Source organism: Papaver somniferum, chromosome 8 (genome assembly GCF_003573695.1).
Source record: "Papaver somniferum cultivar HN1 chromosome 8, ASM357369v1, whole genome shotgun sequence".
Classification (NCBI taxonomy): Eukaryota; Viridiplantae; Streptophyta; class Magnoliopsida; order Ranunculales; family Papaveraceae; genus Papaver; species Papaver somniferum.
The window spans coordinates 22,704,219-22,836,760 of record NC_039365.1 but is presented as its reverse complement, the minus strand read 5'-3'; the positions used below and the strand labels follow the sequence as shown (position 1 = coordinate 22,836,760).

Here is a 132,542-nt window from a genome sequence, read left to right as displayed (position 1 = left end):
TCCTCCATTATTATAACACGCTATAACGAAACATAATTTTATAACCACATCCCTATTTTGCTCGTTCAACTCCTAAACATCACAGCCATTAGAATCACCAGCAAGCCATAGCAGAATTTTCTATCACCATCTTCCCATCTGCAACAGCACTAGCTAGTCCATTACAGCAGCAACACAGACTCCGTCGAAAACCCATTTTACCAGCAACCATTTCCAGCTCAAAACAACATCCGCAGCAGCTTCATCTTTGCACTCTCATCTGCCAACAATCAACAACTCATTCATCTGCACAGCATCACCAGTTTCTTCAAAACCAACTCCACACAACAAACACCACCATCTGAAGCACCTAACAACACTCCATCCCATGAACCATAGCAGCAGCAACCTAACTTCTATAGCTTCATCCATTCTGCCAACCAGTTGTAGCAGCTTCATAACCCAACACACGCCTACAATTGCATGCAATGAACCACCTACTCCATATCCAGCAGAACACTAACACTTCCACCTTATAGCAGCAATACCAGCACCAAGCTATTCATACATCTACTTCATTTCAGTAACCCATGAAATCCACATCTTCCATACATTCACAGTATCACCATAATGTCATTAACATCTCAATACTTGAGCCATTTCTTCTCCCCTTCACAGTACGCAGCAAAATCGCCTACTAATACAGCAAACATCAAATCAACCCCTCTCCTCTATGAGCTCAAGCAATTAAGCTCAATTGCACTTTAGTACACCACTATCCATGAGTTCAACATCCATATTCCCAAAATTCTGCTCAAACCTAGCTTTTAAAGCTTCGGATCTTCTTACACTCGAACCCATTCTTCTTCACGAAAGTTACACCATATAAACCAAATCTTCAGAGACTCTCAAATATTATGTAATCTCTCAAATCATCAAACCCATCTCCTAAGTCAAACCAATTCCTCCATCTTCATACAGATTCAAACCCTAAATTCCAACTCAGATCTCCCCCATCGTCTTGAATCGATAACAGTTAACGGCATAATCATCTCGATCAATTTCTGAATAAATCATTATCTTCATCTTCTCAGTTTCATAAATCTGCCGAAACCCCCTTCAATTTCTTTTCGAATTGCTCTCGACATTCATCAACTCTAACCCTCAAGCGCCTCCATGTTTTCTCTTGGTTTCAGCTGAGGTAAAACTAATGATAAAAGAGAAATAACAGAGAAAATGAATTGAAGAAGAAGAAGAAGAAAGAATGAAACAAAATTTATAAATTATAGGTTTGAGAATAATTTTTTCCTGGAAAATGGGTGCGAGCCTTCAGATTTCTGGGCGTGGGTTTCACATTGGAGAAAATCTGAAAAATGGGTGTGACTGTAGTTTTCACTTTCCATAATAGTGTCTGATTAGTCCACGGGTACTTCAGAAATCCCAACTCTTTTCTCGCAAATCAAAGCCAATATTAAGTATTAGCTTAAAATACCCAAAAATGCTAAACTTTCCGAGGAAAATGCGAGTTCGAGATAATTAATCCTGATTCCATGCTCCATAACAAATAACTTGATAGAATAGTAAGAAATTTCTTATGGGATGATGACTCAAATAAGTAAAGGATTCATAAATTCGGTGGTCCACGGTTTTGAAGTCTAAGAAGAGTGGGGGTCTTGGAATTCGAATGTCTAAACATATGAATTCGTCTCTTCTCAAAAAATGGTGGTGGAGATTCAGAAATGGAAAAGGCTGTTTTTTGGAGGAAAATAATTGCGGAAAAATTTGGCGAAATTTCAATGGGGTGGGAAACTCTTCGTCCAAAAGGGCCAAAGGGTTGTAGTTTGTGGCACAACATTTAGAATGAGCTTGAAGACTTTAATAAACATGTAAGATTGAAGGTTGGTGTGGGGAATAAAACTAGATTTTGGAAGACTTATGGATCGGTGATAGTGTGTTTTGTAATAGATTTCCGTTAGCTTATGAAGCTTCAAGAACCAAAGGGTGTGTAGTGGATCGGTTGTATGAAAGCACTAGTGACGGTATCAAATGGAAGTTTATATTTCGTGAAAGATATTCCCAATCTATATTGAGGGAGGTTTATTTCATAAATCCATCACTTGAATCAGTTAATATACAAGAAGGAGTTACAGATTCTAGATTTTGGATGGTTGGGGATAATAATAATTTGTAGGTATACTTGGTAAATAATGGAGTAATTTCTCTTAATGAAATGGATGTGATGGATTTCCCAAGCGAGATTATTTGGAGTAGGTTATATCCTTATAAAGTTAATTTCTTTCTTTGGATTCTCTCTCATGAAAATTTTGTGACAACCGATAAACTTGTTCGGAGGGGAATGGACATGGATAGGACATGTAGTTTTTGTGAAGAAGAAGATAAAACAATCTTTCATTTGTTTTATGAGTGTTGGAGAATTAAAAGAATTTGGACTTATTTTGTCGAAGGATGTGATTTTTGTTGGAGCTACAATGATCATATTGCCACAAAGATTCAACTTTGGAGTCATGATTGGGGTGATAAGATGCTTAACCATATACGGAACAATTTTCCGGCCGCAATATGGTGGTGCATTTGGAAGGAAAGTAATGAAAGGATCTTCAAAAATAAAAGGAAAATTTTAGCAAGTATAATTAGAGATATCAAGATTCAAGCTTTCTTTTGGGACGGAATCAAACACCAAAATGCTAGGCTTAACGGCCAATATCGTAGTTTGTTTGTGGGATTCGTATTTCTATTGCACTCTTTGAGAGGGCCTAAAGGGGTGATGTGATTTCAAGTTGTTGTAGTAATAATAGGTTCGTTGAGACTTGTGAAAACAAAAGATTTTAGATTTAATGAAATTTAAAAACAAACAAAACTTAATTCAAGATTATTAGGAATAACCAAGACACTGATTTCACTATCACACATGAATAGATTATGGCAAATAATCCAAAACTCTAATTATCTTTTAAGTCCCTTATTTCTTATTTCACAAATAATCAGGCAAATTCTCAAATATCAATTGTATTCCTTAAGCATAGATTATCAATTTACTAAACAAAGTGTAACCTATCAGATTGAATCACCACTAATTAAGAAAATTATGCAAACAATTTAAAACTCTGCAAAAGCAGTGATTGAGTGAATTATAAATTATAAATTAGAGAAAATAAAATAGTTACCAATTATTCATGCGTGAATAGCTTCCTAATTGCCTTGGTTGTGGGAGATTTAGCTCATTATCATGTTGGAAACACGCTTAAAATTTGATTTCATTGCTCACATGGTGTTTACAAATGATGAAAAGGGAGAAATAATTCAAAACCGGGTTTGTAACGCTTATAATTGTTGCAAACCAAAGAACGATAGAACAGTACTGTCGCTGATTCTGTAGCTCTCGACCCACGCCTGTGTGTCGTTTCCACTGTTGAAAAACGACTGTTTTGGATGGTATGTTCTTCGTGTTCTTCAGATGAGCAGCAGCAGAAGCAGGTTTCTCTGGTGATCGTATTTCTCCTCTTTGATGTTCCAAATCTTTCCCAAACTCTCCGTCCACCCTCTCTGTGATCCCAAAAGCCTATATATAACAAATCTGACCGAGAATACATCCTCATAACTCCAAATAATTCCGGCAGTAAAGGAAAATTATTCTCGAGAATAATTTCCTTTTTTTCTTCTCTGCATGCGCTAACTTTTGCTAACTCTCCTCATTTACCTTCTGCGTGCTCCAATTTAGAGCTAAACTTCCTAAAACATGAGAAGTACACGTCCCAAACTCGTTGTAACTCATATAGAACCCGTGAAGAACTCGTGTCCTCTGTTTGCTTCAATCCAACGATGCAGCCCAACTTAGTTAAAACAACACACCATACCACCCCTGTTAAATCGTAACAGAATGATTACAACTCACTAGGGTGATTAAGTCTCGCCAAAACTCCCAGAAATTCTTCACTGAAACTCTCGGAAAAACATGCAGCTCTGTTTTCTTTACCATGGATTAGCTAGCCAAATTCAATCGAACCAAAGACCCATACCAAGCCTTTTAAGCTATATCAAGTCATCCCACAAAGTTCTATCCATTGAGTCTCCTTCTAACACGCCCAAATCTCGAACCAGAAATCCACCAGTTGGCTGCAAAATATTCCCGACAAATCTGAAATTTGAAATGAAGAAGAAGGTTCCCCTTATCCAAATCCGTGGGTGACGAATATCAGGTGGGTGCCCCTTATGAATTGGGGTGCCCCTTATCCAAAGTGGGGGTATGTATAGCAAATGTCCACCGGGGTGCCCCGAGCAACTTTTCGAGCCGAGTTTTCCAAAAATGTTTATTTCCCAAAAATACCTACAAACACATAAAACACCATAATAAGTACGAAATCGAGTACCAACAATACAGAACATTGAGGACAAATTAGACACAAAAATGTGTCTATCAAATACCTCCAAACTTATTACTTGCTAGTCCTCGAGCAAAACTAATCTAGAAAATACAATGACTACACTTAGCACGTGCAGTAAGCCGTTAAACCGCTAGGTTTCCCAAGCGGCGGAGTGTTGTCTCCGGAGGGTTTACTAGAGGTGTACCCACAAAACATTTACTCCAGACCCTAGCTATCTACGCAGAACCTTGGAAGGCACTAAAGAATATCCTTGGTTAGCATACAAACATTGACTATAGGAGGAAGTACCCTGATGCGAAATTCCAATTGTTGTACACGAGTTTGCACTAAGCATACTATAATTCATATATAAGTGACAGAGCTCTACTCAGATAGTTTCTAGACATCATAACCGGAGTCAACCAATCACATGGAAAGATTAAGAAGATGGATAAAGATAAAAGTAGATGGTTTAAAGTGAACGGTGTTTCCCATATCTGTATGAAGGCCTCTTCCAAGATGAACCTATCCTAATGGACTGGGATACCAGTCTGACTAATATCAACACAACTGGCAAATACAATGGAACCAGTGGTCGATAAATCTAACTCTAGGTCAACACAACTGGCATATACAAGGGCACCAGTGGTCGACTTTATTGAATTTATTCCAGTTGCTCTGATGGTCCGGTCTCAATTTTTTTATTTTATTTTTTAATTTGGTATCTCAATCACTCTATTTCACCCTAGCAATGGTAACAACTTGAATCGTGTGACCCACCAAATCACTTAAAAAAATAAAAACTGAAGGATTAGGATTCAACGAGATATGGCGAAACTACCATGTTTGTTTTTTAATTCTAACACCTGAGCTCTGTGCTTTTATGAATAGACTCTTTAGATGTTTCTATCTAATCATATTGGTTCCTCAACTCATATAATCAAGATGTTCCCATCCACTTAGATTGGTTAGTGTCAACCTTAATGAGCATAAATTTCTAGGCTCCGGAGTTTATTTATTGCAGCTAAGAGCTAACTAAAAGTTTCTTCCCCACCCCCAAACTTAAATCTAACATTGTCCTCAATGTTTCTAATGAAAGAACAATACCAAAAAGTAAGGTAACATGAGGAATCAGTAAAGAGAGAAGTCGGAAAGATAGTACCTGGGTGAAAAAAGAAATAAAAAACTAATATACAACATACAATCGCCTCGATGGTCAATCAAGGGTAAACAGGGTCCTCCAGAGGGACCTCCTCAACATAACCTGTAGGAAAGGGCTCTAAAAAGGGTTTCAATCTCTGACCGTTAACCTTCGAAGAACTACTACCATCTGGTGTCTCGATCTCAACAGCTCTATGAGGAAAGACAGTGCGAACAATAAAAGGACCCGTCCACCGAGAACGTAACTTCCCAGGGAAAAGATGCAAGCGGGTATCATACAGAAAAACTTTTTGACCTGGAGAAAATGACTTTCTTAAAATATTCTTATCATGCACAAGTTTCATTTTTTTCTTATACTCCTTAGCACTATCGTATGCATCTCTACGAATTTCTTCCAACTCATTGAGCTGGAGTTTCCTATGGCCTCCTGCCTTGTCTAATGAAAAATTTAGCTTCTTAACAGCCCAATATGCTCTATGTTCTAACTCAACAGGTAAGTGACATGCCTTGCCATACACAAGTCGATAAGGTGACATTCCAATGGGGGTCTTAAACGCAGTACGGTAAGCCCATAAAGTCAATACCCCACACATCAAAGACCTCAACAACTAAAATAGGGTTCAAGGGTATTATGTTCCTACGGGAAATGGTTCCTAATTTATGGCAATGTTCACAAGTAACACAGTAACTGTGGGAGTCTTTAAACAAGAAGGCCAGTAGAATCCACACTGCAATATCTTAGCAGCAGTCTTCTTAGCACTAAAGTGACCCCCACAAGCATGATCATGACAAAAGGAAATAATACTCGACTGGTCACTCTCAGGTATACATCTCCTAATAATCTGGTCGGGACAATACTTAAATAAATAAGGATCATCCCAAAAGAAGTGTTTAACCTCGGTTAAAAACCTAGAACGATCTTGTTTACCCCAATGATGGGGCATTCGACCAGTAACAAGATAACTCACTATATTCGCATACCAAGGTAATTGGGTAACAAAGAACAATTGTTCATCAGGAAAGCTATCCCTTATAGGAAGGGAATCATCAGGGGAATCAACAACTAGCCTAGACAAGTGGTCTGCTACTACATTTTTGGCACCCTTTTTGTCTCTAATATCTGGAGAAAACTCTTGCAACAAAAGGATCCACCTAATCAATCTAGGTTTCGTATCCATTTTAGACAGAAGATATTTTAAAGCAGCATGATCAGTATATATTACGATCTTAGAACCTAAGAGATAGGGTCTAAACTTGTCTAAGGCAAAAGAAATGGCTAATAGTTCCTTCTCGGTAGTGGTATAGTTCAACTGGGCATCATTCAAAGTTTTGCTAGCATAGTAAATCACATGAAGTAATTTGTTTTCTCGCTGACCTAGCACAACACCAATAGCATAATCTGAAGCATCACACATGATCTCAAAGGGTAAGTTCCAGTTGGGTGCCTGGACTATGGGAGCGGTAGTGAGTAAATTCTTAAGCTTCTCAAAAGCCTCTAAACAAGCATCATCAAAGACAAACTTAACGGCTTTTGCAAGCAAATTGCAAAGAGGTCTAGAAATCAAGCTAAAATCCTTAATGAATCGACGATAAAAACCTGCATGCCCTAAGAATGACCTAATATCTCTTACTGTTTGTGGGACCTATAAAGTTTTAATAAGGTCAACTTTGGCTCTATCTACCTTTATACCCTTCGAAGATATGATATGCCCTAGCACAATTCGTGCACGAACCATGAAGTGACATTTCTCCCAATTAAGCACTAAATTCTTTTCCTTACACCTAGTCAAAACTAATGACAAATGATGCAAGCACTCATCGAAAGACGAACCAAACACTGAAAAATCATCCATAAAGACCTCTAAGAACTGTTCTACCATGTCAGAAAATATGCTCAACATACAACGCTGAAAGGTCGCAGGGGCATTACATAGCCCGAAAGGCATGCATCTATACGCAAAGGTACCAAAGGGACATGTAAAAGTGGTTTTATCTTGGTCTTCTGGGGCAATAACAACCTGATTATAACCGCAATATCCATATAAAAAGCAATAATGGCTACGTCCAGCTAATCTCTCTAGCATTTGGTCAATGAAGGGAAGGGGAAAGTGGTCCTTCCTAGTGACCTTGTTCAATTTTCTATAGTCAATACATACACGCCAACTCGTGGTCACACGGGTTGGCATTAACTCATTATTCTCATTCTGGACTACAGTAATACCGGATTTCTTGGGAACAACCTGAACGGGGATGACCCACTTACTGTCTGAAATGGGGTAGATAATGCCTGCATTTAACAGCTTAAGAACCTCGGTTCGAACTACTTCTTTCATATTAGGGTTCAGTCGACGTTGCATCTTCCTAGAAGGTTTGGTGTCACTCTCTAAATAGATATGATGCATACAATCGGTAGGACTTATACCCTTAATGTCTGTTATGGTCCACCTTAACGCTTCCTTGTTGTTCTGAAGGACGGTTACTAGCCTACTTTCCTGATCATTATCCAAGTCGGATGCTACAATCACATGTAAAGTCTCAGACGGGCCTAAAAACACATATTTCAGGGTATCTGGTAATGGTTTTAGGTCCAATTTAGGAGTCTCTTCTAACGAAGGAAGTAGGGTAGACTTAGAAACTGGTAGTGGTTCGAATTTAGGTTTCCATCCATTATTAGTGTCTAACAAAGGGGTTGAGTCTAACAAAGCATTCACCTCATTAATCACATTATCATCATCAAAATCAATCCCAAAGTGAGCTAGGCATTTCTCTAATGGATCTTCTAACAAAGTGTTTGGTAATGACTCCTCGACTAATGTTCCTATCATGTTCACCTCTTCTATGATCGAGTCATCTAGTTCAGAGGGTAGATTACTAATATTAAAAATGTTCAGCTCAATAGTCATATTACCAAAAGACAAATTCATAATACCGTTTCGAAAGTTGATGATCGCATTGGATGTATCTAAAAACGGGCGACCTAAAATCACTGGCATCTGGTTCTCTGGGTCAGGGACAGGTTGGATATCTAGGATAACAAAATCCACATGATATATAAACTTGTCGACCTCTATAAGAACATCCTCGATCATACCACGAGGAATTTTAACGGACCTATCAGCTAACTGAAATGTCATCTGGGTAGGTTTCATCTCACCAAGTCCTAGCTTAAGGTACACATGGTATGGAAGTAAGTTCACACTGGCTCCTAAGTCAAGCAAAGCTTTCTCGACACGGTATTTACCTATTGTGCAAGAAATAGTAGGGGACCCTGGTTCTTTATACTTAGGAGTAGTGGTATTCTGAATAATAGAACTCACATGACTAGCTAGGAAGGCTTTCTTCTGGACACTAAGTTTTCGCTTTCGCGTACACATATCCTTAAGAAACTTGGCATAAGCGGGAATCTGCTTAATCAGATCTAATAATGGAAGGTTGACAGTTACCTGCTTAAAAACCTCCAATATATCATTAAAGTTGGACTCCCTCTTATTTGGAACTAGCAGCTGTGAGAATGGGGCTCTAGGATCAAAGCCGGTCTCAATATGACCCTCATTGGTCTCTTTAGAGACTCTATCAGTCTCCTCAGTTTCTGGTTCAGAAGGGTGAACTACAGCATGTTCACTATCAGGCATGGAAACCTTGTTGTCTATCACTCTACCACTTCTAAGGGTTTTAATAGCATTTACATGTTCGGATGGTCTTTCACCTATTTTATTAATCCCTCTAGAGTTTGGTTGAGTTTGACTAGGAAACTTACCTCTTTCTCTTAAAGACTCATTTATCTGACTAACCTGGGTTTTCAACTCGGAAATAACCTGAGAGTTAGCCTGACCTATTCTCTTATTTTCTTCTAAACCTTGAGCGACAGATTGCTAAAACTGCACAGTGTTATGAGTTAACAAAGAAAGAGACTCTTCTAAACTCATAATCTTCTTATCCGAAAGGTTTTGAAACTGTGCCGGATCTGAAGGATTCTTAGTATAGCCAAAATCTCGGAGAACCTGAGAGTTACTAGACTGACCTTGATTCTGGCCCTTAGACCAAGAACGGTTGGGATGGTTTCTCCATCCAGGGTTAAAGGTTTCTGAATATGGGTCAAACTTCTGACGGTTATCGAATCTAGTGTTGTTATTAAGAGCATTGGCTTGCTCCTCAACAGTGTGGCCTTCCCAAGAAGGCTCTATTCTACAATTATTTCCACTAGAATGACCTAATTCTAAGGCTTCTAACCTTTTGGTTATGGATGCTATTTTAGCATATGACTCATAAGATCCTTCTACCCTATTGACATTTCCTCTACTTAGAAGAATTGTTTTCTGGGGTTCCCTACTATTTTCCCATTGTTGGGTCTTATCGGTGATTTCATTCAAAAATGTCATCGCCTCATCAACAGTTTTATTCTCAAACCCACCTATGCATAAGAACTCAACCATGGTTGTTGTTAAATAATCTAAACCCTCGTAGAGGATCTGAACTAACCTAACCATCTCTAAACCATGATGAGGACATTGAGATATTAAGTCATGAATACCTATATAAAGATTCTCCCTCTTGTTGAGAAAAAGTACAGATTTGTATCCTAATAGACGATGTTTTGTGCCTTGGGAAAAACTTCTGTATAAAGGCAGATGTAAGTTGGTCATAGGTTTCAATTGACTCAGAAACCAAACTATACATCCAAGATTTGACTTTATCTTTTAAGGAAAAGGGGAATAACCTAAGTTTTAATGCATCATCACTAAGGTTTTTAATCTTCAGAGTACTACAAACTTCCTCAAATTTCCTAACATGAAAATAGGGGTTCTCATTCTCTTTTCCTAAAAAGATTAGGAGCATCTGTAAAGTCCCAGGTTTGAGTTCATAATATGCCTCGGTTTTAGCTAACTTGATACAAGACGGACGATAGGTCCTAGTTGGGTTTAATAAAGCTTTCAAAGTTTCCATTTCTAGCACTACCAAAGGACTAGGAGTACTTTCTTCACTAATTGTCAAGTTTTCAAAGCTGAAATTTCCAAAGAAAGGGCTCTCAAAAGAAGAGTCTTCGAGCTCCCCGCCTTCACAAGAATAACTACTAGGTTTATCAATAATCAAACGACCTAGAGTGTTTTTTTTCCAAGCCCGCTCTCTAATAACCTCGGGCAAACACTAGAAAAACAAAAGAAAAAGAAAGAAATCCTAAAAGGAAGGGAAGTTCTATGCAAACACAAACAAGGCTGACTCCACCACAACAAAACTACTGATTTCTAGCAAACAAAAAGCATGACGGCTCCACTTAGATTGTTTCTAGACCATCTTCTAATCCTTCGAAAGGGAACTCGTTACAGTTTAAGCAAACCCCTCTGGAATCAATCCGAGTTAAAGTAAGTTGAATCTAGACGAGGGAAGCTCAGTGGAGCTTTTATACCCAAGGCCTCACCAGCTTTACAAGGCGGCGTATTTAACTCACAGAAACCATCATGAACTTTGAAGCATGCTTAAAAGAGTAACCAATATTTTTCGAATGACTTTCCTATTAAGATCGTTACCCTATAGGTCTCGTTCTAGTCAAATTTTAGGCTTAGGTTCGCGTTTGGTTTTTTTTTCCTAAGGCGCGCAAGAAGGGAACGGTGATGAAATCCGAACCCTTATCTTGTATGGCCAGTCTTTCCCTTTACTAGGAAATTAAGGAAGCCGTTTTCAAATCCTCAGCATATATGCAACCGAAGGAATACAGTAACTCGCTGACAGGGGATTCGCGAGTGTTTCGACAAACTTACCTCCCTTACCAGACGGGGGATGAACCGCTGAAGTCGACTCGGGCCATGACTCCTATGTCATGTACGAACCCGAGGGGCCGAGACGATATCGTAATTGCCGTCCTTCTCTGCAAACAATTGATATTTAAACTACCCTTCCGTAGGGTTTAAAAAAAAATAAAGTCCCAAAGTCCACAGTCCAAAGTTCAAAAATAAAATGCAAAAGAAAATAATCTAAAAAAAATATCTAAAAAAATTTGTCTCTCTCTCTCTTTTTTTTTAATTAATTTTTATTTTTCTTTTCTTTTGCTCCTTTCTCTTTGCTTTTACTCCAAATCTTTAAGTATTCACCAAAAACTTTGGAAAATTTTTCTTTCGTTCCAAACTCCAAAATCTGTAAGGAAAAGACAAAGATCCAAAAACGTAAAGAAGAACAAATAAAATAAAAATGAAAAACAAATAAAAACCTAAAAAAAAATCTAAAAACTCTAGCCTAAAGACAAGTCGGCGTCAGCGGCGCCAAAAATTGATGTGATTTCAAGTTGTTGTAGTAGTAATAGATTCGTTGAGACTTGCGAAAGCAAAAGATTTTAGATTTAATGAAATTTGAAAACAAACAAAACTTAATTCAAGATTATTAGGAATAACCAAAACACTGATTCCACTATCACACATGAATAAATTATGACAAATAATCCAAAACTCTAATTATCTTTTAAGTCCCTTATTTCTTAATTCACAAATAATCGAGCAAATTCTCAAATATCAATTGTATTCCCTAAGCATAGATTATCAATTGACTAAACAAAGTATAACCTATCAGATTGAATCACAACTAATTAAGAAAATTATGCAAACAATTTAAAACTCTGCAAAAGCAGTGATTGAGTGAATTTATAAATTATAAATTAGAGAAAATAAAATAGTTACCAATTATTCAGGCGTAAATAGATTCCTCATTGCCTTGGTTGTGGGAGATTTAGCTCATTATCATGTTGGAAACACGCTCAAAAGTTGATTTCATTGCTTAAATGGTGTTTACAAATGATGAAAAGGGAGAAATAATTCAAAATCGGGTTTGTAACGCTTATAATTGTTGCAAACCAAAGAACGATATAACAGTACTGTCGCTGATTCTGTAGCTCTCGACCCACGCCTTTGTGTCGTTTCCACTGTTGAAAAACGACTGTTTTGGATGGTCTGTTCTTCGTGTTCTTCAAATGAGCAGCAGCAGAAGCAGGTTTCTCTGGTGATCGTGTGAATTTCCAAATCCTTCCTAAACTCTCCGTCCACCCTCTCTGTGATCCAGAAGCCTATATATAACAAATCTGACCGAGAATACATCCTCATAACTCCAAATAATTCCGGCAATGACGGAAAATTATTCTCGAGAATAATTTCCTTTTTTTCTTCTCTGCATGCTATAACTTTTGATGACTCTCCTTATTTACCTTCTGCGTGCTCCAATTTAGAGCTAAACTTCTTAAAACATGAGCAGTACACGTCCCAAACTCGTTGTAACTCATATAGAACCCGTGAAGAACTCGTGTCCTCTGTTTGCTTCAATCCAACGATGCAGCCCAACTTAGTCGAAACAATACACCATACCACCCCTGTTAAATCATAACAAGATGATTACAATTCATTAGGGTGATTAAGTCTCGCCAAAACTCCCGGAAATTATTCACTGAAACTCTCGGAAAAACATGCAGCTCTGTTTTCTTTACCACGGATTAGCTATCCAAATTCAATCGAACCAAAGACCCATACCAATCCTTTTAAGCTATATCAAGTCATCCCACAAAGTTCTATCCATTGATTCTCCTTCTAACACGCCCAAATCTCGAACTAGAAATTCACCAGTTTGCTGCAACATATTCCCACCAAATCTGAAAATTTGAAATGAAGAAGAAGGTGCCCCTTATCCAAATCCGTGGGTGAAGAACATCAGGTGGGTGCCCCTTATGAATTGGGGTGCGTCTTATCCAAAGTAGGGGTCCGTATAACAAATGTCCACCGGGTGCCCTGAACAACTTTTCGAGCCGAATTTTCCAAAAATGTTTATTTCCCAAAAATACCTACAAACACATAAAACACCATAATAAGTACCAACAATACAGAACATTGAGGACAAATTAGACACAAAAATGTTTCTATCAAGGGGCAATCTTGTATGCTCTCCTCTTTTACTTTCTCGACCTTTTTTCACTTTTTTCTTTCTTGGGCAACCAATTCCCAAATCGGTGTCCTTTTTTTGTTTCGTTTGTTTTTATTGGGTTGAGGTACCCCTCTTAAGTACCTCTTATTCAATGAAATTTCTCTTGACGGATCAAAAAAAACTAATCCTGATTCCTGGAGGAAAAAAGCCGTTGGGACCACTTTGCCCAGCACGTACTCCAAAAATAAAGAGGTTGTCCACCTGGTGTTTCCATTCAAGATTTCTCTCGAGAAATTTCACTGTAAGTCTAACACCTCTGAGGCAAGCATTCACCATGTTTTCTCTATAAGTATATTTATATGGTGTTTCTTAACTAGAAGTAGTTTTGCTTCTACCTCGTAGAAGTAGCAGTATTTTTCATAAGAAGAACCAAACCTATATAATTTGTGCATATACTTTACGAGGTTGTTAAGAACGTTTTAAAAAGTAGTTTTTGACTTCTAGAAGAAAAAATATCATTATTTAGGGCAAAATTCCTATGTTTGATCCTCCCATTTTAGTCCCACTATGAAATGAACAAAAGTGAAATATGGATGGAAAATTTATTGGGCTGCCCGTTGCAGTCTTCTGTGGGTTTTCTTCAACCGTTCGCGACTCTTTCTTGATCTCCTAGTACTTTTAATGTTGCCCGGTTCTTTTTTTATTACACTTTAACCAGTTTTTTCATTTTCATCTCAAATTATTTATTTTTATTTTTATTATATCATATTAGTTATTTTTTTTGAATATAAATAAATTCCATAGTGGCGCCATTATCAAACTTTATCATATTGAGTAGATTTTCCATAACAAAAAAAAACGTATGCCCATTCACACGTGGCTCAACAAATATCTTCATTTAATGATCAAGGAACAAAATTTGAGAACAACTTCTAAAGGAAAAAAAATTACTCCTTTCGTTTATAAAAAAGAGATAAATAATAACGTACCTCTGTTGAAATACCTCATAGATAAATGTATCCCCGTTTTTTGATATTTGTAAATCTACTCCCGTCATCGACTTTTCCATCCATCTTGGTTAAGTCCTACTATAATTACTTATTTATCCTTTATTCGTTGCCATCGTAACCTCTATATTATTTTTCAACTTTGTTGAGTTCGGTTCAAGATCGTTTCACCATTTTAGGTACGTTACGTCATTCTCCAAAAGGGTTCATCATTCCCAAGTTCAGGGTTTAGGGTTTTTAGATCAGGGTTTGTCATTCCCAAGTTTAGGGTTTACGGTTTAGGGTTCATAGTTTTTAGTTCAGGGTTCATCATTAACAAATTCAGGTTTTATGGTTTTCAGTTTAGGGTTCATCATTCACAAATTCAGGGTTCGTCATTTCCAAGTTCAGGGTTCGTGGATTTATTTAAAGGTTCATCATTCCCAAATTCAGGGTTTCGAGTTTATAGTTGGTGGACCAAGCACAAAAGAGATGTGGTTCATGGGTAAATAAGACTTTTTAATAGTTGAGATAGCTGCCACCCTGCACTTAACTGAATGGAAACCGTTTTTTTCAAAAAAAAAAACAGTGGGACCAAGTCAATAGAGGAGTACGTTTGTAAAGTTCAAAAATACGGGGGTTTGAAAAACAAAACAAAAAAAATCAGGGTACATCTGAATTTTACCCTTTAAAAAATACGTTTTTTTGGTTTTGGACAAAGATTAAAAAAACTAATCATTATAGCTATAGCCACTTTTTCATATTTTTTTCTTGGTCTCATTCATTTGATATTAAAAAAAATAGAGAAGAGAAGTTGTAGCGCCCCCTAAGCTAGCAGCTGACTAATCCAAGAGATTCACTATAAAATGAGGCACTAATAATCTAAATCATCTATTTAAACTTTAAGAAAGAAGTTCTAAACAAAGATTAATCCAAATCTAAACCCACTCTGAAATTAATACAAGAACTCCTCTCAAGTGATACATATTTAATAGTGAGCTGATTTACAAATAAAATATAAACACAAAATAAACATAGCGGAAGCTAACCAACTAACGAAAACAATTCCTCGAAGCTTTCGTCGCCACGTGCACAATTGATCTGTCTCTGAAACTTAAAGTGGGAATTTAGTTAGCACATCATCCCGAAGGGTGCTCAGTAGAAATAACAACTAACTTTCGAGAAATCACTAGAATGATTTAAAGACAATGCAGGTTTTGCTAAAAATGATAAAATGCGGAAAAACATATAAAGCATATTAAAATAATAAGTTGTACTGAAATATAAAGTTCTACCAACCAATAAACCGGCACACATTCACAACATAAATAATAATTGAGCGACGTCTTCCTTCGGAGTAGCAAGGCATGACTGTTGCGGATTCTTCAATGATTATTAAAGCGCCCATGAGGTTTCCGTCCTCAAGTCATAAACGATATGTACCTTACCAGTACCTTATTCTACGTGCACTCTACATATAAAGTATTCAAAGAAACTAATGGTAACAACAGTATATCCGATAGAAGTGCTTACACAGTGGAGAGCCCGTAATCTGCCCGTAATCTTCAGTTGTTTCTAAAGATCCAAGACCATCCCAAATGTAAAAGAAAACTAGTTTGTATTATACACAGATAATACATGCATACACTATCATATAGTAACAAAAATATGCATGGATTTCACAAAAAATAGATTTGTAAAACAATAATGAATACAAGAGAGTTCGTTATCGATTCCCACCTCCTTTGATGACAAGCCTCGCATACCTTAAGATCCAAAATCCGTTGGTTCATCCTTTTGAATCGGTCGTTGTTAATAAAGAGTAACTGTTGATCGCACAAGCACTCTAAGATATTAACCAAAAGGCTCACACAAGACTCATAACATAATCTCAAACAATTGACTAGTTAAAAGCTAAGTGAACTATCTAATGGTTCTAATCCCATTTATGATTGTACAACTTTTAAGTATCTAACTTTAGCACTAGCTAAGGTTTATTTATTGAATTAGGTTGGTTATATAGTCCACTAGATATGTATTATAATTATCTACAATTCTGTAGAAGGAACCAAAGGTAGATTCAGACCATAAGGGTCCGAAATACAAAAGTAGGAACATTATACCTAAGCCCAAGTCCACTACACAAGCCCAATAATCCAACGCCTGGTCAAATTGGTCAACTAACAGTCTCTAACAGTTAAAGGTTCAACTAACAGTCAGCGTCAAGGAAAGTCCAAAGTCCGGGTCAAGTCCTGGTCAGATGGTCAAGGAGTCAAAGAAATCAACTCGGTCAAGATTCACTATGTCAGGTCTGGTCAATTCTGATCACTGAGTTAACTTAGTCAGACACTCTAAGTCATCTGAGCTGACTGGGATGACTAATATGCCAAATTCCTAAGTTAAACTTCTATTCCAAACATTAAAACACAACACAGACTCAAACCAAACCAAAGTATTTCTAACTCTAATTGCAAACCCCTACAACTTAATCAATTTACAATCTTCAATTCATATTCTTGAATCTCAATCAATTCCATTACTACTTCATCAAAAACACTTACACAACTTAGGGATTCACTTCAGTTACATTTCACCACAGCACCATAGCTCAGTCATCTTCATATCTCAAATTCATTGCCACTATCTTCAATCACCTCAGTTCAACAACATCACTATCATTTTAGAAGCTACAACGTTAACATCATCTCAATCTTGCACAATCCCTCCAACTTGCATATCATATCCAACAACAGTTGAACAGCAACAACATAACTCATTACTATGCCTCCATATCAGCAACACCACAACATTCTGCTATTGTCAATCTATTTAATACCATGGCCATGCACTCTTCATTCTTGTAAAGTTCAGTTGAAACTTAATACAGTTCCATCATCTCACAAATAAATCCAATATCCCATTCCAGTCTGCATAATTCACTCCCCAAATCATACACATAACCAACACCACTATTTCCAGGCTGCAGTTGCAAATTCAGCTCAACCACAACTGAGTCTCAACACAAACAACCATCTCAACTGCGAATACAATTCCTAATACAATATCTCAACTACCATTTACAGTTTTACTATCTAAATCATCTTCATTATCTGACTTCATCACCAGTTCATTCCAAAGATATTCAAGCCATCACCTTCATAGCCTAGCCACAACAATTCCAAAACTCAAACCACAGCATACCTGAAGAAACAATTAAATCTAACATTCATCCATAACTCATCTTAACATCCACCAATGCAACATTCTGAAATGTTCAAGGCTCCATTGATGTCCTGCACCATCAAACCTTAACAACTGCAACCAAGATGGAAGTACTAATAATCTGCAGCAACAGAATCACAACTAACACCATCCCAAAAATCTAATTCTTTACTAAATCACCACCAAGAACAATATACACCATTCATACACCATATCACTACCAGAGTCTTAGCTTCATTTCTATTCTTCTCAAGTCAGTAGTCTTGTAATTCAAATCCAGTAACTAACAACTTCACCTGCCATCTGTAATTGTAATACAGTCAACTCAACAAGCACAACCCATCCATTTGCAACTTCAAACACGACTAGTAGCACCTGTTCAGTAGAAACAATCTTCTTGTCACAAAACTATAATTCTACACCACTAACAGCAATCCCAATTCACTAATTCATTTTCCTCTCAATACTATTCTGTTAATGCCCAATACAAACTCAAACCCCAGATTCCATTTCTTCTGTGCAGGACCTTAAAATCAACACCCAACTTCAATCACCTATAAACAATTCATCTTCTTGATCTTCTGATTCCGATTCAAACACCCTAATTCACAAGTACCCTAACTTCTAGTTGATTTAGGGAAGAACATACCCTAATTTTCAATGAAATCAAAATTAAACTTCATAAATTCATCTACACTTCAATTGAAAATATACTCACTCTATAATCGATGAAAACAAACAATTTCATAAAGAAATTTCAATAAAAAACTAATCCCTAACTCTGCTTACCAGAATTCTGGTTTTCCAGAACTCAATCAACAGCAGCAGCATCACCTTCTTCCTCAGATCAACATGCTACTAATCTTATTAAGAATCTGTCATACTAAATCAACCTCAAATCGAGACCAACAGAGAGGACAAAGAGGAGAAGATAAAGGTCGCGTTTGGTAGCTTGGATATCCCCATCCTAGGATGGGTTATCCAGATTAAACGGTTTTATTGTGTTTGTCTCTCCTAAATTCTAATTTGGGATAAGAATAACAAAACTCACCGTGATTTTCGTAGCCTCAAAAAGTACGATTAAGGTATTCTCTCGAATACCTGTTTTTCCCATTTCCTCACCAAGAATAGAATGGCACAATCCCACTCTGAAACCCACGAATTCCAGTATAACCACTAAACCCACGATTGAGATTTTCATACTTCTTTTCCTCTATATATACCGATGCATATCTTCATCGTTTACATCGATACAAGGTACTCTTCTTTACATCTGATTCAATTTCATGATTCAATTCATCCTAGTAATTTCTATGATTCAATTTCTTATCATGCAAATCTGATTTGGTTAATGTTTAAGTTTAGTGTTGTTATGGTACTGTAATAGTAGTTTTCCTTTCATTTTTTATGAACTATGTTCCTGCTCTATGAATTAAATTGAAATGTTTTTATTTTTAAAGTTTCCATGTTGATTTTTAATTTTCTGTGTGTTTTCTATTGATATAATGATTTTTAATCTTCTATATTCTTTCTGTTGATAGGTACATATAAGATATCGTAATATGGCGAGTTCTGACGATGAAGAAGATTTGGTAGTAGTTGTAACAACAGCCACAACAACACTAATTGTTTTTTATTACCAATATTTTTTGGAGAAAACAATATGCCATGATTCAATTCTTAGTGGTGCAGCTCATGTAGATGAAGTCTTAAATGGTCATGATGCACGATGTCAGGATAGTTTTCGTATGAAAAACATGTTTTCTTAAGATTATGTGATATGTTGAAAGAAAAGGAGTTACTTCGTCATAGTAATGGAGTTCGTGTTGAAGAAAAAGTAGCAATTTTTATGCTTGCTATTGGACATAATGAACGTAACAGGATACTTCAAGAGCGTTTTCAGCATTCAGGTGAGACAATTAGTAGACATTTTAATGCAGTCTTGGATGCTATTGTTGCATTGGCAGATGATTTTCTTGTACCAGCAGGGCCTGATACCCCCACTGAAATCTTAGAAAACCCAAGATTTTATCCATACTTCAAGGTATTGCATATCTTCAACCAAGCTTTATCACATAAACTCAATTAGTTTTTGTTGTATATATAAATATGTTTGTATCCACAGCCAACTACTTTTTACTCGTATTCTTTTCATTATAGGATTGCATAGGAGCCATTGATGGAACACAAATACCAGCAATGGTTGGTCTCGACGAACAAGTCCCTTTTTGGATGAGTTAGACTTGGATACTGTTATTTGCATGTTGTTGTTTAAATTCGAGAGCGAAACAAACATGATTCAAGTTATACTTATGATTTCTGTTGGGTGATTGAGATGTTAACCAAACAACTTCTATGTTAATCTTGGATAAGATAAAATTTGAGACAAACATAATTCAAGTTAACCAATTCCTAGTTAGATAATTGATATCTCTACTTAGGATATGTTGTTGGGTTTCCAAGCTGCCAAACAGACCCAAAGGGTAGAGACGAAGAAGAAAGAAGAAGGAAAGAGAAAGAAGAAGAGAGAATGAGTTTCTCTCGACACGTTTTGGTGATGATAAGGACAACGAAAATTGTTAAGGAGCCCACGCTTCCGATAAGGGAAGCCAGGTCGGTCTAAGGCAAAATTACTATTTTGCCCGTCACACTAATCTGATGATATCTTCTGTGTCCGGTATCCGAATGACTCGTTCGAGTAGACCACTTCGCATAACATCTCGAGATCTGTCTAGCGCTACTAGTTTAGTATCTAGATTATTGTAAGATAAGTTTCTAATAATTAACGTTCGTTTCTAATTAATCGATTCATTATCGGCTTAGTCGTCTCTTGATCATCGCTATACCAGTCAAATAGCATTGACGAGCTTGAGGGTCTTTACATTCTCCCCACATTATTACATTTTCATCCTCGAAAATCGAACCGTCCTTCTGGTCTTCAAAACTCCCCACCTTATAGAGAAATACTATATCTCGACTAAATGCAAGTATTGCTCATACTTACATTAAACGCGCGAAAATTCAACTCATTTTAAATGAGTTCACAACCACAAGAAATAAAACACAAACCTATTTGGTTTTCAACAACTAAAATCTATAATTTGTAGCTCTAAGTTCCAAAGACTAATTTCTATTTCATAATATGATTGTCTGTAAGCTCATTATGTTGAATTAATCTCTAACAAATAAGTATGTCTAAGCTCTTCGCGCTAATTTATAATTTAATATTTAGTAATTTATTAATTTGATGTAATTCCATCTTTTATATAATATCTAGATAATTAATCCAAATTTGATTTTGCATAAATCTATAATATTTGATATTTCAACTTTACTACTTATACAATATATAAATTTTCTAAATATTATCTACTTTAAATTTTCTTTTAACACAATTCTTGAAATACTATTATCAACGGTATTACTATTTTCACCATCTTTATTATTATCGTTGATTGGTTTATTGATGTCCAGTTGGTACATTAAATCTTAATTTCTAAACACAACCCTACATTCACGAAAAGATTGATATACTTGATTTTGTTTATTCTTTTTATATCTGCATACTATATATTGGAAAATATTGGCGTTGGTAACTTACTATTATTTCAATTCGGGTCTGCATAAAATTTTAGTGTATCCTAATTGTCTTTAGATTTTCCTGTTAATGTAAAGTATCTTATTAATATACAAATTTATTTTAAAGTCTATTGTTGTACTAAGCATCCAAATATTACTACTTCCTCATGTATGTTTGTTTAATTTTTATGATCTACTAAATCAATTATTGAACTAAAGAAAACTTAGTTATAAGATTACTAAGAAATTTAGTCTTTCTATTTTATGAAAAATATCCGCACGTTCTTAGGTCTAATATAATAAGTCTTATATTATATATCTGGTTTCAATGCACAAGAAAGTATTTCTAATTTTATTTAATTTAAAAAATCTGACCGTAGATAATTATTACTAATTTTTTTCAGCTACTTGATCCTAATTATTACTTTAATCATTAAATATTTACTAATGAGATTTTAATTAGACGAAGTTCATTACAATACTATTTGATAAGTGTTAATATTACTTTTGTTATGATTATTAGTGATCCTATTATCATTTATTATTATTAACACTAATGGTCGGATTATTATCTTAATTACTTTTACAATTTAACTTCATTTCTAATTTAATAGATTAATGGTTCTAATTTACGAGAAAAGGTACTCTATTAACTTCTAAGTAAAATTTGGGATCTATCAGTTCACTAATAGAAGCAAGTCTTCATAATATGAATGGTAATCCATGCTTGTAGTTGGCCTGTCCAGGTTAGCAAGACCCGACGATGGTTTCTTACGAATAAAGAAAACACTAATAGAAGCAAGTCTTCCAATCTCACTATTCTCCAGTGCTAGATTAACTATGTGTTAAATAACTGAGACTAATTAATCTTTAATCCTCTATTAAAATTTCTAACTATAACACAAATGGTTTCACCCTACAATTTTTACTTCATTTATATACACACAAAAAAAGAAGCAAGCAATCAACATGCTAAACATCAATTCAAAAATATTTTAGTCTTTATTGTTTTTAGTGAATTAATATTTATCTCACAAACCCAACCCAGTTCTAATTATTCTAGCTCACTATATGGCACTGGCTATTATCTATTGTTTCCCATTTAAGATCTAATAGTGAGCTCTGATACCAACACTGTAGCGCCCCCTAAGCTAGCAACTGACTAATCCAAGAGATTAACTATAAAATGAGGCACTAGTGATCTAAAACATCTATTTAAACTTTAAGAAAGAAGTTCTAAACAAAGATTAACCAAAATCTAAACCCTCTCTGAAATTAATTCAAGAACTCCTCTCAAGTGATATATATATTTAATAATGAGTTGATTTACAAATAGAATTGTTGATGGTGGTTTTTAGCTTAGGGTTAAAATCGTAAAACCTTGCATCTGATGTGATGTCACTCTATAAGGAAACGGAACCATGAGTTTTAACCTCTCCGCTGACATACTTATTGAGTCATTCAATATATTTACATGAAATTTATCCAGACTGGCGCATGTAGCAACCATCCCAGATGTTCTGTAAATTTCGGCGCCTTTCCTATGTTCACTTAATATAAGTTTCTTTGAATGCTTTCTATGCTATGTTCCCAGGCTGAACCCTTAATGTTGATATGGCATGACAATTTGTGTTCACTCGCAGCAGAGTAGCACGAATTTCCAAATATCAAAGATAAGGTCTTTGCATAAGGCATTCAATCAGAAAACATGTTAATCTATGGAAACGAACTTAAATAACTCTGTGTCAACACAGAGAATTCAATCAATTACTTTTGCGCCTACCAGACCTTGCTTGTCGAAGGTAAACCTAGGAAAACTAGGTAAGTTAATCCGCCATGGATTTGTAGGTGAAAAACCTTGCCAAATCAGGGAGCCACAACCGCAAAGGGAGGCGTGGCCATGCCTTGGCGTCACTTTCCATTGTCCACGCCCCATCCTAAAACCGGCCCTATTTCCCTTGACCAATCAGGTCGCTTTAAACTCGCAACACGCACATAAGTTGTGGATGGGCCCATACTTTCCGGACCCATCGACCGATCAGGTTGCTCTAAAGTTGTCACACTCACACCAGAAGTGTAGCCGCGCCCATGCTTGGCCGGCCCCTCTCCTTCCTACCAACCAATCGGGTCACTTTAAAGGCGCCACAAGAACTAAAGGTGTGGCGCGCCTTATGTTTGGCCGACCCCTTTTTCTTGGCCAATCAAGTCGCTATAAACTTGCCACCATACGTTAAAGGCCAAACACCCCCTGCCACAACAACATATTGATCGGCATGCCAACATGCCACTCTTCCGCAGTAACATTCCAAACATGCCACTGCGTGGAAACACGCCATAAATAGCGCCATATGTGCAAACCTACCTCCTGTTCGTGGCTAACGCCATGAAAAGCTTAAGATTAGGGTTTTCCGGTCAAATGCACGCCTATGCATTAACAAGCCCTAATCTCAGGTCGTGGCAAAAATTATGCCACTTCGACCCTACAACATGCCACGAGCCGTGTGGGACCCATGAAGCCCTAGGGTTGGCGCCATATCATAGCCACCTACGACAATCACTACTCTTGTGGTCGTTTCCACACTATGGCCTTGTCATAACTCTTTTGGCATAGATATGTCGCTATTTTCACAAAGTATCGCCATGCCGCGGCCGCATGCCACACGCACTAATTAGGGTTTCGACATGCCAAACCCTAATTTGGTCAAAGTTGTTACGCCAACCAAAGCCAAATAATGTTTCCCAGAGCGTTGGGATCGATAATAGGGCCAATGTTTCCACTCCACACGTGGATCCATCACCATGCCGCCAAACCCTAACCTTGGCCATGCCTCCAAGCCCTTAATTTGGCCACGGAGCCAAATCTTGTCTTGGCCATGCTACAACGCCACAGGCGTGGCCATTCCACAACACCACTGGCATGCCTCTATGCCACGGCTACTAGCATGCCGCTATGCTATGGATCCACCAGGCGCCACTATGCCAATGACGCCACTTCTCTATACAACAAGATGTGGCCATAATCAATGGCCATCCTTCCTCATGAGATGCAATCTCAGCCATCCATGTTCTCCACCGAACTGACAGATGTATGGTAACCTTTAAGAAAACAGCCGCCTAAATCTAGTGGCCATGGCTACACCAGGCACCAATTGCACCACCGTGCCACTGGCATACAAAAACTATGTAGCCATGTCGCAACACCTCTAACATGCAGTAAAGGTGCCATTTCTCCAGGCGGCAACAGAAGGTAGCCATAATTAACGGATAGCCTTCATAATGAGATGCAATCTCAGCCATCCAAGTTCGCCACCGAACTGACAAACCTGTGGCAAGTTTTAGGCGACCAGCAAAAACGATCATAATAGCATTACATGCTATTTTCCTGCGGTAAGTCCCTTGACTTTGACTTTCCACACGTAGCAAAATGCTACATGTTTTCCACGAAAACACTCGAGACATCAAACATGTCACAAACTGAGGGATGCTCATCAGGGTATTGGTCTGGCGGTTTACAGCGTGCGGCGTTCAATGCGCCCGTTACAAGAAAGTGTCATGAAGCGGGACAATTAGTGGTGGTGAAAAGTAACGGTGTAAACAAATTCATTTCCTTCATCGTGGAAGCATAATGTATGACGGTTACACGAATTCACTTCCTTCATCATGGAAGCATAACGTCTGACATTTACACGTTACTCTTATCTTCCACCACTCAATCGTTTCCACTTCCTACGAGATCGGGGTACGTTTCAATATGACTTGTATAAATAGGATTCACCTATTTTCACCAAACAACAAGTTTTTGGTCGGCAATAATACAATATCTAGAAATCACCTGATAGCTTTACATTCTTCTTACCAGTTTTACTTTCAGATACAAGTCATAAACAACCATACCTTCGGAATCAACGATTCTGGTCTCAACACTCTCTTCGCTTCTCTCCCTAAGACCAATCCTTCTCCTTCACTTTGTGACCGAAGCAAGCCTGGAACGACCATTTCTTGGTTTAGTCCAGGATTGTATAGATTGATCTCTCGAATCAAAAGTACTCCCGTGCAGTACATTGTTTTAGGTTTAGATTTGTTTCTCATCCACACAACCAAAATTACCAAAATCAGCAGAAACAGTTTTCACCCACAAACAATTGGCGACCACAGTGGGAGATTAATCTCTCGGTTGCAATATCAATTGCCAATTTCCGATTTCATTTTTCAATTCCGATCTCAAGATGGTAGAACTTAGGTCCGGATCAGCAACAAGCCCTGAAAACACTAGCGCCGAAATTACTCTCGGTATTAACGTTCCATCCATTGGCATTAATATGCCACCGGCCAACACCAGCGGCGCGGAGAATGTTCTTTCAGGCGTTACACCTCCACTCACCAGAGCCAGAGCCACTGCCGCCACCTCCAACGTTTCTTCAAGTGTGACACCTCCAACCGTCACCATTGCCGTTGCTACTCCTCCATCAGGACGAGAAACTGGGGAAGTCAGAGGAAGCCGATCCCATATTACCATTGCTGATTTGATGGAAAGGTAGGAAGTTCTCGCCAGAGCTCAGACGTACATGGACTCGACTCAGAAAGAGGTGCTTATTTTCCTCAAGACACTAACGGAGCGGCTACCACAGGCACCACGCCAACCAGAGCCAATGAGGAACACCTTCAATACTCCAGGTGCCGATAACTCATATGGACGCACCTTTGTAGATGAAGAGACTCGTTCAGGAGCTCCAGCGGAGAGAAATCAACCATCCAATTTTTTTCACACGAGAAGATTTTGAACGGCTTCTTCGAAACCGAGACAAAAGCGAATCTGTGGACATGCATCAACATCATCCCCCGTATCCTCCTAAAGTACAAAGAATTCCTCTTCCGAGAGGATACTCTTCTCCTCAATTATACTTGTATGACGGTACCGGTAATGCGCGTTAACATGTCTCTCGATTTTTGGAATCCTTGGGCGAGCACAAATACAACCATGTTCTTCGTTTGAGGGAGTTTTCGAAGTCACTTACCGGAAGAGCATAACCTGGTACAACAGAATTGCACCAAACAACATATCCAACTGGGGTGACATGGTTACGTCTTTCTACAAGAAGTACTTATTTGTGTCTGAGCAAATTACCTTCTCAGATTTAAGAAGGATGTTTCAATGGAACAATGAACATCCAAATGATTATGTCAAAAGATTCAGGATTCAAGCGCCGAATTGTCACGACCCAAATGTGACCGAACAACAATTAGTGGATTCTTGCATCAATGGTATGGTTCCCATCTACTGTGCCTTACTGGAGAATCTGCTATTCTAGACGTTTTCTGAACTTCATGAGGCTGCTAATAGGTCGGCCACAATAGCACCATCATTGTTGGAAAGAACCAGACCAGCCAAGGTTGAAGACGCACGCGAAACTCGAGGAGACATACGCCTCATCAACAAGCAATATAACACTGGCCCCTCTGTGAGTGTGGTAAGTGAAAGAGGAAAAAGGAAGGCTCCAGCGTCAGAACAGCAACCCAAGCGCACAATGCCATCACATCAGACGGCTCCACAGCGAAGGACCGCAGCTAAGGCTCTTGCGCAACATCAAGAAGCCGGAGAAAAGACCTTAGATTTCCCGTTCCCAATCTAAGAGGTAATTGAACTCTTGGAAGCATGGATCCAAGATGATGCCATCAAGCTTCCTCCTATCAGGCGCCCACCAACTGAAGAGGAAATGGCAAATCCTAAGTATTGCCTCTACCACAGATTTTTCCATCACCCGACCAGTGACTGCAATAGGTTAAAGCGTATTTTCAAAGAAAAGGTGGAGGCATGGGAACTTCAACTGGGCAATGAGGGAGTTCACAGAGATCCTCTTCCAGTCAGGAGTTGCATGCTCTCTGGGGACTCTGTTCACAAAACCGTGCAATCCATCATGGAACATGTATGTGAGATTCTCTATTTCTCCGAGTCGTAGCGTCAAGTATTTACGGCCCTTAACCGAGTTGTTTTGGGCAAGACAATTTTTCCTATTGAAGAAACCACGCCAGAACCCCAAACTCTCTCGGGAAGCGGTGCTGGAAAATACAACTAGGGACTGCTGACCACGGTTTATCTGAGGGACGCCGAGCTTGAAAACACGTTGATCGACGTGACATCTGACTTCAACATCGTTACCATCAAAACTGTGAGAGATGCGGGAATTTCGAAGCATGAGGCTACTCGTTCCCCAATCATGGTCAAAAACTTGGAAGGAGAAGCAATAGACGCATATGGCTACATCAACCTCGAAATTAAGATGGGAGACGCTCTAACACGTGGCAAATTTCACATTGTCAACGAAATCTCAATTTACGACATGATTCTGGGGCGCTCATGGGTACACGACAACAAGGCGAAATTGGGAGTGTCCCCTCTGCCGATGTCGATACCCGAAAGAATTTCCAACAAACCATCCAACTTTGAAAATTACATGTTGTCGTATCAACAACTTACCAATGCAACTCAATTATCTGGAGAAATCTCGTCGGCGTTCATCCGCAGATTTCGAACACAAGTAAGTCCGGTTAAACAACCCTTTCTACACCCAGCCACTTATCCTCTCGACCAGGCATGGGGACTCGGTCCAGTTATCAAAACGGGCGTCATTAAGAGATGTGAATGGGATGCCAGGCCTTTCAAGTGCTTTGTCAAAAATTTTGAAGCTGCCGCAGTCAAAGATGACGAGCTCAAAAATCAAGTTGTCGCACAACGCCCAAACCCGTTTCAAATTGGAGATATACTAGTCAAGACGACCTCGTTTCAAGTTGGAGATGTAACAGTGAAGATAGCCGCTCAACCTGATTCTCCTAAAGAAAAGAAAAATGAGCCATATCTAGTGGCAGATGTTATCTTGGGTGGTTACTGCAAACTCATCAATACCGACAAATTGGAAGGTGTAACGATTCACTCGCGATGGCTCAATCCCTTCAATACCTAAGACGCTGTGCTGCATTCTCCTCTAACATTCTCTTTTCAGTATTTCCTTCAGCAATTTCCCCATTCATGCAATGTTGTAACTTCTCTAAAAATGATTGCACTGCTTGCATTCATGATTAGATTTCTCAATTCCAATTAAAGAACATCTTTCCTTAAAAAGGTTTTCCCGGACCATCTTAAAGGAAAAATACCAAGTGAACCCAAACTCTCACAGAGTCATTACCCGTCGATTGAAAACTATAGAAACCAAACCCCCACAAAAATATCATATTCAAAAAAAAAATACTGAAGAAAATAATAATGCAAGAAAGAAGATCATCAAAAAACGGCTCAGACACTTTCCTTCAAGAATCTCTAGCCACGGCTTTCACCTAATGGTTTTTCTCTATTTCTCTCATGACGTGTTATCCAGCTTGTGGCAGCTCACACTTCTACGCACCCAGGCTGCATGCCACAAAAGCCCTGGATAATTTGTAAGGGAAAATCCAATAAAAGGTTGGTCAAATCCTTAATTGTTGCTAATGTTTTCCCACGTTTTGAGTTACTGTTGCCAACGACATATGAGGTGTTTCTATGAAAGTGTCTAAACGAGAAGAAGATAACACGCCTATTAGCATTATTGTGTTCTGGCTCTCTTTCCGCTAAATTGTTATGGGGGTGAAAGAATTGGTTCTTCGCAAAAGGGGTTTTAGGGTTCTTCCAGGAGATTTTATTCGTTCAATCAAAAATATGAAATTATCAAAGAAGGAATGTTACTCGGTGAGACATGGCTTCAGTCGCACAAAAAAAAAACATCTACTAGCTATGAAAAGATGAATGAAATCACAAAATGGGAAAACCAGTTGTCAATGACAAAACACCTTGGTCAATGACGCCTCCATCAGAGCTTTTTCAAGCACTTTCCCCAGAACCTTCTCCGACAGCAAACATTCCATCCAGAAGCTATCACAGCAGCAGCTTCAACATCCCATCCAGAAGCCGTTTCAGCTTCAACATTCCATCCAGAAGCCGTTTCAGCAGCAGCTTCAACATCCCATACGGAATCCGTTACGGCAGTAGTTCCAACATATGCTTCCACCGTTTCACCATCTGCCTCGACAGCATCCTCAGCGATCGCTTCGATTTCCTCAACAACAGTTTCGACATCCACTTCATAAGCTGCTTCAGTCTCGCAAACCACAACCTCTTTAGAATTCTTCGGTTCGTCCACCTCAGAATCGAGGATTACGATACCTTTGTGGACACGCTAATTAAACTGGCTCTCTTCTAGAAGTTTCTTAGACTCGGTCCTTCGCTGTTTCAATCGAGAGGAGAATCGTTCAGCCCTGGCACTGGGTTGTGGAGAAGCTTCATCATGTTGATATTTCCCGACTTGGTGGGATGCTTCAACATGTCTCCACTTCTCCTCCATGTCAATAAAAGCCATGAAAGCCTGGGCACGCACGATGTGTAGATGGGTGAGAGACATGCCTTGTATAATCCGGCCGGCTGCATGGAACAAAGGGTTGATTTGGTTTAATATCTCCTCATGTGAAGAAAACATGGGTTTTTCGACTTCAAAAATCTTCTCCGAAGAGTCATAGGTATGATCATCACCGGAGGATCCCATTGTGCACTACAAAAAAAATATTCTTTTCTACATTATGTCTGCATCGGCAATCTACATGATGAAGAACACAAAATGGAGAACTATGAGAAAAGACACGAGACGATACATGTGAAGAGGGTAGGTGCAATTCTATGATGATCAATACGAAAGAAAGAATAATTGTCTCACCTGGACTGCTGATGGAAAGAGGCTTGCCGCTACAGAGATAAAGTCAATGATACGAAAATAAAAGGGAAGACAATGCCTTTTATATACTTTGTATTTTGAAGTTTGAGTAGAAGAAGGTTTCTTCTTTCGGGTCATGCACAAAAGAAGGCAACCGGACCAGCAATGCCATCCAGGAACTCTCCCTGCCATTCTGTGACCAAGCCAAAGGAGCGCCTTCTTCACCGCTCAAAGCAGCGCCGTCTCCGCGCGCTCCACCAGACAATCATAGCCATCTCCGCCCGCTCCACAACATAGCAAGCAACGCCATGACTCCAGCACTCCGTGATCAAAGCCGTACTATCTATGTCCATTCTGCGAAAAACGTCGGCTCCATATTCACTGTTTGGTAACCAAAGTACAAAGCGCGCTATCCACCATTCCACGGATGTAGCCAAGCTAACCGCGCTACCCACCATTCCGATCAAGCGGCGCCATCTCTGCACGGGCAAGATTGAAGCACCATCTCCGCCGTTCAAAGCAGCCACCTTCGCTAGCCGAAGCAGCGCCATCTTAGCCGTTCAAAGCAACTTCGTTCCACGAATCAGGAGACAACCGTGCCATCTCTGCTTATTTGTGATCCATCCGGCCAAGTTTCGTCCACCGCTTCACGGACCTAGCCAGCCAGCACCCGTTCCGCCGACCAAGTTGCAGTTCCATCTCTACCGATCAGTATCCAAAGTCGCAATGCTGATGCCGACACCACATGGCCGAGCAGAATTTATGCAAAGCCGCCAATGCAAGGATCACAGATTCTTCATGCCTCCTGACAAAGGTTAGCCAAATCTTCCCGATAATCTCTTCATGACTTGCCGCTTCGATTTTACCCTTGTTTGTCACCATCCCATGCTTACCCCGCAACAATGCCACTGTTACGTGCTAAGCAGGGGACTTAATGTTGATGGTGGTTTTTAGATTAGGATTAAAATCGTAAAACCTTGCATCTGATGTGACGTCACTCTGTAAGGAAACGGAGCCATAAGTGTTAACCCCCTCCGCTGACATACTTATTGAGCCATTCAATATATTTACATGAAATTTATCCAGACTGGCGCATATAGCAACCATCCCAGATGTTCTGTAAATTTCGGTGCCTTTCCAATATTCACTTAATATAAGTTTCTTTGAATGCTTTCTATGCTATGTTCCCCGGCTGAACCCTTAATGTTGATATGACATGAAAATTTGTGTTCACTCGCAGCAGAATAACACGAATTTCCAAATATCAAAGATAAGGTCTTTGCATAAGGCATTCAATCAGGAAGCATGCTGCTCTCTGGCAATGAACTAAAAGAACTCTGTGTCAACAAATAAAATTCAATCAATTACTTTTGCGCCTTGCGCAATATACCAGACCTTGCCTGTCTAAGGTAAACCTAGGCAAACTAGGAAAATTAATCCGCCATGGATTTGTAGGTGCAAAACCTTGCCAAAACAGAGAGCCGCAGCAGCAAAGGGAGGCGTGCCCATGCCTTGGTGTCACTTGCCATTGGCCACGTCCCATCCTAAAACCGGCCCTATCTCTCATCGACCAATCAAGTTGCTCTAAAGTCGCCACACTCACACCAGAAGTGTAGCCGCGCCCATGCTTGTCCGGCCCCTCTCCTTTCTACCAACCGATCGAGTCACTTTAAATGCGCCACAAGCACTAGAGGTGTGGGCGCGCCTTATGTTTGGTTGGCCCCTTTTTCTTGGCCAATCAAGTCTCTCTAAACTTTCCACTATACGTTAAAGGCCAAACGCGTCCTACCACAACAACATATTGATCGGCATGCCAACATGCCACTCTGCCGCAGTAATATGCCAACACATGCCACTTCGTCGCAACACGCCATAAATAGTGCCATATGTGCTAACCTACCTCATGTTCGTGGCCAACGCCATGAAAAGTTTAAGATTAGGGTTTTCCGGTCAAAAGAACGCCAATGCATTAACCAAATCCCTAATATCCAGTCGTGGAACAAATTATGCCACTTCGACCCCACAACATGTCACGAGCCCTGTGGGACCCAGGAAGCCCTAGGGTTGGGGCCATATCATAGCCACCCACAGTAATCCCTACTCTTGTGGTCGTTTCCACACTATGGCCTTGCCATAACTCCATTGGCATAGCTATGGAGCCATTTGCACAAAAGTATCGCCATGCCGCGCCCGCATGCCACACGCACTAACTAGGGTTTCGACATGCCAAACCGTAATTTGGGCAAAGTTGCTACGCCAACCAAAGCCAAATAATGTCTCCCAGAGCGTTGGGATTGATAAAAGGGTCAATGTTTCCACTCCACATGTGGGTCCATAACCATGCCTCCAAACCCTAACCTTGGCCACGATGCCAAACCCTAGCCTTGGACATGCCGCCAAGCCCTTAATTTGGCCATGGAGCCAAATCTTGGCTTTGGCCATGCTACAACGCCACAGGCGTGGCCATGCCACAACACCACTGGCATGCCTCTATTCCACGGCTACTAGAATTCCGCTATGCCATGGCTCCACCAGGCGCCACTATGCCAATGGCGTCACTTCTCTATACAACAAGATGCGGCCATAATCAATGGCCATCCTTCCTCATGAGATGCAATCTCAGCCATCCAAGTTCTCCACCGAACTGACAGACGCATGGAAACTTTTAATCAACCATCCACCTAAATCCAGTGGCCTTGGCTACGCCAGGCACCACTTGCACCATCGTGCCACTGGCATACACAAACTATGCCAGCCATGCCGCAACGCCACCGACATGCACAAAAGGTTCCATTTCGCCGGGTGCCAACAGAAGGTTGCCATAATCAACGACTAGACTTCATAATGAGATGCAATCTCATCCATCCAAGTTTTCCACCGAACTGAAAAACCTGTGGCAAGTTTTAGGCGACCAGCCAAAACGAGCCTAATAGCATTACATGCTATTTTCCTGCGGTAAGTCCCTTGACTTTGACTTGCCACACGTAGCAAAGTGCTACATGTTTTCCACGAAAACACTCCAGAGATCAAACATGTCACAAACTAGGGGATGCCCATCAGGGTATTGGTCTGGCGGTTTACAGCGTGCCGCGTGCAATGCGCCCGCTACAAGAAAGTGTCATGAAGCGTTACAATTAGTGGTGGTGAAAAGTAACAGTGTAAACAAATTCATTTCCTTCATCATGGAAGCATAATGTCTGACGGTTACACGAATTCACTTCCTTAATCATGGAAGCATAACGTCTGACGTTTACACGTTACTCTTTTTTTCCACCACTCAATCGTTTCCACTTCCTACGAGACCGGGGTACGTTTCAATATGACTTGTATAAATAGGCTTTACCTATCTTCACCAAACAACAAGTTTTTGGTTGGAAACAATACAATATCAAGAAATCACATGGTAAATTTCCATTCTGCTAACCAGTTCTACTTTCATATACAAGTCATAAACAACCACACCTTCAGAATCAACGATTCTGGTCTCAACACTCTCTTCGCTTCCCTCCCTAAGACCAACCCTTCTCCTTCACTTTGTGACCGAAGCAAGCCTGGAACGGCCATTTCTTGGTTTAGGACAGGATTGTATAGATTGATCTCTCAAATCAAAATTACTCCCGTGCAGTACATTGTTTTGGGTTTAGATTTTTTTCTCATCCACACACACAAAATTACCAAAATCAGCAGAAACAGTTTTCACCCACAACACAAGAATATAAACACAAAATAAACATAGTAGAAGCTAACCAACTAACGAAACCAATTCCTCGAAGCTTTCATCGCCACGTGCACAACTTGATCTGTCTCTTAAACTGAAAGTAGGAATTGAGTGAGCACATCATCATGAAGGGTGCTCAGTATAATAACAACTAACTTTCGAGTAATCACTAAAATGATTTAAAGATAATGCAGGTTTTGCTAAAAACGATAAAACGCGAAAAAAAATATAAAGCATATTAAAATAATAAGTTGCACTGAAATATAAAGTTCTACCAACCAATAAACCGGCGCACATTCACAACATAAATAATAGTTGAGCGACGTCTTCCTTCGGAGTAGCAAGGCATGACTGTTGCGGATTCTTCAATGATCATTAAAGCGCCCACGAGGTTTCCGTCCTCAAGTCATAAACGATATGTACCTTACCAGTACCTTATTCTACGCGCACTCTACATAGAAAGTATTCAAAGAAACTAATGGTAACAACATTATATCCGATATAAGTGCTTACACAGTGGAGAGCCCGGAATCCGCCCACGCGTAAATATAACCATTATAAATAAGATTCTCAAGATCATTCTCTCTAAACACCAAAACATAATATAATAGCTTTTGAAAGTAATTTAAAAGAACATTAAACATTCATGTATGAGACATGCGTTGCCCGTACAGAAATAGGGATAATAATATTCAGTGCCACGAGTACACACCTAATAGTTTATTAGTTGGCCGCAATTTTCACTCCTTTAGCGCATAAATATAGATATAACTTTTGGGCAACCACATCACACACCAATCAAAAAGGAAACCTTCTCCCTTTCATGCTAACAATAAGTAAAGATTGTAACCACTTTCCAGTCAATCAAAATAATCACTTTTGAAAATATGTAAATATTCCCAAAACACAGATATCAGTTGTTTCTAAAGATCCAAGCCCATCCCAAAATATAAAAGAAAACTAGTTTGTATTACACACAGATAATACATGCATACACTATCATATAGTAACAAAAATATGCATGGATTTCACAAAAGATAGATTTGTAAAACAATAGTGAATACAAGAGAGTTCGTTATCGATTCCCACCTCTTTTGATGACAAGCCTCGCACACCTTGAGATCCAAAATCCATTGGTTCATCCTTTTGAATCGATAGTTGTTAATAAAGAGTAAATGTTAATCACACAAGCACTCTAAGATATTAGCCAAAAGGCTCACACAAGGCTCATAACATAATCTCATACAATTGTCTAGTTAAAAGCTAAGTGAACTATCTAATGGTTCTAATCCCATTTATGATTCTACAACTTTTAAGCATCTAACTTTAGCACAGCTAAGGTTTATTTATTGAATAGGGTTGGTTCTATAGTCCAATAGATATGTCTTATAATTATCTACAATTCTGTAGAAGGAACCAAAGGTAGATTCAGACCATAAGGGTCCAAAATACAAAAGTATGAACATTAGACCTAATCCCAAGTCCACTACACAAGCCCAATAATCCAAGGCCTGGTCAAACTGGTCAACTAACGGTTTCTAACAGTTAAAGGGTCAACTAACAGTCAACGTCAAGGAAAGTCCAAAGTCCAGGTCAAGTCATGTGTAGCGCCCCCTAAGCTAGCAGCTGACTAATCCAAGAGATTAGCTAAATAAAGAGGCACTAAGAAACCAAATCATAAATTTAAGCATTCAATGAAGAGATCTGCTACAAAACATAACCAAAAACTAGCCCCGCTCAGAAATATATATATATATATATATATGCAAAATCTCCTCTCAAATGATACATATACAATAGTCATTTGGTTTACAAATATAATACACAACATAATAAACATAGTGGAAGTTAACCAACTACGAAATCAACCCTTGAGGATTTCGCTGCGCAACTCTGATATGTCTCTGAAACTGAAAGTGGGAATGGGTGAGCACATCATCCCTAAAAACGGTTCCCCGTAGGAATAACATTTAACTTTCAAGTAATTATTGAAAATGATTTGAAAACAATTCATGTTTTCCCTAAACGTTAAAGCACAATCAATTTCACATAGGTAAAAAATCATGTATATGAAACTAACTCCTTCCAAACAATATCTAATAATGGTGACTCGTCCCGCACCTAGATAGTTATATGGTGACTCGTCCTGCACCTAGTGATTGCATAAAAGCTCGATATCATGTAGATATAAATGAAGGGGCATTATCTTATATACCACAGATGGAAATTCTCATTTCCCAAACAATTCATAAAGACAAACAAAGCATTACAATTCTTTTCCAAGCAATGGAAAGATTAAAAGAATAACAGAACTTTCGTAAATCAAAGTTAAACAATGCATGGAATACACAATCAGATAATGCATGAATTTGTTAAACTTCAACTTTGGTAAAAGAAAACAACAATAATCACAAAAGAGTTAAAGTATTCCCACCTTTTTTGATGACAAGCCACGCCTACCTCGAGATCCACGATCCACTGGTTCATCCTTTGAATCGATCGTTTTTAATACAGACTAACTGTTAATCACACAAGAAGTCTAAGAATCTAGCCAAAATGACTCACACAAGAATCATACAAGTCTATCTAATGGTTCTAAGTCCATTTATAACTTTTCACCTTTTCATTATCTATCTTTATCACAACCAAGGTTTACTAACTCAATTAGGTTGGTTCAATAGTCCATTAACTAAGTCTTATGAGTATTTACAACTTTGTAAAAGGGAATGAAAGCTAAATTAGACCATCCAGGTCCAATAGATCAAAATAGAAAACTGACTATAAGCCCAATAATCCAAGGCCTAGTCTAACTGGTCACTAACAGTGGCTAACGGTCAAAAGAGTCAACTAACAGTCAACGGGTCTCTAACAGTCAGCGTCTAAAGTCAAGTCAAGGTCAATGGTCAAATAGTCAAAGTCTAAATCGGTCAACTGGGTCAAAACAGGGAACTCCGTGAGTCAACTAGTTTCAACTCAGTCAGATACTTAGTCAGATAAGAACCGATCCGAGTCATACTAAATAAGTTCAGTCAGATATGCCAAGGGTTCTTACGCAAATGTAACTCTAATCTCAGTTAAACTTAAAAATTTATTCTATTCAACAATATATAAATCTTCCCTTTTAAGATAACTCTAATTCACTTTATATTACAAATAATAGTTACCTTGATCTACAGATGCAGGCTTCCGCTAATGCCACTGCTGTAACAAAGTTACAATCTACTTAATCTCATAAATTCTTAAGAAAGCTCATAATGAAATTACAAACACAATTACATCTTAGTTGCCTGCAATTGCAACTCTAAGCAAACTTATATCACACACATCTACATCTTCACTCTTTATTTCATTGTCACTACCTTCCCAGACTTACACTGCAACCACATTCCCTTACTCTGTTCACTACAATCATCCTTACAAACTACACTCTCACAGCCTTGACACCAACAACTCTTCTCTGAACTTTCACCACAGTACTAGTTAACACCTCATCAGAAATACCCATCATTTCCATTCTGCTCTATTTAACCCAGTCACAACCATCGTGACTTAAACTCGGCAACATCACAAATTCCATCCACTTCACATACACAACTACACGCCAAAGACTTTCCAATTCCAGCAGACACACACATTCAATTCAAGAAGAACCTCACAATTTAACCATTTCTCAATCTAACTCATTCACAACCATAATAACTTCTGCATCTCAACCCAACACCACACAAAAACACTATTTTAGAACAATACTCATCTGCACATACCCCTGCACCTTACAACAACATCAGTTCTGAAATAACAATTCCAAATTCTAGCATACTGAACTTCAATTCAACATACACACAACCCAATTCTCAACTCAATTATCAAACACAAACATTCATACAATAAAACTGAACAGAGCTAAATCATCTCAGGAAATAATTACCTCAAATATGTTATTCAGGAAATTGGATACCATTCCTTCTTTACTTGACTTTGTTCATCCACTTATCTCAAGACTAACAACAACCCAACAATCTTCATCACCCTAACTGGTTCTCTGGAATAAACCCAACTCCCTGGTTCTTAATCAAATCAACCTACCACTTCCTCTGAGTTAACCTCAAAGCTCAAATCGACACCCACAACAGCCTCATCACCTTCTCATAAATACAATCAAACCCTAACTCCATTAACAACTTCAAACTATCAATCTCAAAACCAAAACTATGGATTCGAGTTATATTTTAACCTTATCTCCAAATTCATGACAAACCCATCTTCAATCCTTCTTCTAAAGTATCAATTTCATCTTTTGGTTCTTCTTTGAACTCCTTATAAAACCCTAACTCTTGATTCGTCACAGACTCGTCTTCAAAACTACAATTAAACGTCAACCCATTCAATCTTCATCAATCAGGAACCCAATACGCTAATCAATTCCACGAAATCTCCATCAACTTCATCCTTCAGAAAACCCTAACTTCAGAACCCTAATAATCTCTAAACTTTCTCCTTCATGAATCACAACCACATCACCTCCTTCAATATAAGATTAGTTTCATGAATCAACTCTCTCTAAATCACTCCCGAAATCAACACCTTAACTTCCACAGAGATCAAACAGAGGAACGAGAGAAAGAAAAGAAAAGCAGAAGAGAAGAAGAGAATGAAGAAAGAGAAATAAAAATGTTAAATGAGCTTATCTGCTCGATCAGTTCTAATAAGGCCAAGGACAAGTGATAGAGGTACTCTAAAAAATCATATGAGGAGACCACGTCGGCGAAACTACCAAATGACTATTTTACCCTTATCATAATTTTGATGATATCTTCTTCGTACGGTATCCGAATGACACGTTCGAGCAGTCCATTCCGCATAACTTTCCGAGATCTATACAGCGGTACTAGTATCGTAACTAAATTTTTGTTAGATTAATTTTCTATTAATTAATGTTCGTGCTACACTAATCGAGTTATTAGCGGCTAATTCGTCTCTTGACTATCGCTAGACCAGTCAAATAGCGTTGACGAGCTTAAGGGTCCTTACATTATCCCCACCTTATTCATTTTCGTCCTCGAAAATCAATCATCCTTCTGGTCTTGATAAACTCTCCACCTTATAAAATAAACTTATCTCTTGTCTAAGCGCAAACAACAAGAAATAAAGCACAAACCTATATGGCTTTGTACAACTAAAATTTGTAGCTCTAAGTTTAATATACTAATTTCCATTTCAATAAGTTACTGATTCTAATTACAAGAGAAAATACTCTAAATAAGTTTCTAAGTAAAATTTGGGATCCATCAGTCCACTACAAGAAGCAAGTCTCCCTTCAATGCCTAATGATACAAGAATGCAGTTGCCTTTTCTAGGTTCATGACTCCTGCAATGCTTACCTACGCAACAAGTATCACCCGAACACATCAGAATTACCAACCTCACTATTCCCCAGTGCTGGATTAACTAAGTATTTTTAAAATTAAGTAATTCTCTAAATTATTATCGTAATTGGTTTAGGTCTTATAAATTTACTTCGTAAAGTATATAAATAGTTTACATCATTTTAAACAATTTGGTCATCTGAATATATTATTAATACTAGATTTGATTTAATCTTATTTTATTTCCTTAAATTTATATTATTGCTGAGTAATCCTTAAGTTATACTATTAATAAAAGTTACATTTTGCTAGTAATCCAATTCTAGCACATACACACATTCAATTCAAGAAGAACCTCAAAATTTAACCATTTCTCAATCTAACTCATTCACAACCATAATAACTTCTGCATCTCAACCCAACACCACACAAAGAGACTACTTTATAACAATACTCATCTGCACATACCCCTTCACCTTACAACAGCACCAGTTCCGCAATAACAACTCCAAATTCTAGCATACTGAACTTCAATTCAACATACACACAACCCAATTATCAACTCAATTATCAAACACAAACATTCATACAATAAAACTGAACAGAGCTAAATCATCTCAGGAAATAATTACCTCAAATATGTTATTCAGGAAATTGGATACCATTCCTTCTTTACTTGACTCTGTTCATCCACTTATCTCAAGACTAACAAAAACCCAACAATCTTCATCACCCTAACTGGTTCTCTGGAATAAACCCAACTCTCTGGTTCTTAATCAAATCAACCTACCACTTCCTCTGAGTTAACCTCAAAGCTCAAATCGACACCCATAACAGCCTCATCACCTTCTCATAAACACAATCAAACCCTAACTCCATTAACAAATTCAAACTATCAATCTCAAAACCAAAACTATCGATTCGAGTTATATGTTAACCTTATCTCCAAATTCATGACAAACCCACCTTCAATCCTTCTTCTAAAGTATCAATTTCATCTTTTGGTTCTTCTTTGAACTCCTTATAAAACCCTAACTCTTGATTCGTCAGTGACTCATCTTCAAAACTACAATTAAACGTCAACGCATTCAATATTTATCAATCAGTAACCCAATACGCTAACCAATTTCAGGAAATCTCCATCAACTTCATCCTTCAGAAAACCCTAACTTCAGAACCCTAACAATCTCTAACCTTTCTCCTTCCTGAATCACAACCACATCACCTCCTTCAATATAAGATTAGTTTCATGAATAAACTCTCTCTAAATCACTCCCTAAATCAACACCTTAACTTCCACAAAGCCCGAATAGAGGAATGAGAGAAAGAAAAGAAAAGCAGAAGAGAAGAAGAGAATGAAGAAAAAGAAATAAAAATGTTGAATGAGCTTATCTACTCGATCAGTACTGATAAGGCCAAGGACAAGTGATAGAGGTACTCTAAAAAATCATATGGGGAGACCATGTCGGCTAAACTGTCAAATGACTATTTTACCCTTCTCATAATTTCGATGATATCTTCTTCGTACGGTCTCCGAATGACACGTTCGAGTAGTCCATTCCACATAACTTTCCGAGATCTATACAACGGTACTAGTTTCGTAACTAAATCGTTGTTAGATTAATTTTCTATTAATTAATGTTCGTGTTACACTAATCGAGTTATTAGCGGCTAACTCGTCTCTTGACTATCGCTAGACCAGTCAAATAGCGTTGACGAGCTTAAGGGTCCTTATATCCTGGTCAAATGGTCAAGGAGTCAAATAAATCAACTCAGTCAAGGTTCACTTAGTCGAGTCTGGTCAAGTATGATCACTAAGTTAACTCAGTCAGACACTCTAAGTCAGCTGAGCTGACTGGGATGACTAATAGGCCAAATGCCTAAGTTAAACTTGTATTCCAAACATTAAAAAATAACACAGACTCAAACCAAACCAAAGTATTTCTAACTCTAATTGCAAACCTACAACTTAATCAATTTACAATCTTCAATTCAAATTCTTGAATCTCAATCAATTCCATTACTACTTCATCAACAACTATTACATAACTTACGGCTTCACTTCAGTTACATTACAACACCATAGCTCAGTCATCTTCATATCTTAAATTCATTGCCACTATCTTCAATCACCTCAGTTCAACAACATCACTATCATTTCAGAAGCTATAACCTTAACATCATCTCAATCTTGCACAATCACTTAAAATTGCACATCATCTCCAACAACAGTTGAACAACAACAACATAGCTCATTACTATGTCTCCTGATGAGTGCTAAAAAGTGCATATTTCTATATATTTTTCTTGGCATTTAACTCATCTTTTGTGCATTAATTCTACATTTTATCCCATATTCTGTATTTTCATTGTTTTCAAGAATAAATATTTTTCTTAATTAATTTTGCATTTTTAGGTACTAAATAAAGCCTGGTTATCTCACGGAGCGAAAAGAGCAAAGAAACGGCAAAGACTCCCGCTAGGAGGAAGCGAAGAATGATGTTTGCAAGAGCCGGATCAACTAGAAGTGGGCTTGAAGAGGAAGAATTGTTCTTAAAGAAGATATGGGCTTGGCATACCCAAGACCCAAAACCCTCACCCAAATCCATTTCCTATATCCATACCCGTTTCCCTTTCTAGCCGTCAGATTGGATCATCTCAGCATCCTACGGTCGCAGCATCGCCATACATCAAAGTCTGAAGCTCTTGTCTAACACTACAGCACCTAACTCCATCTGGAGCCGTCAGCTTCGTTGTATCACTTAATCCAACGGTCGCTCAGAGCTTGTTTACATCGTGCCGTTCGATTCAATTAGTAAGTGATTATCCAACAGATCTCCTCGCTGCGCATCAACTTCAGATGATTCCGCTCAACACCTTAGCCATCGAACCCATCGACCTAAACCAAACACACCCTTCTTCCCAAATATCGAGTTCTTCTCCTCCACTCCGTCTGCAGAGAAAACTCTTCCATCTCCATCACCACCATCTCTTCCATCTCCACCTCGAACACCACCACTACCACCTTCCCCCGACAAACTCAGTATTCCATCACCACCCTTGTCTCTTCCTTTCTCGTCTGTAGCATCGAGTCCTGATGCTACAAACTCGACAGTGAGAGAAGCTAGGGTTCACAGAAGTCTAGGGATAGGCCAACAGCGCAACAAGAGCTAGAGGAGGAGCAGTAGAACATCAACAGGGCATGAGTCGAGCAGAATTCACACATGGGTATGTCGAATTTGATTTTCCCCAAAAGTTAGGGTTAGCAAATTTAGGGTTTTGTGAAATTAGGGATTTGATGTAAGCTATAAAAGGGAAGCTGTAGAGAATGCAAAAACTGTTCTTGGGTCATCCGAGAAACCCCCTAATTGGGTTAATTTCATGTTGTTTCAATTTCAATTTCAATTTCATAATTCAGTTAATTTCAATTTCAAATATTTATTATGTTAAACTTGTTCTGAATCCACACTAGGGTGAGAAGACCCTTAAGCCATGATGGTTAGCCATTAGGTTAGTTTTTGTTGAACTCAAAATAGCTTAGGCTAGTTAGATTCCTAAAAGCTCAACTGACTTGTGATGAGTGGTGCTGTAAGAAGACCACTAATGCTAGGGGTCAGTGGTAGTTCTAAGGGATTAACCAGCCATATTAGTTAGAGACCTAGAAACCTAAATGACCTGTGATTGTTTATGCTTTAATCAGATAGGTAATGCTAGGGGTTAATCCAAGGACTTTAGGTAGTTAACTAGCCACATGACAAGGATTTATCCTAGGCTAACTAGCTAGGTGGAAGAGAATTCTCATCCATCTCCATACACTTCATTCCCATCCACATTCACATCTTCCATGTCCTGTTCTTGTTAATTTTCTTTCATGTCCTGTTTTCAAATTTTAATTTTCATATTTTCACTTTTGCTATAACTGTTAGTTCTGATTTTGTTCACTTCTCACAGCTCTCATTTCAGTCCATTCATGCTCTGTTAGCAGTTAAAGATAGCTAGGAAAACTTCATAACACCCCAAGTCTCTGTGGATCGACCCGTATTTGCACATTAGCTTCAATCGACACCGTGCACTTGCGGTATTAGTTTGTAGGTCTTTTTAGAAGCCTACCAAGTTTTTGGCGCCGCTGCCGAGGACTTGGAGATGTGTGTTGATTTGTTCTTTGCTGTTTTGTTGCATTCACTTCCATCTTCAACTGCCATTGTTGTTTTATTTTTCTTTACTTTACCCTGTACATATTTTGTTTAGTTTTTTCTTTTCAGTCATTGCTACTGCAACTGTGTAGTTCTGCATCATTTGCATACTACTTGTATATATGTGTTAGCTGTACTGTTAGTTGTAGTTTTAGCTTTTCAGTCAATTGCATCATTGTTTTATCTCACATTTAGTTTAAGTCACCTGCATCATAAGTCCTGTAACATATCCTTGTTGTTTTTCTTTCCTTGCTCATTTGCTTGCTGTTGCTCTTAGCTTGCAGCTGCACTTGCATCATTTGCTGTTTACATTGCATTCTTGCTGTTTGCATCTTCATCTAGTTGTTTGCTTGCTGTTCTTGCACAGCATCAGAGCATCTTCTTGCCTGTTGCTTTAGTGCACTGCTGTGAACTGCTTAGCCCATTTGCACCTTTGTTGCTGGTTCTGCCTTGAACCTGGTTCTGCTGCTACTTGCACTGCCTCTACTGTTGCTGGTGAACTGGTGGAACTGAGGCTATTAGTTTCCCTGTTGCTGCCTGCTGCTGCCTTCTGCACCTGTTGCTGTGTGACCTGACCCAAAGCCTGTTGTTGTGTTGTTGCTGCTGCTGCTGATCTGCTCCTGCTGCTAGGCCTGAAGTGGTGCTGCTGCCATTCATAAGCCAAGCCCAACTGGGCCTCAACAAAGACAAAAGCTTAGGATGATCCAAATCCCAACTGGGCTTTTGCAACCAAACTGAACAGCTGGGCTGTGCTTAAGCAAGTAAGCCTAAACCCATTAAGAGAACCCAACCTGTGGGCTTCCATTTTTAATTTGTGGGCTTGTAATATTTTTTTCCATTTTTCTGTTGGGTTTGTAATTAATTTCTTGTGGGCTTGTTTGTTTAATTGCTTGTGGGCTTGTGGTGTTAGATTGATTTGGGCCTGTAGTTTTAAATTAGAAAAACTGAACTTTTGAAAGCCCAACTGGGCCTCAGACCAAACAAGCAACAGTTGGGCTATTTCAAAAGCTACATTGGGCTTCAGTTTGCATACACATTGTGGGCTTAGTTCACTTTCCCTTGGCAAAGCAATTTCTCCCACCAATGTGGGCTTGCTCCCAACACTAAAACCAAAATTCTTGCTCCCAATACTAAAACCAAAATTTTTGCTCCCCATTAAAAACCAAATTTTTCTACCTCTTTAAAATCAAATTTGCTCCCATCAAAACCAAAAGCTCTCAAATGGGCTTTGTCTTCAAAGTCTAAAACCAAAGTTTTTAAAACCCAATAAACCAAAGTGTTTTCTTTTCCCATTAGGTCCAAATTTTTTAAAACCCATTAAAAACCAAATTTCTTTTTCAAACCCGACAAAACCAAATGTTACCCATAAAAACCAAATTTTTCCCAAAAATCCAAACCCATTAAAAACCAAATTTTGGGCTTTGTAACATAGTTACTTAGCTTTTGAGCCAAATCATGTCTGGATCTTGGTCTACAGTTGGGGAATACAATAAATCCCTTAGAGAACTTGCGTATGGACATACTCCACGTTATGAACCTCCCATAGACCATGATGTCAATAGTTATAGGAATATTATGGACATTTTAAAAGTCCCGAGCCTCAATACATGAACCCTAATAACTATTCACACATGCATCATTCATCACAACGTGAAAATGAACATTTTGCTAGTGCCTCACTCACAGAATCATCACTGATCGATCAATTAGAAGCTCGAATCGCAGCTTTAGAAATGCAATCACATGAGGAATCTGTCACATCTAATTTTCTTAGGCAACCTGAAATCTATGCATGTCCCGCATGTGGTAGTTTAGACCACCCTGTTGAGAATTGTCATATTTTGCATAATTTTAGGCAATCTAGAGAAAATCCAAGGTATGAAATGCCCATAAATTATGAGAATGGTAGTCATTGGGACCATAATCAATCCTTTGAGGGTTGCGATCAATATTTTGTAAACCCTAATGACCATGCACACATGTACCATTCACCACAATTTGAACATGAAGAATTTTGTACTCCCATGAATTTAGACTCCACCACAGAAGCTTTAAGACTCAGTAAGCAAAACTTTGATAGATCTACATCACGAATTCATGCATATTTAGATCAGATTTTGCTTCACCTACAAAAGGAGGAAATTCATGAGGAAATGTATGTTGTCCCTAATGAAGTGTCTAGTCCCATTCATGTAAATGATGTTGAATATGAACCTAATTTAGAGGAACATGAATCGACTAATGACACCACCACTGTTAATGAGGACCAATATGCATGCTACCATGATGATGATTATGATGATATGTTAGAAGAACATGAAAATATTGTGGAACCTGTTGGTTCAATAACATATGGCTTCTCGCCCTCGACCTTCGTGAATGTTTTTTTTTCTAATACTCATTGTAATTCATATGATTTTGATATTGACATGGGATTCGTACAATTATTCTGCGAAGATGAGCATGACATAGGAATAGTTGAATCTTCTGTAGACACTAATGCTAATATGCATAAAAATATAATTGATGTGTCTGATTCTCTACCTCGGTCACATTGTGATATTTCTCCTGATTTGCCGATGCATGAGAATAAATTTGTTGATGATGTTGATGACTCTGATTGTGATCTTGCCAATTTGTTTGATGATTGTGAGCATGTTGTGACACGTGTTGAAGACTTAGGAGATGTTGATGTGATTAGTAATGATGTGCCTATCGTCCTACATAAGTCACAATCTGTTGGCCTTCCACCCAACCTAGATTTGGTTTGTACCCATATTGTCAAACCGATTTTTCTGAGAGTCCCTAATCTAGGTTTGGAACTGTGTATTTCCCAAGTCCTTTTGGACTATTTTGCATCTAAGTATAATATCTTTGAGGAGCCACAGTTGGAATTAGCATGTTTGCCCGTCCCTAGCACAGTTCACTTTGAGTTAGACCTTGTACATGATGAACCCCCAAAACTGCGAGATTTTGTTTCCAAAATTTTATCCATTGAAAAATCCAGGTTTGGGGGTAGCTCATTTTGTTTCACAGTTTCACTTGCGTTTCTTTCCTGTTATATTTGTGTGAAGCTGTTGAAACCTCTACACTTTGTCTTTTGGGTTGATCCTCAACTCTTTAGATTGTTAGTGTATGGTGAATTTTTGTATATAATCCAGTAGATAAAATTTCTTAAAAACCTTTTTGTTCCTTTTGTATATATTTTGCTAATCCAATATGATCTCGGCTGACATATGTTGGATTCTTGCCTTGAATAACGGAGTTCTAATATTGCTTTCGCCGAAATCGGGTATTCTCTTTCCTTTTTCTCTACTCAACAAGATCCTCTTCATATGTTGTATTATAATTTTGTTCATATTTTGAAACATTGAGGACAATGTTTAGTTTAGGTTTGGGGGTGAAAAGTAGATACTTTGATAATATGCCATAATTGAAAACAAGAACTCCTTCTTTTTGAAAAAAATGAAAAAATCAAAATAAAAAATTTAAAATTGAAAAAAAAACATAAAAATGGAGCTCATTTACCTTGAAATGTTGACTCTTGTGCAAATATGTATTTTTATTAGGAGTCTTAGTCTAGATATTTAGGCACCCTGATTCTAGCACAATTCACATAGTGATAAGAAATTTGCACGCGCACGATCTACCAATACATGTATAGCCTCGATCTTCAAGGTGTTTGATAGGAAGTCACGATTGCCAATCACTTTAGAATACTGAACGAAACTTGACTAGCTTGTTCTTTGGTTGGTTGGGATAGAAGGTGGAGGTTACATTAAGAAAGACAACCATCGAATTTAACTGGGTGCATCAAAAAGGGCTACCTCTTGCAAAGTGTCATGTAATCTTTTGTTTCCTTTGTATATGTATCAAAAGTGTTTCCTTTCAAAAAAAAAAAAAAAAAATAGAATGAAAAAAATCAATCAAGTATTTATCAATTCCATTCTCTCTTGTTCCAAAAATAAAAGAGAGTAGTCAATGTAAATAAGAGTCATGTAAAGAGTCATTTTGTTGTTTCATTGTAATAAGCAAGGAAGGGTGTATGCCATTGATGTACAACGCGAGTAATTGTGAAATACCTCCAACTCATTCACAATTCTCGTAAAGTCCGGACAGCTAGCTAGATTTCGACCTTGGTTCTTAGCCTGAGAAACTATCTCTTGGTGATTAGTAGTCATAACATCCGATCTTTCTTTACACATGTGTAGATACACTTTACACTCTTATCACATGTCTTTATTTGTTATTAGTGCTAGGATTGTGTCTTGGATAGCTAGATTGACATCTCCATTTTGCTGTGAGCTTAAACTGACTTTCACATGTCACATTTGATGGAATCTGAGCTTATATTTTGACCTAGAACTTTGTAGGTACGTTCTAAGCAAACCTTCACGAGACTTCACTCGTCCACTAGGGACACTTAGTGGTTTAAAAGGCTTAGTGCATACGCTAAATGCATTCGAGAGACCAGCGACAGTGGTATAGGTAGGATTTCCTTAGTTTTGTTTTACTTGAGGACAAGTAAAATTCAGGTTTGGGGGTATTTGATGAGTGCTAAAAAGTGCATATTTCTATATATTTTTCTTGGCATTTAACTCATCTTTTGTGCATTAATTCTACATTTTATCCCATATTCTGTATTTTCATTGTTTTCAAGAATAAATATTTTTCTTAATTAATTTTGCATTTTTAGGTACTAAATAAAGCCTGGTTATCTCACGGAGCGAAAAGAGCAAAGAAACGGCAAAGACTCCCGCTAGGAGGAAGCGAAGAATGATGTTTGCAAGAGCCGGATCAACTAGAAGTGGGCTTGAAGAGGAAGAATTGTTCTTAAAGAAGATATGGGCTTGGCATACCCAAGACCCAAAACCCTCACCCAAATCCATTTCCTATATCCATACCCGTTTCCCTTTCTAGCGGTCAGATTGGATCATCTCAGCATCCTACGGTCGCAGCATCGCCGTACATCAAAGTCTGAAGCTCCTGTCTAACACTACATCACCTAACTCCATCTGGAGCCGTCAGCTTCGTTGTATCACTTAATCCAACGGTCGCTCAGAGCTTGTTTACATCGTGCCGTTCGATTCAATTAGTAAGTGATTATCCAACGGATCTCCTCGTTGCGCATCAACTTCAGATGATTCCGCTCAACACCTTAGCCATCGAACCCATCGACCTAAACCAAACACACCCTTCTTCCCAAATATCGAGTTCTTCTCCTCTACTCCGTCTGCAGAGAAAACTCTGCCATCTCCATCACCACCATCTCTTCCATCTCCACCTCGAACACCACCACTACCACCTTCCCCCGACAAACTCAGTATTCCATCACCACCCTTGTCTCTTCCTTTCTCGTCTGTAGCATCGAGTCCTGATGCTACAAACTCGACAGTGAGAGAAGCTAGGGTTCACAGAAGTCTAGGGCTAGGCCAACAGCGCAACAAGAGCTAGAGGAGGAGAAGTAGAACATCAACAGGGCATGGGTCGAGCAGAATTCACACATGGGTATGTCGAATTTGATTTTCCCCAAAAGTTAGGGTTTGCAAATTTAGGGTTTTGTGAAATTAGGGATTTGATGTAAGCTATAAAAGGGAAGCTGTAGAGAATGCAAAAACTGTTCTTGGGTCATCCGAGAAACCCCCTAATTGGGTTAATTTCATGTTGTTTCAATTTCAATTTCATAATTCAGTTAATTTCAATTTCAAATATTTATTATGTTAAACTTGTTCTGAATCCACACTAGGGTGAGAAGACCCTTAAGCCATGATGGTTAGCCATTAGGTTAGTTTTTGTTGAACTCAAAATAGCTTAGGCTAGTTAGATTCCTAAAAGCTCAATTGACTTGTGATTAGTGGTGCTGTAAGAAGACCACTAATGCTAGGGGTCAGTGGTAGTTCTAAGGGATTAACCAGCCATATTAGTTAGAGACCTAGAAACCTAAATGACCTGTGATTGTTTATGCTTTAATCAGATAGGCAATGCTAGGGGTTAATCCAAGGACTTTAAGTAGTTAACTAGCCACATGACAAGGATTTATCCTAGGCTAACTAGCTAGGTGGAAGAGAATTCTCATCCATCTCCATACACTTCATTCCCATCCACATTCACATCTTCCATGTCCTGTTCTTGTTAATTTTCTTTCATGTCCTGTTTTCAAATTTTAATTTTCATATTTTCACTTTTGCTATAACTGTTAGTTCTGATTTTGTTCACTTCTCACAGCTCTCATTTCAGTCCATTCATGCTCTATTAGCAGTTAGAGATAGCTAGGAAAACTTCATAACACCCCAAGTCTCTGTGGATCGACCTGTATTTGCACATTAGCTTCAATCGACACCGTGCACTTGCGGTATTAGTTTGTAGGTCTTTTTAGAAGCCTACCATCTCCATATCAGCAACACCACAACATTATGCTATTGTCAATAAATTTCATACCATGGCCATGCACTCTTCATTCTTGTAAAGTTCAGTTGAAACTTAATACAGTTTTATCATCTCACAAGCAACTCCAGTTTCCCATTCCAGCCTACATAATTCACTCCCAAAATCATATACATAACCAACATCACTATTTCCAGGATGCAGTTGCAAATTCAGCTCAACCACAACTAAGTCTCAACACAAACAACCATCACAACTGCAAATGCAATTCCTAATACAATATCTCAACTACCATTTACAGTTTTACTATCTAAATCATCTTTATTAACTGACTTCTCACCAGTTCATTCCATAGATATCCAAGCCATCACTTTCATAGCCTAGCCAAAACAATTCCAAAACCCAAACCACAGCACACCTGAAGAAACAATTAAACCTAACATTCATCCATAACTCATCTTAACATCCACCAATGCAACATTCTGAAATGCTCAAGGCTCCATTCTTGTCCTGCACCATCAAACCTTAATAACTACAACCAAGATGGAAGTACTAATAATCTGCAGCAACAGAATCACAAATAATACCATCCCAAAAATCTAATGCTTTACTAAATCACCACCACCACTAATATACACCATTCATACACCATATCACTACCAGAGTCTCTGCTTCATTTATATTCTTCTCAAGTCAGCTGATACGTATTGATCTCAGTACCTTGGTGACTATTATTATTGAGGCGGAATTCAGAATAATAATAGATGAAAACTAAGAAAACATAACACGAAGAAGTAATTCGAAGAAATATATCTTCTCTAGATTATGAACAAGAAAACTATTACAATTCTCTCTTTGTTACGCTCACAATCTCTCTAAACAGTGGATCAACCTTAAACTGTTTGCTAAGCTTGCTTTTGCAATAATCAATTGCCTCAAAAAAATCTCTCTATATGTGCGTGTTAAACCTCCTTTTCTAGGGGTAAAACCACACTCTCTAGATTTAGGTGTGTCTGTATTATAAACAACACTCTAGATCTAAGTGTATTTGCATCACAAACCACACTCCAGATGTCTTAGCTATGAGCTAAACATCTCTATTTATATCTTTAAAGGTTTTCGAAACCTCTTAGGAATCTATTTCCTTATCTAAGAATAATACCTTTTCTAGGTATATTTCTTTATCTAGGAATAATTCCTTTTCTAGAAAGAATTCCTTGTCTAGGTATATTTCCTTATCTAGGAATATCACCTTATCTAGGAATATTCCTTTTCTAGGTATATTTCCTTATCTAGGAATATTACCTTTTCTAAGAATATTTCCTTATCTAAGAATATTGCCTAAAAATCAGTATTCCTTCCCAGAGTAGAAATCTACCCTCAATCCGGCCTAAGGATCACTAGTTCCCGGAGAGAGAAAGATACACATGTATCATGCGCCCCCACTCAAGAAGTTGAACTCCTATGAATTTATATGTGGAGGTTAGGGAACCCGAGAGTTCCTTTCACCCTGCTGAACCATCTATCTTTGCTAGAAACTTGACCTTGACGTCTAATTTGGAAAACATCCATATCCCCTCCTCTTGTCTTAGTCATTATTCGCTCCATAATGCAATCTTCTTCGGTTGGTTCTTCTCGATCAAACCACAAGTCTTCCACATGTGGCAAGATCATCTTGTCATCTACATCATCATCTTGTAACGATGGATCAAACAACTTCAATTGTTCGGCACTAATAACCGATAAAATTCTTAGATAAGGTGGTAAATCAAGACTAAAGGCGTTGTTACCAATCTGACCGAAAATATGAAACGATCCATATCTCAATGGATTCAACTTCTTACCTTCATCATACGATCTTTCCTTATCTAACCTCAACCATACCATGTTCATCTTGTTCTTCTAACGTCTTCTTGCTTCTCGAGTAACTCACCAAGTTGTTTGTAGAGAGATCTAGTGAAGACCATAAACCATAGGAATCTTCCCTAAAAGAAACGAAGCTTGCTCTGATACCAACTTGATACGTCTTGATCTCAGTACCTCGGTGACTATTATTATAGAGGCGGAATTCAGAATAATAATAGACGAAAACTAAGAAAACAGAACACAAAAAAGTAATTCGAAGAAATATATCTTCTCTATATTATGAACAAGAAAACTATTACAATTCTCTCTTTGTTACGCTCACAATCTCTCTAAACAATGGATCAACCTTAAACTGTTTGCTAGGTTTGCTTTTACAATAATCAATTGCCTCACAAACTTCTCTCTAGGTGTGCGTATTAAACCTCCTTTTCTAGGGGTAAAACCACACTCTCTAGATTTAGGTGTGTTTGTATCACAAACAACACTCTAGATCTAAGTGTATTTGTATCACAAACCACACTCCAGATGTCTTAGCTATGAGCTAAACATCTCTATTTATATTTTTAAAGGTTTCCAAAACCTCTTAGGAATCTATTTCCTTATCTAATAATAATACCTTTTCTTGGTATATTTCTTTATCTAGAGAATTATTCTTTTTCTAGAAAAACTTCCTTGTCTAGGTATATTTCCTTATCTAGGAATATCACCTTATCTAGGAATATTCCTTTTCTAGGTATATTTTCTTATCTAGGAATGTTACCTTGTCTAAGAATATTTCCTTATCTAAGAATACTGCCTAAAAATCAGTATTCCTTCCCGAAGTAGAAATCTATCCTCATCCGGCTTGAGGATCACTAATTCCCGGAGAGAGAAAGATACACATGTATCATCAGCAATCTTGTAATTCAAATCCAGTAACTAACAACTTCACCTGCCATCTGTAATTATAATACAGTCAACTCAACAAGAACAACCCATCCATTTTCAACTTCTAACACGACTAGTAGCACCAGTTTAGTAGAAACAATCTTCTTGTCACAAAATTATAATTCTACACCACTAACAGCAATCCCAATTCACTAATTCATCTTCCTTTCAATACTATTCTGTTAATTCCCAATACAAACTCAAACTCAAACCAGAGATTCCATTTCTTCTTTGCAGAACCTTAAAATCAACATCCAACCTCAATCACCTCTAAACAATTCATCTTCTTCATCTGCTGATTCCGATTCAAACACCCTAATTTACAAGAACCCTAACTTCTAGTTGATTTAGGGAAGAACAGAAACCTCAATTTTCTATGAAATCAAAATTAAACTTCATAAATTCATCTACACTTCAATTGACAATAATCTCACTCTATAATCGATCAAAACAAACAATCTCATAAAGAAATTTCAATCAAAAACGAAACCCTAGCTCTGCTTACCAGAATTCTGATTTTCCAGAACTCAATCAACAGCAGCAGCATCACCTTCTTCCTCAGATCAACATGCTACTAAGCTTATTAAGAATCTGTCATACTAAATCAACCTCAAATCGAGACCAACATAGAGGACAGAGAGGAGAAGAGAAAGGGTAGAGACGAAGAAGAAAGAAGAAGGAAAGAGAAAGAAGAAGAGAGAATGAGTTTCTCTCGACACGTTTTGGTGATGATAAGGACAACGAAAATTGTTAAGGCGCCCACGCTTCGGATAAGGGCAGCCAAGTCGGTCTAAGGCAAAATTACTATTTTGCTCCTCACACTAATCTGATGATATCTTCTGTGTCCGGTATCCGAATGACACGTTCAAGTAGACCACTTCACATAACTTCGAAGGTAAATATAACTTACACACGTATCATCCTATATAAAACATGAAAAAGGAAGCTAGATTGGACTGTGGAGGAAGGAAATATAAGTTTTAGTATAACCCAGTGAATCCGGGTTAACCCACTAGTTAAATCATTGACCCAGTAATTTTTCCAATTCGATGACCGGACCGGTTTTCAGAACATTGATCCAAAACCCAAACCGGTAAAAAAAACAAAAAAAAAAAAATAAGAAAAGCAAAACAAAACAAAACAAAAAAACTTTTCGTTCCCTAATTATATTCTCTCTTTCTTTTTTCTTCTCGCCGTTTCGTTTCCCCTTATTCTCGATGTAAGCTCATGTTTTGATTTAATCTCCCATTCAATATTGTTTTACAGGTAAAAGATGTCAAGGCAAGGTTTAGTCTTTTTGGATCAAGTTCTAAAGCGTTGCAAGGCCACCTCAATAAAACAGGTGATTTATGCTTTTTTTTTTTTTTTTTGTTCTAACCTAAAACGTGAATGTTTTTTGTTTTCTCCTCAATTTTGTTTTTGTTCTATTGGTTTTTGATTTAGTTATTAGTCGAGAGAAAAAAAAAAGGACTAAATTGTTTAAATTAGGGTAGGCAGATTTTGAAAAGTTAGGGTTGAATAGTTAGTCTCTTTGGTCAATTGGATGTTCAATTAGTGATATATAACTTATTTTTGATTATTGATTTTTGGTTTATCTCATTGTTGCAGGATGTATTCTCTCTGTCCTTTTCCCTTTCATTGTGTTCTAAAGTGAACGAAATGTCGTTTTCTCACACCATTGGCAGATTGCGTAGCAGTCGGGATGAAAATAATGATGGTGGTGTCCTTTGTACACTCGTGGGAGATAGCTTCAAAGGTAAATATAGAAATCCGGGCTGCATTTCTCCCTCCACGTAATATACTATGTAAGATTTAAATGAGGGGAACTACGAATTCTATCCGTTTTAAATGAACCTACCCAGCACAAAGGGTAAGCTTTTACTTTTTCTATTGTGTGATTTGGATTCTTGGGGCCGGTTGTATGTCCACACCATGCATGTGAAACTTATTCTCATGTGACATGGCATTAATATGTTTTTTATGTACCAAATATTCTCAACTTTAAAGGACATGATCTGTTGGCACTCTTTACTGCTGGTAGGTAGACTACAGATTTGCACCCGTTGGTGATTGAGAGATCTGAGGTACTCTGTTCAGTATGTTTCCAAATTTTAATGTGATTTAACCCGGAACGTATAGGTGTCAAGGTTTCGGATTGCATGGGATAATTATTTTTTTGGCCGACGGATGGAAATATCTTGATTCCCTTGCTGGTCCGTGGTGCACAACTATAGGAGTGAACAATCATCTTACCTCATATTGTTTTTTTGAAGTTAGTCTATCAGCATTGAGTTGGTCATCCCCTGGATAGTTGTACGAAGAGGTCTCAGGTTCGAATGCACTGACGCTGTTTATTCGAAGTTGGTATATCTGCTGGTGTCCAATAATTAAGTTGGTGTTCGTCAATTGCTACTGCTTGATAGTTGTCCAGTATTAGTGCTTATATATTTTTCTGGGAATTTGTAGGTGGGAATGAACAAAAACTTGAATTTATAGTGCTGCTGCAGCTAACAACCCAGTGTTGGGAAACACCTCATTTGATAAACACCCTCTCAATGATTCCCTCTATATTATTAGTCTCTATTGACTTTCGTAGTTGTATTGTCATTTTAATTAATCTATTGTAATCTATTATTGCTACTGCAAAAGAAATTTCTCACAGCCAACACATTAAAAAGCAAATCGTAGAAACAGATGGAGCACGTGGTGGTGGTGGGCCTGGTGGCTTCTGATGCAACATTTATGACTCCTAACAGAATTGGGTTAGTGTTTCTACATCTAATGTTTGCTGTTTTGGAAGCATCTATGATTAGATGTACCAATGCTAACCCAATATTAGTCGGAAAAAGAAAGAAGACACTACCAGTTATCTGTATGTTAGGGGATGGGTAAGTTGAATGTTATTTATCTGGAACGTACAGTGGACGTGGGTGTTGACATAATTTGAAATTCTGTGCAGCTTAATGAACCTATTGAGGTTAGAATTGTGTAGAAGAATTCATGTGGTCTTTCAACAAGAACAGAGGTATGCATATTCTTTTCACTATCCCTGTAAATATCTATCTAATCACTTGCATTGCAAACTACAACTGGGCGTCTTATTGAAACTTTCATTTGACATGGTTTGTGTGCATTTGTCCGTAAAAAAACTAAAAAACCCTCCCTATCATGAGATTAAACTCTGATTGAAATGTTAATCTTGGGACTTTATGTTTGAATCTTGGTTATATGTTAACAATTTGTAAACCCCATCAATTTGTGTCATATCTTGAACTTCTGTGGGCCTTTGTGCAATGAATCTGATGGGAAAGTAAAAAATATAGCTTAATCTTTCTTCGGATTGTGTTTTTCAGGTATATTCTGGTGGAACAGGTTGGTATACCCTTCTTTCTATGTTGATAGCGCACTTGCAGGTAACATAACAACTTACCTTTTTCTCTATTGGGCTGCTTTGCAACTATATTCTTAAAGGACACCTACGAATATGTGGCCACTGGCAACGAGTGTTTATTCTTTCTCTCTATATATTTTTCATCTGCGAATCTCTAATGTCTTCGAAAGGATTTTTATGTTGTTGGCAAGATTCTTTTTATTAAGCAGCCTTGCATCCATCACAGGTATATATAATACAACTATTTCATATCCAGCTTTATTCACTGCACATATCGGTTTGCGAAACTCCGCGTCCCTCAGCTGGACCCTTTTGTTGGGAAGTTAGTAATTCGTGTGGTATTATTATGGACTTACTATGCCTGTCTATTAACAATGTAATCTTTAATTTTCTGTTTCTCTTTATAGATAAATGATCACGAGAATTAAGCTTTTCCACTTTTGTGTAGTGCAAGCATAACTGAGGAGCTTTGTATGTGCAATCTAAAACCTTAGAGCTTGAATCCAGGCTTAGTTCTGTTGTATTAATTCGATTATGGCTTCCCTGATTAGATGTTTCTAATGTGAAGGATCCAATTTCATTAAGTGCGTATGATGTGGGGTTAACTACTTAATCATATTTCTGGCTTGAAAATGAGTTATGGGTTATGTTCCAGGCAATTGACAATGATTGTAATTTATTAGAGATTTTGTTATGATTAATTACTGTTTCTTGGTTTTGTTTATTGGTTTGGTGCTTAATCAGGCCAAATATATGTTACACTGTGGACAGTGTTATTGTTTACTTTACTCCTGAAAAATCTTTGACCTGTATTGTACTGAACAGTATATAAAACGGGTAGTCTTGCAAACCTTTGAATCTTTTTTTTTGCTTAGACTTTTGGGCAAATCTTATATGGAAATGTAGAAATGGGCATGAGATTTTGAGTACTGGAATCTTATCACTTTTTTGAATGAATTAGTTTGAGTTCAGCAAAACGGTGAGTTTCCTGGGCATGTAATGTGTTAGATCACAATATATGCGCAGAAGGGTTAGTTTGTGGAGCATGGAAGTTTTTTTTTTAAACAATATGTTTATTGATTTCTCTTTGATGTGTTACATGGTGTTGATGATAAGATCGTCTTTTTATTCTTCTATTGTGTTGGGATTTATGACAAGCATTATTACCTATAAATTGATAGTGGTAGATGGAATTCATCTTCAGTTTTTACGAACATCCGGTTCTTTACATTACCTTTGATTTGTGAATTTTTGCAAGACCAAAATCTAAGACTGCAAAATATTTATTCCTTAAGAGGGTTTGAACTGTATAAACTAACTTTGGAAACGTTTTTTTTTACAGGTTTGAACTATAATACAAACAAGCCTTCATCTTCGTGAAGATGCACAGTTCATAAGGCGGTGAAATCTTCTACTTCGTGAAGATGCATAGTTCATAAGGCTACGAAATCGTCTAATGATGGAAACGTAGCATCTGTGTAACAGTCGGGCAGCTACCAAGTCTAATCCATGCAATATCACTTGGAAATTGATAGTGGTTTAATGTGTAGCCTAAATTATACGGAGATGGTATTTAGCAGTAACAGAAACGTAGCATCCGTGCAACAGTGAAATAGCTTCAAAGCCCGAGGGCATACCATACAAAGGAATCAAATTCGAAACTGATCTATTAAGATACGTACAGAATTCTATTGTATTTGTATTTTTAGTTCATTTTTACCAAAGTTTGTTCTGACAATTACAGTGATTATTTACCGTTACAATAAATTCCTTTTTTTTTTCTTTTTCTGTTTCATTCTTCAAATTTCGAATCCCAAAAAATACACTAGCACCAAAATATACTTTTTCTTTACAAAATATCCAGGCCCGTGCAACACACGGGGATAACAACTAGTGTAGATAGAAAAACCAAACATATTTATTAGAAACGGAGATAATAAATTTTTAGTGAAACAAATTTATATCCTTTTTAGTGCAACACACGGACATAAAATCGCACACTACATCCAAGGGTGAAACTACTAAACTAAATCAAAGTGAAGATGCATGAACAAATATGAACACAAAGATATACGTGGTTCGACATGATTACCTACATCCACGGGATGAAAGGAGTGATTAATATTACTTCAAGTTTGGTTACAAGTGATGAACTCTCACAATAATGACTTATTTTCTCTCTAAGTGTGAACTTTCTCTTCTTTACAACCTGCCTCTCATCTCTAGATGCCCTTATATTTATAGGCCAAGGCAGGGATACGACGAAATTACAGTGTAAATCATGGTGCATCTATCTCGTTGTTCCTCCTCGGACCTACCTTGATGTTCCTCCGATCTATCGACTGGGCCGATACAGTAGGGTCTCCCAAAAGTTTTGCATCCGAGGCCGATCCTTTAATGTTATTTAGTCCGAGGTTGCCTTCTCCCTTCTCGCTGCTTCGTCTTGACTTTCTTTCTTAGTTTTACCGAGTGTCTTCTGGTCTTCTGTCAGCTTTGTCAAGTGACGGGAGACTTGTCACATCCTACAGCTAAATAGTTGTCACGCTCGGCCCTCGTGATTTCTCTTTCTTTGTGCCTACTTGAGTTATTCAGTGCTTCTCTTCCTTCGTTTCTTGGTGCAACTTAGCCTGGGATCTCGCCACCTAGGCCTGTGGATTATTTACACCTACATTTATGCCCCTTCTTTCACTCGTGTGCTTGATACGAGGGGAAGAAAATTGCTCGACTTCTCACGTCCCTAGTCATGCCGCGAATTCTTCCATGCAGTTCCCCACTACTACTGCCTTTATGACTTGTAACTGTTGCTGCCGGTTACGATGCCTTTGAGTATAAATTGTGCGGCTTCTTCTTCTAACCGTCATTAGTGTTTTCCTATAAAATCAAAAGTTTCTCTCTCCGTGCGATTCTACTCGTTCCTTGCTACCATTAATTCCGGTGACCCTTCTCCATTTTCGCTTTCTTCTTTGGTTTTCAAGTTTACGGTAGATGCCTTGGTTGGTTTTCTTCCTTCGTTGCTTTTTCTTCTATTTGTCTTCGGGTTTCGAGCTCTCCCTTTTGTTATGTAATGGCAACTTCTTCTCCACCCATGACTGACAAGAGGTGCGTGAGTGATAATTTTTCTGATAGTGATGTCGTTTCCCTTGATTCTTTGTTTTTGCTTGAAAGTCCTTCCCATCATGATTATCGTGCTATGAAATCCCTTTTCCCTGACAGCTCTCCTTCGTTTTCATGTAGGGCTGATAAGAGAATTTCTAAGGAACTGTCTGATGATGAGTTCACTAATCAGTTGAAGGAAGAATTAGGCCTTCAGAATTATGAGGTGACTCTTATCCCGGGCCAAACGGGTGTGTTGAGGAAAGACGATGTCGACAAGTTCGAATAGTCGTCCGAGGCGGTTATTATTACTAGGGGGCAGCTCGAGCTTGGTCTTCGTCTCCCGCTATATGATCCTAAAAGTCCCTTCTACTATGAGGTCCTGTCACAGCTTCGTCCTCCCCGAGGTTTGGCTCAGTGGAATGAAAACACCTATCTCCTGATGAACGAGTGGAAAAGGCGAGGCGATGGTCGCTGCACTGAGGCATAGTGGTCGACCTATAAACCATCCGATGCCCCAACATACACTTCTGCCAGTTTTGTTGCTAATTATCGGAGCGGGACTACTACCAAAGGTGATCTTGCTGGATTCGCTGCTATCCCTCATCATCAGAAGGTTCTCCCCGATAGTGTTGCTAGGCTAATGTTGGATGCCGATCCTATTGGTAAAGGTTCTAACAAGCGTGCTCGTCATACGAATGACCTTTATTGGGATCGGGTTCCAGCCTCGTCCGTGGTCAAATTTTGCATTGAAGCTTTCCTCCTCCAGAGCTTCCCTTCGAGCCTTACCCTTTCTGGGTTATTAATGATGATAAGGTATGTTGTTTTTTCTTAGTTTTCTTCGGCACTTGCTGTACTGGATCAGGTTATTGATTATCTTTTGGTTGCCGTAGGTTAAGTCTCAGAGCGAGCCTGTTAAGGCAGCTCTAATTTCTAAGAAGAGAAGTGCTAGCACAAGGGTCGAGGAGGATCAGTGGAAGGTAACAAACATACAACCTTAGTCCTAAGTACATGTACTTTCCCCTGTTTTTTGCCTTCACATAGTCTGACGTAGGGCCTTGTGCAGAAAATTCCTAGGTGCGAGGATGAGAGTGTTGGGGGGGTCCGAGGTTCAAGAGGGTGAGGAGATGATCGACGTCCCATATTTCATTTTTTGAAGAGGTCGCTAAAAAATTGCTATGGCGTCTCGTCTGCAGCTGTAGGTGGTGAGGTTCAGGTTGAGGAGCAGATCCCAAGGCGCAATCCTCCTCGGGGTAGATCAGTGACGAAGGGTTAAACGCCGAAAGACTCGGGTATTGTGATAGAGATTCCCGATCAGCATGATGAGGATGAAATCTTCGGCGATGATGATGAGGATGAAGCTAAGAAAGATGATGATGTTTTTATTGTGGTTTTTGGCTTGCAGCCTAGCGATCCCGGGCCGGCTGAGACTCCTGTGCTAGATAAGGTATTTACTGCTGAGACGGAGGCGTTGCAGAGGTTTCCCCAGAATATCTCTGGGTCGTCATCAAGCGTCCAAACTTCGTTTACTATATCGGTCCCTGTGTACAATTCTCTCGGTGCCCTAACTTCTGTGAACTTTGGTTCCTACACCGATGAGCAGATGATCGCCGCCGTGCCCTAATACGGCGACATCTCGTATACCTTTGACACCATGGTGAGTATCTTACTTGCGCCCGTCTCACTTTTGTTGGACCTGGATAACACACTTTGTCTTAACGGTGAATCCTTAGGTTATGAATCGGGCGAGTTTGGAGGCTGCTCTTCGGCGAAGAGAGGTTCAGCAATTCGAGGCTGTGAAACTTCAGCTGCAGCAGGAGAAGGAGCGATCACACAATCTAGAGCTCGAGCTTGTTGCCGCCCGAGGTATGTTGTCGAGATATCTGCAGTTTTTGATTGAGTTTCTTCGTGTGATCTAGACGCTGATTCAGAATATCTTCTTATGAAGAGAAAATGAAATATTGAAAAGGATCATGTGAAAAATCTGCTGCAACGAATATCTAACAAAGATGGAAGAATAGATCGCCAGGAATACGAGATCAGGCGTCTTCGGGAAGAACTGGAGCGATGTCGGAGATTCGAGTATGTGCCTGAAGAGATGGACAATCTTCGGGTTCATCTGGGTGAATTTCAAAGGCTCGCCGCGGATAAAACATTATTGGACAATACCTTGGAAAGTCAGAATCACTCCCTAAGGCTTCAGAACCGAGATTTGAATGTGGATCGGCAACAGCTCTTGAAGGAGAAGGTTATAGCTGAGCGGTTAAGTCGGGAATCGTTTGAGAAGATTAAAGGTTTCGAAAAATTATCCCAAGACTTGGAATAGGCACAGGCTCAGTTGTCTGCCCTTTAATTAGCCCATAACCGCCAAAGGACCGAGTGGAATGATCATAAAAAGTATTGCCCCGCGAATGAATTCAACGAGCAGTCTTATAACGAACTAACCTCAAGACTTTCAAAGGCCGAGGATGAGCTGTCCAAATCTGTGGAGTCGCTAGAAATTGTGCTACCAACCCTTTCAGGTCTCTTGAGAGCATGTCGGATTGGTTCTGGGATTAGGACGATTTTTTGCCCCTTTGTTGTTCTATGCTGTCTTAGTGGCCCGGGCTAACCGTGTTGTTTGTTGTGGTATCGCAGCTGAATAGGCCGAGCCCGATATCTGGAGCAGAAATTCCTTGGCCTCGAGCGAGAGGTTGGGAAACTGCAGAAGAGTGAGGCTGATATGAAGGCGAAGGTTGTTACTGCCGAGGTTGCTTCTCAACAGCTGAGCCAACAGATTGATAGCGAAAGAATCGCCCACAAGGCCGATCTCGTCGAGAAGATTACTGCTAATGTCAATCATTATATCGAGAAGAAACGTTGCGAGGTCGCTCTGAAGAAAGGAGGATCCAAAGCTGCTCCAACACAAGAATGATTCTATCTTTTGTGGTGTTGCGTCACTAATTTACCCATGATCTCGGGTTGTAATTCGCTTTAACCTTTAACCCCCTTTTCATTGATTGCGTGTTTGATGGGGCGGTGCGTTGCCGTATTCATGGTTGTTTCCTTTCTTGACATATTTTTCCTTTATTTCGAACTCCTTCAGTTGTTATTCAGTCACTCTGCATTTCATATATGATATAATTTAGTACTAAAAATCATTTCTGTCGAACACACTCGATAAGGAGGGTCATCGGGCCCGATGCCATATCCCGACCGAGATATCTCATCACTATCTCTTAGATTCAGTGGAAGGGAAATAGTTGTTCTAGATGCTACGTTCGACGACCCCGAGTGGTTATCAACCAACCAACTCGGTCAAGTGGTCACAGCCACTTGCGATGGGGGTAACCTTTCAGATGTAAGTAGGTTACCTAGTTGAGAAGAATTCGTATCTTAACAAGCTTTGGCATCTGGTTTCCAACCACCAGTACCCTTAGGATACCTCGGCACTTGCACCATTCCACTGCTCCGAGTATCGAATAGCCAGTCGATTGTAAGTCACCTCGGCACTTGCGCATTGCCACTTTCCCGAGTACGAATGACCATTCGAGTGTAACTCACCTCAGCACTTGCGCACTGCCATTGCCCCGAGTTCGAATGACCATGCGAGTGTAAGTCACCTTGGCACTTTCTCACTGCCATTGCCCCGAGTTCGAGAAGATTATACAACAGAAATTGTTGACACTACATTCTAGAGAGGGGAAAGGTGACTTGCTAGATATGATTCTTGATCCATCCCATGACAATGGAATTCAACTTCAACATCATGAAATAAAAGGTTTATTTAGGGTCAGTACTAACTATTCCCTCGGTTTCAATATAATACATGGTCTGGCTTCATGTATAATTAATTTCTCTATGTGTTTTGTTATTACACTTAAACCTCGATAAATGAATGTCATCTGGATGAAGAAAAAATATTCGTTTAGCTGGATTATTTATTTATCGATAAAACCACGAGGGGTAGGAAACATGACATGAGCGACTAATGGTCATTCGAACTCGGGGCAATGGAAGTGAGCAAGTACTGAGGTGACTTACACTCCCATGGTCATGCGAACTTGGGGTAATGGAAGTGCGCAAGTGCCGAGGTGACTTGCACTCGAATGGTCATTCGTACTCGGGGCAATGGCAGTGCGCAAGTGCCGAGGTGACTGACAATCGACTAGCTATTCGATATTCGGGGCAGTGGAAGGGTGCAAGTGCCGAGGTAGCCTAAGGGTACTGGTGGTTGGAAACCAGATGCGAAAGGTTGTTAAGATACAAATTCTTCTCCACTAAGGAACCTACTTACATCTGAAAGGTTACCCCCATCGCAAGTGGCCGTGACCACTTGCCCGAGTTGGTTGGTCTATAACCACTCGGGTCGTCGAACCTAGCATCTAAAACGAATATTGCCCTTCCACTGAATCTAAGAGATAGTTATGTGATACCTCGGTCGGGACATGGAATCGGGCCTGATGACCCTTCTTATCGAGTGTGTTCGACAGAAATGATTTTTAGTACTAAATTATATCATATATGAAATACAGAGTGACTGAATAACAACTTAAGGAGTTCGAAATAAAAGGACAAAGGTGTCAAGAAAGGAAACAACCATGAATACGGCGATGCACCTCCCCATCAAACACGTAATCAAGGAAAAGAGGGTTAAAGGTTCAAGCGAATTATAACCCGAGATCGTGGGAAAATTAGTGACGCAGCACCACAAAAGACAGAATCATTCTTGTGTTGGAGCAGCTTTGGATCCTCCTTTCTTCAGAGCGACCTCGCGACCTTTCTTCTCGATATAATGATTGACACCAACAGTAATTTTCTCGGCGAGCTCGGCCTTGTGGGCGATCCTTTCTCTATCAATCAGTTGGCTCAACTGTTGAGAAGTCGCCTCGGCAGTAACAACCTTCGCCTTCATATCGGCCTCACTCTTCTGCAATTTCCCAACCTCTCGCTCGAGGCCAAGGAATTTCTGCTCCAGATATCGGGCTCGGCCTATTCAGCTGCGATACCACCACAAACAACACGGTTAGCCCGGGGCACTAAGACAGCATAGAACAACAAAAGGGAAACAAATCGTCCTAATCCCAGAATCAATCCGACATGCTCTCGAGAGACCTAAAAGGGTTGGTAGCACAATTTCTAGCGACTCCAAAGATTTGGCCAGCTCATCCTCGGCCTTTGAAAGTCTTGAGGTTAGTTCGTTATAAGACTGCTCGTTGAATTCATTGGCGGGGAAATACTTTTTATGATCATTCCACTCGGTCCTTTGGCGTTTATGGGATAATTGAAGGGCCGACAACTGAGCCTGCGCCCATTCCAAGTCTTGGGATAATTTTTCGAAACCCTTAATCTTCTCACACGATTCCCGACTTAACCGCTCAGCTAAAACCTTCTCCTTCAAGAGTCGTTGCCGATCCACATGCAAATCTCGGTTCTGAACCCTTAGGGAGTGATTCTGACTTTCCAAGTTATTGGCCAATAATGTTTTATCGGCGGCGAGCCTTTGAAATTCACCCAGATGAACCCGAAGATTGTCCATCTCTTCAGGCACATACTCGAATCTCCGACATCGCTCCAGTTCTTCCCGAAGCCGCCTGATCCCGTCTTCGAGGCGATCTATTCTCCATATTTGTTAGATATTCATTGCAACAGATTTTTCACATGATCCTTTTCAACATCCCATTTTGGCTTCATAAGACGATATTCCGAAGCAGTGCCTAGATCTATACTAGCTATCTCGGCTAAAAGGATAACACTAGACTTAGGATATGGACACGAAGAAACTCAATAAAAAAATGCAGATATCTCGACAACATACCTCGGGAGGCAACAAGCTCGATCTCTAGATTGTGTGATCGCTCCTTCTCATGCTGCAGCTGAAGTTTCACAGCCTCGAATTGCTGAATCTCTCTTCGCCAAAGAGCAGCCTCCAACCTCGCCCGATTCATAACCTAAGGATTCATCGCTAAGACAAAGTGTGTTATTCAGGTCCAAAAAAAGTGAGACGGGCGCAAGTAAGATACTCATCATGGTGTCAAAGGTATACGAGATGTCGCCGTATTAGGGCATGGCGGCGATCATCTGCTCATCGGTGTAGGAACCAAAGTTCACAGAAGTTAGGGCACCGAGAGAATTGTACACATGGACCGATATAGTAAACGAAGTTTGGACGCTTGATGACGACCCAGATATATTCTGGGGAAACCTCTGCAACGCCTCCGTCTCAGCAGTAAATACCTTATCTAGCACAGGAGTCTCGGCCGTCCCGGGATCGCTAGGCTGCAAGCCAAAAACCACAATAAAAACATCATCATCTTTCTTAGCTTCATCCTCATCATCATCGCCGAAGATTTCGTCCTCATCATGCTGATCGGGAATCTCTATCACAATACCCGAGTCTTTCGGCGTTTCACCCTCCGTTACTGATCTACCCCGAGGAGGATTGCGCCTTGGGATCTGCTCCTCAACCTGAACCTCACCACCTACAGCTGCAGACGAGACGCCATAGCAATTTTTTAGAGACCTCTTCAAAAAATGAAATATGGGACGCCGATCATCTCCTCACCCTCTTGAACCTCGGACCCCCCAGCACTCTCATCCTCGCACCTAGGAATTTTCTGCACAAGGCCCTACGTCAGACCATGTGAAGGCAAAAAACAGGGGAAAGTACATGTACTTAGGACTAAGGCTGTATGTTTGTTACCTTCCCCTGATCCTCCTCGACCCTTGTGCTAGCACTTCTCTTCTTAGAAATTAGAGCTGCCTTAACAGGCTCGCTATGAGACTTAACCTACGGCAACCAAAAGATAATCAATAACCTGAGCCAGTATAACAAGGGACGAAGAAAACTAAGAAAAGACAACATACCTTATCATCATTAATAACCCAGAAAGGGTAAGGATCGAGGGGAAGCTCTAGAGGAGGAAAGCTACCATGCAAAATTTGACCACGGACGAGGAGTGGAACCCGATCCCAGTAAGGGTCATTCGTATGACGAGCACGCTTGTTAGAACCTTCACCAATAGGATCGACATCCAATATTAGCCTAGAAACACCATCAGGGAGAACCTTCTGACGATGATGGCTAGCGGCGAATCCAGCAAGATCACCGTTGGTAGTAGTCCCACTCCGATAATTAGCAAAAAAACTGGCGAAAGTGTATGCTGGAGCATCGGATGGTTTATAGGTCGACCACTCTGCCTCAGTGCAGTGACCATCGCCCCGCCTTTTTCACTCGTTCATCATGCGATAAGTGTTTCCATTCCACTGAGCCAAACCTTGGGGAGGTCGAAGCTGTGACAGCACCTCATAGTAGAAGGGAATTTTAGGATCATACAGCGGGAGACGAAGACCAAGCTCGAGCCGCCTCCTAGTAATAATAATCTCCTCGGACGACTGTTCGAACTTGTCGACATCGGCTTTCCTCAACACACCCGTTTGTCCCAAGATAAGAGTCACCTCATAATTCTGATGGCCAAATTCTTCCTTCAACTGATTAATGAACTCATCATCAGACAGTTCCATAGAAATTCTCTTATCATCCCTACATGGAAACGAAGGAGAGCTGTCAGGGAAAAGGGATTTCATAGCACGATACTCATGATGGGAAGGACTTTCAAGCAAAAACAAAGAATCAAGGGAAACGACATCACTATTTGAAAAAGTATCACTCACGCACCTCTTTTCAGTCATGGGTGGAGAAGAAGTTGCCATTACAGAACAAAAGGGAGAGCTCGAAACCCGAAGACAAACAGAAGAAAGAGCAATGAAGGAAGAAAACCAACCAAGGCATCCGCCGTAAACTTGAAAACCAAAGAAGAAAGCAAAAATGGAGAAGGGTCAACGGAATTAATGGTAGCAACGAAGGAGTAGAATCGCACGGAGAGAGAAACTTTTGATTTTGTAGGAAAACACTAATGACGGTTAGAAGAAGAAGCCGCACAATTTATACTCAAAGGCATCGTAACCGCCAGCAACAGTTACAGGTCATAAAGGCAGTAGTAGTGGGTAACTTCCTGGTGGAATTCGCGGCATGACTAGGGACGTGGGAAGTTGAGCAATTTTCTTCCCCTCGTGTCAAGCACACGAGTGAAAGAAGGGGAATAAATGTTGGTGTAAATAATCCACGGGGCTAGGTGGCGAGATTCCAGGCTAAGTTGCACCAAGAAACGAAGAAAGAGAAGCACTGAATAACTCAAGTGGGCTCAAACAAAGAGAAATCACGAGGGCCGAGCGTGACAACCATTTTGTTGTAGGATGTGTCAAGTCTCTCATCACCTGACAAAGCTGACAGAAGACCAGAAGACACTCGGTAAAACTAAGAAAGAAAGTGAAGACGAAGCGGCGAGAAGGGAGAAGGCAACCTCGGACTAAATAACATTAAAGGATCGGCCTCGGATGCAAAACTATCGGGAGCCCCTACTGTATCGGTCCAGTCGATAGATCGGAGGAACATCAAGGTAGGCCCGAGGAGGAACAACAAGATAGATGCACCATGATTTACACTGTAATTTCGTCGTATCACTGCCTTGGCCTATAAATATAAGGGCATCTAGAGAGTGAGAGGCAGGTTTTAAAGGAGAGAAAATTCACACTTAGAGAGAAAAGAAGTTATTATTGTGAGAGTTCATCACTTGTAACCAAACTTGAAGTAATATTAATCACTCCTTTCATTCCGTGGACGTAGATAATCATACCGAACCACGTATATCTTTGTGTTCATATTTGTTCATGCATCTTCACTTTGGTTTAGTTTAGTAGTTTCACTCTTGAATATAATGTGCGATTTTATGCTACTACAGTGTGATTAAGACACAAACAATGGCCGCAAGTTAAGTTAAAACAGGGTGACAGACAATGTGGCATTGCCAAGATTTCAAAACTTTGTCTTACAACAAGTCACCGTCATGTTAGTTTCTTGTTTGAGGTGTAGTATTTTGTTTTTTTTTTCTTGTCTTTCTTAAGGATGGATTCAGTGTCCGCCTTTGATCGGAAATTTGTATCTTTCGTTGCAGCTGGTGTCCGCCCCTTTCAATAAAACCCTTATTTACCGATCAAAAAATTGTAGCTGACTTTCATTGGCTCTCTTCCAAACCAAATTATTAATAAACAAATTATTAGCGTTTTGTTGAATTAAATCAAGTGAACGCCAATTAACTTTCGGCGCGGTTTAAGATCGTTACAGACGGGGCTACCAATTTGTTTGGAGCAATGTAGTTAATATCGGATATCGGTTTATCTCGGCCGGGACCGATACACTGGTACGACATTATATTGGGAATATTATCGTTGAAATATCGGTGTAATATCGGTTTCAAATTTTAGAACTATAATTTTATAGAAGACATTTTCTTCACACATTTTCTGTTAAGATATAATAGATACCATCAATTTTATCAAAAACACAAAAGAATAACTTCAATAACTTTAAAGTTCACTACCTAAACTTATATTGAGAAGAAGAACATGATTTGTTGAACTAAATTTCTGAAGAATGCGGTCGCTTTTCCTTTCACTTCTGTTTTTCGGCCGAAGAACACTTCATTTTGGATCGAGTTTTAGGGATTTATCCCTTTCCTTTTATAGAAACCCTAAAATACCCTTGATCTTTACTTAAAACGACTGAAAAAACCAATATCGAATTATCGTGAATATTTCGTATCGGCTCATATCGACCGATATTTTTGGGCAAATATCGTATCGCCGATATATTGCTTCTCGTATCGCTCCAGAACGATATCCGATATTTCGACGATATATCGGCCGATACTGACTACATTGGTTCCGAGGCATGCTAAAAAAATTTATAAGACAAGAAAGCCGTTCTATAGCAATGCCATATCTGTAGGTCGTTTTCACCTGGTACACTGTACTCAAAAGCTCAAGTCTATCATTTCGTCTGTAGTACTTGCCCTCACAGTAACAACTAACGCTCTACATTCAAGAAGTCTGCATGTGGGGAATATAAGGCCATGTGCGTACACTGCATATCTTATCGTACATAGATCAAATATTATATATTCCCATAAAAAAATGCACTTTAGGTCCACGGTACTACGTATCTGAATATTATTGCATTATTGGAACTTGAGGTTTCAAGAGAGAGCAAAAGAAATGGAGTACTTGAATCTTCTTCTGTTAATCCTACTTCCTGTATCACTTCTCAAAATATTTTCATGGATTACTAAATCTTCACCCACAAATCTCCCACCTGGTCCAGCTCCACTGCCCATCTTTGGAAATCTTTTCAAACTCGGAAAGAAGCCTCACGAGTCACTCACTCAATTAGCTCAAATCTACGGACCCTTGATGTCACTAAAACTCGGTTCCTTAACAACAATCGTCATCTCATCTTCAACTACAGCCAAAGAAGTTTTACAAAAACATGATCAATCGTTTTCTAGTCGCACCGTAATAGACGCGGTTACGGTGTTCAATCACCATGAATCTTCAATAGTCTGGTTACCTCCTACGCCTCAGTGGAGAACTCTTAGAAAGTTGACCAATTCACATATTTTCACTACTCAAAAACTTGATTCAAATCAAAGCCTGAGGCACCAAAAGTTAGAGGAACTTGTTTCCTACGTTCGCCGCAATGCAAACGCTGGTTCTGTGATTAATATCGGTCAAGCTGCTTTTACTATTGTTCTTAATTTGATATCAAATAGTTTCTTTTCAATTGATTTAGCTGATGGTTTTGGTTCAGATTCTGTTTGTGTTTTTAAAGATGCTGTTAGAGGAGCAATGTTGGAAGCAGGAAAACCGAATTTGTCTGATTATTTTCCAGTGATTAGATTCATGGATTTGCAAGGTGTGAGACGTGGTATGAGTAAGCATTTTGGAGTATTGGATGAGATATTTGAGAAGATTATACAACAGAAGTTGTTGACACTACATTCTAGAGAGGGGAAAGGTGACTTGCTAGATATGATTCTTGATCCATCCCATGACAATGGAATTCAACTTCAACATCATGAAATAAAAGGTTTATTTAAGGTCAGTACTAACTATTCCCTCGGTTTCAATATAATACATGGTCTGGCTTCATGTATAATTAATTTCTCTATGTGTTTTGTTATTACACTTAAACCTCGATAAATGAATGTCATCTGCATGAAGAAAAAATATTCGTTTAGCTGGATTATTTATTTATTGATAAATAAATATTTATTTATTTAGACGGTATTTTATTTTTAATTAAGAAGTTAAAATGTATAAGAAAATATGTACAAATTTACCTAAAGGGTACTGGTCAAAATTCTTCCCATAATTCAATGGTCATAGAAGAAGCAACCAAGGATTAACTGGTGTCATTTTTAGTTTACGTTATGAAATGTGTTGGACGTCGAACATCTTTTAAACTATTCTAACGAAAATGATGCAATTATTGAATCTCCAACAGACGAAGAAATTATAGAGTCAGTAATATATGATGAGAATGATCCTGAACTAAACGATAGTAGCATCGTGCCAAATATGTCATTCAAAGATGTCTTTCAAGCGATGATCACCATAAAAAATTACTTGCTACAACATGAGCAAAATATTTCAGAAATTATACAAGCATTACATAAAATTAAGTATCCGGTGCATTTTGGTTTGGGTGGAAGAAAAAAACAATCAACCATAGATAAAGAATTAACTTCACATTTTAGTTTAATTCTACATATATTTTTATGTAAAATTTACTAATTATGTATATTGGTTTATTCACATATATATATTTATATGAAATTTAGTGGTTATTCGTTTATATTTCTATATGGCCTTTAAAGATTCAATTTTTTTTATTCATTAATGCATAAAGTGAAGTTATTCATTTATCCCTTTGATCCAAATCGAGAAAGGAAAAAATTATTCATTAAACGAGGTTATTCATTTATCGAACATTCGTTTATCGAGGTTCGGCTGTATGCATTTAGTTTTGTGCCATCAAATTTGTGACAACGTTTTTTTATCGTACGCATCTCTATGACTTTTTGATTAAAATGGTAGTGTTTAGTGTTTGGCAGGGATGGATCCTACAGTTGACTAACAATGGCTCTGGCCCGTTAAAATCTTCAAAATTATGAAAAAAAATCTTTTATTTTATCTTATATTTCTGGTTTAGCCCACTAAATATTTAAATTTAGTCCACTAAAATCTCTTAGTTTTATAAATGTTTTCTTAGCCCCTTGATATTAATTTCTGGCTGCACCACTGGTGTTTGGCTATGTATTCAATTAAATACATTGGTTCATGTATCAATCAGGACTTCTTTGCTGCTGGTACGGATACTACCTCGTCAACTGTAGAATGGGCAATGGCGGAATTACTCCATAACCCATCTAAGATGACAAAAGCTCAACAAGAGCTTTCGGACATTTTAGGGAAAGACCAGCCGATTGAGGAATCAGATATCATTCGGCTACCTTACTTGCAAGCGGTTGTCAAAGAAACGTTGCGACTTCACCCACCAGTTCCATTTTTAGTTCCTCATAAAGCAGAGAACAACGTTGAAATTCATGATTTCGTTGTCCCTAAAGGTGCCCAAGTCCTAGTCAACGTATGGGCAATTGGACGAGATCCTGCCTTATGGAAGGACCCAACTTGTTTCAGCCCCGAAAGGTTTTTAGATTTGAAATCCGATTATAAAGGTCAAGATTTTGAATTAATTCCATTTGGATCAGGTCGTCGAATCTGCCCCGGTTTACCATTAGCACATAGGATGGTACACTTAGTTCTGGGTTTGCTTTTACAATCATTTGACTGGGAACTTGAAAATGGGTTGAAACCAGAGAATTTAGATATGGAGGAAGAATTTGGGTTTACGTTAGCAAAGGCCACTGGCCTTCGAGCTATTCCAGTTATTAGGTTATGAGTGATGGAAGTTCCTAGCTTATTATAGTTCATCACTTTGTATTACAGATCATAAAACATTGTCCTTCAAATTGCTATAGATGCAATAGATGCAAATTGTAATAATGCATATGTAACAGAAGTTCATGCTGGTGTGAAACATAATATTGTGAAGATCATTGCTGAAGTTTTTTTTGCCTGTGATTTAAATTTGTTCTCTTGAGTTTTTATGGTGGTTTGATACTTTGACTCTCTTTTTCCCTCCACATGTGTGCACTTGATAGTGCCTTCTTTCTCGTATTTCTGTTTTCCCTTTGCATGTGCTTCCTGTACCATCAATAAAAACTTTTAGTTAAAAAAAAATATAAATAAATCAGGGACGGGTCTAGCAAGGGGCTAATCCGGGTTATAGCCCGTCCCTTAATTTGGTTAGAAAAAAATGAAACCTGTTTTGAGGTATATTGAATTTTTTTTGAGGCATACTAAATAATGTCAAAATAGGGTCACTAATTAAATACAACATCACCCCTTATCCATCATTTTTGATAATGACATAACTACCCTTACATAATTAGTGTTAATGATTATGATTAGATTTGATTAGTTAGAAATTTTAAGGATTGATTAAAAATAAAATTATTAGTGGTGAATTAGTAGATAAATCAAATTTATGTGAGAGAGTTGGGATTTTTGAGAGGAGGAAGAAGAAGAAGTGAAAAAAAAACTTTTTTGAATTTTGAGATTGTAGTGATTAGAAGTGACCAAAATGGGTGATTCAAATCAGAGGTAGAATTCTATACGAGGTTTAATTTCTTTTTATAAGTTGAATCTGTCAAAAAAATGAATTTTTAAAACCCATATCTACTGACCAGATGAACAGTTCGGCTGATAACTTTTCAGCCAAACCTAGGTATATTTTTAAAAAACTGAGGTTCGACTGAAAAGTCGTCAGCCGAACTTCACTCTGAAACTGACAAATTTAGGTTCGGCTGATTCGAACAAAATTTAGCAAAGTCGCATTAGCCGAACATAGTGTTTCTCTAAATCATACACTAGGTTCGGCTCAAAATTGATACTCCAAGATCAGCCGAACTGATCTTCTGAAAACCCTAATTTCATCTTTGAAATCATATTCTATCGATCAAACAAAATAAAATCAATCAAAAACAAGATGGATTTGTTGCACATACATTCTAAAATACATCTAAGAGCAATGAGATTTGAATTTCGCACTCCAATATCGCTCACTTCGATTCGTGTTTGCTTTGCTTGATCAATTTCTTAATTGAATTGGAGTCCAAGATGCTTGAGTTTAAAGTTTATTTTGATTTTTGATTTTAGGATTTTGAGGATAAGGGCGTTCTAGTAATTTAAATTGTTTAAGGATATATAGATAATTGCACTAACTTTATAAACTCACCCTAAATGGTATAATGAATAAGTATGCCTAAAAAAAAATTAAGTACACCTCAAAACAGGTTTCAAAAAGATTTAGTATATACATCCCGTGGAATTTTACAATTAGCCCAACAGATAGACATAAAATAGCCCAACCATATTAAGCCCATGCCAAATTAGGTATCACTATCAGTGAATAAGCCCAATGAAAATTATGTGTTAAGTTCATTAAAATTATGTTCTTTGAGAAAGATTGTAAGTGATGCAGAACTTAAACTTTGATAGTCCTTCCTTCTTTTTTTTTTTTTGATCGATCAAAAAGAATTGTATTAAAAAACACACAAGTAGTACGCAAGCGAAGACACCAAAATAAGGGGAAAACAACTCCAACCAAAACGAAAAATTTCAGGAATATACAAGAAGCAACAAAGACCTATAGACAAACCTTAAAAACCAAGCAACCAAATTACTTGCGAACTAAATCAAGAGTGCAAGCTACATTTAAGTAAGATTTTCATCTACATCTTCCATGTAAAATCCTTCTGATTTTTTGCCACGCCACTAAAAATTTCATTACGATCCTTCGAAGAGGGAAAACTTAGCCCATTATAGAACCAAACTCCATGAGATTACCCGCTGAGATCTTACTAGGACTAGTAAGGGGGTTCGAAGAGCATTTCTTTTTTCTGTGCACCCTAGTGTTGGCTTCTTGAAATGGCTCAGACAATGCTGGTTTGGTGGTGTTGATGTCGGAGATTTTTGAAGCAACCTCCTGATCTTCTTCAATCCCTTGGAAACGATTATATGTTTCGAATCCAGGTGGAATTGACGGATCCGAAGAAGAGGAATTTGCCTCTTCTTCCAATTGATCCAATCCATGAGACTCATGCACAAGATTAGGAGAAACGGTTGCTGGAATAGAAATACCACGAGAATCCGCCTCTTCCCCTTCACCATTTTGGTTTCTTAGAACATCAACATGAAGTTGAATTCCATGGACAATCATCTCCATAAACTCTTGCTTAGAATCTGGAAAAGTTATTCCCATAGCAGTGGGGCTTAAAATTCCTTTTGCCATATCAAATAGAAATAGAGTACCAAATTTGTATTCCAAATATCTTTGAGCCTTGCTTAATTTAACCGGATCACACTGTCTGTCCAAAAAACAAGAATCATGAGGACTCTGATAGTCCTTCCTATATTCATATTTTGTTTTAGCTTGTCAATCTAGGATGTTATGTTCTTGTGAACTCCAATTTAGTTATGCCTTATCGCGCAACTATAACCACTCTCATAGACATACCGCAAAAAAAAAATTGGCGGCCTTCGGCGCCTTGCCAGAACTTGCATGCAGCCCTAGCCAATGAAATTTTCTGGGTCCGTCCTTGAAATAAATAAATAATCGATGCCAGAAAATGAAAATGAAACAAACCATAGATAAACTATTTTCGAAATGTAATTACATTTATCAATCGTTGGCAAAAGAAAAGGTGTGGGAATTTTTCTCACACAAATTTACGAGACACGCAAGGGGTAATTATAGACCACAGTTATCTTGGGTATGTCTCGCTAACAGAAATGTCGTTTACAGAATATGGTTTTGAGCTGCTCTTAGATTGTTCTAAAGAGTTGGGCATATTCAACCCAATTACGCTTCCTGCAAAATATGCAGGCTGTGAAGGAGATGCTAGAGTGATTGAGTAGCTACTGAGCATCAAAACAACTGAAGACATGGTGGGCCTATCTTCGATATTATCTTGCACACATAATAATCCAATGTGTATACTTCTAATCACTTCATTTCGCGAAAACATTTGGGATAAAATTGGATCCATCAGCTCCAAAGCTGTGCCTTCTCTCCAATTTTCCATGCCTGTGTTTAGGAAATGCGACAAGGTTAATAATAGACTGAAAGGGGTATTCGTTCCACTCTATCTTAATTTCTTATTTTGGAAGTTAAATCGAGATACAGTGATTTGGTTCGTGGATCAACATATGATGTTGATCTAGTCCAAATGGATCAACATATGATGTTGATCCAGTCCAAGTGGATCAACATACGCTGTTGACACACTGTGCGATATTTAGAAATTGGAGCTAACTTGAGAAACAAGTTGTGTCGGTTACTGTGTTTAGAGTTTTACCATGTTTAGAATTTTTTTGTGTTTCTAGAAGTGTGTTTTATTTAGAGTTTATTTTTATTAGGAAAGTATTTTGAGTGATTGTCAAGTTTGTGACAGTGAGACTATAAGTAGGCTATTGAGCCATAAGAATTGTACACCAAACTGATTATTAATGTAATCGTTTATTTGCTTCCACATGTGCTCTCCTTTCTCTTACTCGATCCTACATTTGGTATCAAAACAAGGTGAGAGGAAGGGAGAGGAGAAGGAGTAACAGTTAGAGATGGTTTTTGTTGCTCGGTGGTAGAGAATTGTTCAAAGAGATGTTGCGCAAAGTTTTGACGAGTTAAAGAAGAAGAAGGAAGTTGAAGGCTTGTTGCTGCGTTGGTGTTTCTTGTTTTAGGGTTTCAAAAGAAAAAAAAAAAAGTTGCTCAAAGTTGTGATGATAATAAGAGTTGTTGCTGCTGTTGTTGACGGGATTGAGAGTTACGTCTATTCACGGTACGTAGTGCTGTTGTCGAAGATCGATGTTAGGGTTTCACAACCCTAATAGTATTGCTGCTGGTGTTTGATGGTTCTTGGTGATTGAAGATAGCTCTGAATAGTGTTTGCCGGTAAGTTAGTAGTATACGGTAGAAAAACAAGGTGGGGTTGATCTGTTTGTTTCCCTGTTGCGTGAGAAACAGAGATGTAAAGCATGATTTCAACCACTGTATCTTGCTTTCGGAGAGGTTCAAGGGATTAGAGAAGATGGTTCATGGCAGTAACTGGTGAAAGAAGATTGTTGCCATATATTTGTGTCTGTGGAAGAGCAAGAAGTGATGAAAACTTGATTAAAGAGATGCTACTGTTGGTGTCGCGTTAATGGAGTTGTGATAACGTTGGTGGATAGGAGAAGATGGAATCGAGAGCAAAAACAGGGAAGATTTCGCAGGTATAAGGTAGAACCCGTAGCCAAGATGGTCACAAGGTACGTGTTATTGGAAGTTACAGAATCGTTACAAAATAATTGTTACAGTAGTATGACAAAAGGATGTTACAGTTAAGTGCTACAGAAGAATTGTTATAGAAGTTTGTTACAGCAAATAGTTATAGAAGAAAGTGTCACAGTTTGTGACAGTTGGAATAACATAAGATGACAACCAAAAACGTGTGATAGTTTCTGGCAGAGACGTTGCAGAAAGCAGTTTTTTGTGTGTTGATGATCGTTGAGGTAGTTTAAGTAAGGGTTGCTGTGGCAGAGCATTGGTTGATTTTGGAAGGTGAATATGTTTTTGGGTGAGTGGTGTTTAAAGGGTTAAGTCATGAATTCGAAATCAATGAGGATGGAGGATCAAAGCTTGTAATGCAGTAAAAAAGGATTGGTACAGTTTGATGGCGGATCAAAGGAATTTTAGTAAAAAAGGACTGGTACGGTTTGATTAAGTTGACTAGAATTCAGAAACTTAGAATGAAAAAGTATGTTGGGTGGTTATGTTTGAGCTTAAGGGAGGATGGTATCATATTAAGCTCAAACATGGTGATTGAAGAGTTTGTGGCAGAAACTTGGTAGTCTTACAAAGTGTGGCAGACTTTGTGTTAGCTATTGCTTGTGGAAGAATCGTAACAAAAGAAAGATTGTGAGAGAATTTTAAGAACAAAGAAGTGTGAAGATTTCGCAACAATAGTGTGACTGGAACAAGAGAAGAAGAAACAACAACAATGTTATGAAGAAAGAGAAGTAATCACCAGGTGGTGATGAGAGATTGAAGAGAAGAGACGTCACAAGGTTGTGATCGTGAGAAGTGAAGCAAATCCAGTGTGGGGGATTTGGCTAAGTGTTGTGTTAAGCAATCCTAGTGGGGATTGGGCTAGAGTTATGTGAAGCAATCCCAATGGGGATTTGGATAGAGTCGTGAAGTAATTCCAGTGTGGAATTTAAAGTGTTGAGTGGAAATTAGAGCTGGCAAACAAGCCCAAAACCCGCGGGTTCGCCCGTCCCGTCCCGTAAAAACCCGCACCCGGTTTGGCTGGTTTCTAAACAAACCGGGTTAGGGTTGGGAAAATGCCGACTTGTGAATAAACGGGTATACCCGTCCTGGACCGCAAACCCGCGGGTTAGACCCGCAAACCCGCTATTCCTATGCTTATGACGTGTGTCCCCTCCCATGAGTCCCATCTATACGTGTCTTTTAGGTATAAAAGGATAAAACCCTAGCTTAATCTTATCTTTTTTTTTTTCTTTTTCTCCGTCTGCACTCTGCACTGCAGCCAGCGGCCATCGCCTGATCCTGAATTATCTTCACTGGACTTTCCCTCTCGCGATTGCTGCTGTTACGCTCTCCATTTTTCTCATACTGCAAGCTGAATCCTAGATGGTACGTGAATCACTCCATTAAAACGTAGGTTAATTTTCTTTGACTGAATATCTTGTTATTTTGATGAATGATTGATTATTGCTAATCTAATCTGTTGATGTTTTATTTACGTGATTCTTCTTGTACTGGGACTATGTGAATCTTTTAGTATTAGTACTTTTTACAAGAGAATAACGTATTCAGGCACATAAGGTGTTCGTAATATTGCCTCTTTCAATCCAGCAACATTCCAGCTATACATTTTCAATATATTTGCTCAATCTTTCCACAAAAAGAAAAAAACAAAAAAAGGGTTTTTTTACTTGGATTTTTTATGTTGTTTGTTTCATATTTGTATCATTACTCATTATTATTTTTTACAGAGATTTAGGGGATTTGTTAGTTAGATGCAACTTGCAAGAATGATACTTGTTTCTGTTTGTAATAAATGTTAAACTTGTTGAATTTCGAATCTAGCACTTAGAGTGAATTGGATACTAGCAAATTAGGGGTGCAGAAGCATTGGTATTTGGTGATTTTCAATTAGCTCTAATTAGTCACTCTCTCTGATGTGTTTAGCTCTAATTTTGTGCTATTGTTTTTAGGTTACTTGCAAATACATGTATTGTAATAGTTTTGTTGGAATTTCTTTACATGTATGATGTACCTTGTTACTTGTAATTTGCAAATGAGATGTTTTGCTTATATTTTTTGTTTATGCATTTTTCACGTTTCTGAATGACTCTTTTACCTGTTCTTTGTGGCTCCATACATTCCAGTATGTCAAGTGTACAAGAACAAGAGTTACAAGACCATTATAATGATGTTATGACTAGTGATGGTGAGGATGATGATATTGAGATGCTAGATTCTGTGAATGAGGATCCAAATGTTGGTTGTGCACCTTCCTGTCCTGCACCAGTTTCACGTGGAAAGAAAAATAAACTTAGATCCCAAGTTTGGGAATTTTTTAAACTCGTTAAATATAAAGATGGAACACAGAAGGGAGTGTGCAAGGCTTGTAATGTAGGATATAAATATGAAAGCCAAAAAGGTGGAACCTCAGCCATGAAAAGGCATAAGTGCCCTAACCGTCAGTCTATGGACGTAGGGCAGATGATATTATCTGCAAACAATGGCCAGTTGTCTACCCGCGTGCGCAAAGTTGATCAGATGAAATTACGAGATCTGTTTTCAGCATTACTCATTGCAAGAAATGTTCCATTTGCTTTGGTGGAGTGGAAAGAATTTAGGGATATATGTACTTATTTAAATGAGGATGCTAAACCAATATCAAGGAATACTGGGAAAGCCTATGTAGTAAAGAAACATAAAGCACAAAAAGAAGTTATTCGCAACAGATTGAAACTTGCTCCAGGTATGATTCAAAATTTAAAATCCTAATGACCCATATGTTTTGTTTATACCTTTATGTATGAGTAATTGATTAATATGATGTGCTAATGTGTATGACTCACCCTTACAGGTAGGATATGTCTAACATCAGACATGTGGACTTCTGTAACAACTACTGGATATATAAGCTTAACTGCGCACTATCTTGATCAAGATTGGGTGTTGCAAAAGAAGCTTCTGAATTTTTGTCCTCTTCCACCACCTCATACAGGTAAAGCACTTACTTTTATTTCTTTATCTTCAATATAAATTCATGTTAACTTTTCTCCTTTCTACTACCTCAAAACAGGTGAACACCTTTCTGCTAAGTTATTTGCTATGATAGAAGATTGGGGAATTGAAGACAAGGTATCCAACATCACCTTGGATAATGCTGCAAATAACGGAGCTTGTGCTGGAATTATGAAGAGTAGACTTGTTGCAAAGAAGATCTTGTTGAACGATGGAAAATTCTTTCATGTGCGTTGTTGTGCTCATATCTTAGATCTTATTGTAAAAGAAGGACTTAAGAAGATTGATCCAGCCGTGCTTAAGATAAGAGCGTCAGTGAAGTCCCTTAAAAAGTCCCAAGTAAGAAAACAAAAGTTCTTGGACATTGTTGATACTTTAGGAATGTCTGGAATAAAAAGGGGTATTCGTCAAGACGTAAAGACAAGGTGGGATTCCACTTCTATTCTGTTATAACTTATAAAGTTAGATAATTGTATTAATGTTTATTATATACTCATTGAATGTTTGTTTTATACAGGTGGAATTAAACTTATCTTATGTTAGATAGTTGTATCCTGTATAAGCCAGTTTTCTCTCATTTGAAGTTGGTAGATTCAGACTACGAAGACTGTCCAACTGATGAAGAATGGGAACAAATTGAAGTAGTCACAAAGTTTCTCAAGGTGTTTCATGATCTCACAAAGATATTTTCTGGTAGTAAGTATCCTACTTCCAATCTTTATACTGAAAGAATTTGTCAAGTTCAGGTGTTACTAAAGAAAGAAAGCAGAAATGATATTGAATTCATTAGGAACATGGTAAAAGAGATGCAACCAAAATTTGATAGTTATTGGAAGGAGTTGAGTTCTATATTGGCTATGGCAGTTGTGTTAGATCCTAGATCGAAAATGAATTTTATGAAATTTACTTACTCCAAGTTGTATCCTGAGGTGAGAGAATTAGAACATGAAGTTAATAAAGTGCATAGTAATATGACAACACTTTTTAATGAGTATTACACCTTGTCAAGTTCAAGAGCTTCCAATAGTTGTGCAACTCAGAATTTGGGTATTCAAAATGGTGGGAATTCTGCTGCCGAAGAAGGGAGTGATTTTTTTCAGGTAATTTTAAAGCTTACTTAACTCTAATTCATGTTAGTGGTGCCCAGTTATATTGCGAAGATTTTAGTCTTTTGAATTATTGCTTTTCATCTTAAAAACCTTGTAGTAGAATACTATTTGTCTTTTGAATTACTGTCAGCTGTGGATGTAGTATGTGATGGTTTTAGCTTGTTTCTAAGACTTTTAAGACTCATATATTCATAGTTCACTCACTTCTAGGTTGTTTCATGCAGGAATATGTTGCAACATAGGAACGTCGTGGTGATGTACTTACTGACTTGTCAGAGTTAGATGAATATCTTGGCGAGTCGTACAGGGGTTGTCTAAATTCACCACTCGACATTCTAAACTATTGGAAGAACCATGAACAACGATTTCCGGTACTTTCAAGAATAGCAGGGGATATTTTGTCAATTCCTATTTCAACTGTCGCTTCAGAATCTGCATTTAGCATTGGAGGAAGGGTAATTGATCGATTTCGCAGTTCCTTATTACCTGAAAATGCTGAGGCGATGATAACAACTCGTGATTGGGAATATGGAATTGGTAAGCAAATCAATAATATTTTTTTAGTTGAATGTCTAAATCTTATATATAACATTGGTTGTTTTTATCCATGTAGGAAAAGAAGATATGGATGAGAACAATGGGATTATTGAAGAAGATGTATTAGGATTTGAACCTGATGCAGTGGAGGATGGGGCAGTGGAGGATGTGGAGGAAGTAAGTTCTTATGCGTCTAATTAGTATGCGTACTTCTTCAATATAAAGCGGGGTAATTATGCAAATTCCATGTTTTTGACTCGAATCTTTTCTTTTTTTGGTTTATTTTTTCTTGAAATTACAGATTCATATTGAATAGTTGGAGCAACTCAAAGATAGACATGGAATATGAGAATGTTTTTTGGACAAACAGTTATTTATCACTTACCAGTGTCTCCAAATATTGCATAGAAAAGAGATTGGTTATGTTTTTTTTGGATAATTAACACTTTTTTTGATTAACCACACAATATATATTTTGTGCAGGAAGTGGTTATTAATATCTTTATTGTCGCACTTGGTGATACAAATTACAAACAATGGTATTGCTACAGTCTCAGAGGTTTTTTTTCTTTGTTGAAAATATCATCATGAACTGATGAAGTACTGTAACTAAAGTATTAAACTACTAATGACCAGTATTTGTGTTCCTTTAATCCTTTGAATGCAAAAGTAGTTTAGTTTTGCAATTTTGAGTTTTTGAATCGAAATATCAAATGAATTAGATGAAATGATGAATGTTAAGTTAAGTACTTAGGTTGGGAAGGAGCTTTAGATGGCCTGAATGTGGCCGGAAATAGCCCAGAAATCGATTTCTGGCGAGTTGACTCAACAAAAACCAGCTAACCCGTGAGCCCCCGTGAACCCACAAGCTTTACCCGGGACGGGCGCGGGTTGGAGAAATGACCACCCGTGAAGAATTTCAACCCGCAAGCTTAGGCTTGTATTAACCCGTAACCCGCGGGTTGATCACAAGCCAGCCCCGGCCCGCCCGTTTGCCAGCTCTAGTGGAAATCCTGCGAGTGAAGTGGGTAAACAAGAGTTGAAGTTGAGCTACAATGCTCGGTGATGAGTTTTTTGTGTTTGGTTAGCAAGTTATATAGAGCACAACGAGGTGTTTCTAGCTTGTTAAGGATTTGTTAAAGATGGTGTTCCGCTGCGATGAAGAAGAACGTGAAAGAAGTTTGTGATTATTGTTATGGTATGATAGCAGTACGAAGTGAGTGTTTGATGATTGTTGTGAAGAAGATTGATTTGTGAATTGAGTTTGATAATGAAAACGAAATTCTGGTATGAGAAAAGACAAGAACGTGTTAACGTTTATCAATGGAAGAAGAGGGTTACAGAATTCTCGTTGAACCAAGGTAGGATATTGGAAGTTAAACCAAGATATGGTGATTTGGCTCGTGGATCAACATACGTTGTTGACACACTGTGCGATATTTAGAAGTTGGAGCTAACTTGAGAAGCAAGTTGTGTCGGTTGCTGTGATTAGAGTTTTACTATGTTTAGAGTTTCTTTGTGTTTCTAGAAGTGTGCTTTATTTAGAGTTTGTTTTTATTAGGAAAGTATTTTGGGTGATTGTCAAGTTTGTGAGACTATAAGTAGGCTATTGAGCCATAAGAATTGTACACCAAACTGATTATCAATGTAATCGTTTATTTGCTTCCGCGTGTGCTCTCCTCTCTCTTGCTCGATCCTACAGAGACGGAGTACTTCGTCATACAAGTTCATACTTACATAGCTTAGAAGGTCTGGTGATGAAGCTGACTCATAGAAACTGGAAATATTTCGTCCGCTTACGATTTCCAAGAGCAAAACCCCAAAACTATAAACATCTGACTTCACAGAAAATAGTCCATGCAATACATATTCTGGGGCCATGTAACCACTGTAGACGGTGCGGTCAGTTGTTTACCAAACAGACACAAATCTTACATATAAACCATAGGAATATAGTATACTCACTATGTTCCGGCAATTCTACTTGTGTTACCCTGTGTTTGATCGATTTCGAAAAGCTTAGCCATGCCAAAGTCTGCAATTTTCGCTTCCATTTCCTCGGCTAACAAAATATTACCTGCTTTGAGATCTCTGTGAATAATTCTAAGCCGAAAATCTTCGTGAAGATATAGAAGTCCCCTGGCAATCCCTCCTATGATTTTGTAGCGCTTTTCCCAATCCAAAAGAACTTTTCTTTCGGTAACTGCACATTATAAGCTGGAAGTTGCAACATCATGAGCAAATATGTAATTATCACAACAAATGGGAGGTACGGGGCACACACATATACCAAATAGATACTTGTCGAGACTTCCATTGGATACATGTTCGTAGATGAGTATCTGCTCATGTCCTTGGAAACAAAAACCCAAAAGTCTGACAAGATTTCTATGTTGAAGCTTATTTAGCAAAACCACCTCATTCTTGAATTCCTGCAAACCTTGTCCTGAATTCACAGAGAGACGCTTCACCGCTATTTCTTGCCCATTTTGAAGCCTACCCTCTAAATGTTTAGACAGATTTAAGATATATTTCCCCGCTTATAAACTTTTGATTTTATTTGTAATGGAGCCTAATTCTTACCTTGTAGACTACACCAAAACCACCCTCGCCAAGCTTGTTAGCATCAGAGAACTCATCTGTAGCATTTCTAATTGTAACCAAGTCGAACTGCAAAGAGTCTTGATTTTCGATTGGATCCGTGGAAGCTACAGAAATATAAAAACTTTGCGTAATTACAATCGGCGGCTTGATATGTATATTATGACAAGAAAATCAACATCAAACCAAAAACTGAAAAGCTTACCCGGAATATCAAATTTATTTGTCACCCTTCTCTTTCTCCTTGAGAAGTAAAAACACACTACTAATATCAACAAAACTCCAACAACCACAGGAACAGCAACTGCAACAGTATTGGGTGACGGTTTCGGCCCAGGCAACGGATCTGTCACTGTTACCAAATTCGAGCAAGCTCAAGCTTTTTACGTGAGTAGAAAACAAATCCTAGCTTAAAACACAAAAGGAAAATACCAGCGCACGTATATGATTAATACCTTTTCCAAAATCAGACGGTGATGGACCTGATGGTGGTGGTGGTGGTACTAGTTCGTAGAATAAATGATCATAATATCTGAGAAAACAACTTTGAGTATATATATGTCCTCCTCTTAATCCATTAAGATAACCAGGAATTCTACTAATCATATCTTGCAAGAAAGATGTACAAGAATCTCTTGATAAATCTCGAGTACATTCAACTATCCCGTATATATTACTGAAGTCATTATACTCAATTGAATCAACTTCAAACTTAGACGATTTCAACGTAGCATTAGACTCGAGATTATTCATTAAAATACCTAGTTGATGATTGAATAAAACCGGATCAGTTACATTTTCCGGAATCCAACTGAAGGTTTGTGGAACTACTAGAATATGAAGAACACAATCTTTTGTTTTTTTTGATTTGTTTCTTTCTTCATTTACAAAGAAACGTTTACTATATAAATAAGTCTAGTGCTAGAAAATAATCCATCATCAAAACAAGATCTCTTAAGCTAGGCAAGATAATATACAAGATATGCACAATATATATCCTAAACTAGGTAAGATATTATATACAACACATTGCCAAATATACGTGAGATATATTTGGCTAATACCCCCCCTCAAGTTGGAGCATGAAGAGTCGAAATGCCCAACTTGATAAGAAGAGACTGGAATTGTTTACGACCCAATGCTTTAGTGAGAATGTCAGCCAACTGAGAAGTAGTATGAACACGAGAAGGGGTTCGGTTAATCAAATACGCAGCGGTTAATACACATTCTCCCCAAAAATCAATAGGTAAAGAAGCTTGGAAACGAAGAGCACGAGCAACATTGAGAATATGACGATGCTTTCGTTCCACCCTAGCATTTTGTTGAGGTGATTTGACTATAGAAGTTTGATGAATAATACCGTTCATGCGAAAGTATTCTGCAAGACCTTTGAACTCGGTCCCATTGTCACTTCGCATGATTTTCACCCTTTTGGAGAATTGTCGTTCGATCAAAGCAAAAAAATTTCTCATTAAATGAGGCACCTCATCTTTAGTTTTCATCAAAAGAACCCAAACACAACGAGAATAATCATCCACAATAGTCAAAAAATATCTTGAGCTGCAGGCCCGATTAGCGTGATAAGGACCCCAAACATCACAGTGAATTAACTCAAATAAATCAGTAGCTTTATTATCACTTAATGGAAAAACATTACGAGTCTGCTTGGCTCTATAACAGATATCACAGGCATGGAAATCTAACTGACTAGTAGTGCCAAAAATTGGAGGTAAGAACTTCATTGCTTGCATGGAGGGATGACCGAGCCGTTGGTGCCATAAAGATGTAGAAGACGTCCCGGACACAATATTAACACGAGTTGGTTCCCACGACTTTAGGCAATAAAGCCCTCCCATAAGTTTACCCGTACCAATCGTCATCCTCAAGGTATGGTCCTGTATAACACACTCAGAGTTAGTGAATTGAAAACGAATCATATTCTTAACATGTCGAGAGGTTAAGAATTGAGATACATATATGAGATTGCAGGTGAATGTGGGCACAAAGAATACATCAGATAAAACGAGAGTTTGATTTAACTTCACAACTCCCATTTTGGTCGCCTTAATGCTTGCACCATTAGGTAATCCTATTTGAATAGGTCGAATGGTATAAAGAGAATGAAAAAGAGATTCATCACAGCAAACATGATTGGAAGCACCAGTGTCGATAATCCAAATATGAGCATCCTTACCATTGAGACGAACATGATTCAAAGAAGCGGAAACGTCACCAAGAGTAACATTAGTTTTGACAGATTTGTCAAGTTTACCACGGCCTGCAGTTAAACGTCGAGGTTCTCGGCCTTCCGGATAACCATGTTTCTCCCAGCATCGGTCCTCCAGATGACCATGAAAACCACAGTAAGTGCACTTCAATAGGGATTTCGACCCCCTCCTGATTTGGAAGCTGGGGGCTTTTGGCTGGGCGTAGCAAACGCCATAGGGGTAACAAATGTCTCAGCTCTGCGTTGAATATGCATCTGAACTTCCTCTTCTTGTATAAGACGTGAGTATACAGCATGTATAGAAGGCAGCGGTTCTGTACCCAAGAGATTAGATCTAACATTGTCATAGCATGGTTGAAGACCCATAAGGAATTGACGCACCTGATCAGCCATACGTCTGTTACGGAGAGTAACATTGAGTCCACAGCTACAACCAGTGCAAGTGCAAGAAGGAAGAGCATCAAAGTCATTGATGTCATCCCATAGCTTCTTTAAACGTCCATAATATTCTAACATAGGCTCAGTTGTTTACAACTAGCAACAGCGGACTTCAATTGATATATCTTTATACCATTACCCAGTGAAAACGAAGTTTAATATCTTCCCAAAGATCATAAGCAGTGTCACGATAAGAAATTGTGGAGCGAATGCTTGGCTCAATGGTATTAAAAATCCAAGCAACAATCATATAGTTTGCAGTCCACCAATCCTCAAGATCAGTGGAACTATCATCAGGTTTACTATACGTACCGTTAATGAAACCAAGCTTGCGTTTAGCACCCAAGGAGACTCGAAAACCTTTAGCCCATTCTTCATAATTGGAACCTTTGAGGACAACATGAGTAATAAGCGTTCCCGGACCATCATTAGGAGCTAATGCATACAATGACTTAGGAGGTAGTTCAACCGAAGGTTGTTGAACCAATGTTTGGTGAACTAAATTCTCTCCCATGGATCGAAAATTTGACTCACAATATCATGAAGGTTTGTGGAACTACTAGAATACGAAGAACACAATCTTTTGTTTTTTTGATTTGTTTCTTTCTTCATTTACAAAGAAACGTTTCCTATATAAATAAGTCTAGTGCTAGAAAATAATCCATCATCAAAACAAGATCTATTAAGCTAGGCAAGATAATATACAAGATATGCACAATATATATCCTAAACTAGGTAAGATATTATATACAACACATTGTCAAATATACGTGAGATATATTTGGCTAATACCAACTCCAACCAAGCTTACTTTTATCAACTAATCCGAAGAATCTAGTATTCGAGTAACTCAAAAGACATGTTTCAAGATGAACATCGACATCTATATGCTTCAAACATTTCTGAATGACAACAGCAGTTGATTCATTTAAACAAGTTTTGCAAGCATCCATGGAAATATCACCTCGGCACTGAACAAGTCCGTAAACAGTATTATTTGCATTAGTACCCACTGAAGTATTGAAAAATCCATTAATTGAACCGTTTGAAACCAAAGAAGGAAGAAGAATTTTTTTTAGATTGGTTTCATATTCACTACCAGAAGTATATTTTGGAGTATTAGCATCACAATTTAGTAAAACCTCTTGAGCTTGAATATGTAATCCATGTAATAAGATGATAAACAGAAATGGAATTCGAAAAAAAATTCTTGCAAAGAGATTATGAGTTTTCATTTCTAAATGTTTTGCTTGAAATTTTGAACAACTTGCTTGCATGGGATGAGTTTATTTTCAAAAAGAAAAGTAGTGACTTTTAACGTCTGGACCGGTGGGGTTGGACCTAATAACTTTGGACGCGTATATTAAAGGCTAATCGGCCAAATTGTCTATGCAATAATTTTTCTTCTTGACCATTAAATGCGCGTCAGTTGACTCAGAGTTAAAAATTGTTTGAAGTTGCTTTTGGTGGTTCTCCCCGAAATTATCATAATCCTCAAACTGAAACTAAAAAAAGAAGGAAATGTGGATCACAAATCAAGAAAAAAGAAAACAACAACAAAATTTGACCATCTTAGAAGATCTAAAAGGAGTGGTGAAGGGGTTGGTTAGACAGAGATGGAATGGAGTCAATGGAGACTTAGATAAAGAGCTTAATTAAGGTATGGATTACCGTTCTGTTAGAATATGAGCATCCAACTCAAAATCAATTGGTAATTGGTGGAGAGGCCCTAAAGGATTATAAGGCGTGGGATTTTAGATTGTCCAACAATGTGGGACTAATAATCTCAACACGCCCCCTCACGTGTAGCCTCGTTGGGTCTAACACGTGAATAATTAAATCGGGTGACGCGGAGTAAAGGCGCGGTCAAAGACTCGTCGTAAATAGTCTACTCTGATACCATGTTAGAATATGAGCATCCAACTCAAAACCAATTGGCAATCAGTGGAGAAGCCCTAAGAGATTATAAGTCACAGGATCTTAAATTGTCCAACAACGTGGGACTAATAATCTCAACACGTTCTTATATGTTTAACTTACTCTTAATCTCAAAAAACATTCCAAAAGGAATCTTAAGATTCATTTCAATCCTCCCAATCATTCCAATCTTCATCATTCTCCCACTTTCACTCACATCAATGATCAATCCATCTTCTAGGTATCATTTGTTTCTTTATAGCTTGGCTTGCTAATTTCAAACTGCTTCTTTTCTCATTTCATTTCGTCCCAATCTTTCATTTTTATTGCTTGTTTTCCCATTAGTTTCAAACAAAACCCATCTCCAAATCTCCCCAACTCAACATATCACTCTCACAAAACCACTCCAAATCATCATTTCTAATCTACTCCCTAAAGGGTTTAATTGTGGTCTTACTGGTATATGTTTATAACCATAAACAATATTTACATCCATATTTCATTATTTATCTATATCGTGTCCGCATTTGGTTCCTCCTAGGACTCATAGTCATAGTTCCAGAATCAGATGAATAATCATTGGGTTTAGAATTAGAACCAGAGTTCAACCAACCCTTCCTCTCAACATCACTCCAGGATTTCTGGGGCAAAAGATAGAATCTACTAATGGTTACAGGAATGCTAAGGCCAACCATATACAAACCTGTACAGTTCATATGTGCGCGTATGTTTGGAAAGAGGTGGGCACAACTCATTGCTTTACTCTCCACATTTGTTGTGTTTGGCTTGATGAATGAGCTGATCTTCTACTATTTTGGTAGAGTGTGGCCTACTTGGTGGGAAGTTCTTTCTTTTTTTGTATTACATGGGGTGGAGATTGAACTTAAGAGGTGTCAGTTTGAACAACAGGTTTCAGTTACCTCGGCTATTTTCCCGACCGTTAACCATTGTGTTTGTACTGGTTACTAGTTCTTGGCTGTTTTTCCCTCGGTATCTAAGGTGTGGTGCCGATGTTAAAGCGATTGTGGAGTACTCTATTGTTGCGGATTAGATAGCACTGTAAGTTGTGACTTAGCTGAAGGGGACCAAAACTTTGTATAGTGCATTTGGTTTTCTTTTTCTAGTTTGTTATACTACGGCGGCTTTGAGGAACTCTTGTTGATCATGCACCTTGAAGTAGTCACCTCCATACAATCCCTCTTGCACGCAGCTTCTTCGGGTTGAGCATTATCACTTGAGAGCCATATACTAGGAGATTACGTGGCAGTGGCGGCCACTGATCCAATTTTATCTTATCTTTTTTGTTTATAGCGACGTGTTATGGACCTTACAGCATCTGTAGCGACAACCCTTATCCATGTGTATGGGGTATATAAATACGACTTATGAGGGCACGATATGTGGTTACTATCGTTTTGCTCAATAGTCAATAATGAATTGTTACTCTCACTATGCGCCACCATTTATTCTTCTACGTATATGAATTCCGAGGGGCCAGTGCTCTCATGTTGTGTTTCTCACTCACTGTTATCAGAATTTTAAGTTTGAGAAGGTGAAAAGAGATGGATTACCTGAATCATTTTCTGTGGATTTTGGTTTCATGTGCATTTTTCAAAATGTGTTCATGGATTACTAAATCTTCACATGCAAATCTTCCACCTGGTCCGGTTTCTTTACCAAGCATTGGAAACCTTTTTCAGCTCGGAAAAAAGCCTCACAAATCACTGACTCGGCTTGCTGAAATTTACGGACCCTTAATGTCATTAAAACTCGGTTCTATAACCGCAGTTGTCATTTCTTCTTCAACAATAGCCAAAGAAATTTTTCAAAAGCATGATCAATCTATTTCAAGTCGAATCGTCCTAGATGCAGTTAAGGTATGTGATCATCATAACACTTCAATGATATGGTTACCTGTTTCTCCTCAATGGAAAAATCTTAGAAAATTAGCAAATTCACTCATTTTCGCACCTCAAAAGCTTGATTCAGATCAACACTTAAGGCAGCAAAAGTTAAATGACCTTATTTGTCACGTTCGCGGAAGCGCGAGCTCTGGCTCTGTGGTTGACATTGGTCAAGTTGCTTATACTACCGCTCTAAATTTGCTATCAAATACTTTCTTTTCAGTTGATTTAGCTGGTTTCAGTTCAGATTTTGATTCCACTTTTGAAGCTGCTATTAGAGGAGTAATGACGGAAGTAAGCAAGCCAAATTTTTCTGATTATTTTCCGATTCTTAGATTTTTGGATCTACAAGGCTATAGACGTCGTATGAAGAACCATTTTGGAGTACTGCATGAGATATTTGATAGGATAATAGATCAGAAACTATTGTCACAGCCCGAGGAGCGTAGCAATTCAAGAGACATTCTTGACATGATTCTCGATCCATGCACTGATGGGATTAAACTTGAACGGCATGAAATAAGAGCTATACTTATGGTTAGTGCTAGTTTTCTTTGTTATTTGACATTTTACATATGTGACCAAATTTTAGAGTCATAATCAATCCCTGCTTGGTATATGCTGTGAATTTTTGTATATGCGTCTAACATGCTTGATAGCTTATTAATAGTTGCGGACTTTTACTTGAACTTGCAGCCCACAAATATGATTCAAATTTTACTTGAACTTGCATCCCTCAAATATGATTCAAAAGTTGGCAAAATTTTACAGGGTGTATTTGATTAAGATTTACAGGGATGTATTTTTAGGTATGCAATTATACGTAAAGAATCATAAAATATCCATGATATTCAAATAGGATTTATTTAGATTCCACAAATATCCTAGTATTCAATTCATTTAATATTTTTCCTTATGACAGTTAAGGACCAAGATATATATTGGATTCTTATGGATATTTGTAGTCAAAATACTCCCTCCGTTTCTAAAAAATAGGCAGGTTTTCTTTTTTGGGTATGTCAAAAAATAGGCCTGTTTACATACGTGGAAAGTCAAATGTTATGATTTTACTACTATACCTATAGAGGGACCACTTCTATCTCTTCATTTTCTCTCCTAATACAAAAAGGGGACCACTTCTCTCCTCTTTCTCTAATAACAAATGAGTGGGGACCAAAGGATAGATTAGGAACAAACATGGAAAAGTGGCTTCAATGATTAGTTTTCTTAATTTTTGTGAAAACCAAACAAGCCTATTTTTTAGAAACGGAGGGAATATGTATTTTAATCTCAACCCAAATCATAAGAGTTTCACGGATTCTTATGGACAAAAAAAAAATTGTTATTTTTTTCACATCATTTTATGTTTTTCCACCACCGCCACCCACTACCTACCACTACAACCACCACAAACCGCCAACCAGCACCGACCTCCACCATCCACCACCATTACTCCCAACAAAAACCACCACTGACCGTGAGCAAACAACCACCACCGCCACCGCCAACCAGCACCACCACCTCCAATAATAACCACCAACAATCACCACCTCCACCTCTTTTCAAAAAAAAAATCACCACCTCACACCACCCACCACTAACAACCACCAATATCACCCCCACCAACACTACCGCCACCACATTCACCAACCAACACCCAACACCAATACTTATTGATGGTTATTTTTATTTTTATTTTGAAATGAAAGCATGATAATCTTTATTTTTTCAATTATATCATAATTTGGTAGTCCACTTTAATTTTTATTAATACGAATTAATCCTAATTCAATCTATTATAATCCAAATTATATATCTTTAAGAATATTACAGATTCTGTCAATAAACATTATAAATCCACTAGATTCAGATAACCATGTATCTAATTTTATCCATATAAATCTTGATCCAATACACCCTTGAGTTGACTCCAAAATTTTGCATATCAAGGACTTGTGGCTGCAAATTTTCACAAAACTATGTCTAGATATTTCTTATCAAAATTAGATTTTTTTTTTTAATGATCACAATAGTCTCTAACAAGTCTTACAAAATGTTTATGAATCAGGACTTCTTTTCTGCCGGAATAGATACTGCCTCATCCACAATAGAATGGGCAATGGCTGAGTTAATTCGTAACCCATCTAAGATGAAAAAGGCTCAACAAGAGCTTTCAAACATCATAAGTAAGGATCGACCTATCGAAGAAAAAGATATCACTCGACTTCCTTACTTGCAGGCGATTGTTAAAGAAACTTTACGTCTTCATCCACCAGCTCCACTATTAGTTCCTCACAAAGCAGAAATTGATGTTAAGTTCCATGATTTCGTTATCCCTAAAGGTACCCAAGTACTTGTCAATTTTTGGGCAATCGGTCGAGATCCTACCATGTGGAAGGAGCCAACTTCTTTTCAGCCTGAGAGGTTTTTATCTTTAAACATTGATTACAAAGGCCAAGATTTTGAGTTCATTCCATTTGGATCTGGACGTCGGATGTGTCCTGGTTTACCTTTAGCACATAGGATGGTACATTCAATGTTGGGTTCACTTCTACAGTCATTTGACTGGAAATTAGAAAATGGGTTGAACGCAAGAGATTTGGATATGGAGGAAGAATTTGGGATTACATTAGTGAAGGCCAAAGGTCTCCAAGCTATTCCGATTACTAGGTTATAATATATTATGTAATTTGGGTATGTATCATGTTACATGTAAATTGGAGCTCTAGATGATTGCAATTCGTGATTACCTGTAACAAGGTTAATTTGATACATTATCCTATAAATTGTTTCAAATGTACTCTGGAGTATGATAAAAGTTATTGTTTCATAAATATGACTTTCACTTCCGTGTATAAGTAGCTAGTATTTAAAATAAATTAAGATCCTTGAAATATAGATATCTCTTTGATATATGATCACCGATTTTGTAGCTTCAATTCTTTGAACAGGTTTCTGCGTTAATTGATTTTAATGGGAATTTGTCGCTCGTCAAGTTGAGTTTATCAATGACTTATTTTCTTTACTTCACCCAATGTTCCTAACTTGATTCTGTTATATTTTTGAATCTGGTTCCTTACTTGGTTGATCCTTGGTATAAAAACAACTATTGAGATTAATCACAAAGAATAACGAAAATCCAAAATCATATAGAAACATCCAAAATTACCTAAAGGAAGAAAGAGATAGAAAGTATGAGATTTGGATGAAAATCTTAACATACCCGGTTATTTTTGCATTTTTCGATGCAATATTTAGAATAAAATATTAAATAAAAATAAATAATACAAAACCAATTCTTTTTATTTGGCTCAATAAGAGTAGCCAAAATGTGCATCTCAATTTTTTTTTTAGGGGTGCACAAACTTGGACTCGTACTAATATTGTTTCCTATTAATAACTAGGTTTTAAATATTTTGAAGGAATTGATATATATTAACTATTTTCTAGGGTTTGGGTTTTTGTTTGCATCTTTCGGATGTGGTTTCGGGTTTGACTAAAAGTTGTTGGTTTTCAAAGATTAATATCGATTGCTGAGATTGGTATCGGTATTGCATGTTTACTAATTAGTAATTTTCAAGGGCTTGTACACTGTTTAAACTATGTTATATTATTATTTGAGCAAAACTGAAGCTTTTGGAAATTTTGTTTAAATTACTCCCTCCGTTCTTTTTTAATAGGCCAGTTTCTATAAATAAAAGTTTCAAAAAAATAGGTCAGTTTCCTAATTGGGAAAGTCAAATGTTATTTTAATTTTTTGGAACCATTTTTCTCTTAACTTCTTTTGATGACAAGTGTCATGTGGACCACTTCACTTTACTTCTTTTGCTAACAAGTGTCATGGGGACCATTTCACTTCACTTCTTTTATTGACAAGTGTCATGAGGACCACTTTCAATGATTAGTTCTCTTAATTTCCTTAAATTTCGCTAAAAACAAAACTGGCCGATTAAAAAAGAACGGAGGGAGTATGTTATAAGAAGGTGGAGCGAGACTTTTTGTATCCGTGTCAATCCAATTCCAGCCACCCCTTTTATGTGCTAAAGTTCAGCACCCTATTTACTTATTAAGTTACTATTTTTGTATGTTTAGATATCAACATTCGGAACATGGTTTTTCAACAAAACTTGAATTCCCTCGTTCTTCCTTTTTGACTCTTATCTTTTTACCTTTTATATAACATTAGAAACCTCATTTTCAGAAATTGAACCCATGGGTTTTGTTTCATTTTCAAAGATTAGATCGATGAGTTTTGTTTTATAATCCTTAGAAACACTTCCATCGGAGATTGAATCAATGTGTCTGATTAGAATATAAAGTTAATTGAAAAGAATGATTTTGTTGTATAATCAGTGAAAACGTTTTCAAATATTGGAATAATTATTGGGAGTGAAAAAAGAATATTTTCCTTTGACTTTCATTTAACAATAGTAAAGGATTCTCATGTTCTTTTAGTTTAACAAAACAAATACATTTTCAGATAATGATATAAAGATCGTATTTAGAAACTTGCGACTAAGTTTTTCACTGTTGATTAACAATGTTAACTATGAGAGAGTTGGTTTTAGAAAAAAAAAACGTATTTATTTTGTTTATTTTTAAAATCTTTTTTTGAGAGTGTTTGCAAAGATAAATTCTCTTGAAGATAAAATTTAGAAGAAAGAAAAATCATTGAAGTGTAAAGAAAAAAGAGAGATGGATTAATAATAACTTGGTTCGTTTTTTCCAATTTTTCTCTCCAATTTCCAATGACGTACCTATTATTAAAATACCAAAAATAATAAACAAGAAAAATAACTAGGGCTAGATATAATACAATTATGATGGGAGGAATGTGCACCCTTGGTTTAGTGGTGGTGCAAAAAGATATTAGTTCCTCACCAAGCATAAATTGATGTTTCATGATTATGTTATCCGTAAGGGTACCCAAGTACTTGTCACTTTTTGGGCAATCATTCGAGATCCTACTATCTGGACAAAGCAAACTTCTTTTCAGCCTAAGAGGTTATTAGCTTAAAAATTTGATTGCAAAGGCCAAGATTTTGAGTTCATTCCATTTGGATCTGGACGTCGAATTTGTCATGGTTTACCATTAGCACATAGGATAGTACATCCAATGTCGGTTCACTTCTACAGTCACTTGACTGGAAATTGGAAAATGTGTTGAACCCAACAGATTTGGATATGGAGGAGGAATTTGGGATTACATTAGTGAAGGCCAAAGGTCCTCGAGCTATTCCGATTATTAGGTTATAATATACTATGTAATTTGGATATATATATCATGTTACATGTAAGCTCTAGATGATTGTGATAGATACATTTTGTGTCCGATTTGTCTCGATTTTATATATTGTTAGGGCTCATTTTTGTACTTATTATGGTGTTTTATTTATTTGTAGGTATTTTTGGCCAATAAACATTTTTGGAAAAAATTGGCTCGAAAAGTTGTCGGAAGGCACCCGGAGGACACTTGCTATTCGGACCCCCGGTTTGGATAAGGGGCACCACCAGGACACCCCTTAAGGCAGCTGCTAAAGGCACCCCTACTCTGGATAGGGGGCTCCCCCTTTTCTTCATCGTTCAAACACAGTCTTGGCGGGAAACTCTATCATTACCTGCGTGAATTTGGGAGCATCAGTTGGACGTGAAATAACGAGATTCAATGGATGATTTTTGTTGGGCTGGACTTCCTAGAGCATAACAGGGTTGGTATATGTGATTGGATCGAATGAATTGGGTTAGATCGACCGGGAGAAGGAAATAGAGGTGTTGTGGTCACGGGTTGCTGTTGGAATATTTTTTCGACAATTCAGGGAGATTAAAGGCTAGAAAATCTTCCCCAACATTCGTAGTTATCTAATAAAGAGTTTGGAAGTATTGGGAGAGGTCAAATACGCGTGAAGAGAGTTTGGCAGAAAGAAAACTCCGAAACTTGCTGTGGAGATAAACCAATAATTTGGGGAAGATTTAATCGAGCTGTGGCCTTTAAAAGGAGAGGGGATAAGTCATATAAGGGGTACGAATCCTTTCAGAGAAGTTTAGAACACCACGGAGCTCCAGAGATCGAGTTGCAGGAAAATACCTTATTCTGCTGCTGCTGCTGAAGAGGAAGAACACGAAGAACATTGACGCACAAGCAACTGTCGCAGAAAACTATCGTTGTTTCACAGCAGAACCTATGTGTCGTTCATCACAGCGGTTGCATTAGGTCTTTAGCTACTATTTCTCCCTGTAACAGTGATTCTGCAACACCAAAAAACTGTTGCGAATCGTCTGTATTATCACTTTTCGTCTTTTTAATCATCTTTTGAGCCATAAACAAATATTTTGAGACCATGATTAATATGAGGAGATAAACCCCGTTGCTGAGGCGATAAAGGAAGCTATTTTTCCAACAAAAAGTGGTACAATCTATTTTATTTAATTTATTGCAATTATTATTATGATTATTTGCCTTGAACTATTATTGAATATGATTTTTATTTGAGTGATTGTGATCTATTTTGATGGAGTATGCTTAGTTTATAGACTCTTGATGCTTCATACTTGGTATTTACAATTATTACTTGTGAAAATCTATTAGTTGCAATATTTTAGAATCAAAGTAAATGAGAAAATTGCATGAATATAAATATTTGGACCAAATCACTTTGAACTTGGAAAATAGTGGAATCTTAGCCTCAATGTTCTTTTAATATTGATACCAAGTTTTTCAGTGTTTGTTATAATTATTAGTGAGTTTTCTATTTAGTTTTGAATTTAAGTCTAAAGTTATCCTTCACAAGTTCGAGAATCGAATCACTTTTTACCACTATCTACAAATCACATCAGATTGCAATTCATAATTTCTTGTAGCAAGGAAAATTTGATGAATTATCCTATAAATTGTTTCAAATGTACTCTGGAGTGTAATAAAAGTTATTGTTTCATAAGTATGACTTTCTCTTCCAATATATGCCAATATAGTATCATTTGTGCACGTATTTGCGGTAAATCGTTTGTTGTGTCCGGTTTGATGCAGTTGATCCTTACTATTGTGTTAAAGTGTGTTTTCACCGTTGATTAACAATATTAACAATGAGAGAGTTGGTTTTTGAAAAAAGAAAAACTTGTATATTATTTTTTTTTCTTTAAGAGTGTTTGTAAAGACGAAATCCAGTAAAGGTAAAATGTAGAAGTTACAAAGATAAGTATAGCGTAAATAAGAAGAGAGTTGGATTAATAATAACTTGGTTCACTTTTCTAATTTTTCTCTTTGATTTCCATTGATGTGCCTATTATTAACATACAATAAATAATAAACAAGACAATGATTAGGGTTAGATGTAATACAATTATGATGAGAGGAATGTACACCCCTAGTTTATTGGTGCTACAAAAAGTTGCATTCTTAGAGCATCCACAGTGGGCGAGGAAGACTAAAAATTTGGGTTGATTTTCTAACGCAGCGGGACGGAGTAAAGATCAAAACCCAGCCCACGATCAAAACCCAGACCATATTTAGTCGCGACCAAATCCCAAATCCTAATATAGTCGGGCGTAAATTTAAAATCCGTTTATTGTCAGGCGTAAACTTAAATTGCGTTTGTTAACGGGCGTAAACCAAATTTGCGTATGTTGGTGGGACGGAATTTAAATTTACGTTTGTTGCGGGCGTAACATAAATTTACGCCTGATGAGACGGACAGCAGAATTCCGCGCGTTGCCAGGAAAACACCAAAAGTCCGCCTCTCTGGGGCGGACACCAAAATTCCGTACAATGAGCTGTTGTTACTTTATCATTATTACCAGAGAAACCCACTGGTGAAGCATCATCTTCACCATCATCACTTCTACCGTTGAGTCATCTGACTAGTTATGTACCTGCTGCAACATGGAGCCAAAACGGCAGTAGTCCAGCTAGTAGTGGAGGGTCAGGCGGATCAGGTGGTGATTCTGCTGCACTATCAACATCATCATCATCAACAGATCGGACGGTTGTGATTCCACAGCCAGTAAGACCAGTAGGATCATGTGTAACTGTGAAGTGTATAACTGAAACATTCGGTGATCAAGAGATAGGGTTAGGGTTTTTAGGAAGAACTGACGAAGAAAAAAAGATTAATCTAGATAAAGACGCGTGTCCTGGATTCATATCTGACAGTTTGAATAGAGTGAGATGGACCAACGAAGCGTACAGAAAACTAGTGAATCAAGATGGGTTCGGTTATGGCGGAGAACAGAGACCGGAAATGGTGTGGTTGGTAACGAAAGATAACGAATCTTTACCGTCGAGATGTGAAGGGTTTGTTTGTAGGGTTAGATTACAGTATACGTGTAAGAAGGAGAGGCACTCGTTGATTGTACTTTGTGATGTTTGGGAAATGAACGACAGTGGTGGTGGTTTTGCATGGAGGTTAGATGTTAAAGCTGCTTTGAGCTTAGGTCGTTAATGATGCTTCACATCTGGTAATAATGATAAAGTAACACCAGCTGCTTCACCAGATGATGCTTCAGCAGATGTCCGTCCGTACAATTCATCACGCGGACACCAGATATTCGCCCGTCTGATCTCACACGTGCTGTGTGATCGTGTTTAACTCGGGCGGAATTTATTTTTACGTTTCTTCGAGCGGTCATTTGAAATCCGTCTGATCAACGGACGGAATTTAAGATTCCGCCCCATACGAAACGTAATTTATATTTACGCTCGATAACAGACGTGATTTATATTTACGCCCGTTTGAAACGTAATTTATAATTCCGCGCAGAAATGAAACGTAACTAATACTTCCGCCCGTCTTCATGCGTAAAATTGTTTTACGCGCGACCAAATTTGGTCTTCTCCCCATAACGTCACAATACAGATTAAACTCATATTTAGTCTTTTTTTTTGGTCTTTGATCTTTGAGTTTAGTCGTACCATTGCAGTCGCTCTAAGACGACTAATTTACCTTAATTTTCATTTTTTTGATAGAAATTATTTTATTTAGATTTCCTCTGTGTTTTTCCTCTTGAAGTGGAGAAAAGAAGGAGAAACGTACAACAGATTTTTTGGTTGGTGAAAAGTGAAAAGACAAATGCAATTAAGCCCAAAATGTTTTCAACCAACACATAAAATCATAAATGTCTCACTCGTATCATCACTTCCTAAACATAGAATATAAGCAAAATACCCATTAGTACAAAACAACATAAATATCATTTAAATTCTTAGGAGAGTACTAATTTTCCTGGCGTTTTTAGGGGCCACTCAAAAGGATTTAGGGTCCAACAATAAAACAAAAAAGATCACCCAAAGGGAAAATGTAGCCAGCCCTTATCTCGCGTAATTCGTAATGGCGAAATTACCCTTATATATTCGTAGGATATGATAATATTGTTACCCTCCGAATGCAATCGGAAGCCAAAATCGTTCCCAGACTTCCGATTATACGAGGTGCAGTATTTCTTGGTTCGTGTTTTGGATTCAGCGTTAATCGAGAGTTAAATATATTACAAAACCTACCGATTATAAGTTGCCGCAAATTCAAATTTTGGAAGCTACCATAATCGGTAGATATGCTAAATCCAATACCTACCGATTACTGGTTTCTCCACATTCAACTTTCGTCAAATTAGCCGTTGGAGTTTTTGGGAAAAACAAAAAGAGCCGTTGGACCCTAAACCTATATAAAGAAACTCATATCTATCACCCCAATTGCACCAAACTCTTTCTTCTCTTCAGTTTTAATTTTCATAACAAAAAACATGGATATTGCTTTTGCCGAAGAAGAAGATTGTGCTATTTATAGAGCGTGGGTTGTGGTAACTACTCATGATCGTGTTCACAAGCTCCACAAATCGGAATCCGAAGAGCAGATATGGAACCGTATCTTAATGGTATTTGAGGCCTTAGATGGTAATCGAATTCGAAGATCATCCAATGACATTAAGATGAGAAAGAATGCGCTAGATAAGGAGATTGAAAAACTTGAAGATGAGGAACGGTTTGTTAGGAACGCTTTTCCTTGGTGGACGTATGAAAAACGAGTAAGTATCTTTGTAACTCCAATTCACATTAAAAAAAGTTAGTACTAACTTGTTACTCATTCGTAATTTCAGAGAAATCTTGCGGATCGCCGGTATGTGGACCTCTACGGGAAACGATTTGAACATGAAGGATGCTACAAAATCAAGAGGGACAATTTCTATGGTTACTGGAAGTTATGATCTGTTTTAATACTTTTATGGTCAATTAGGAGTATGTATTTAGGTGCTTTTGACGAAATTGTAAGGTTAAGGCCGTTTGAACTTTATGTAATGGATGTAATCGGAGTATTATTAATATAAAAACTAGCCGATTATACGAAATCGGTAGATTATTTTGTCAAACAACCTACCGATTGTAATATTCGGTTATTTTATGAGTCAACTTTCTTTCCGATTATGGTGTTGTTTGGTTCCAGGAAACAGTTTTTTTTGAACTTGTAATATTCGGGGGATAATGTTTTTGTAAAGTTCCGAATGTACGATGGCCCAAAAATCAGAATTTGGAAAAACTTATACTTTTCAAATTTTGTCTTTGAAATAATCGTACGTTAAATTAGTTACCAAAACTTCCGAATATGGGATGTATAACCTTCAATATTGGCCCTTGGAACCACCTGGAGCCATGGCGTGGTTTGTTTTGAACTTGTGATATTCGGAGGATAGGTTTTTTATAAAGTTCTGAATGTACGATGGCCCAAAAATCAGAATTTGGAAAAACTTATACTTTTCAAATTTTGTCTTTGAAATAATCGGACGTTAAATTAGTTACCAAAACTTACGAATATGGGATGTCTAACCTTCAATATTGGCCCTTGGAACCACCTGGAGCCATGGCGTGGTTTGTTTTGAACTTATGATATTCGGAGGATAGGTTTTTTATAAAGTTCCGAATGTACGATGGCCCAAAAATCAGAATTTGGAAAAACTTATACTTTTCAAATTTTGTCTTTGTAATAATCGGAAGTTAAATTAGTTACCAAAAATTCCGAATATGGGATGTCTAACCTTCAATATTGGCCCTTGGAACCACCTGGAGCCATGGCGTGGTTTGTTTTGAACTTGTGATATTCGGAGGATAGGTTTTTTATAAAGTTCCGAATGTACGATGACCCAAAAATCAGAATTTGGAAAAACTTATACTTTTCAAATTTTGTCTTTGAAATAATCGGAAGTTAAATTAGTTACCAAAACTTCTGAATATACCACACAAATAATTGTCATTTGAACTTGTCTAACTTAGTTACCCAAACAAATTTCCGAATGTACAACAAAAATCATTGTCATTTATCTGCTCTTCTTTACTTTACGACCGTGACTACCTCCTAGTCCTGCACGACCACGGGTTTGAGCACCTTCAGTTTGAGCACCTTCAGTTGGAGCAGCTTCAGTTGGAGCAGCTTCAGCGCTAGATGAAGCTCGAGTTCTTTTACCCGTCTTTGATACTGCCACCTTGGGCTGATGCCTCTTCGTGACTTTCTCCCCAAACTGGGCAGCATAATCTTCGTTATCCATATTATCAACTAGATCTCTAGCCTCTTTGATCTTCTCAGCTGGCATGGGATCTCCGCTCTTCAAGCATGCAGTTAAGATTTTGGAAACACGCTTGAACCTATTCACCTGTTTTTTATACGTAATGACATAACATCAAACAGTAATTACCTAAGATTTATAGGAATAATATAAAATGAACAAAAATATAAGAACACGCACCAGTCTATCATAACCAGCTGGTTTGTCTTTGATGATACAATTATAACTTGAACCCGCCGCAGTAGTGTTGGATTTGATTTCACGGATAACCAAAGGATGTGATACCTTGTTATACCAACTCATATAGTCTGGAGAATTTTCATCACCTCGGTGGTTCGTCTACCAGTGTCGATAATGAAGTCATTCCTCTTATCCCAGTTATCAAGAACAGTAGGTGGGCCTGTGTGAACAATGTGAGATTATCACCACTAGAAGAGCACAACTCCAACTCCAATTTGTAGTAATCCCCCATTTTCTCCAGAGGTTGATGTTGTATATACCCGTGTTGTCGCATCACCCTAGAGGGGTTATACATCACATATCCTGTGGGGTGCCACAATGGTCCAAAATAAATGGACAAGTCCGACCGAAATTTATATGCCCACTGGCTCGATCTTCCTTGTATGGATCAAAGCATACGTCCGAGGCCTTCAATTGGTCCAAAATCTCCCTCATGCGAATCAACTGCTGCTCTTTTGTCCTAGAACGGTTGTCTTCAAATATATACTTTGTTCCTCTAGGAGTACCTTTGCACCACCCCGGGTTCTCTCCGGCCAACTTCAGGATAGGGAAGTGGTCATAGATCCATGCCTATATACATAAGAAACCAAGTTTTAGTAAATAGATTGTGTATATTCGGTAGTAATTTCCAAACATAATTTCCGATTATATATAATCGGAAACAAAACTGAGTACCTATCCACCGAATACCCAACATTCGGAAATAGATATGGATCATTTCCTACCGAATATGCGTCATTTGGAGTTCAGTAACCTATAGTTTTTCTGGCCTGTATATTCGGTAGTAATATCAAAAAATATTTCCGATTTATATAATCGGAAATAAAACTAAGTACCTAGCCACCGAACAAACATTCGGAAAATAAGATGGATCAATTCCTACCGAATATGCGTCCTTTGGAGTTCAGTAACCTATAGTTTTTCTGGCCTGTATATTCGGTGTAATATCAAAAACATATTTCCGATTATATAATCGAAATAAAACTAAGTACCTAGCCACCGAATAACAAACATTCGGAAAATAAGATGGATCAATTCCTACCGAATATGCGTCCTTTGGAGTTATGAATATGCATCATATGTATTGTCTACCGAATAACTATAGAGTGAGTTATAGAGTTAAAGAAAAAACCTGCAATAGAGCCACGTTCCCGGCAACTTGGCAGGTTCCTAGCCTCGAGCCTTTCTCAACTCTTCCATCAAGAATGCTAGGCATGCCGTGCCCCAAGAATAGTCACCGACTTCATGGAGAGGATCCAAAAGTTGTATAAGGTTGGCGTCGATCCGGTTGCCAGAAGTATTGGGGAATATGACACATCCCAATACACAAGGAGATATGCAGTGGCAGCGTGGTTCACTTGCTCATCAGTTAACGTTCCATTCTTTTCCTTCTCCAAGGTGCCTCGGAACATATTCATCAAAGCTGTAATGTTGATCTGTCTTGTTCTATAACATGCCTCCTAAACTCTGTTGTTGTTGTCTCTTCATCCCAACCTAAGCACTTGTTAGTTAGAGAATAAAGTTGTGCCCAACTTAACTGCTTTGTGTAGTTAAACTTCACAGCTGTGCCTTGGTCGGGAAGGTTAAGAATCTGCACAACATCATCCTGGGTGATCGTCATCTCCCCAAACGGCATATGGAAAGTATCGGTCTCAGGATACATTCTCTCCACGAACGTCGATATGGTCACACGATCATGTTCCAACAATGAATTCTCGGCGGCATTAGCTAACCCCGAGTTGGCAACAATTGTCTTGAACCTTTCACATTCACCGGATAAAGGCCACGCAAGCATTTTTGTTGGTGCGGCGGTAGGTTTGAGTAGACGGACCGCATCTTGATGATCCTATTAAAGTACATAAAAAAATCCTTAATACAAGTATTACGATATAACACATAGACAATACATTAATAAAAAATATTAATTTTATTACCTCGGTTTCATATATTTCTCTGGCCCATGAGTCTTTGTATCCAAATAACAATTTTCCTCCATCCGCTGGTAGTCCAAGGATTGTGCCTGCTGGAATACCCTTCTTCTTCAAGTGCTGAGGGACAAGATGTGATGCTTTCTTAGCAATATCCTTCCTTACAACATCTTTTCCTTTTTTGGCTTTTTGGGTACCACTTGGTTGTCCTTCTTCTTCTACTCTTGCCACTAGATCAACTGGTTCAACACTTGGTCCTGCACTTTGTTGAGCGGCTTGTTCAACACTTGGTCGCACCCCTTGTTCACTACCTTGTTGTTCAACAATTGGTTGCACTCCTTGTTGACTGCTTTGTTCTTGTTCGCTTTGTTGAGCACCTGAATTATCTTTGGCACTCCTTTGCCTCCTAGCACTAGCTGTCACTTTCTTCCTCCCTTCTCGACTTTGTCTAAACAACAAAGAAAGGAACAATATTTACAAACTATACAATCGGAATACAAAGTATGGAAATATAACCCGAATGTACACATTCGGACGTAAGAAGACACATATTGTTCCCGAATACAAAAAAATCGGAAGCTAACTAAACATATTTGCAACCGAATATACATCAATTGGAGTTCAGAAGCTGTAAATTTTTCATCCTACACAATCGGAAGAAAAAGTGCACCTCTATAACCCGAATGTACAAATTCGGAAGTAAGAAGACACATATTTTTTCCGAATGAAAAACAATCGGAATATAACTAAACACGTTTACAACCGAATATTCATCAACTGGAGTTCAGAAACTCTAAAATTTTATCCTACACAATCGGAGGTATAAAACATTATATTGTCTTCCGAATAAATACTGGCCCCAAAATGGGATTTTTCCTATATCATAAATTTTGAGATTTTTTCAATATATACATTCGGTAGTGAGTGTTCTTCTGAATACTCTGTGTCTACTTAAATATATTCGGTAGCCAAAAAATTCATTAAACTACCGATTATTAGCAGTTTGTATCCAGGAAGATATGGCCACCAATATTCGGCAGATAATCATCAAATCTTTCTCCCGAATACTGTCGATGTTCTTGAAAAATGAAGAACACGACTACATTCGGAAGTAAATGAGCATGCATATCGTCAGAATCTGGATAAATAACCGAAAACCCTAGAAAATTTTTTTCTCGATTCGACGAATTAAAGCGAAATAAACCCCAAAAATGATAGATTCTTACCTAATTGGGGCCATTTGAAGTTGACGAAGTGTTTGAGTCTCGGAATCGCCACCACCGACTACATTGTCGGGTACTTGTTCTTCGCGTTCTTCGCGTTCTTCTTCATTTGCAGCAAGAATTTCTTTATTTCTTGCTAAAATTCCAATGTTTGGATCGATACCCCGAGCAACATTTTTGGTTCTAGGTCTGTGGGTTTCGTTTCTCTTATCCATTGTTTTATAATCGAATCGACGATGTTTTGATTTTACGATTCGCGGCGATGTTTCGGTTGAACGAGGAAATTTTTTTTTTCTTCCACAATCGGAAGATAATATGAAACTGGAAGAAGAAGAGTTGAAATGAGTAGAATTGTTTTTGATTTGGTTTTTATACAGTTTTACCATAAGGGCATTTATGTAACTTCAATATCATATAGGGTACCCCTTAACTAGAGTCTTTGGCTGGGTATAAATTGATGGCCCCTAAATCCTTTGGGATGGCCCCTAAAAACGCCAGGCTAATTTTCACTTAAATAAAAACGTACTTGCCTTTTAGTTTAGTAGTCATGGTTAATGCTAATTTTCTTTGTTCTTTGACATTTTACATTTGTGGCCAAATTTTAGAGTCAAATTAGATTTTCTCTTCTTTTTATGACCACAATAGTTTCTAACAAGTTTTACAAAATGGCTCATGAATTAGGACTTCTTTTCTGACGGAATAGATACTGCCTCATCCACGGTAGAATGGGCAATGGCTGAACTAATTCGTAATCCATCTAAGATGAAAAATTCTCAACAAGAGCTTTCAAACATCATAAGTAAAGAATGACCTATTGCAGAAAAAGATAGCATTCAACTTCCTTACTTGCAAGCAATTGTGAAAGAAACTTTGCGTCTTCATCCACCAGCTCCATTACTAGTTCCTCACAAAGCAGAAATTGTTAAGTTCCATGGTTTTGTTATCCCTAAGGGTATCCAAGTACTTGTGAATTCTTGGGAAATTAGTCGAGATCCTAACACATGGATGGAGCCAACTTCTTTTGAGCCTGAAAGGTTTTTAGCTTCAAAAATTGATTACAAAGGCCAAGATTTTGAGTTCATTCCATTTGCATCTGGCGTTGGATTTGTCTTGGTTTACCATTAGCACATAGGACGGTACATTCAATGTTGGGTTCGCTTTTACAGTCATATGAATGGAAATTGGAAAATGGGTTGAACCCATGATATTTGGATATGGAGGAAGAATTTGGGATTACATTAATGAAAGCTAACGGTCTCCGAGCTATTCCGATTCTTAGGTTATAAATTATTATGTAATTTGTATACATATCATGTAAATAGGAGTTCTAGCTAATTACAATTCATGATTTAGAGTAACAAGGTAAATTTGAGGCATTATCCTATAAATTGTTTTGAATGTTACTCTGGTGTAATAAAAGTTATCGTTTCATAAATATGTTTTTCGCTTCCACGTGCATAATGCACTCTATCGGTCTTTTTCTTTACTTTTCTAGATGAATAGAGTAGATGTATTTACTATTTACAAGAGAGGCCAAGTTGGACAGTGTCTCTTGGACCGCGCATAAGGTAATCCTTAATTGAAAATATCTGCGAGTTTTTGACGGAAACTTAGGCCGCCATTTTTTATAGCCCTGTTATTTTATTATTTTTTTTACTAAGAAAATATCCTAACTATATATTAACTTAAAAGATAATTACAAATATTCAACAAGGGTTCTCTCCTGACCAAATTGTTCAAAAAAGAAGGAAACGAGACTCAGACTTCCTTAAGACAATACTTTCTAGCTCGGCGTGCAAGCCGATCAGCTAGTTTGTTTTTGGTATGCTTAATATATACAACCTTAAAGTTATTACTACTTAAGAGTAAAGATTTGCAGTCCACCAAAATATCCTTGCATCTCCACTCGACACTAACACTGCCTCCATTAACAAAATCTACTACTTGAAGGCAGTCACTGATGAACAAGACTTTGGAAAGATTGATCTCCTTTGCCCATGAGATAGCCAAAAAAAGTGCAGTCGCCTCAGCACCTACTGCATCAGAAACTAGTCCAAAGTCCGAACGCGAATGAACAATTCTTGCATTATCACACAGAATCATGCCAATACCCATGTTAAGGTTCTTGAAAGAACCATCACTAAAAAGACAATGATCCACCAGATTAATATGAATTTTAACTTCCATATTAGTCTTCTAAATATTCACAGGAGGAGCTATATACGTGTTTATCATCATTCTTTTTTAGTCAAGGATAATTTTATCCAGATTAATAGTAATTTTACTGAAAATCACATCACATATAAGTTTCCAGATACACCACAAAATTATTGCACCTATACTTGGCCAATTAACCGCGAAAGGGACTGCCCTAATTTATCATCAAACCATTCAAGAAAAAAAATCCTCAGTCTAGTCCAAATCAAAAGTAATTAAATATTGAAGCGACAAACCAAACCAAACATGTGCTGCAACAGGATAATGGAAGAACAAGTGTCTAACAGTTTCAATATCATTATTGTAAAGAGGACAGGACTCATCTACAACAAGGTTATAGTTCTTTAGCAATGTATTGACTGGAAGCATATGCGCAAAGATATTCCAAGTGAAAAACATTAATTTTAGGCAAACAATTCAGAGGCCAAACCTTTTTCCAAACAATGCTTCTTCCCCATTACTAATTTCATTCTTATAAACTCTATAAGCATATTTAATAGTATAAGTTCCATCTTTGGTATGAGCACACATAATTTGATCTTTAAGAAGAAGATTAACCTTAATAGTTCTGATCCTAACAACATCCTCAGGCAAGAATGAAGAGTTTAACAGACCGACATTCCAAGAACATGTATGCTTATCAATAAGTTCATTAACAAAAGTATAATTATTATAATTTGGATTGTGTGTCACGGGTAGAGAAGTAGTACTAGGTAACCAAACTGAACCCCATATTCTTGTAGAAGTACCATCATTTATTTTAAAAACTATATTAGATCTTAAGAAAATAGATTATTCACAATATTCTTCCAAATCCAAGAGTTAAAGTCAGCTGCTTTGTCAATTTCCAGCAGATTTTGATTAATGAAATACTTGTCTTTTAAAAAAAATGAAATCAAGTGATCGGGATTTTGAATAATTCTCCAACCAAGTTTAGCTGTAAAAACTCTGTTAGTAGCATAAGTATTCCTAATTCCAAGCCCTCCAAATCTTTTATCCTTTCCTGTATCCACCCAAGAATGAAAATAAGCAGCATGTCTAGGGTCTTTCTTAGACCACCAAAAAGTTATTTGAATAGTATCAATTTTTGAAGTAATCTTCTTAGGAAATGGGAAATAAGACATATGATAAACAACAGGACTAGATAAAACATGCTTTGTAACCACAGTTCTACCAGCAACATTAAGACTAGATTTTTTATAGTTTCCTAATCTGGAATAAATTTTATCTATTAAAAATAGAAAAGATTTAGTTTTATCTCTATTAACGAAAAGAGGAGTGCCTAAGTACTTCTCAGAAGAACTCGTATATTTTATCCCTAGAGTTTTAGAGAGGAGTTTCTTACGCTTATGATGCATTTTAGAACTAGTAACAAAAACCAAAATTTTCAAAATTGATAGCCTAACCAGAAGCCTTAGTAAAAAAAATTATAATTTTCATCAAATTCCTAGCATACATTAAAGAAGATTTTGAGAAGAGCATGCAGTCATCGGAGAAGAATAAATGTGATATTGAGGGGATATTTTTTCTTAGTTTGGAACCTTGTATCAAATTATCATCTTCACCTTTCAAGAGAAGTTGAGAGAAAACTTCCATGCAGATTATGAAGATGTAAGGTGATAGACAATCACCTTGCCTAACACCACTAGTAGGGAAAAATATTTCACCAGGCAATTCATTTACCAAAATAGAGTAAGACATCGTACTAATGTATTGTCCAATAATCTGGCACCAATCATCTGAAAAGCCTAGTTTTTTAAAAACAGAAAGAAGGAAACACCACTCCAGCCTATCAAAAGCTTTGGAAATGTCAAGCTTAATAGCCATAAAACCATTTTTGGTTGTTTTCTTTTTTCTTTTACAAGAGCATAAGATTTCATGACTAATAATAATATTATCATGAATTTGTCTATTGGCAATAAAGGCAGACTGAAAAGCCGAAATAAGAGAATCTAGCAAAGGGTTGAGACGATTTGTTAAAATTTTAGAAACGGTTTTGTAAACTGTGTTTGGTATGCTAATTGATCTAAAGTCATGTGGTGAAGAAGGATCATTTACCTTAGGAATTAGAGCTATGAAAGAACGATTCAGCTGCTTGAGAAGAAATTTTGTTCGAAATTTTTTTTGAACATGTTCTATAAATTCTTTCAAAATTTCTTGCCAGTTGTCCCTAAAGAAACCAACAGGAAATCCATCAGGACCCGGCGATTTCCATGGGGCCATGTCGTTAACAGTAGCATGAATTTCCTCAGCAGTTGGAATAGCCACCAAGAGAGTATTCATATCTTCTGTGATAATAGGTTTAACATCTTTTAGAGCTTCTTCCATATCATTTTTATTAGGTTTCGAAGAAGTGTAAATAATCTTGAAATATTGAGAAAGCAGAGCAAGAACTTGATCTCTATTTTCCAACCAGTTTCCTTGATCATCTTTAATAGTGTGTATAGTGTTGTACATATTTCTGAGTTCGACTGTGTTATGAAAGAATTGAGTATTCTTATCATAATGAGTAAAATAGTTAATCCTTGATTTTTGTTTATAAAAATAATTTTCAATCTCATACCAATAATATAATTGTTTTGAGTAGTTTAAAATGTAATCCCCAATATCAGTAGTATTAGGCATCACTTGCAACTTCTCAATCTCGACATTTAGTCTACTGATAGTATTTTTAACATGACCAAAAGTTTCAATGTTCCATTTACTAAGATCAATTTTAAGATTTTTAAGCTTTCCTTCCATAATAAAACTAGGAGAACCATTGACTTTCTTATCTCAGGAATTTATAAGAACATTTTTGAAATCAGGACTTAAATGCCAACACCTTGAAAATTTTGTAAGGGATGTACAGATTTTGTTCATTATGAAAACACTTGAGCATAATTGGACTGTGATCTGAATAGCCTATAGCTAGATTAGTAATACGAGTTTGAGGAAGAAAAGTCACCCAATCGTCATTCATAAAACCTCTATCTAGTTTTTCAAAAATCAGCTCCGAAGGATTTTTAAATCTTCTATTACACCAAGTAAAAGGATTACCAAAAGAGAAAACCTCATTCAATCTTAACTCTACTAATTTATTTCTAATGAAAGTCGGGGCAAAGAAGTATCAAAATTACCTCCCTGATTTTATGAATTATGAAGAATAAAATTTAAGTCACCTAAAAGCAGCCAAGATCTAGAATCGTATTCATTCATGTGACTTAGAAAATTCCACTAATGTTTCATGCCAGAAATATTTAAATCTCCGTAAATAAAGGATACCATATAGTTCTTGATACTAGGTGTTATATTACATAAAATATGAATCATATTAAGTAAACTACTGATTACCTCTATATTTTATCTAGCAAAATAACCTAGAGCTAAACCACCAGATTTCCCAATTGCTGGCACTACAAACCAAGAATCAAAAGGAAGATGGTGACTAAATTTTTTGACAGTATCATTATCTACCACTGTTTCCATAAGAAAAACAACATGCGGCCTATATTTTCTTTACATGTTTAACAAATGCAACCATTTTTTATCTGAGCAGCATCCATTCATATTCCAGCATATAAACTTCATGATTAAGAGGAAAGAAACTAAAAATAGGAAAACAGAATCAAACTTTACAAATAAATAACAAAGATTTAATGAGATTATTGGACTTACAAGGTCATGAGCCAAATAAGGCTATGCATCCATAGAGTCCATAGTATCCACCATCATGAGATTAACCTCCTTGTCAAAGTCTTCATCAGTTACTATTGGTTCTTGAGGAAGAGTAGCAATTGGAGTTGGTTCTAGAACAACTGTTTTATCTAAAAAATCTTCAACAACTGGACTGCTCATCATAGCATTGTCAGAAAACCGATTTACATAGACATCTGAAGAATAATTCATCTCTGTAGAAGTTTTAAAGATCACACCAGGAGAAGTAAAAACAGTTTCAGACATAGAAGTGCATGATTCTGACCAAACTACATTAGCACCAACATTACCAGAACTGGTATTTTCATTAATTCATATATATTAAAAGAGGAACCAATAATAGGAGGGAATGAAGGATAAGATGTCATTGAAGGCCATCGAGGAGTTGGTATAAAAGTTGAAGGTGCATTAAAATAAGTGTTGTCCATAAAATCATATTCAAAAGAGGTTCTAGATCTTTTTCCATTTCTATCACGCAATAACAAAGCAGTATCAAATGAAAATCTCTCTTCAAAGGGAGCTAAAACAGGAATAGACGATCCCACATGACTAGGAGGTATCACAGGGATAGAAAAACTAGATGAAGATGGCTCCTTAATGATTAAAGAATATATTGCAGGAACAACAGAAGCAGTAATATGCAGAGAAGTTAAACATGTTCATCTCAAACTACCAGCAAGTTGAAGACTGACGGAGAAAGCCGAAGGCTGGGAATTAACATCTCCACTAGCAGCAGCCTTAGATGTACCAGAACTTTCACCTTTCTCCAATGCAGCAGCAGTCTTTGTAACAGTAACATGCGTACCCTTTGGACTTGGTGCAGGTAATACCAATCTGCTCAATAATCTCTCCATCTTTTCCACTGTTAATAAGAGTAGTTAGGATAGTGATCTGCACAGGCATTAAAGTGGTATTCCACTCTAAGTCAAAGATAGACTCTAAATCTCCCAAAGGATGGATAGCAAATAACTGACCAAAGAGTAACGTTGGTCTAGCAGCAACTGCTAAATCAATATTTTTCTTATGCTTAAACATGATTATAAAGAGGTTAAGAAAATTATGAATCTGCATTCCTTGAATATAAGGCTTAGCTAACTTAAAATCAGCAGATTCGATAGTCCGGGCCCTATTGAGGTGATGCTTAACTGAAGTTTTGTAATATTTCTTATACTGATCAGAAAGTAAACCAGCTAGTCTAAAAGGGAAATCTTCGATATCCTCATCCAAATATAAAACCTTAACATGATCTTCAGCAACAACCATTTTCAGGAAAAGAACAAAAACTAACTTGAAAGAGAGAAGAAAGATAAAAGTAACTTAATGAAAAAAATGAATATTTCTCAAGTTATGTAGATAAAGAAGAAGTTGAAGAGGAAGATCAAGGATAAAATAATCAGAAGAGAAGTGACAAGTGATAGTAAGATAAAAACTTCTCAGATACTCAACAGGCAAGTACTTATCACCTAAGAAATATGAACATACTCAATCTTAGAAAAAGATTAATGCCAAGTGTAATAAAGGTGTTGCTAATAATCCACTAAAAATTATTAAACTTGCATTTAAAATTCATCAGTTATAAAAGATTCCTTTGGCATCAAATCTTCTGTGAAGAACCCAAAAGATTAAAAAAAATCCATTGTGTGATTGTGAGAATCAAAAAGCTTGTAATTAGCACATAATCCAGCCTAAAAAATTGTTCCATAAATAACCACCACTTTCCATAAACACGGAGCAGTTCATAGAGTCTCAGAAAGTAGGCAATCATGATTCAAAGCATGAATAACATAAACAACTTATAAAATCTAAATAGGTTTGGTTTAATATACTCTGAAACTTTGAAACTCTCTTGAATAAGAACAGAATTCTCGGTAAGATAACATATCCCTACCTAAGTAGGATCTCATGATGCTAAATAGCATTCCAAATTAAGACTATTCTTCTCTGATCAATCTTGACAAAGATGAGTAACACTGGTGAAATCCAATATTATGAGATTCAAAGTAGATGAGACTAAAAATTAAACTCAGCAGTAACACAAACCATAATTTCTGTATCTTCTTTCACTTACTAATCTCATGATGGTGAAAACACCATGACCCTATGCATATCACCTCCTTCAGCTGATGACCTAATCTGAGAAAACAAAAAAGGGAAAAGCTTTAACAGCTAGCCATAAAGATTATCAAAATCAAAACAATTGAAAGATTTTTAGGTTACAAAGAAAAGTTTAAACATTTTAAATAAAAGAATTTTGATTTTAAAAGTTTCAGAGGTCGAACAATAATTGATTAATCCATGAAAACTTTAAAATCCAAAATTAGGGTTTTTAAGATAAATCGAAATTAAAATTCAGAAAAATAAGAAATAACACAAGGATTAACAAGCACGGAGATCAGGAGAAACTTAAAAGAACATTAGAACTATATCCGTGCTATCTATTCTATATAGATTGTCCCCCTAATCAAAAAAGAAAAAAGAAAAAAAATTTGGCTTCATCACTGGCTCAAACTTTGCATTGTAATCAAAAAATATGTCAATATACCATCACTTGTGCACGTATTTGCGTTTAAAGGAGGACATAATTTACTGTCCACGTTTGTTGTGTCTGGTTTGATGCAGTTCATCCTCTACTATTTTGTTAGACTTATTATAGGGTCTCCCAAATTTTGATTTTGAAGGCTCACAAGATGACAAAAAGCTGGGTCATCAAATAGTAATCTCAAAATCCCTTATCCCAATGATTAATTGATTAACAACTAATGATTAGATCAACTAAATTAAGCAAAATTAGTGATAAATTTTGTAATAAAATTAGACTAATCATTTGATTTATAGTTAATATTTGAAAATCAAAAACTCGGATATTTTTTTTTTTTTGAGAATTGAAGTTACGGTTAGGTTTCCCTAACCATAAATAAAATATACGGTTGGGAGTTCATATTTTCCCAACCGTATACAAAGCCGGAGTAACTTACGGTTAGGTTTTACAACCGTATACAAAAGTTAGGTAACTCACTTACGGTTGGGAGTTCATATTTTCCCAACCGTAGTAAATTTATACGGTGAAGACATCTTAGAAAGTTAGCAAAACCGTATTAAATTTATACCGTAGTAAATCATTGAGTAATAAGTTTTTTTTGTTAGAGTGTGGCCTAATTGGGAAGTTCTTTCGTTTTTTCCATCACATGGGTTGCCTTTTGGCAGGGGTGATTGATGTTGTAAGTTGTAACTTAGGGGACCAAAACTTTATATAGTTCGTTATGTAATACTGCTATGAGGAACTGCGTTGCTTCTTCTGGTTGAACAATGTCGCTTTAAAGCCTTATACTAGGATCGAGATTATGTGGCGCGTACATTCCACTAAAAATCTTTGTATACAGCCACGTTTTACCAACCCTATTGCAAGTGTGTGCCGGCAATATTTAATGTTAGTACTCCTAGTCGGCAAAAGAAAAATATTGAATGTGTGCCGACCATATTGAATGTGAATGGGGTACAATACCCACGATAGAACCTGGGTATTGTAGTTTTTGGTCAAGCGTCAATAATGAACGGTTACTCTCGCAGTACGATAAACGTTTATTTTTCCTTTTTTTATATGGATTCCCAGAGGCCAGTGCTCTCATATGTTGTGTTTGTGGTTCACTGCTTTATTAGAATTTTAATTAATTCCGAGAGAGAAAAGAGATGGATTACTTGAATCTTGTTCCGTGGATTGTGGTTTCATGTGCATTTTTCAAAATGTGTTAGTGGATTTCAATATTTTCGCATACAAATTTTCCACCGGGTCCGGTATCTTTGCCGATCATTGGAATATTAGATTTATTTTATAGATACATAATTTAGTGCTAATATTAAATCATTGGAATATTAAATCTTGAAATTCATGATAATCACACAATAAAATATGTAAGAGAGTCTATGAAAAATACCTTATAGTGCTAATCCATAATACATGACCGATGATCTTTGTAGCAGCTGTAATACCTTGAGAAACTCTTAGTTTCTCCTTCTTGACCTTTTTTTTATGTAATGAAATAATAATACAATTCATGAACTCAATTTTGATGGTTATAGAGTTCCTTTTATAGGTAGAAGGAGGACTAAGGTTCATAGGATTTAGAATTTTCATTTAATCTCGACCGTCCATCAAGGAAGAGGGAATATGAAAGGATCCAAAAATTGTAACCTACATGTTTAGCAATATTCATAATTAGCCAAGTTACTACATGGCCCAAAAGGATATTTCTATGTGTAGAAATATTCTTACATTCTCCCACTTGTCCATGTGATAATTTGTATTATGGTTAATTGTAGAAAACATAAGGCGCGCATAATTGCTAAACAAAATTTGATGGTTAACATAATACCTTGATCAAGCAAACTACTCATGTGAGTCATAGCGGTGGCACATTGTCCTGTTATCAACATGTTCCCTTCCATGTACCACAACACAAATAACTTACTTAACTAGGCATTAAATTGGGATATCATAATGGTCCAGTAATGTCTTCAAAAGAAAGACAATTTCTGTTAACATTCATCCGTTTACGTAAGTGTATACTAAACATGGATACAGAAATAATTCAGAACGACATTAATAAGAGCTCATAAAGTGTTCAAAAACAGGCACATAAATTAGCTGAATTAAATAATCAATTACTCCCACAGACCTAAGATTTTTCTTTTCTTAAGAGGTCTTAAAATGTAATTGTTCAATAAGTACATCTCTCAATGCAATTGTGCTTAACTGATACATGAACAACTATTGTTTCTGAATTTCTTGATTCACGCATATATACTCAAGGTTCATGTGTTTTGTTCCTTTTGTATGATATCGTGCTTTAATGCTGTGATACTAAGACGATAAATTTCAGCAATGTAGAGACAAACTTAAATCTCTAAGTCTCACAGTCATAAATATTCAAACTCAATTGTGGAATTAATATTAATAGATTCTTCCTTTATAGAATCCATACATCCACAAAAATTGAAGTCTGAAAACCCAATCAACTTTGTTGGGTTTGCTAACTAATTATAAGACATAAATTAAAATAGTATCTCAAAACTCTTGATAGCTTTCCTGTAATTTGTTCTTCGATTCTTTAACATATCAACAACTTGTTATAAGTTTCATATCATAATTAAGACGTAATGAAGATTTAATTTATATCTTCTATATAACATGAAATAAAATCTGTTAAATATGTTATTATCTCAAAATTCTTTGAATATTCGATATATACCTTATACGAGAGCTTTATTAATCCATATGATATTACTATCACATGGTAAGCTTCATTCATATCCTTTACTTCAAAAAAAACTATAGAGATATGCATAAAATCAAGATCACTACTCGTAGGTAGTACGTCTTAACATACAAGACCAAGAGTATGAATTTCTCCCACTGATCTTGAGGTATATGCATAAATCTGTAATAATTTCATCCAAAACTTGAAACATTTATAGTTTTGTTGAATTTCATATACCATTATGGGAGGATGCTGATATTTCATACTTTGATTTCTAAAAAATTTAGACTAAAATTTATCATCAGTAAAGGCTATTTTCACATTTAATTAATGCAACTCTTAGGTCATACTGAGCTACTAATAATACTATGACAATTCTGAATAAGTCTTTCTTTGACACGAGAGAAAAAATTATTTATAAACAATGCATCTTTTCGAAGTAAAATCTTTGGCAATAAGTCTTGCTTTATACCGTTTAAAATTGCTATTACAGTCGTATTAGGTCAGAAAGACCCACTTTCATTCAACTGATTTGTATCTTTCGAGCAATTAAACAATATCCGAGACTTGACTTTAAACCAATGATTTTTGCTCACATAGCATCAATCCATTAATCAAAATTATTACACATAACATTTGTGTACCTAAAACCGAGTCTTTGTCATTCCATATCAAAATATAATAAATTCTCGTAAGAAAATCACCGAAACAACATGAATAACTTTCTTTCAATCTCTGTTGAGACCTTCTTATGTTGTTATCAAAAAAATTCTTTATTAGCAGTAGTTATATTATGGAATGTTGGATCAGTAATTTGTGGTCTTTCATTATCTTACATTCTGATAATGAGAAGATTCACAATATCGGTAGAAATATTAAACAAAAGGATTCTTATCATGATTTCTTGAACAGATATATCCACGTACTCCCACTGATTATGCCATCGGTAATGAATTTATAATTTCGGTTAACATATCTCATACTACAGTTAGAACATTAAAGAATACCATGTGAATTATTTAGGAAAACCAACGAAACAGTAATAGTTTTCAAATCCAATTTGCATTATTTGGAATGGAAGCCCTTGCCTACAAAGCTCCAATTGAACAACCATAACTTAAAGGTGATTTAAACTAGATTTCCAAACTTTCTAATCCAAAGTGTGTCTTTGAAACTGCTTTACTCGGAAATCTATTTAAATCACACAGTTGTAGAAAGAACATATAATCCCAGTTGTGTGGACATTATGCATAACTCATTATGCTTCTAACTATTTTTCATAAAAGTATGATTTTTCCTTTTGTTATACACCATTATACCAAGGATAATTTGGCCTTGTGTACTGAGCAACAATTCCGAACTTTTGAAGATACTATGCAAAAGATTTAGGATATTATCCTGTTTTGTCATACCTTACACAATATTCACCACCTTTGTCAGACTTTATGATTTTTCACTTTATCTATAATTGCCTCTCAATTTCAATAATGAATGTTCGATAAAACATCCACGGATTGAGATTCATAATGCAATCGATAGATCTACGTAATAACGCGAAAAATCATCGGATGATAAGCAATTTTATCTTCCAAAAATTTGACCAATAAAAGTCTACAAAATAATCCTAATCTACAATTAATAAGAACAAAAGATGAAATTTATATTAGAGATAAACGGCAATTAAGCTTACAATAGTTACATACCTTCAATAAGATTCTCCTGTGGGTAAAACCTTACCAAGGAACAATGTGAGACATGATAAACATCTGTAGATATCTTACATTCTCATGCACACAACATTATGTTTGTTTAATACCATAACTAGAGTCGCCTGTGGGCATCGAGTCCTAAAATGTATTAACAAACTCAAATAATTCTAAATATGTTCAACCTAATACAATCTGAATTGTAGTCACCTGTGGGTGGATATTATTTCACATCATATGAAACATTTAGATAAACTTAATGCTTGTTTCAACGTGTGAACGAAAACTACTTGTGAGCAGCATTGTCCTAATCGTTAAATCAAACTAAAAGGACTCAAAAATATACAACACTTACAAGATAAGATTTTAGTATCACCGTGGTGATAACTAAACAATCCAGCAAACATGTACAATTGCAAATATCACACTAGCTTTTCTTGTGATATTGCATGTTCCAACTCAATGATATGGACATACTTGATCTGATCATAAAATTAGTCGATTATAAACAATTATGAGTAACCCTGAAGCATTTATTGAAAAATCATGTCATACATAAATTGTGGAAATATCAACACGCTTTAATTGAAAACTATCCAAACGTATTGAATCTTTCGTAAACCAGAATTGAGCATTAAGCAAGTCTATAAGTATAATTCAATAATAAAATTTCGTTGAAGAAAATTCTTTGATGCATCACTCGTTTAAATCTGATACAAGCTTAAAGATCAAGATAAATAACGGATATATGATGAATTAATATGAAAAGTTTTAAATAGTCAATGAATATCATTTTCATAAATATGGAGAAACTTATCAAAAATAAAACATCAATTTCCATAGAGGATGCAATAAGTTTTAGACAACATAATAAAAATATTCATGAAAATCTGAAAAAAATCGTAATAGGTTACTCAACTCGCTAATGAGTTAATTTATGCAAATTTTCTTTTATGCGTTTTATAAGAAATAATAATAAATTATGCGGCATTTACTTAATCATGATCATTATTTTTATTCTTCTAAATGCAGTCAAAATGGGCACTTAAATTTCAAAATGAAGAGGAATGACATCGGTACTCATCAAGACGTAAAACGATTCAGATCTATAATATATGATCAAAAATAAAAATCATATCTTCAATATTTTCTTAAACATGTAAACTCAAATCACCTGTGGGTAATTGTTGTTCTAATATGTTTAAGCAAAACAATATCATAAGCACTTGACAATATAATAGTTATGGCTCCAAAAATTATTTGAAATCACTGTGATGATTGCCAAACAACTTAACAATAATGCCATTATCATAATAATTCAATAATAGCTAAACCTTTACTTTACGGTTTGGTGAATTCGTATTGACGATAACATTATGATTATTGCTAAGATAAACAATAAATAAATATTCTAGTATCACTGTGGCGATAGCTAAAGAGTCTCGACATAATAATCTTAAAGACAATAATCTCCTACAATAAAAAAAATTAACATTGGGAGAAAAATCCTACCATAATACACATAAACCATACCGTAATATACACTTAAATTTAATAGTGTTAAAAAAATGGCTTCTATTATAAAATCATTCGATAAAAATCAACTCAAAATTTTGCGTTAACGTTTTCAATTAAGCGGAAGCATATTAGTTGGATCACATTTCTTTACATAATAAAAAAAACAACTTCATAATTTCTTAACATTATCGAATAAATTGGTTTTAATTATAAAATTGATTTTTTTAATGACCTAATAAAATTCATAATATTGAACGACGAAAATCCTAAACAGATCATTTCTACAGCCAATTCCATCAAAGGCTAAATTAATGGCCAGGGTCCACATCAACGGGTTGTGTTATGCTTTAAGGAAAATTTAAGGTCCATTTAAGGTTCATTTAAGGTCCATTTAATTTTCTTAATGGAGATTAAAGACGAAACATTATTGACCCTCCATAATAAAACTTGAACGTAAAAAGGAAAAGAAAAAAGAAATCAAAACGTTATTGACTTTCCTTAAGCCTATGACTGTCAATTAATGCCCATTAAAAAACGTAACTTTAAGTTCATCATCTGTTGGTCCAAATTCTTTTAAGTTTAGACCACTGAAAAATAACGCACCCATGGCCATGATGGTGACACGTCAATGTTTCCATGTTTCCCTATAAACCTTACGGAGAAATAAAAAAAAGTACCAGTAATCTTCATTTTTGATTCCCATCATTCCACATATTATATGTATATCCGGTAATAAGCTTTTGTGAACCGAAGGCTATGCATATTACACACTGATTTGGATTTTTGCTTTTGGTCTTGAAAATTAAGCTCATAGACGTGAATACGTACATAGGTTAAAGACATCACGATTTTCGCATATCATTATCGGATGATCATGAGTTCTAAACACAGGCTCTGATGCCAACTATTAGATTTATTTTATAGATACATAATTTAGGATCTTGAACTTCATGATAATCACACAATAAAATATGCAAGAGAGTCTATGAGAAATACCTTATAGTGCTAATCCATAATACATGACCGATGATCTTTGTAGCAGCCGTAATACCTTGAGAAACTCTTAGTTTCTCCTTCTTGACCTTTTTTTAATGTAATGAAATAATAATACAATTCATGAACTCAATTTTGATGGTTATAGAGTTCCTTTTATAGGTAGAAGGAGGATCAAGGTTCATAGGATTTAGAATTTTCATTTAATCTCGACCGTCCATCAAGGAAGAGGGAATATGAAAGGATCCAAAAATTGTAACCTACATGTTTAGCAATATTCATAATTAGCCAAGTTATTACATGGCCCAAAAGGATATTTCTATGTGTAGAAATATTCTTACATTGAAACCTTTTCCAGCTCGGAAATAAACCTCACCAGTCACTGGCTCGGCTTGCTGGAGTTTACGGACCGTTAATGACGTTAAAACTCGGTTCCATAACAACAGTTGTCATTTCTTCTTCAACAGTGGCCAAAGAATTGTTTCAAAAGCATGATCAATCTATTTCAAGTCGAGTCGTGTTAGATGTAATTACAATAGGTGATCATCATAAGTATTCAATGATATGGTTACCTGTTTCTCCTCAATGAAGACATCTTAGAAAGTTAGCAAATTCACTCCTTTTCACACCTCAAAAGCTTGATTCAAATCAATACCTAAGGCAGCAAAAGTTTAATGACCTTGTTTCTCACGTTCACCGAAACGCAAGTTCTGGCTCTGTGGTGGACATTGGTCAAGTTGCTTTTACTACTCTTCTTAATTTGATGTCGAATAGTTTCTTTTCAATTGATTTAGCTGATTACAGTTCAGATTCTGGTTCCACTTTTCAGGCTGCTGTCAGAGGAGTAATGTCAGAATTAGGAAAACCAAGTCTTTCTGATTATTTTCCAATTTTTAGATTTTTGGATCTGCAAGGCAATAAAGGTCGTATGAAGAATCATTTTGGTGTACTGCATGAGGTTTTTGATAGGATAATAGATCAGAAATTGTCTACGGAGACAAAGAGTAGTACTTCAGGTGACTTGCTTGATATGATTCTTGATCCATGCACTATAAATGGGATTGAGCTTCAACGACATGACATCAAAGCTTTACTTCTGGTTGGTGCTACTTTTCTTTGTAATTTGGCATTTACTTTTGTAACCAACTTTTGAACTCATGACCAAGCCCTGCAAGATGCTGTGAATTTTTGTATACGCATGCATGCGCCATATACAATAGATTCTAACAAGACTTAAAAAATGGTTTATGAAACAGGACTTCTTCGCTGCGGTAACAGATACCGCCTCGTCCACGGTAGAATGGGCAATGGCTGAACTACTTCGTAACCCTTCTAAGATGAAGTTGGCTCAGCAAGAGCTTTCAGACATCATTGGCAAAGATCGGCATGTCGAAGAATCAGATATCTTTCGACTTTCTTACTTGCAAGCAACTGTGAAAGAAACTTTACGACTTCACCCACTGGGTCCATTTTTAGTTCCTCACAAAGCAGAAATCGATGTTAAATTCCATGATTTCATTATCCCTAAGGGTACCCAAGTACTTGTAAATGCATGGGAAATTAGTCGAGATCCTACCATATGGACGGAGCCATCCTGTTTTCGCCCCGAGAGGTTTTTAGATTCCAAAATTGATTACAAAGGCCAGGATTTTGAGTTCATTCCTTTTGGATCAGGACGTCGGATTTGTCCTGGTTTACCATTAGCACATAAAATGGTACATTTAATGCTGGGGTTGCTTTTACAATCATTCAACTGGGAATTGGAAAATGGGTTGAACCCAGAGGATTTGGACATGGAGGAAGAATTTGGACTTACACTAGTGAAGGCTAACCGTCTCCGAGTTATTCCTATCCTTAAAATTATGAATTAGTATTATGTAAGTACGTAATGAATGGATGGCAATTCTTAGCTAACAGCGATTCATATTTTCGTAACTAGTCATAGTTGAGACATAATCTTATAAATTGTTGCGCATGTATTCTGGAAGGACTAAAAGTTGTCATCTTCGACTGGCATTATCATACACTCGAATGTATAATGCATTAATATTTTCAGCCTATGCATGCTATTATATATGAGGATGCACATAATTGAATGAGATATACCATGTCTTTGAAGTACATGTTCATTATATTATTATGCACTAGTGCATGACAAGTCTCACATGTGATATTTATTCCATGTATTATGTAATTCATGGTTGTCCAGAGTTTGGTGAAAGGGTTGTCCAAACGAGATGCAAATGTTGCCACTGAATTAGGTGTCCCCACAGTTTATTAGGGGTTATACCGAAATGTGACTCACATGGTCTCTCAAATCACTTTAAAGTTATGACTATAGACCTGTACGATTACAACGAGTACGAAGAATTGCAATTTAAATTTTTAGGACCAGGTTAAGGGACGTGTGAGTGTAGAATGTCATGGCATGTGGTTTTGGAAAACTATGCTGAAGCTGTTACACGGTAATACACAAACTCAGTGCCTCGTTGAATTTGGAGTAGTGGGCTGTTTGGTGAAAGGAAGAAAAAGAGATGGAGATAGTCAAAGGGAACACTGGACACGGGTGAGGTTTCTTTGTACAACGAAGTCTTATGGAGCTGATTCGCTAAGTTCACAACGTGTGCCGCTTTATATTCAACAAATGATTTTCTTTTGTAACCGAAATTCATTACTTAAGCAAATTCCTACGTGAAAATGTGGAGTACCAAAATACACCACCAACTTTTTCGTAGGCAATCTGTATGGACTAAACTCGAATACAATTCCGAGAGTTCAACTTAATGAATCTCAATCAAGAAATTATACGAAGAGCTTATATCCCTTTCTCTCACAATCAGGAAGTCTACAAAACCAAATTCGTGAACCTGATTATGTGTGAGAGTACTTGGAAGATCTCAAGAATCAATATCCAAGAATCAATCAAGTCGTGTCCAACAAACAAGGATGGATATATCTACTTTGATTCATTTACGTACAACCTGTGAAATTTCAATTATAAAGATAAACAATATAATGCGGAAAAATAAATAATACAGACACCAGAAACTTTGTTAACGAGGAAACCGCAATTGCAAAAAAACCTTGGGACCTAGTCCAGGTTTGAACACCAAACTGTATTAACCCTCTACAGACACCTACTATCAGAACTTCAGAGTGGAATGTAGTTGAGACCTAATTAAACCGTCACAGCAATTCAGTTACATTCCCACTCCTTACGCATCTTGAAACCCAGTAGGACTCCGCGCAAATGATTCCCTTCGCTAACGTCCTTTATAGCTTAAGAGTTACTTCAACTCAATTGAAGACTTTAAACCAATCTGCCTCCCACACATAAGCCTATTTGTGATTTCCATTCTGATCAAACATCAAGGTGAGGTAGGAAAACGATTGCAGTAGACAAAGTCTAGCAAACCTCCATCTTATAGATTATTATTCACCTCATAAGTCGAAACTTATGGAATCACAAAGTCTCAGATGAAGATACTTTGTGATTTATATCTATCTTGTTTGAACGAGTAGCTCAACAATCAAAAAATAAATCAGGATACTCTAACTATTAAGATAAAGATAGTTGGACCTCGCTTCACGAATCCCCATGTAGTTGCTAATTCCGAGATGGGTTTTAACGAGATGACGACTCTAGTTTACAACTATGACACAAAAGAATATTTCCAGAGATTCGAAGATCCCAATTGTTTGAGGTTCTCCTTTTATAGACTTTCAAGGTCAAGGTTTTTTAGGTTTAAGCTAAGATAGCTTTGGAACTAAGCAATCAATAATCATCGATAGATGAAAAACTTGACTTGAGATTAACATAGCAGAATATATACTCTAGTTAGGATGAACCGTAACCAAACCATGTACAATGACTAGTTTATGTAGGTTAGCCGAACTATCTGTGTAGTAGGGTAAAAATTGATTCTGCTGAAAATGGTAAATTGGGTGTGCCGCCGAGAAACGAATCTAAACCATAAAAAAATGTACTGCACAGGAGCACTTTAGATTCGAGAGATCAATCTGTACAATTCTGTCATAAACCAAGAAATGGTCGTTCCAGTCTTGCTTCGGTCACAAAATGAAGGAGATGGGTTAATCTAAGGGAGGGAAGCAAATAAGGTTTTGAGATTAGAATGATGAAATATGAAGAGTGTGGTTGTTTCATGACTTGTATCAGAATGTAGAATCCACTTGCAGAATGTAAGGTTTGGATACTTGTGTTAATGAACTCTTGTTGGTTGAAATAGATTGAAAATCTATTTATACAAGTCATACTCAAACACACCCTGATCTCATAGTTAAGTGATGGAGAAGTGGGGTCGTGTAAAATGATGAACACCACGTCCCTACTATGAGGGAAGACTGGTCGGGTTTACACCCACTACTTTTCTACTGCCACTAATTGTCTGCCTTTCCTGACACTTTCTCATAATTGACATATTTGATATCTCGAGTAATATAGAGCAAGTTGTTGAGTGGGTCTTGCTGGCAAGACCTGATTATTTTGACAAATCACGCGCAAGCTATGCGGTAGGTAGTCATATGAATGAGACTTGATGTAAGAGGTTAAATACTTAAATTATTCGTGAAATCGATATTTATAAAGTATCATTATATTCGATAGATATAAGGCATCGTTGTTAAGCAAGCAACTTAAATTAATCGATGCATATGAAGTACCGTTGTTGGGAGCGCAACCAGCCTTCTTTGGTCGAACGGTTGGCAGCCAAGTAAGTCGACTAAAGATGACGTGACTGACTTATGGAGAAGAGCGGCAGTTGTCGCCTAAGATTGGATCTAATCCGGTCAAATCATCCAGCCAAGTTGGATGGTTAAGATGATTTACGGCAGTTATTGATTATCGTTAACTTAATTAAGACTTTTATGAGTAGCGTATCCAACCTACTTTGAGCAGCTTCCAGGAGCCGTTTGGGTAGTTGAGGGCAAGTCGATCGATCCTCATAGAAGAGGGGCGGTCGATGATCACGACGGCATCCTATTAGTCGCCCAGAATTAGATCTAGGTCGATCAATTTGGCTGGCCAAGTTGGACGTTCGAGATCGTTTTGCGACAGCCACGTGCTACCGTTAGTTGAATTCAAGGCTTTTAAAGCCGCCTGACCAACCTACTTTAGGTGATCTATTTGATGTGATGCTGGCAGGTTGTGAGCAATGATTGGCTAAGGATAAAGGAGAGTCGATGGTGAGCATATCAGCACTTCATTGGTCGCCTAAAATAAAATCTAAGCCATCCAATTAGGTTGGCTAAGTTGGACGGCCACGATGGATTTAAGACTTCCATGGACGGTCTTAACTCGTTAAACACCTTTTTCAACCGCGTGACTTGCCTACCTTTGGATAGCGATCATGGATGCTACCTGCCAGCTAGAAGAGTTCGGCTTGTCTAGAATAGAAGTGGGACCGCCGGTAAATATCATGGAGCTTGTTTGATCACGTCAGGAAGAAGATAAGCTTGATAAATCATCCTTCCAAGTCGTACGGCCGTGATTATTTTAAGACTGGCATGGACAGTTTAATTTCAATTTGTTAAGAAACTAAGCACGTCGACCATCCAATTTCCATCTTTAATCAAAAGTGTAGATTGCGGCTTTGGAGCAATTTGATTGGTCGATGGGAAAGAGGGACCGGAGGTCAGTTTCTTGGGGCATGGCCAGTCAGTGATAGACGCCGCAAGCTAGGGCAAATCGGTCGGCCAAGTGGTGTGGACGCGCCCCTTTGGCTGCTGCCTTCACTTGTCACATTTTCATTTTATTTCTTGTTTTCCAACTTTAGGCAGGATTCTGCTACTACTAGTTCCATGACGGACCAATTTCCTAGTTTTCCTAGGTTTAGTCTCGATCAACAGGGATCGAGATATTGCGCAGGCCGAAAAAACCTAATTTTGTAAATTAATAAAATTGGATTAGAAAAATTGAATTTTGCGAGCTGACACAAAATTAATCAAATTTGGTGAATTTTGTGCGTTGATACAAAATTACTAATTTTTATCTCAGAGAGAAGCGCATATTGCCTGCTTCTGATTGAGTACTTTCATGCACATTTTAATCCTGACACTTCGGGAAACTCATGCTACTCAGCTGAAAACAAACATTAGTTGTCATATCATGTCAATATTAAGAGTTCAACTGAGAACATACCATAGGTTAAATACTCCGCAATCCATGCATTAGTGAATAACGTAGGCGAGAGTTCAGTAAATTTATAGAATACCTGGGAGTTGTAACCAACATTATTCTAAATAAATTTCGTATATAAGTATACTGAGTTGCTCAGTACATATGTAAGCAAAGAGGCGTAGGCACTCATCACCTTTAAATGACTTAATTTCTTTGCAGAACAAAGGCACATAAATATAGGGTTTTACGGTTTTAACCCTGAACTAAAAACCAACATCAACATTTAGTCCCCTTCTTAGTACATAACAGTGACATTGTTGCAGGGTGAGCACTAGATGGTAACAAATGAAAATAAAGCTTATGAGGTAGATTGGACAAATGTTACCAGGATAGAGGTCGCCCTGGAACTGGACACGTCCACAAGGCATCAGGGTGAGCATCAGTCGTCCTCCTAGCATGTTGATGTCGGTTGGCCACAGATAGATCAAGTAAACGGCCTGCTGAGATCTCAAACCGCATTCCAAGCCTGTATATATGGGAAGATAAGAAATCCTTTCCTTTTTAGGATCTTGTGAACTCGTAATATATAAATGGGAACACTTGGATCCTTCTTCTCATGACAATCACTACAAAGTTGTATTTTTCTTCTTTCTTCTGTTGGCAGATAAGTGCATCGTATTTCGTTTCTTTTTTTTTATATATCGCATTGTTTGTTGATACATCTGTGATTTCATGTCTTCTGCAGCATATGATGAGAACTCCTAGCGGAGATTATTCTATTAGCTTTTCAGAAAAGAATTTCGGAACCCATGAACCCAGGATGACCGTGTTCTAAGAAGTATTGACTAAAATAGATCATCCGTTTCGTGGAGCTGGACAAGCCATACAGGGTATGTCCCTTGCACATATGAGCATCGTTCGAAAATGCGTTCAAGCCTTCTTGGCTTCGGTGTTCGTAGAGTAAAAGTGGAGACGCGATGAAGCATCTCAGACAACGAGTGCCAGAGTTGAAATATTTCTGCTCGACTAAAGCGACGGAGGATGGAGCATGAGCAGCTTCTGGGTGAACACGAACTTCTGGATAAATATGAGTGGTCTATTCATAACAACGTCATAATTCTCGACTCTGATGTGTACGAACTCCATCATGGGGAACCTTCTCAAGAGGCTGTTGAAATAATCTCCGAAAATTGAAGCAGAAGAAGATATTGGAGCAGTTTCCAAAAAGGATACCGGAGTAGCTCCAAAAGATGATGCAGGGGCGGCTTCTGAAGAAGATGTTGAAGCAGCCTCTGGTGTTAGTTCCAGTGCAAATGCTGATAATTAGATTTTCTACTTTGTGATTTCTTTTGTAAATGAGCATCTTTTTCATAGTTTATAGATGCTTCTTTGATATTTAGTAGTTTTGTTTCATATGGATGGAGCCAGAACTTCTTCGAATAATAATTCTTCAATCACGTTGCTCCCATGATCCTTATGTCTCCCATTAGATAATGCAGTGAAACCCTCACAATCGCAGAATCCAAACCTTTCGAAAGATCTCATAGTATTTTGAGATTTTAGATGTAGCACTCTTCGGTGGGGTTACGGTAGAATCCTCGCACGCAATATACATTCCTTGAATGCCACAATTAGTACCTCGATTTTTTGCAATTTGATCCCTTCAGAATTTATTGAGACAATACGGCAGATAGGAAGATGGCACATAAGTGGTGATGGTCGGCAAGGTTGGGAGCACTAGTATAGAAATGGCCTTTAGCCACGCCAGATATAAATTTAACTGTCACGCCTTTTTGGTTTTGGCATGTCTATAGGGTATACTTCTACCCTATAGACACGCCGTGTTCTATGGGCGTGTTAATATAAGTGCTTTCAGCCACGCCAGGGATAGTAGCGTGTCCAAATATCAACCGTTTAGTCACGTTAACTTTTAATTTTTGATGGGCGTGTTTATAGACCAGTCTATGGCTACGTTAACTAGTTGTGGTGTGTCCATAAAAATAGTCACGCCACTTGAGGCGTGTTTAAAGTTTTAGTTTTATTAGACACGCCAGTATCCGTGTCCATAGTGTACGATTTGCAGACATGCCGATTAATTTGCGTGGCTATAAAGTTGGTTTATTAGACACGTGATGAGTGCCTAATATTGTATATATTTATCCCTTTTTGTTGGCATTTAACTCATCTTTTGTGCAGTAATTCTACATTTTATCCCATATTCTGTATTTTCATTGTTTTCAAGAATAAATATTTTTCTTACTTAATTTTGCATTTTTAGGTAATAAATAAAGTCTGGATGACTTGCGGAGCAGAAAAGAGCTGAAGAGTAGTGAAAATCCGGAAGAAATTACGCAAGGAAGCCGCAAAGAATGGTGCGCACAAGACCAAAAAGCTAGGAATGGGCTCAAGAAGGAAGAATTGTTCTTAAAGAAGATATGGGCTTGGCATACCCAAGGCCCAAAACCCTTACCCAAACCCATTTTCTATATCCATACACGCCTCCATTCTCAACCGTTAGATCGGATCCATCTCATCATCCAATGGTCGCTTCTTCATCGTTCATCAAAATCTGAAGTCCCTGCAAAACACCATAGTACCTAAATTCCAAGCCTTCAGATTAGATCACATTTAGATCCGACGGTCGCTTCTTTGCCTTCGCATCAAATCTCGATACTTCCGATTAACACTACAACACCTAACCTCGATCTTCGCCGTCAGTTTTGATGTATCTCGTCATCCAACGGTCTCCCCTCATCCATTTCCATCGCGCCGTTGGATCATTCCATCATCCTATAATCCTACGGTCCAGCTTCGCGAAACATCAAAATCCTCTACACCTGCTCAACACACTAGTATCCTATACCTATACCCTAACCAAACGCCCCCTCCTTCCTCCATCGACTTCTTCTCTTCCCCCCCTTCTCTGCAGCAGAACCCGTACCACCACCTTCTCCATCATCACCACTACCCACTCCACTGCCACCGCCACCAACTCCTCTACCACCACCACACCTCCACCATCATCACCCCTACCTTCCTACAACTATTACCCATCTTTATATCCCCCTAATTCGTCAATTTCTCCCCTGCCGAAACCCTAGGTGAATGGTTGACGAATTAGTGAAGCTAGAAAAGCAATTGAAGGCATGGGAATGGAGCTGGTGAACGAGGAGAGGAATGGGTTGAAGAGGGAAGCGTCAAATCGCAGGTTTGGTAAGAAAAATCCCTAACCCTAATTTTTCTGTCCATTTAGGGTTTCTTTGATAAAACCCTAATTACTGCTAGGGAGAGCATGAGGAAGAACAGTGGCAACATGGGTATGATTAAATTAGTCGAATTAGGTGAGAAACCCTAATTTTGTCACTGTTCAATTTGGGGATTTGGGGGAATTTTTCTGTAAACCCTAATTTGGGTGTCTGGGTATAAAAAGGGGACTGTGGGTGTGATGTAAAGGTTATGCCTGGAATAGCCGGCGTCCAGAACTTAGTTCTGTTAAATGTTCACTTTTTTTTTCATATTAAGTTCTGTTCTGAGTTTCTCCATTTTGTTCTCTGCTCCTGTTAATGTGTGCTATTAATGTTTAAATGTTCATTTATTGTTCTGTTGCCGTCTATCTTGTTGTTCACTGTGATGTTTAGTTTCTTCAATTTTCCTAGTGCATGTTCCTGTTGATGTTTGTGTTCCATGTAATGTTAATGTACCTGTCATGTGATACATGTTTTGTGGAATGTTAGGCTAGAAGCCTTTAGAGCATTGTGTTGATTGAGCAGTGGGGAGAAACTAGTGCTCACTAGTGACTGTGAGCAAACTAGTTCTCTTCCCACCTTCACCATTTCACCTTCACCATCTCCCCTGCCCTTGGCTTAGGCCTTGGTTCACTTCCATTGTTCTCTGCTTGTAGTTGCAGTGTTCTGTCACCTTCTCATAATGCTTTTGTGCTGTTTGCTTTTGCCATTGTAAATTTTCATCCTTTTGCCCTGTGTTGCTTTTGCCCTGTGTTGCCCTGTGTTGCTTCCATTGTAAATTTTCTCCATTGTCTTTGACTTAGGCTAACTGCCTCTGTATTATTGCCCCATTGTTTTCTTCCCCTTGGCTTGCTGCCTCCCTTCCACTGCTTGTGCTGCTACTGCTGCTTTCCTTCCTCTTTCCACTGCTGCTGCTGCAGCTGAGCTTGGCTCACAGCACAAGCCCAGCTCATCATTAGGTTACCAAGCCCAGTTCTCAGTCATTACAAAGGCCCAGCCACAGTTTAGGTTAAGGCTCAAAGCCCAGTTCAGTCTTGGATTACTCTAGAAGCCCAATTCAGACAACTGTGGGCTTAATCCAAAAGCCTAAACTCAAAAGCCCAAGACCAAATCAATTGAGTCCATTTCATTTTACTTCAAAGGCCCAAGGCCTAAAGCACTTCATTATCAAACAAGCCTATAATCCAAAGGTACCCTAAGCCAAAAACCCAAAAGGCTTCATAGTTAACCAACAACAAATTAGAGCCCAAAATAGCTAGAGAACTCCAAAACACACCCAGTCTCTGTGGATCGACCCGTACTTGCACGAGCTACAACCGACGACCGTGCACTTGCGGTATTACTGTAGGCCCGTTTCATTTCGCTTTAATTTTATACGCTTTCCCGGGTCCACCAAGTTTTTGGCGCCGCTGCCGGGGATTGGTGCTGTGTTTTTCTTGTTGTTTTATTAGCTATTTTTGCATTTCACTGCATAGCATTTGCATCTGCATCTGCTTCACTTCATTTGCTGTTGGACCTGCTGTTCTGAACCTGTTTTTCCTCTGCTGGGACGCCACCAAGGAAAAGAACCAAAACCCAACTGGGTTTTTGCAACAATATCAGAGCAGCTGGGTTGTGCTTAAAAGGTAACCCATTTAAGAGAACCCGAATTGTGGGCTTCCATTTTTAATTGTGGGCTTGTAATATTAAAGCCAATTTTGGGCTTTTTATGTTCTGTTGGGTTTGTAATTAATTTTTGTGGGCTTGTTTGTTTAATTTGTGGGCTTGTATTTAATTTTTGTGAGCTTGTTTAATTTGGACTTGTATTTTGTATTCTGGGTTTTTAAACCCAGCTGAGCTTGTAACCGATCACGCTAGTTGAACTCGTTAGTGGGCCGAGTACCCAAATTCTAGGCCGAGATTTTGGACTCAGTTCCACCAAAAGTTTTCAACCAAGCGGAGCCAAAGCAAACACAAAACCAACAGTGGGCTTGCTCCCATTCAAAAACCAAATTTTATTTTTTTAAAAAAAAAAACAAAAAAACAAAAAAACAAAAAACAAAAAAAAACAAAATTTTCTTTTGCTCCCAATTTTAAAACCAAATTTTACTTGCTCCCATTTTAAACCAAATTTTTTCTTCTTTATCCCATCTTAAACCAAAAGTTTTATTTTACTCCCATTTCAAAACCAAATTTTCAAATGTCTCCCACCAAAACCAAATTTTTCCCAAAAATCCAAACCCTTTAAAAAACCAAATTTTGGGCTTTGTAACATAGTTACTTAGCTTTTGAGCCAATCATGTCTGGATTTTGGTCTGCTCCTGGGGATGGAAATAAAACTCTTAGAGAACTTGCTTATGGGCATGTGCCACATTATGAACCTTCCACGGACCATGATGTCAATAGTCATAGGAATTATTATGGACATTTTCAAAGTCCCGAGCCGCAATACATGAACACTAATGACTATTCATACATGCATCATTCATCGCAACGTGAAAATGAACATTTTGCTAGTGCCTCACTCACACAATCATCACTTATGGATCAAATAGAAGCTCGAATCACAGCTTTAGAAATGCAATCACATGAGGAATCTGTCACATCTAATTTTCTTAGGCAACCTGAAATCTATGCATGTCCCGCATGTGGTAGTTTTAGACCACCCTGTTGAGAATTGTCATATTTGCATAATTTTAGGCAATCTAGAGAAAATCCAAGGTATGAAATGCCCATAAATTGAGGAATGGTAGTCATTGGGACCATAATCCATCCTTTGAGGGTTGCGATCAATATTTTGGAACCCTAATGACCAGACACACCTGTACCATTCACACAATTTGAACATGAAGAATTTTGTACTCCCATGAATTTAGACTCACCACCACAAAGCTTTAAGACTCTGCAAGCAAGACTATGATAGATCTACATCACGAA

The 132,542-nt window shown here is 37.6% G+C and overlaps 4 protein-coding genes, 1 long non-coding RNA gene and 1 pseudogene across 7 annotated transcripts; 5 read left to right on the top strand and 1 right to left on the bottom strand.

Annotated features, from left to right (window-relative positions):
• Positions 1–53,565: 53,565 nt before the first annotated feature.
• LOC113306607 lies at positions 53,566–57,529 on the top strand. Of its 2 annotated transcripts, XR_003338733.1 has the most exons (5): positions 53,566–53,730; positions 53,997–54,144; positions 54,528–55,276; positions 55,348–55,413; positions 55,742–57,529. It is a non-coding gene; the product is annotated as an uncharacterized LOC113306607 (long non-coding RNA). The 2 variants fall into 2 exon arrangements; XR_003338732.1 differs by having other exon boundaries at positions 53,997–55,276.
• Positions 57,530–68,931: 11,402 nt separating this feature from the next.
• Positions 68,932–71,745, top strand: LOC113306893 (geraniol 8-hydroxylase-like). Its single transcript, XM_026555814.1, has 2 exons — positions 68,932–69,846; positions 71,102–71,745. Exons 1-2 carry the CDS (start codon positions 68,965–68,967, stop codon positions 71,708–71,710), a joined length of 1,491 nt encoding a protein of 496 aa, XP_026411599.1. The 5' UTR covers positions 68,932–68,964; the 3' UTR covers positions 71,711–71,745.
• Positions 71,746–73,684: 1,939 nt separating this feature from the next.
• On the bottom strand, positions 73,685–84,192 carry LOC113305258 (cysteine-rich receptor-like protein kinase 10). Its single transcript, XM_026554335.1, has 8 exons — positions 83,895–84,192; positions 83,645–83,791; positions 83,422–83,546; positions 83,129–83,339; positions 82,804–83,041; positions 82,572–82,726; positions 74,661–74,959; positions 73,685–74,236 (listed from the first exon to the last, which is right to left on the bottom strand). The coding sequence occupies exons 1-8, from the start codon at positions 84,190–84,192 to the stop codon at positions 73,685–73,687; spliced, it is 2,025 nt and encodes a 674-aa protein (XP_026410120.1).
• A 5,252-nt stretch (positions 84,193–89,444) lies between these two features.
• On the top strand, positions 89,445–92,772 carry LOC113304520 (geraniol 8-hydroxylase-like). Of its 2 annotated transcripts, XM_026553653.1 has the most exons (3): positions 89,766–89,898; positions 90,261–90,462; positions 91,994–92,772. In XM_026553653.1, exons 1-3 carry the CDS (start codon positions 89,888–89,890, stop codon positions 92,600–92,602), a joined length of 822 nt encoding a protein of 273 aa, XP_026409438.1. In that variant the 5' UTR covers positions 89,766–89,887; the 3' UTR covers positions 92,603–92,772. The 2 variants fall into 2 exon arrangements, with proteins under 2 accessions (XP_026409437.1, XP_026409438.1); XM_026553652.1 differs by having other exon boundaries at positions 89,445–90,462.
• Positions 92,773–95,109: 2,337 nt separating this feature from the next.
• On the top strand, positions 95,110–98,360 carry LOC113305257. The gene is made up of 2 exons (XM_026554334.1): positions 95,110–95,149; positions 97,720–98,360. The coding sequence occupies exons 1-2, from the start codon at positions 95,110–95,112 to the stop codon at positions 98,358–98,360; spliced, it is 681 nt and encodes a 226-aa protein (XP_026410119.1).
• Positions 98,361–119,857: 21,497 nt separating this feature from the next.
• LOC113305256 lies at positions 119,858–122,116 on the top strand (annotated as a pseudogene).
• The last annotated feature ends 10,426 nt before the right edge of the window (positions 122,117–132,542 follow it).

Bases quoted from the DNA above. Each gene is read 5' to 3' on its own strand.
- LOC113306893 (XM_026555814.1), top strand. From the start codon at position 68,965: ATGGAGTACTTGAATCTTCTTCTGTTAATCCTACTTCCTGTATCACTT. The intron at 69,847-71,101 runs GTCAGTACTAAC...TGTATCAATCAG, and splicing joins AAATAAAAGGTTTATTTAAG to GACTTCTTTGCTGCTGGTAC.
- LOC113305258 (XM_026554335.1), bottom strand. From the start codon at position 84,192: ATGAATAATCTCGAGTCTAATGCTACGTTGAAATCGTCTAAGTTTGAA. The intron at 83,792-83,894 runs GTATTAATCATA...ATTTGGTAACAG, and splicing joins ACCGTCTGATTTTGGAAAAG to TGACAGATCCGTTGCCTGGG. The intron at 74,960-82,571 runs GTATGAACTTGT...TCCTAAACACAG, and splicing joins AGACCTTCTAAGCTATGTAA to GCATGGAAAATTGGAGAGAA.
- LOC113304520 (XM_026553652.1), top strand. From the start codon at position 89,584: ATGGATTACCTGAATCATTTTCTGTGGATTTTGGTTTCATGTGCATTT. The intron at 90,463-91,993 runs GTTAGTGCTAGT...TTTATGAATCAG, and splicing joins AAATAAGAGCTATACTTATG to GACTTCTTTTCTGCCGGAAT.
- LOC113305257 (XM_026554334.1), top strand. From the start codon at position 95,110: ATGGAGGAGGAATTTGGGATTACATTAGTGAAGGCCAAAG. The intron at 95,150-97,719 runs GTCCTCGAGCTA...CATTATTACCAG, and splicing joins TACATTAGTGAAGGCCAAAG to AGAAACCCACTGGTGAAGCA.